This window comes from Artemia sp. Qi Xiang Cuo, chromosome 5, assembly GCF_049724085.1.
Source record: "Artemia sp. Qi Xiang Cuo chromosome 5, ASM4972408v1, whole genome shotgun sequence".
Classification (NCBI taxonomy): Eukaryota; Metazoa; Arthropoda; class Branchiopoda; order Anostraca; family Artemiidae; genus Artemia; species Artemia sp. Qi Xiang Cuo.
Window position 1 is genome coordinate 24,705,836 of NC_142798.1, and position 144,179 is coordinate 24,850,014.

General features: G+C 34.5%; 1 protein-coding gene across 1 annotated transcript; it reads left to right on the forward strand.

Annotated features, from left to right (window-relative positions):
• The first annotated feature begins 3,649 nt into the window (after window positions 1–3,649).
• LOC148951971 (uncharacterized) lies at window positions 3,650–106,230 on the forward strand. The gene is made up of 3 exons (XM_089088779.1): window positions 3,650–4,689; window positions 57,702–57,778; window positions 105,439–106,230. The coding sequence occupies exons 1-3, from the start codon at window positions 3,768–3,770 to the stop codon at window positions 105,667–105,669; spliced, it is 1,230 nt and encodes a 409-aa protein (XP_088944905.1). The 5' UTR covers window positions 3,650–3,767; the 3' UTR covers window positions 105,670–106,230.
• The last annotated feature ends 37,949 nt before the right edge of the window (window positions 106,231–144,179 follow it).

Sequence of the window (144,179 nt, forward strand, 5' to 3'; positions counted from 1 at the left end):
TCTCCACGCCCTATTTTACTGAAACCCATCCGATAAGTACTTTGAGAGAGCCATTTTTTTAAAATAGTTCAAAGGTCAGATAACAAAAACTCCGGTGTCGACACATCCCCCCAGGGCACGGGGGCAGGCATTGTAAGCTATGTCCTGGGGCCGTATGTGGTTCTTATGAAAGGGATGGTCGTATACATTTCACAGAGGGTTCATTTGATTGGAAATTAATAGTTGTAGTTCATTTTCTCAGAGTGAAAAAGATCGCAGGGCAACTAGCCCCTCCCGCCCTCCACGCCTTTGGGTGTATCGGATGGATAAACCCATCCGATAAAATTTGAGGCGACCTTTTTTTTAAAATAGTTCAACCATCAGATTTTAAAACTCCAGGGTCAACACAACCACCCCAGGGCCCATGGACATGCATTGTAAGTTATACTCTGGGGATATATATGGTTCTTATAGAAAGGACCCTCGTATAAACTCCAGAGAGGGTTCATTTGATTGAAAATAGAAATTTCTAGTTCACTTTTAAAGAGTCAAAAGAGACCGAAGCTTAATTAGTCCCTCCACGCCTTTTTTCCCCAAACCCATCCGATAAAAATTTTGAGATAGCAATTTTGTTAAAAATAGTTCAAATATCAGATAATAAAAACTCATTTTTTTACTTTGATATTGTTAATTTGACACCAGTTTTGATATTTTGATGAATATTTGTTGTTGTTTTTAAGTTTGATTTTGAAATAAGGAATTTTTAAAACTTGAAATTTTTTGCAATCAAAAACGAACAAAATTAATTAAAAAAACTTTCCGAAAAATAAGTTTTTCAAAGAAAAGTAAAGGCCATTTTAAACTTAAGCTCAGCAGATACAAATACGTTTTAAAATTCAAAACGACTAGAAATTACTATTAAAGAATAAATGAAACCCGAAACGAACAGAAATTAAACAAACAACGATAGGAAAAAACATACAACAAGTAATAATACAAATGAATAAATAGATCTTAAAGCGAGTAATGCTTGGATTGAATATGACAATCAAGCTTAAGACGAAAATTAATTTAAATTAATTTCTGTTGTATGTTTGTTTGTATTGATTGTTTATTTAATTTCTGTTCGTTTTAAGTTTCATTTGTACTTCAATAGGAAAATATTTTTTTCGTCTTAAGCTTGATTTTCATATTCAATCTAAGCATTACTCTCTTTAAGATCTATTTATTCATTTATATTATTACTTGTTGTATGTTTTTGCTATGATTGTTTATAAAATTTCTGTTCGTTTCGGGTTTCATTTATTCTTTAATGGTAATTTCTGGTCGTTTTGAGTTTGAATTTTAAAAGATATTTGTATCTGCTGAGCTTAAGTTTAAAATGGCCTTTACTTTTTTTTGAAAAACTTATTTTTCGGAAAGTTTTTTTTTTTAATTAATAGCGTGTAATATCTGACATGGCATCTGTTTAACGTACTCTCGTAAAAACGGAAGCTTAGGCCTTCTTTTGTGTTTTACTGTGTCTAGTAAGGATTTATGAAGAAGGAAACCATTTCAAAGTTTTTTGTGGCTTTACTTCTTTTTTTGCTAAAAATACTCGTTACCAAATGTGTTTTTAATTATCAATAAGTACTGGGTATAAACAAATATGACTGAATTTCCCAGTGAAAGAAAACGCTGGTTGTCACAATTATTAAAATGTCTGTCCCCATACTTGGAAACTGTAAAAATTCTAGACTAATCAAAAATCAAAGGTTGTCATCCAGGGTCTCACAAAAGTCTCGGGTTCCATAGACGGTCAATTCATCTCACACGAAAAGCGAAAGCCAAATTATTAACACAATCATCATGTACTTCCGTATGTCAAAACAGAAGATTCCTCGGTTAGGTTTACGAAATTGCAAAAGCGATTAATTTATTCGCCTCGAGAGGAAGGCAGAAAATGACTAACTTATTCAGAAGTAAAATAGGAAAGAGGCTATCTCTTGAAGCTATGAGACGAACTCTGAGAACATTTAGGATTCATACTCTCCAATTTAATTTTGTCGCCGTAAGCGGGGTTCCAGTTACTTTCTAATTTAAAGTTTTTCCAAGCAAATTTGTCGTATATAAAAATCAGATACTACGGAAACTAGGGGCTATTAAGAAATGATTGAGCGAGGTATTAGAACCCATTATACTGACGAAAAAAAGACGAAACCTGCAATTGCAAATATTAAAGAGATTTCTTTTTGAAAATAGATATTTTGTATTTAAGAAGGTAGTTAGGAAGTCAATCCAGCTAGTTGGACGCAATGCGGTATCTGCAGTGTTTCTGAATATTGAAAATCTAACAGAAAACATGGTTGGGTAGAAGCTATAATGCACTTTTGGTTCGTTTGTCATTCATTCATCTATCTTAGGTCAATTCTGATTAATGGATTAATTTTTTTTTTAATTAAAGATATCTATGCTAAAACTTTAGTTCACCTCTTCAGATCCGTCATTTCTTATTTGGACTTCACACGATTCGAATCAAAAGGCTTTATTTATGGTAATCCGATTCTTAGACAAAATAGTGATCCTTAAAGTCTTTTTTATACACTTCATTATTAGATTTGAGCAGCATCTTATACTGATTATTTGACTCTGGTGGAAAAAAGTAGTACGTCAGTGTTTTTAGGCCTAAAACCTAACTCCTTTGAAGTATTATCTACTCTTTACTTACAGGAAAATTCAAATCCCTCATAGGTCTAGGGTCGTGATTCCTAACGCAGGGTTCAGGCCCCACCAATGAGGCATAGTAATATCTTGGTGGGTAATGGGCAGAAGATGCACCCTTTGACTGACAAAGCTTTAGAGCTCTAATTTTGAAAAATACATTATTTTTTGTAAGTGACGTCTAAGTCATATGAATTTAAAGAGCAAACAAGATAAATGATAGTATTTCAATAGTGTCATAAATTGTATACAAAAAATGTTTTATGCTCTCAATATTTATCATTAGCATAAAATATGCCTAGAATACGACCAGAAAAAAAAACAAGTTATTGACCTTTTAAGCTTCCTTCGGTTGAATACATGTAAAATTTTTAATAACAGAATTTAAACATTGTTACATTATTAATCTGTAGTAAATAGGTAGTAAAAGAGTTTTACTACTGATGACGGTCACTGCATATGTGACCGAAACACCTAGTTTTTTTTGAGAAATTTTATCACAGTTTGTGAAAATCACTGTCTATTAAAAGGATTTGATCCCTACTTGAACTTTTGTTTATTTATCTAGTTTAGATAGTTTATTAAGACTTTTGACACAAGAAATAGAAACTAAAAAATGTGCATTTATGTAGCAACTGTGACATTTATTATTGTTTTCTTGTTTTTGCTTTACAAGCCGGAAGACAAGAAAGTGAAGGAAAAACAAAAGTGAATAAAATGGTTACCAGTAAAAGTATTTAGTTCAAGTCCGTTGTCAACATGGAATGTCTGGCTCTACTTATGCTAATGCATAATTATATTTTTTTTTCAGTGTGGGGTTAATTAAAAGCTCTTATTTTATTGTAAATAAATTAAGAGGATCTTTCAAATATCTTATATTTTAGGTTTGTATCTTCCTATGGGCCTATGTTTTCATCCTTGTTATTCCCCCATTTTTTGGATGGAGTTCCTACCATGACGAGGGCATTGGAACATCTTGCTCATGGGATTACACGTCAAGGACGTGGAATAATAGAAGTTATTATTTCTTCCTTTTGACTTTTGGATTCCTTATTCCACTTATTGTTATTACAGTATCCTATGGAATAATGTTTGCCACAGTGGTAAATAGTGGAAATGAAATAGCTTCTATGACAGTCCCATCACAAAGAGGCTCTATCAGAAAAACCCGAAGAAGAAGTGACATAAAAACAGCACAGGTTATTGTTTTCCTCATTCTTCTGTTTCTTGTCGCTTGGACCCCCTATGCTATAGTTAGTGCCATAGGTCAATTTGGCTCAATTCCGTTAAGCCCTATAGCTACATCGATACCTGCTAATTGTGCCAAATTATTGGTTGTAATTAACCCGATTGTGTATGGTATATCCCACCCTCGATTTCGAAGTTCTTTTACCCAGTATATGTGCTCTTTAAGCTCTGGAAGTGTATACCATGCAGGAACCCCAAGATTTGTTACTCCGATTATTCAGCAGCGTAAAAAATTCACAAATGGTCAACTGTCCCCACCAGCGTTACGGCCCTCTTTTGTTAGTGATTCAATATATTACTGTAGTAGGTACTGCCATGACTGTGAGTATAACACTAGTTTCGATCGTCGCTGTACTCGACATTCTAACAGTGTGCATTGCAAAACAGAAAACCACCGAGAAAAGGAGTCAAAAGAGAATAGAAACCACTCAGAGCCCGACTTTATGCGATGTGATGACCGCGTAATCAAGGGAGCCTCCAAGATGGCTTTTACCGAGTATAGAATTAAAAAGAGAAGTGTTATTCAAAAATTGTTCTTTCGTAGTGAAACATCTCTGGAAGTTGTCAGGGTTTCAAGTCCTCATGAAATTGCTCAAATACTTTACACTGGTGAAAGGAGGAGGAAACAAGAACAAAGGAGGGATAACAGCCTTCTTTCAGTGCCTGCACAAAGGAGACTTTCAAAAAAAAGAGGATCTGTTTTGTCTCCTGTAGCTGACGAAGGAGAGCTGAAGGGCAGTCAGTGGAATGTGGAAAGAAAAGGTATAGTTTATTACCGCTATGCAGGCATTCCAACGCTAGATTGAAAAACTAAGAATTCATTTTCTTTGTTAAAAACTAAGAAAAATTAAGAAATTTTTCGGGGCGGGGCATTTTTGGGGGAAATTTGAAAAAATAAGTAGAAAGGGGGGTGCTACTCCGAACACTCACCCGTGCTGCCACCTATAACTTTTTTTTAACACCAAATATGAGAATAGCCTCCCTAGGGAGAACACGTGGTTAATGGGGTCAATGACCTCTTTCTCCATGGTCTCTTTCTCCAGGTGTGTTTTTGGCACGCTCTCAGCGAATGTTATGATCCAGAAATAGTATTTGTTGTTGTTTCCGAGGCAAATGTGAAGGTCAATGTTGTTGTTGTTGTTGTAAGTGCACGCTCTCAGCGAATGTTATGATCCAGAAATAGTATTTGTTGTTGTTGTTCGAGCCAGGTGTTACGAGTTTCCGGGAAACAGTATTTGTTATTGTTGTTCAAGCCAAATGTTATGAGTTTCCAAGGTAACAGTTAGATCACACATGACAGATGATGTCATGATTGATTGATTGACATGAAAGGGGAAATTAATTGTTGTTTCTAAGGGGAATTATTGATTTACGAAAGGGGATTTCATTTGTTGTTTCTAAAGAGAATCGTTCCCGAGCGAATGTTCTGATCTTAGCGCGCGAAAAGGTTTCTTTGTAATTTCAATGTGAGAGCACAGGGATGCCAAACAAAAGGAACACGCTGAAATTACGTTTAGGGATTATTTGGGCGAAACCGTTTTAGCCATTTTATGGGATTATTTCGGCGAAACAGTTAGAGACATTTTAAAAGATGATTTAAAAGATGATTTTAGAAGAGAATTTGAGGGTGAAACTCTGTGGTCGTTATAATACACAAGTTCCATTTGAACAGTGTTGTGAGGTCCTCTACCCCAAGCCCAAAGGGTTCCAATCCCTCTACCTCAACCCCGAAGGAAGCCCCCGGTACTCAAAGGTCCCCCCAAGCTCCCAAAGAGCCCCAGTCCCCCAAACGCCCTCCTCAGACCCCCAAAGGCCCTCCCCTGGTCCTCAAAGGGCCCCCCAGACCCCCAAAGGCCCACCCCGTGCCCCAAAGGCCCCCCCGGTCCCCAAAGGTCCCCCTGGACCCGAGAAGCGCCGCAGGTCAGGAAAGCGCCGCAAGGGGATGCGCCGCAATGGGGATTCACCGCGGGTCGGGGGAAGCGCCGCAGGGGATGTGCCGCGGACCCGAGAAGCGCCGCATGGATGCGCTACAGACCAGGACAGTGCCGCAGGATGCGCCGCAAGGGGGATTCGCCGCGGGTCGGGGGAAGCGCCACAGGGGATGCGCCGCAGGGATGCGCCGCAAAAAAGTAAACTAAAAGTAAAAATTTCGAAATGTTATCCCCCAAACGCCCTTCTCAGACCCCCAAAGGCCCTCCCCTGGTCCTCAAAGGTCCCTCGGGCTCCCAAAGGGCCAACCGGCCCCCAAGGGTCCCCCAAACACCCTCTCCTGGTCCTCAAAGGGCCCCCGGACCCCCAAAGGACACCCCGGACCCCAAAGGCCCTCCCCCCCGGTCCTCAAAGGTCCCCCGGGCCCGAGAAGCGCCGCGGGGCAGGAATGCGCCGCGTGGGGATGCGCCGCAGGGGGATGCGCCGCGGGTCGGGGGTAGCGCCGCAGGGATGCGCCGCTTTTTGTTAGAGTTCTAGTTTACTTTAATTTTAGTTAAGAGTTTGATGTTTTACCTTTGAGTTTCAGTTAGAGTTCTTGTTTAGTTTTAGTTAAGAGTTTAGAGTTTTTAGCTTAGAGTTTTTGTTGAAGTTCTAGTTTAGTTTAGTTTTAGTTAATAGTTTAGAGTTTTAGCTTAGAGTCTTAGCTTAGAGTTTTTGTTAGAGTTCTAGTTTAGTTTCATTTTATTTAAGAGTTTGATGTTTTACCTTTGAGTTTCAGTTAGAGTTCTAGTTTAGTTTAGTTTTAGTTAAGAATTTAGAGTTTTTAGCTTAGAATCTTAGCTTAGATTTTTTGTTGAAGTTCTAGTATAGTTTAGTTTTAGTTAGTAGTTTAGAGTTTTAGCTTAGAGTCTTAGCTTAGAGTTTTTGTTAAAGTTCTAGTTTATTTTAATTTTATTTTAGAGTTTAGAGTCTTAGCTTTGTCTTAGCTTAGAGTTTTTTTGTTAGAGTTTTAGTTTAGTTTAATTTTAGTTAAGAGTTTGATTTTTATAAAGTTTAGTTTAAGTTAGATTTTTATTTTATTTTTATTTAATATTTTGTTGTTTTTAATTATATTATTATATTATATTTTTAATATTATATATAGTTTATTTTATTTTTAGTTAAGATTTTAGAATTTTAGCTTAGAGTTTTTTTGTTAGAGTTCTAGTTTAGTTTAATTTTAGCTAAGAGTTTGATTTTTTTACCTATGAGTTTCAGTTAGAGTTCTAGTTTAGTTTTAGTTAAGAGTTTAGAGTTTTTAGATTAGAGTTTTTGTTGAAGTTCTAGTTTAGTTTAGTTTTAGTTAATAGTTTAGAGTTTTAGCTTAGAGTCTTAGCTAAGATTTTTTGTTTGAGTTCTAGTTTAGTTTAATTTTAGTTAAGAGTTTGATGTCTTAACTTTGAGTTTCAGTTAGAGTTCTAGTTTAGTTTAGTTTTAGTTAAGAGTTTAGAGTTTTTAGCTTAAAGTATTAGCTTAGAGTTTTTGTTGAAGTTCAAGTTTAGTTTTAGTTAATAGTTTAGAGTTTTAGCTTAGAGTCTTAGCTTAGAGTTTTTGTTAGAGTTCTAGTTCATTTTAATTTTATTTTAGAGTTTAGAGTTTTAGCTTAGTCTTAGCTTAGAGCTTTTTTGTTAGAGTTCTAGTTTAGTTTAATTTTAGTTAAGAGTTTGATTTTTTTACCTTTGAGTTTCAGTTAGAGTTTTAGTTTAGTTTTAGTTAAGAGTTTGGTGTTTTACCTTAGAGTCTTAGCTTAGAGTTTTAATTTGAGTTCTATTTTAGTTTAGTTTTAGTTAAGATTTTAGAATTTTAGCTTATAGTCATATCTCAAAGTTTTTGTTATAGTTCTAGTTTAGTTTTAGTTATGAGTTTAGAATTTTAGCTTAGAATCTTAGCTTAGAGTTTTTGTTAGAGTTATAGTTTAGTTTAGTTTTAGTTAAGAGTTTAGAGTTTTTAGCTGAGAGTCATAGCCAAGAGTTTTTGTAGAAGTTCTAGTTTAGTTCAGTTTTAGTTAAGAGTTTACAGTTTTAGCCTAGAGTCTTAGCTTAGAGTTTTTGTTAGAGTTGAAGTTTATTTTAGTTTTAGTTAAGATCTTAGAGTTTTTAGCTTAGAGTCTTAGCTTAGAGTTTTTGTTAGAGTTCTAGTTTAGTTTAGATATAGTTAAGAGTTTAGTGTTTTTAGCTTAGAGTCTTAGTTTAAAGTTTTTTGTTGAAGTTCAGAGTTTTAGCTTAGACTTAGAGTTTTAATTAGAGTTCTAGTTTAGTTTAGTTTTAGTTGAGAGTTTAGAGTTTTAGCTTAGAGTCTTAGCTTAGAGTTTTTGTTAGAGTTCTAGTTTAGTTTAGTTTTAGTTAATAGTTTAGAGTCCTAGCTTAGAATTTTAGTTTAGTTTAGTTTTAGTTACGAGTTTAGAGTTTTAGCATAGAGTCTTATTTTAGAGTTTTGTTAGAGTTCTAGTTTAGTTTACATGTAGTTAAGAGTTTAGAGTTTTACCTTAGAGACATAGCTTAGAATTTTAGTTTAGTTTAGTTTTAGTTAATATTTTAGAATTTTAGCTTAGAGTCATAGCAGAGAGTTTTTGTTAGAGTTCTAGTTTAGTTTAGTTTTAGTTAAGAGTTTAGAGTTTTATCCTAGAGTCGAGTTTAGTTTAGTTTTATTTAAGAGTTTATAGTTTTAACTTAGAGTACTAGCTTAGAGTTTTTGTTAGAGTTAGAGTTTAGTTTAATTTTAGTTAAGAATTTTATATTTTAACTTTGAGTTTCAGTTAGAGTTCTAGTTTAGTTTACTTTTAGTTAAGAGTTTAGCGTTTTACCTCGGAATTTTAGCTTAGAGTTTTAGTTAGAGTTCTAGTTTTATTTAGTTTTAGTTAAGAGTTTAGAATTTTAGCTTAGAGTCTTAGCTCAGAGTTTTTGTTAGAGTTATAGTTTAGTTTAATTTTGTTTATTAGTTTAGAGTTTTAGCTTAGAGTTTTTTTGTTATAGTTGTATTTTAGTTTAATTTTATTTAAGAGTTTTATTTTTTTACAATCTAGTTTAAATGTTGTTTCTAGTTTAGTTTTATTTAATAGGTTGATTTTTCACCTTATAGTTTAAGCTATAGTTATTGTTTAGTTTTGGTTATTATTTTGTAGTTTTAAATCATAGTATTAGATTAGAGTTTTTTTTTGTTATTGTTATATTTTAGTTTAATTTTATTTAATAGTTTTTTTTTTTACTTCTGAGTTTCAGTTAGAGTTCTAGTTTAGTTTTATTTAAGATTTTGGAGTTTTAACTTAGAGTCTTAGCTTAGAGTTTTTAGTTAGAGTTCTAGTTTAGTTTAGTTTTGGTTAAGAATTTATAATTTAAGCTTATAGTCTTAGATTATAGTTTTTTTTTTAGAGTTCTAGTTTATTTTATTTTTATTTAAGATTTTAGTTTTTAACATATAGTCTTAGCTTAGAGTTTTTTTTGAAGTTCTAGTTTATTTTAGTTTTAGTTCAGAGTTTAGAGTTTTACCATGGAGTCTTAGCTTAGAGTTTTTGTTACAGTTGAAGTTTAGTTCAGTAATAGTTAAGAGTTTGGTTTTTGACCGTAGACTCAAACCATAGAGTTTTAGTTAGAGTTCTATTTTAGTTTAGTTTTAGTTGAGAGTTTAGAATTTTAGCTTATACTCTTAGATCAGAGTTTTTGTTTGATTTCTAGTTTAGTTTAGTTTTAGTCAAGAGTTTAGAGTTTTTTGCTTAGATTCATAACTTACAGCTTTTGTTGAAGCTATAGCTTAGTTTAGTTTTAGTTAAGAGTTTATAGTTTTAGCTTAGTTTCATAGCTTAGAGCTTTTGTTAGAGTTATAGTTTAGTTTAGTTTTAGTTAAGAGTTTAGAGTTTTAGCTTAGAGTATTAGCTTAGAGTTATAGTTAGAGTTGAAGTTTAGTTTAGTTATAGTTAAGAATTTAGAGTTTGTAGCTTAGAGTCATAGCTTAGAGTTTTTTGAAGTTCTAGTTTAGTTTAGTTAAGAGTTTAGAGTTCTACCTTAGAGTCATAGGTTAGAGTTTTTGTTGAATTTGAAGTTTAGTTTAGTCATAGTTAAGAATTTAGAGTTTTAATCTTAGAGTCATAGCTTAGAGTTTTTGAACTTCTAGTTTAGTTTAGTTAAGTGTTTAGAGTTACACCTTAGAGTCTTAGCTTAGAATCTTAATTAGCGTTGAAGTTTCGTTTACTTATAGTTAAGGGTTTAGAGTTTTAGCTTGGAGTTATAGCTTAGAGTTTTAGTTAGAGTTCTAGCTTAGTTTAGTTTTAGTTAAGAGTTTAGAGTTTTACCTTAAAGTGTTACCTTATTGTTTTATTTAGAGTTCTAGTTTAATTTAGTTTTAGTTAAGAGTTTTGAGTTTTACCTTAAAGTCTTAGATTAGAGTTTTAGTTAGGGTTGAAGTTCCGTTTAGTTTAGTTATAGTTAAGAGTTTATAATTTTAGCTTAGAGTCTTAGCTTAGAGTTTTAGTTAGAGTTATTGTTTAGTTTAGTTTTAGTTAAGAGTTATAGCTTTAGCATAGAATTGTAGCTTAGAGATTTAGTTAGAGTTGAAGTTCAGTCCAAACTAGCATATAAAATTGACAAAATATAAGCATCAGAGTGAATATTTTTTTTTATCAACATCCTATGCCAGATACATTGAAAAAAATTGACAGAATCTAAGTGTCAGAGTGAATAATTTTTTTTATCAACATCCATTGTCAGATGCATCGAATAAAAATTGACAAAATTTAAATATCAGAATGAATAAATGCTTTAAAAAGATCTTTCATCGGATTTGTTGGTTAAAATTGGCAAAATCTAAGTATCAGTCAGATTAAATTCTACATCAACATCCTTTTTCTCAGATACATAGATTAAAATTAACAAAATCTAAGTGTTAGAGTGATAATATTCTTAATGGCTTGTTAGCTCAGTTGGTTAGAGCGTCATGCTAATAACGCGAAGGTCGAGGGTTCGATCCCCTCACGAGCCATACTTTTGACCTTCGTATGGTAACTCCATAAGTTATTTTAAGGATATATTTTATATCAACATGCAAAGTCGACATAGCTTTATTTCATTTTCTAAGGTTCATTTAGACGAGGTTACGTGCGCGCACCATTTCTACATGTTTAAGTTAGGTTAGGTTAGAATAACTTATCATGAGCGCTCATGATAAGTTAACCTAACCTTTTCCGGCGAGTATGGTTAGTTTAGGTTAGGCTAGATTAAGTTAGGTTAGATTAGGTTAGATTAAGTTAGGTTAGGTTAGCCCACGTACGCTTCACTTAGGTTAGCTTAGGTTAGGTGAGAGACAGGCAAAATGTTAGGTGTATGATTAGGTTAGGTTAGATTAAGTTAGGTTAGTTTAAGTTAGGTTAGGATTGGTTTGCCTACGTACGCGCGCGTACGTAGGCTACTCTAAGCTAAAACTCTAAACTCTTAACTAAAACTAAACTAAACTATAACTCTAACAAAAGCTCTAAGCTATGAAACTAAGCTAAAACTATAAACTCTTAACTAAAACTAAGCTAAGCTATAGCTTCAACAAAAACTCTAAGTTACGAATCTAAGCACAAAACTCTAAACTCTTGACTAAAACTAAACTTAACTAGAAATCTAACAAAAACTCTAAGCTAAGAGTCTAAGCTAAAATTCTAAACTCTCAACTAAAACTAAACTAAACTAGAACTCTAACTAAAACTCTATGGTTTGACTCTATGTTAAAACACCAAACTCTTAACTAGTACTAAACTAAACTTCAACTCTAACAAAAACTCTAAGCTAAGACTCTATTTTAAACATCTAAACTATTAACTATAACTAAAATAAACTAAAATTTAAACGAAAACTCTAAACTAAGACTCTATGGTTAAAACTAAACTATCAACTAAACCTAAAATAAACTAGAACTCTAAAAAAAAACTCTAAGCTAAGACTCTAAGCTGAAATTCTAAATTCTTAACCAAAACTAAACTAAACTAGAACTCTAACTAAAAACTCTAAGGTAAAACTCCAAAATCTTAACTAAAACTAAACTAGAACTCTAACTGAAACTCAGAGGTACAAAATCAAACTCTTAACTAAAATTAAACTAAACTAGAACCCTAACAAAAAAAAAACACCAAACTCTTAACTAAAACTAAACTAGAACTCTAACTGTAACTCTAAGGTAAAACATCAAACTCTTAACTAAAACTAAACTAGAACTCTAATTGAAACTCAAAGGTAAAACAATAAAACTCTTAACTAAAATTAAAGTAAACTAGAAGTCTAACAAAAAAACTATGAGCTAAAACTCTAAACTCTTAAACAAAATTAAAATAAACTAGAACTCTAACAAAAACTCTGAGCTAAGACTCTAAGCTAAAATTCTAAACTCTTAACTAAAACTAAATAAAACGAGAACTTCAACCCTAAATAAAAATCTAAGCTAAAACTCCGAGGTAAAACGCTAAACTCTTAACTAAAATTAAAATAAAATATAACTATAACTTAAACTCAAATTTAAAATATAAAATTATTAAATAAAATTAAACTAAACTCGAACTATAAAAAAAACTCTAAGCTAGGACTCTAAGGTAAAACTCTAAAATCTTAACTAAAACTAAACTAACCTCGACTCTAGGCTAAAACTCTAAACTCTTAACTAAAACTAAACTAAACTAGAACTCTAACAAAAACTCTCTGCTATGACTCTAAGCTAAAATTCTAAAATCTTAACTAAAACTAAACTAAACTAAAATTCTAAGCTATGTCTCTAAGGTAAAACTCTAAACTCTTAACTACATGTAAACTAAACTAGAACTCTAACAAAACTATAAACTAAGACTCTATGCTAAAACTCTAAATTAGTAAATAAAACTAAACTAAACTAAAATTCAAAGCTAGGACTCTAAACTCTTAACTAAAACTAAACTAAACTAAAACTCTAACAAAAACTCTAAGCTAAGAATCTAAGCTAAAACTCTAAACTCTCTACTAAAACTAAACTAAACTAGAACTCTAATTAAAACTCTAAGTCTAATCTAAAACTCTAAACTAAACTAGAACTTCAACAAAAAACTATAAACTAAGACTCTAAGCTAAAAACACTAAACTCTTAACTATATCTAAACTAAACTAGAACTCTAACAAAACTCTAAGCTAAGACTCTAAGCTAAAAACTCTAAGCTCTTAACTAAAACTAAAATAAACTTCAACTCTAACAAAAACTCTAAGCTAAGACTCTAAGCTAAAACTCTAAATTCTTAACTAAAACTGAACTAAACTAGAACTTCGACAAAAACTCTAGGCTATGACTCTCAGCTAAAAACTCTAAACTCTTAACTAAAACTAAACTATAACTCTAACAAAAACTCTAAGCTAAGACTCTAAGCTAAAATTCTAAACTCATAACTAAAACTAAACTAGAACTCTAACAAAAACTTTGAGCTATGACTCTAAGCTAAAATTCTAAAATCTTAACTAAAACTAAACTAAACTAGAACTCAAATTAAAACTCTAAGCTAAGACTCTAAGGTAAAACACCAAACTCTTAACTAAAACTAAACTAAAACTCTAACTGAAACTCAAAGGTAAAAAAATCAAACTCCTAACTAAAATTAAACTAAACTAGAACTCTAACAAAAAAGCTCTAAGCTAAGACTAAGCTAAAACTCTAAAATCTAAAATAAAATTAAAATGAACTAGAACTCTAACAAAAACTCTAAGCTAAGACTCTAAGCTAAGACTCTAAGCTAAAACACTAAACTATTAACTAAAACTAAACTAAACTAGAACTTCATAAAAAACTATAATATAAGAATATATTATAAAAACTCAAAACTCTTAACTAAAATTAAACTAGAACTCTAACTGAAACTCCTGGGTATAAAAATCAAACTCTTAGCTAAAATTAAACTAAACTAGAACTCTAACAAAAACTCTAAGCTAAGACTATAAGCTAAAACTATAAACTATTAAATAAAAATAAACTAAACTAGAACTTAAATAAAAACTCTAATCTAAAAACTATAAACTCTTAACTAAAACTAAACTATAACTCTAACTGAAACTCATAGGTAAAAAAAATCAAACTCTTAGCTAAAATTAAACTAAACTAGAACTCTAACAAAAAAACTCTGAGCTAAAATTCTAAAATCTTAACTAAAACTAAACTAAACTAGAACTCAAATTAAAACTTTAAGCTAAGACTCTAAGGTAAAACATCAAACTCTTAACTAAAACTAAACTAAAACTCTAACTGAAACTCAAAGGTAAAAAAATCAAACTCTTAACTAAAATTAAACTAAACTAGAACTCTAACAAAAAAACTCTAAGCTAAGACTAAGCTAATACTCTAAACTCTAAAATAAAATTAAAATAAACTAGAACTCTAACAAAAACTCTAAGCTAAGACTCTAAGCTAAAACTCTAAACTCCTAACTAAAACTAAACTATACTAGAACTTCAACAAAAACTCTAAGCTAAGGCTCTAAGCTAAAAACTCTAAATTCTTAACTAAAACTAAACTAAACTAGATCTCTAACTGAAACTCAAAGGTAAAACATCAAACTCTTAACTAAAATTAAACTAAACTAGAACTCTAACGAAAACTCTAAGCTAAGACTCTAAGCTAAAACTCTAAACTATTAACTAAAACTAAACTAAACTAGAACTTCAACAAAAACTCTAACCTAAAAACTCTAAACTCTTAACTAAAACTAAACAAGAACTCTAACTGAAACTCAAAGGTTAAACATCAAACTCTTAACTAAAATTAAAGTAAACTAGAACTCTAACAAAAAGTGGCGCATCCCTGCGGCGCATCCCTGCGGCGCTTCCCCCGACCCGCGGCGCATCCCCCTGCGGCGCATCCCCACGCGGCGCATGCCTGCCCCGCGGCGCTTCTCGGGCCCGGGGGACCTTTGAGGACCGGGGGGGGAGGGCCTTTGGGGTCCGGGGTGTCCTTTGGGGGTCCGGGGGCCCTTTGAGGACCAGGAGAGGGTGTTTGGGGGACCCTTGGGGGCCGGTTGGCCCTTTGGGAGCCCGAGGGACCTTTGAGGACCAGGGAAGGGCCTTTGGGGGTCTGAGAAGGGCGTTTGGGGGATAACATTTCGAAATTTTTACTTTTAGTTTACTTTTTTGCGGCGCATCCCTGCGGCGCATCCCCTGTGGCGCTTCCCCCGACCCCCGGCGAATCCCCCTTGCGGCGCATCCTGCGGCACTTTCCTGGCCCGCGGCGCATCCATGCGGCGCTTCTCGGGCCCGCGGCGCATCCCCTGCGGCGCTTCCCCCGACCCACGGCGAATCCCCATTGCGGCGCATCCCCTTGCGGCGCTTTCCTGACCCGCGGCGCTTCTCGGGTCCCGGGGGACCTTTGGGGACCGGGGGGGCCTTTGGGGCACGGGGAGGGCCTTTGGGGGTCTGGGGGGCCCTTTGAGGACCAGGGGAGGGCCTTTGGGGGTCTGAGGAGGGCGTTTGGGGGACTGGGGCTCTTTGGGAGCTTGGGGGGACCTTTGAGTACCGGGGGCTTCCTTCGGGGTTGGGTAGGGGGATTGGAACCCTTTGGGCTTGGGGTAGAGGACCTCACAACACTGTTCAAATGGAACTTGTGTATTATAACGACCACAGAGTTTCACCCTCAAATTCTCTTCTAAAATCATCTTTTAAATCATCTTTTAAAATGTCTCTAACGGTTTCGCCGAAATAATCCCATAAAATGGCTAAAACGGTTTCGCCCAAATAATCCCTAAACGTAATTTCAGCGTGTTCCTTTTGTTTGGCATCACTGTGCTCTCATATTGAAATTACAAGGAAACCTTTTCGCGCTTTTATCAGAACATTCGCTCGGGAACGATTCTCTTTAGAAACAACAAATGAAATCCCCTTTCGTAAATCAATAATTCCCCTTAGAAACAACAGTTAATTTCCCCTTTCATGTCAATCAATCAATCATGACATCATCTGTCATGTGTGATCTAACTGTTACCTTGGAAACTCATAACATTTGGCTTGAACAACAATAACAAATACTGTTTCCCGGAAACTCATAACATCTGGCTCGAGCAACAACAACAAATACTATTTCTGGATCATAACATTCACTGAGAGCGTGCACTTACAACAACAACAACAATATTGACCTTGACATTTGCCTCGGAAACAACAACAAATACTATTTCTGGATCATAACATTCGCTGAGAGCGTGCCAAAAACACACCTGGAGAAAGAGACCATGGAGAAAGAGGTCATTGGCCCCATTAACCACGTATTCTCCCTAGGGAGGCTATTCTCATATATAGTGTTAAAAAAAAGTTATAGGTGGCAGCACGGGTGAGTGTTCGGAGTAGCACCCCCCTTTCTACTAAAATACCTTTAAAAGAGGCATCAAAGTTTGTTTATATGCTATTTTGTTACATTTTGACCCGTCGGACAAAAGTTTTGGGATGGGAATCAAGCCCCTGGACCCCCCTGGATATGCCCCTGCTAAGAATCAATTTTGCCAATCGAAAAACCTTAGCAATTAGTACAAACAACTAGGCTTTCACCAAACAATGAAACGAAAAACGGAATTTGAATGAGAAGAGATTTTTATTGAGAAGAAAGGCAAATAGCAAAAACATTTTTTGTGGCTCTTCTCCACCAAATTCAAATAAAACTTCTCATTATAGAATACAGGAATGGGGAGCTTGCACTTTTCCAGAGAGAAACTAAAAATTAGGCACAAAAACACCAAAGCCACTTTCTAACCGTTTCGCAACCCTAACATATTATAAGAGGCGTAATTAATTGTCGGCTAGCACCAATCCTAAAAATGTCGTTATGTTTTTGTTTTACTGTAGTCTGTATGACGAGAATTACCAACAGATGTAGACATAGGGACATCTGACAATTGTATGGAGAGCTTCCTTATAGCGGGAAAGGAAGCAGCCCCAGCTTCAAATTTAAATCACACAAAACCCTAAGAGTCCGTAGGATTAGTGAAAGTTCCCTGACGCACCACAAAAACCCTTCCTTAGAATATTAGACAGAACCGTGTATAAAAAATAAAAAAATAATTATCGACTCCCATTAAAAATCATTTAATATTATTGGTATAGGCTGTAAACCCTGTGTCGTTTACGGAAAGTGAAGACCTCGGGCCAGATACATTTCGGCAAGGTTCATATTATTTTTCTCAATTACCAAAAGGGATCTTTTCGATCGTCCTTGATCCAAAGGCTGTTGCATGTGACCTGAACATCACATAAGAATAATTTCTATTCTTTTTTAAGTTTTAATATTGCTCCTTACTTTCAGTTGAAAAAACTTGTTTTATTAATCGCTTTAAAAATCTAATTTTTTATGCATGTATTGTTTTGAAAACCCCTTTTTACATTCAGTAACCATTTGGCCGACTTGCTCCTTATTAAGCTTTTGTTACCATGAATTACTTGGTAGGTATATCTATGTTATGAAAAAAACTCATATTTAGTTAGGTTACAATTGGCGCAGGTCACCTCTTGCTTGTCGTTCATTACCATGAGCAGTTTGATTATCCGACTGTTACACTATAATGTATTTTTTAGAAAGAGAATGAAACAAATTAATTATAATAGAGTATCTAATTGGCGACATAGTCAGTGAAGATGTTGCGGTGGGTGCATTGAAGATGTTTAGAGTAGAATAGCCAAGTCTTAGGGTGTTTTTTTCGCTGTTGAAAAAAATTTGGATGACTAGGAAGATAAGTGTTCCAACAGTGATTAGAATATTGGAAGCTACAATGATGACAGTAGTCGCAACGGTTCTGAAGCGCGGGTGCTCCAAAAGACGGAGGAGGACATGCTAGATAGTTTTCAGAAAAATTGCCCATGGATTGTTTTGGGTATCTGACTGGCTGACCGCATCTTAAACAGTAAGCTGGTCAAAAAATATGGTCCAATCCCACTCTGGAAGGCAACAATGAGAGAAAGGTTGAGGTGGCTAGGATAAGTTCTGCGGATGTAGGATGACAGATTGTCGAAGACTGCCCTTGTCGACCACCCATCTACGGCCAAACGAAAAGCAGGTCATCCCCTAATGGGTTGAGGGGGTTTTGAAAGGAAGTATTTAAGAAAAACCTTTTCAGAGGGTGTAAAGAGGAAGCTTTGAATAGATTGGGATGGAGGGGGAGTGTGCTGCAGTGTTGCAGGCACCTTGGTGCTGCGGTGTAATAGTAGTAATAGCTGTTCATTACTGTGTTAAATTTATTTTATATTTAGAATATTTTCCTTTAAAAGATCTTAGAAACATCTTCTTTTTATCAAACAGTTCGTGGTAACGAACTGTAAGTAAGGAGCGACCTGGCTCAATGGTAACTGAAACTCTAAAAAACGGAATTTTGATACCAATAGATATATCAAAAGAATCAGATTTTAGTTCTGATTTCAAATATATAACTTTCATCAAGTTTAGTGCTACCCATCGAAAGTTATGTGCCTGAGAAAATTTGGCTGATTTTCAAAAAAAGGGGGGAAAGACCCCCTAAAAGCTATAGAACCTTAATGAAAATCACACCATCATATTCAGCGTATAAGAGTACCCTGCTGTAAAGGTTTCAAGCTCCTATCTGCAAAAATGTGGAATTTTCGAATTTTTGCCAGAAGAAATATCACGGATGCGTGTTTATTTGTTTTTTTTTGTTTTTTTTTTCTTTCCCCAGGGGTGATCGTATCAACCCAGTGGTCTTAGAATATCGTGGGGGGGATCATTAAAAGTTCTAGTGCCCTTTTTAAGTAACAAAAAAATGGAGGGCAACTAGGCCCCCTCCCACGCTCATTTTTTCCCAAAGTCACCCGATCAGCCATTTTGTTCAGCATGGTCGAAAATATTATAACTATGTCTTTTAGGATGACTTAATCCCTCGAAGCCCCCAGGGGGAGGGCTGAAAGTTAAGAACTTTACCCAATGTTAACATATAGTATTGGTTATTGGGAAGTATACAGAAGTTTTCAGGAGGTTTTTTTTCTGGTAATGGGGGGGGGGGTCGGGGTTTATATTGGAGGATCTGTCCACGAAGGAAGTTTTCATGGGGAAGGGAAATTGCCATGAAGGGGGCGCCGGACTTGCCAGCATTATTTATTGGTTATTGGGAAGTATACAGACATTTTCAGGAAGGATTTTTTTCTGGAGGGGGGGGGGCTGGAGGAGGTGGTTACTCTGGAGAATCTTTCCGTGGAGGATGTTTCTTTGGGGTAAGGGACATTTCTATGAAGGGGGCGCCGGATTTCCAAGCATTATTTAAAAAGCGATCAGAAATTAAATAAAAAAAACTAGTTTTTTCAACTGAAAGTAAGATGTAACATTAGAACTTAAAACGAACAGAAATTATAACGTATATGAGGGGGTTCTCCCCCAAGTCAATACCTCGCTCTTTACGCTACAGTTTTTTCAGTGCTTTCAAAAGAGCTATCTACTCTAATTAAACGGCCTTTGTGATTCAGGGGTTTGTGAATGATTTTTTTTTTTTAACTTTTAACGTAAAGAGCGTGGTATTGACTAAGGGGAGAACCCCCTCATATACGTAATAACATATACGTAATAAGAAAAACAATAAAAAAAACAAGCGGTACGGCTCAATAGCAATCGAAACTTTTAAAAACGGAATTTTGATGTCAATAAATGTATGAAAAGAATGTGTTTATAATGCTGATTCTAAATACATAAATTTTATTAAGTTTAGTATTACTCATCAAAGGCTACGAGCCTGAGAAAATTTACCTGTTTTTTAAAGAGGGGGGAAACATCCCCTACAAGTGAAAGAATTTTAATGAAAATCACACCGTCAGATTCAGCGTATCAGAAAACCCTATTACATAGGTTTCAACCTCATATCTACAAAAATCTGCAACTTTGTATTTTTTGCCAGAAGAAAAATATACGAATATAGAAGTTAGTTACGTAAGTTAATTTGTAAATTACGTCATAACCAAATTTAGAGACATCCATTTAGCAAAAGAAAAGGAACATTTTTATGCAAATTTTATTTACTTATTCAATGACGGTGAGCCAAAATAAAAGCTGCATTATCTAAAAAACGATCAGAAATTAAATAAAAAAACAAGTTTTTTTTAACTGAAAGTAAGGAGCGACATTAAAACTTAAAACGAACAGAAATTATTCCGTACATGAAAGGGCTGTCCCCTCCTCAACGCCTCGCTCTTTACGCTAAAGTTTGACTCTGTCTCCCAACTTTATTTTTTAGAACAATAAAAAACTTTAGCGTAAAGAGCGAGGCGTTGAGGAGGGGACAGCCCTTTCATATACGGAAAAATTTCTGTTCGTTTTAAGTTTTAATGTCGCTCCTTACTTTCAGTTTAAAAAACTTGTTTTTTTATTTAATAAGAGTAAGAAACGAATTTTGTTTATTTTGTTTCCCATTCTTGCTGGATATTGGTCAGGTACAATATCGGCCAGATTTTTCTTGAACCCAAAGCAGTCTATAGAAAGTTCCTTAAAGGCTGCTCATGCCCTGCTAAAGTCAAACCAAGCGTTTAAAAGAGTGGCTATTCTCCTGTAACAGAGAGATCAAAGACATTAATTTCACAACATTTTTATTTAGTCTATTAAAGATGATTTGTTAGGAAATAACGACACTAGCTTTCACTAGCAAGTTTTCAATCTAGTACATGGTTGGAATTTCATTACTGAAAACATTTCAGATGAAAAATTTCTCCTCGCGGTTGTCTGCGTTTTTCTATTGTCATTTTTATTTCAACTATACATCGAGAAACAGTTCCCAATATAAAAGAAACTGATAATGGCGGGGAAACCTATTCCAGAAAATTGTTTGATAAGGATAATTGCATGTCAAATTGTTGTATCTGTATTTAATTAATTATCCATGTCGCATACAGAAATTGGCAAACTAACCGTCAACGTATTTTAGATAAACTGGATGTAATTCCATATTATTTTATAACACCAACGGAGTATGTTTGCAAATAATTTCACAGAATATTAGCCAGATTTCAATATTAGAAATATTAGGAAATTAATATTCTAATACGATTTAATATTCTAATAAGAAAATTAATATTTTAATATTCTAATAAGATTTTAATATTAGAAATATTAGAAAATTAATATTCTAATAAGAATAATAAAAAACAGGGTAACTTGAGGTTCGGTTTTAAAACAATCCAAACCATGAATCTGCACGTAAAAAACAACTTGCTCACTCTTTGCATGAACGATTCAAGTCCAAGATGTAGAATTTTGATGGCACGACACAAAACGAGCAGATTCTTAACTCTACAAACCTAGCTAACATATGGATCGGTGCAAAAACCAACTATGTTCACGCTTAGTGCTGAAAAATTTAAGTCCTGGCTTGGAGTAAAAAAAAAAAAAAAAAAAAATAAACACCAAGGTGTGGAAGCTTTGACCAACAGTGCAAAAACGACTTACTCATCACTACACAAAATAATTATACCCACTATAGAAACGTGCTTTTCAAGTTGTGGACTGACTCGAGAAATGAGACTGAAAACGAGCTATTTCCTGACTTGCTGCAGAAGCGAAGTAAAATCCTCCTTCGATGCAATAACGAGCCAAGTCCTGCTTCAGTGGAAAATCAGCAAAGTCCTGAGTAACCGCAAAACTAACCAAGCGCTGTTGCAATACTTAGACGACCTAAATTCTGATTTGGTGCAAAAATTATCTAAGTCCATACTTAAAAAATGAGCTAATTCCTGACTCGGTGTATAGCTCAAGTCTACTCCAAGTTGGTCTAAGTTCAAGTTACAGAATTTCGGCGAAGCAGCTTGAAAACCAATCAGGCCCTAAATCACTCTAAATACAAGCAAAATCCATACTGTAAATTAAGTTTTAATGTTAACTAACAAGCCATAACTTGGTGCAAACATAATATTGTGGCACAGACCGTGGGCCAAATATTGTGGCACTTACTCGACACAATTAGTACACTTGTAGTAGCAATACCGATCGTGGCTGTGGCAACTGTACAGCACAAATACCAGTGAGGGTAGAACTTGTAGAATCCGTTGCACGTCACAGAGAGTCCGTGTGACACCTTGAGCCTCGATACCCACACTAGTGGCATCAGGTCTGACATTGATGCCATTAGAGTACTTAAACCAACATATTTTGCATTTTTTTTTCTTTGTTCTATTTGTTTGCTGAATTGTAATATTTTCGTTACAGGCCTTTTCTACAAAAAGAAAATTTAAAATGTACAGGTATTCAATAACTTAATTACTTTTTGAAGTATGTAGCATGTGTATGTGCTAAGAATTTAACTACTACTACTAACGACTCACCGCAGCACCAAACCGCCTGAGGCCAACACAGCTACGTACGCTCCTGAAGCAACGAAATTTTCTTTTACTGAAATATTCAAATATTAAGGGAATTTCAAGCGTAATGATCGCACCCGACAAGGAAGAAGTACAATTTTAAAAAGTATCCAAGTCAAAAATAACAAACTTTAGTTATAACATTTTTTATAATTTTTCTAAGGTTTTTTTCGAACTAGTTATTTACATAATTTCATTGTATCCCTGAGTTTCTTATTAGAGCGTTTTTCGCTAACTTGAATTCTTATATCATTTCTATTTCCATGAAAGGAAAATTTCAAAGACCTAATAAACATTTTTTTGTTTTTTATTTAGTAAATTTATCTTTTGCTCCACGAAAATCAAAATTTAGTTACTTCCTTTTTGTTTTATCCTTGCCATTTTTCCATAAAGATGGTTTCCGACAAACTGTAAATTTTCATCATAAGCATATTTCTATAAAAAATATTTTGAAAATATTAAATGACTTCATTGAAAAAAAGTATATAGCAAAACTCTATAAAATTTAATTTTTAACTCTATAAAATTTTGTAGCATAAACTCTAAAAATTTAAGACACAAATTTATTTTTGTATGATGAATTAATCAAACGTTCTGGGAATTTCAGTTGTTATGATAATACCCTGAAAAGCAAGAAATACAATTGCAAAAAGTAAATAAGTCAAAAATATCAAACTTCACCTATAATATTTTTTGGTTTAATTTTTCCATGAATATTTTTTCAAAATGATTAGCTACTGAATTAAAGTGGATCGGCAATATTTTAATCTAACGTTGTTCGTTAACTCGAAAATTTTTCTTCGTAATTATTTCCATAAAAGAAAAAAACTCTAAAAATCTTAACTATTCATTTTATGAATTTGTTTTACTTAGTTCGTTCTTATGAAACCAAAATCTAGCTACTTGACTTTGTTGTATCCTTGACTGTCTTACAAAGCAAAATGTTTCACTAAATTGTAATTTTTTCATTTTAGGCACATTACTATACAAGATACTTAAAAACATTCAATGATTTAATTTTAAAAAGAAATTATGTAGCAAGTATATAGAAAACATTGAAAATTCTTAACATAATAAGAGTTTTCTATGATTAATTAGTCTACCAGTTCAAGGAACTTCGCCCGCAATGATAACTTTTGACAGACAGGATACAATTTGAACAAATTTATAAGTCACAAAAATCAAACTATAATCCTAATGTTCTTTGTTTAATTTGTCTAAGGATTTTTACTTTTTGCTTACGACTTCTGTAGCTTATGAATAGCGCCTTAATAAATCCCCTTCATACTATAATAAGCAAACCTTATACTCCTTCTACACGAAGATCTTAATTTTTTCAACAGCTTCTCAGCACCTGCTCAATAATTTACAACGAAAATCGTTACAAATCTTCCTCAGAATCATTTCAGAGACTGAAACAAGATATGAAAACTACTATAGTACTTCTTCAATGCTAGAGCAGTGCTCCATCAGCATTGCGGAAGTACTCCGTCTGGTATAGTGGCTGCTGAACCAGCACTCCCTATACTACAATTTTAATTTTTTAGATGCAGCCCCTGTGGAGAGAATGAATAGGTCCCTAAATTCGTCTTACTCCGATATCTGTCAGAAGAGAATGTTGGATCTGAGCCAAAATTCTTGGGAAGTATGAGTGAATACCCTGATTGAGCCTCTTGGGGTCCGTGCCCCCCAAACCTAACCGGGAGGGCTGGAACTCTTTCTAGCATTAACCAATGTACCTACTCCAAAACATGCTAGTATTATAATTTAGCAGTCACACTCTTTCTCCTACCAGCTTTTGTTTTCTGTTTATTTTTTATTTTCCTCCTTTTTACCACAAGCCTATTCTTCAACAATATGGCTCCCCTACGCACACTTAATTGTATATTATACATCTTGACTTTTACCCTTATTACATAAAAAAACAAGTTTTTTTCAACTGAAAGTAAGGAGCAACATTGAAACTTCAAACGAAAAGAAATTATTACCTATATGAGGGGAGTTGCCCCCTAGTCAATACCTCACTCTTTACGCTAAAGTTTGAATTTCGTTCGAATCACAAACCCCTGAATCACATTTAATTTATGATCGTTTTTTAAATAATGCTGGAAAACCTGGGGCCCCCTTCATAGAAATGTCTCTTCCCCCATGAACACATCTTCCATGGAAATATCATCCCACGTAACCCCTCCTCCGACCGTCTCCACGAGAAGAAATCCCTCATTAAAACGTCGGTATACTTCCCAATAACCAATATTATATGTAAACAATGGGCAAAGTTCATAACTGGCAGCCCTTCCCCCGGGAACTATGGGGGATAGTAGTAATGCATCTATATATTCTGCCAGTGATTGCGTAATATACCTTACCACGGGTCAGTCACCTATTACAATGAACCCTACATGCCTTGGCAGACAGGTTTTCTAATGTGACCTAAATTAAGGGCCTATAAATCTTTTTGTACCTACAATTTGTTTAGAATGAAGTGTTTTTTATAGCAGATATCAAGATTCTTAGCAGTTTGTAGGCATTACGAGATAGTCAGACACTTAAATTAAGGGCCTATAAATCTTTTTGTACCTACAATTTGTTTAGAATGAAGTGTTTTTTATAGCAGATATCAAGATTCTTAGCAGTTCTTAGCTATTATGAGATAGTCAGATACCTAATTAAGGGCCTATAAATCTTTTTGTATTTACATTTTGTTTAGAATGAAGTGTTTTTTATAGCAGATATCAAGATTCTTAGCAGTTCGTAGCCATTACGAGATAGTCAGATACCTAAATGAAGGGCCTATAAATATTTTTGTACCTACAATTTGTTTAGAATGAAGTGTTTTTTATAGCAGATATCAAGATTCTTAGCAGTTCGTAGCTATTGCGAGATAGTCAGATACCTAAATTAAGGACCTATAAATCTTTTTGTTCGTACAATTTGTTTAGAATGAAGTGTTTTTTTATAGCAGATATCAAGATTCTTAGCAGTTTGTAGGCATTACGAGATAGTCAGATACCTAAATTAAGGGCCTATAAATCCTTTTCTACCTACAATTTGTTTAGAATGAAGTGTTTTTTATAGCAGATATCAAGATTCTTAGCAGTTCGTAGCTATTATGAGATAGCCAGATCCCTAAATTAAGGGCCTATTAATCTTTTTGTATTTACAATTGGTTTAGAATGAAGTGTTTTTTATAGCAGATGTCAAGATTCTTAGCAGTTCGCAGCCATTACGTGATAGTCAGATACCTAAATTAAGGGCCTTCAAATATTTTTGTACCTACAATTTGTTTAGAATGAAGTGTTTTTTATAGCAGATATCAAGATTCTTAGCAGTTCGTAGCCATTACGAGATAGTCAGATACCTAAATTAAGGGCCTATAAATCTTTTTGTTCGTACAATTTTTTTAGAATTAAGTGTTTTTTATAGCAGATATCAAGATTCTTAGCAGTTCTTAGCCATTACGAGATAGTCAGATACCTAAATTAAGGGCCTATAAATCCTTTTGTAAATACAATTTGTTTAGAATGAAGTGTTTTTTATAGCAGATATCAAGATTCTTAGCAGTTCGTAGTCATTACGCGATAGTCTGATACCTAAATTAAGGGCCTATTAATCTTTTTGTATTTACAATTTGTTTAGAATGAAGTGTTTTTTATAGCAGATATCAAGATTATTATCAGTTTGTAGCCATTGGGGATGGGGCGATGACAGAGTGGATGTCTTAGATGTGGATGTCTTAGACTAGTGATAGTGCTGTACTATGGTACGAATTGCTTGTGAAAAACCCAAATGAATTATTTGAAAATAAAGTTTTAAAAATAAATGTCTTAAAAGTTGTTTTTTTTTGGGGGGTGGGGGTGATGACAGAGGGGAGATCGTAGACTATTTATAGTGCTGTACTCTGGCAGGAACTGCTTTCGAAAACCCGGATGAATTAGTTGAAAATAAAGTTTTAACAAGAAATGTCTGAAAAGTATTTTTTTTTGGGGGGGGGGAATCTGAGCTAATTAGGGTTTATGACCGTAAACTCTAGTTTTTTTGCAAGAAAATTATGGAAAATACAATTCTCTGGTTCAAATGTGAAACTTAAGTCCTTTTTAGGATCGAAAAAATTAACTATTTCTGTAAAATCTGAGCTAATAAGGGTTTTGACCGTAAACTATAGTTTTTGGCAAGAAAATTATGGAAAATACAATTCTCTGGTTCATAGGTGAAACTTAAGTCCATTTTTGGTTCGAAAAATAAAACTATTTCTGTAAAATCTGAGCTAATAAGGGTTTTTGACTGTAAACTCTAGTTTGTTGAAAGAAAATTATGGAAAAAACAATTCTCTGGTTCAAAGGTGAAACTTAAGTCCTTTTTTGGATTGAAAAATAAAACTATATCCGTAAAATCTGAACTAATAATTCAATATTTTTTTCATAAAAACAAACTATTTTTTTTTTAAACTTCGAAATTTTTCAACTTTATTTATTTTTTTCTTTTTGTATGTATCTTAAAATGTCAAAGTATGCTTACGGTTCTAACAATTGTGCTCTATGATTGGTCAGAGACACGATGTGGCTTTCCCATTGGTATTCTATGACCGCTTATCGTCACTACCTAGTCTACTGCATGTATTAAATCAGTATTTTTTACACAGTGGAACGATAAACACATAAGTCATATCTTTTAAAAAAGAAAGTGAAGATGGAACATTTTAATAGAGGGTGTTCACATAACAAGGTTATTGTAGCATTGAATGCCGACAAGGAGAAGTATTTAAACTATGAAACAAGTACAAGGGGTAGCACTATTGGAAATGTATGCATGCATTGTCATGACAGTAAGGAACTAGATTTCTTTGGGATACCGAAAAAATTCAACTCTTATGATGGTGGTTATGTGAGATTGAGATCTCCAGAGATGATTGCACTCAAAGGGAATGCTAACATAAAAATAATTGTTGATGATAGAGGTCAACTCCTTGCTACTGCTGCAGGTAACACATTACCTACGGATACATCCAATCATCAGCTTTCGGGTATTAACATTCAACGGAAGGCTAATAAAAGAAAGGCCTACTCTGCTACTAATATCGTAAACCCTATCTTGTTTACGTGCCGAAACTGCTACCTGTGTAAAAATAATGTGTTAATAGACAGTGAAATTGCAAGAAAAATAAAAATGACATTGTCAAAAAATATCACTACGGAATATAAAGATGAAACGATGAAGAACAAAGCACCAACAAACATTACTGGCATTGATCAAACAGTCAATGAATCAAATAATAGCAAAGACGAAAAGCATATTGAGCCTGTTCATGAGACACCAGTAAAAATTTTGTATTATTCAAAATGGAATAATGATAATTCTACTGATTACGAACTAAGAGAAGACAATAACTACAATATCAAGAGAGAACATGGTGAACTATTTTATGGAACAGATTCAAAATGTCCAAAGTTAATCATTTATATTAATAATGTATCATAATATATTTTTGTATTAATATTCTACATAGCATTATTTCATTAAAAGTATTACATTGTTATGTGTTTATTATTTTTTAGAGTAAGCTAGCATATCAAGCGTTTAGAATGTATATTAAAACATTGGAGATGTAAGAAAAGGAATTTGCGTATATCTATTGTCAGACACACTATTTCCGTAAAATCTGAGCTATTAAGGGTTTTTGACCGTAAACTCTAGTTTTTTGTAAGAAAATTATGGAAATACAATTCTCTGGTTCAAATGTGGAACTTAAGTCTATTTTTGGATTGAAAAATAAAACTATTTCCGTAAAATCTGAGCTAATAAGGCTTTTTCGAGCGTAAACTCTAGTTTCTTGTAAGAAAATTATGTAAAATACATTTTTGTACGTATCTTAAAATGACAAAATATCATTCTTGAATTCACCTCTTGGATACACAATACAGAAATTATAAAAAAAATTGTAATTTCCAGACTTCATTTGCAAGCAATAGATACCGAGAGTTCTATGACTCCTCCCCGCAATGACTTCTAAGGGTTTTATGACTCCTCCCCACAATGAATTCAGATGGTTTTAGGAGTCATCCCCCTAGCCATATCTCCATTCAACCTTGAGCGAAGGTATAAAAGTTTAATGATGTATTTCTCTTCTTAACAACTACATTAATAGCTTCCAAGATGATAGGACTGTATGACACAGAATTTATCGGTTTGAAAAAATCATCTTGTGGTGTTATATTTGAATGTGCATTTTTCTTATTGTCAATGGAACTCGAAGAAATTGACTGTTATCATTGGATGGTGAACTATAACATGTTTGAGTATGATAAAAGCTTGTGGAGTACTACATTACATCATATGAACAGACTGGGATTCTATGATAGAGTGATTACACCACTTAATAATAGTGGTCAGGAACTGAGAAATGTCCAGGAGGAATTCATTGAAATTTGCAGCTTTTTCGGGGTTGACGCACTCTATGTAAAGGGTAATGTACCTACAGATAAAGCCTTAATTCAAAAGTGTGACCCTAAGATTCCACTTTTCAATCTAGAAGAATTTAAGTGTCCTAAATTTGAAGGGGTTTATCATCGTCCTGAAGACAAGGTCAGGTTCTTTGCACACTGGATACCTAAGGACATGCCTGATCGTGATAAATACATAAGACATGGTAAAAATTATTCTATATCATGGGACCATCGTTTCTGGATGCTTAAGAGTGAACGTGTGTGTGACTATGTGTCATAATATAACTTTGTATTAATATTCTACATAGTATTATTTCACTAAAAATATATTATGTATTACATTGTTAAGTGTTCATTATTTTTAGAGTAAGCTAGCATATCAAAAGTTTAGAATGTCTATTAAAACATCGGAGATGTGAGAAAAGGAATTTGCATACATCTATTGTCAGACACATGGGGTAACATTGACAAAATCTAGGTATCAGAATGCATAAATTCTTTATCAACATCCGTTGTTGAATATGTCATTATGTCATTATGAAAAAATTGTAAGTAAGTAGGAAGTAGGTAAGTAAGTAACTAAGTAACAAACTCTTTCTTGAATTCATATCTTGGTTACACAATACAGAAATTTTATGATAGGAAATTATAAAAAAAAAATGAAGAAACTCTCTATTAACATTCGTTATCGATTGAAGTCGCTTCCTAGACAGACAATACAGCAATTTCACAAAATCCAAGTATAAGAGTGATTAAATTCAATATCAACATCCATTTCTCGGATACATCGAAAAAAGTTGACACAATCTAAGTACTAGAAAGAATAAATTCATTTTCAAAGTTTTTATCGGATACATCAGATAACAATCATAAAATCCAAGTTCTATTCATTTTGGCTTCATGTGTTGTTACGTTGAATTTAGATTAGACCGGTTTTTCTTTTAATTTTGGCTTCATGTGTTGCTACGTTGAATTTAGATTAGACCGGTTTTTCTTTCTATAGTAGAGACTAGCGTATATTTTTGGAGTAGAAAAAAAAATCTGGTTAGTCTGAAGTTGATTGTCTGAAAAGTATTTTTTTGGGGGGGGAGATACACGATTGGCTGAAACAAAAGCAAAACTTTTAAAATCACACTAACTGAAGATCAGTAGATAATTCCGTTGTTTTTTTTTTTTTTTTTTTTTAAACACGATTGGCTGAAATAAAAGCGGAACTTTTAAAATCACAACAACTAAAGATCAGTAAATGATTCCTTTGTTTTTTGTTTTTTGTTGAACACAATTGGTTGAAACAAAAGCAGAACTTTTAAAATCACAACAACTGAAGGTCAGTAAATAATTCCATTGTTTTTTTTTTTGTTAAACACGATTGATTGAAATAAAAAAGGAACTTTTAAAATCGCAACAACAGATTAGACCGGTTTTTCTTTTAATTTTGGCTTCATTTGTTGTTACGTTGAATTTAGATTAGACCGGTTTTTTCTTTCTATAGTAGAGAATAGCGCATATTTTTAGAGTAGAAAAAAAAATTCTGGTTAGTCTGAAGTTGATTGTCTGAAAAGTATTTTTTTTTGGGGGGGGAGATACACGATTGGCTGAAACAAAAGCAGAACTTCTAAAATCACAACACCTGAAGATCAGTAAATAATTCCGTTTTTTTTTTGTTAAACACGATTGGCTGAAATATAAGCAGAACTTTTAAAATAACAACAATAAAAGATAAGTAAATGATTCCTTTGTTTTTTGTTTTTTTTTTGTAAAAAACAAATTGTTTTAAAAAAAGTAGAAATTTTAAAATCACAACAACTGAAGGTCAGTAAATAAAAAAAAAACCTAAAATAATGTCATGAAATCAACATGCAAAGTCGACAGAGCTTTATTTAATTTTTTAAGGTTCATTTAGACGAGGTTACGGGCGCGCACGTAACCTCGTCTAAATGAACCTTAAAAAATGAAATAAAGCTATGTCGACTTTGCATGTTGATTTCATGACATTATTTTAGTTTTTTTTTATTTACTGACCTTCAGTTGTTGTGATTTTAAAAGTTCCTCTTTTATTTCAATCAATCGTGTTTAACAAAAAAAAAAACAATGGAATTATTTAATGACCTTGAGTTGTTTTGATTTTAAAACTTCCACTTTTGTTTCAGCCAATCGTATTTAAAAAAAAAAAAAAAAAAAACAAAGGAATCATTTACTGACCTTCAGTTGTTGTGATTTTAAAAGTTCTGCTTTTATCTTAGCCAATCATGTTTAACAAAAAAAAACAAAAAAACGACGGAATTATTTACTGATCTTCAGTTGTTGTGATTTTAGAAGTTCTGCTTTTGTTTCAGCCAATCGTGTATCTCCCCCCAAAAAAAATACTTTTCAGACAATCAACTTCAGACTAACCAGAATTTTTTTTTTCTACTCTAAAAATATGCGCTAGTCTCTACTATAGAAAGAAAAACCGGTCTAATCTAAATTCAACGTAACAACACATGAAGCCAAAATTAAAAGAAAAACCGATCTAATCTGTTGTTGTGATTTTAAAAGTTCCTCTTTTATTTCAATCAATCGTGTTTAACAAAAAAAAAACAATGGAATTATTTACTGACCTTCAGTTGTTGTGATTTTAAAAGTTCTGCTTTTGTTTCAACCAATTTTGTTCAACAAAAAAAAAACAAAGGAATAATTTGATTTTCTTTTGTTTTAGTTATTTTAAAATTTCCGCTTTTATCTCAGCCAACAGTGTTTAACAAAAAAAAACAAAAAAAAACGACGAAATTATCTAATTATATTCATTTGTTTTGTTTTTAAAAGTTTTGCTTTTTTTTCAGCCAATAGTGTATCTCCCCCCCAAAAAAATACTTTTCAGACAATCAAATTCAGACTAACCAGATTTTTTTTTCTTACTCTAAAAATATACGCTAGTCTCTACTATAGAAAGAAAAACCGGTCTAATCTAAATTCAACGTAGCAACACATGAAGCCAAAATTAAAAGAAAAACCGGTCTAATCTAAATTCAACGTAACAACACATGAATCCAAAACGAATAGAACTTGGATTTTATGACTGTTATCTGATGTATCCGATAAAAACTTTGAAAATGAATTTATGCTTTCCGGTACTTAGATTGTGTCAACTTTTTCCGATGTATCCGAGAAATGGATGTTGATATTGAATTTAATCACTCTTACACTTATATTTTGTGAAATTGCTGTTTTGTCTGTCTAGGAAGCGACTTCAATCGATAACGAATGTTAATAGAGAGTTTCTTCAATTTTTTTTTATAATTTCCTATAATAAAATTTCTGTATTGTGTAACCAAGAGATGAATTCGAGAAAGAGTTTGTTACTTACTTACTTACTTACCTACTTCCTACTTACTTACAATTTTTTCATAATGACATAATGACATATCCAACAACGGATGTTGATAAAAAATTTATGCATTCTGATACCTAGATTTTGTCAATGTTACCCCATGTGTCTGACAATAGATGTATGCAAATTCCTTTTCTCACATCTCCGATGTTTTAATAGACATTCTAAACTTTTGATATGCTAGCTTACTCTAAAAATAATGAACACATAACAATGTAATGCGTAATATATTTTTAATGAAATAATGCTATGTAGAATATTAATACAAAGTTATATTATGACACATAGTCATACACACGTTCACTCTTAAGCATCCAGAAACGATGGTCCCATGATGTAGAATAGTTTTTACCATGTCTTATGCATTTATCACGATCAGGCATGTCCTTAGGTATCCAGTGCGCGAAGAACCTGACCTCGTCTCCAGGAGGATGATAAACCCCTTCAAATTTAGGACACTTAAATTCTTCTAGATTGAAAAGTGGAATCCTAGGGTCACACTTTTGAATTAAGACTTTATCTGTAGGTACATTACCCTTTACATAGAGTGCTTCAACCCCGAAAAAGCTGCAAATTTCACTGACTTCCTCCTGGACATTTCTCAGTTTCTGGCCACTATTATTAAGTGGTGTAATCACTCTATCGTAGAATCCCAGTCTGTTCATATGATGTAATGTAGTACTCCACAAGCTTTTATCACGCTCAAACATATTATAGTTCACTATCAAATGATAACAGTCAATTTCTTCGAGTTCCATTGACAATAATAAAAATGCACATTCAAATATAACACCAAAAGATGATTTTTTCAAACCGATAAATTCTGTGTCATACAGTCCTATCATCTTGGAAGCTATTAATGTAGTTGTTAAGAAGAGAAATACATCATTAAACTTTTATACCTTCGCTCAAGGTTGAATGGAGTTATGGCTAGGGGGATGACTCCTAAAACCATCTGAATTCATTGTGGGGAGGAGTCATAAAACCCTTAGAAGTCATTGCGGGGAGGAGTCATAGAACTCTCGGTATCTATTGCTTGCAAATGAAGTCTGGAAATTACAATTTTTTTTTATAATTTCTGTATTGTGTATCCAAGAGGTACATTCAAGAATGATATTTTGTCATTTTAAGATACGTACAAAAATGTATTTTACATAATTTTCTTACAAGAAACTAGAGTTTACGGTTGAAAAAGCCTTATTAGCTCAGATTTTACGGAAATAGTTTTATTTTTCGATGCAAAAATAGACTTAAGTTGCACATTTAAACCAGAGAATTGTATTTCCATAATTTTCTTACAAAAAACAAGAGTTTACGGTCAAAAACCCTTAATAGCTCAGATTTTACGGAAATAGTGTGTCTGACAATAGATGTACGCAAATTCCTTTTCCTACATCTCCAATGTTTTAATATACATTCTAAACGCTTGATATGCTAGCTTACTCTAAAAAATAATGAACACGTAACAATGTAATATTTTTAATGAAATAATGCTATTTAGAATATTAATACAAAAATTTTTTATGATACATTATTAATATCAATGATTAACTTTGGACATTTTGAATCTGTTCCATAAAATAGTTCACCATGTTCTCTCTTGATATTGTAGTTATTGTCTTCTCTTAGTTCGTAATCAGTAGAATAATCAATATTCCATTTTGAATCATACACAGTTTTTTCTGGTGTCTCATGAACAGGCTCAATATGCTTTTTGTCTTTGCTATTATTTGATTCATTGACTGTTTGATCAATGCCAGTAATGTTTGCTGGTGCTTTGTTCTTCATCGTTTCATCTTTATATTCCGTAGTGATATTTTTTGACAATGCCATTTTAATTTTTCTTGCAATTTCACTGTCTATTAACACATTATTTTTACACAGGTAGCAGTTTCGGCACGTAAACAAGATATGGTTTACGATATTAGTAGCAGAGTAGGCCTTTCTTTTATTAGCCTTCCGTTGAATGCTAATACCTGAAAGCTGATGATTGGATGTATCCGTAGGTAATGTGTTACCTGCAGCAGTAGCAAGGAGTTGTCCTCTATCATCAACAATTATTTTTATGTTAGCATTTTCTTTGAGTGCAATCATCTCTGGAGATCTCAATCTCGCATAACCACCATCATAAGAGTTGAATTTTTTCGGTATCCCAAAGAAATTTAGTTCCTTACTGTCATGACAATGCATACATACATTTCCAATAGTGCTACCACTTGTACTTGTTTCATAGTTTAAATACTTCTCCTTGTCGGCATTCAATGCTACAATAACCTTGTTATGTGAACACACTCTATTAAAATGTTCCATCCTCACTTTCTTTTTTAAAAGATATGACTTATGTGTTTATCGTTCCACTGTGTAAAAAATACTGATTTAATACATGCAGTAGACTAGGTAGTGACGATAAGCGGTCATAGAATACCAGTGGGAAAGCCATATCGTGTCTCTGACCAATCATAGAGCGCAATTTTTATAACAGTAAGTATACATTTACATTTTAAGATAGATACAAAAAGAAAAAAATAAAGAAATTTTAAAAATTTTTAAGTTTAAAAAAAAAAATTGTTTGTTTTTATGAAAAAATTATTTAATTTATAATTCATATTTTAAGGATATAGTTTTATTTTTCAATCCAAAAAAGGACTTCAGTTTCATATTTTAACCTGAGATTTGTATTTTCCATAATTTTCTTTCAACAAACTTGAGTTTACAGTCAAAACCCTTATTAGCTCAGATTTTACAGAAATAGTTTTATTTTTCGAACCAAAAATGGACTTAGGTTTCACCTATGAACCAGAGAATTATATTTCCGGTAATTTTCTTGCAAAAAGCTATAGTTTACGATCAAAAGTCCTTATTAGCTCTGATTTTACAGAAATCATTAATTTTTTCGATCCAAAAATGGACTTAAGTTTCACATTCGAACCAGAGAATTGTATTTTCCATAAGTTTCTTGCAAAAAACTAGAGTTTACGGTCAAAAACCCTTATTAGCTCAGATTTTACAGAAATAGTTAATTTTTTCGATCTTAAAAAGGACTTAAGTTTCACATTTGAACCAGAGAATTGTATTTTCCATAATTTTCTTGCAAAAACTAGGTTTACGGTCAAAACCCTAATTAGCTCAGATTCCCCCAAAAAAATACTTTTAGACATTTCTTGTTAAACTTTATTTTCAACTATCATCCGGTTTCAGCATTCATGCCAGAGTACAGCACTAACTGTCTAAGACATCACTCTGTCATCGCCCCCACCCCCAAAAAAAATACTTTTCAGACATTTCTTGTTAAAACTTTATTTTCAACTAATTCATTTGGGTTTTTCACAAGAAATTCGTACCATAGTACAGCACTATCACTAGTCTAAGACATCCACATCTAAGACATCCACTCTGTCATCGCCCAATCTCCAATGGCTACAAACTGATAAGAATCTTGATATCTGCTATAAAAAACACTTCATTCTAAACAAATTGTAAATACAAAGAGATTAATAGGCCCTTAATTTAGGTATCAGACTATCGCGTAATGGCTACGAACTGCTAAGAATCTTGATATGTGCTATAAAAAACACTTCATTTTAAACAAATTGTAGGTATAAAAGGATTTATAGGCCCTTAATTTAGGTATCTGACTATCTCGTAATGGCTACGAACTGCTAAGAATCTTGATATCTTCTATAAAAAACACTTAATTCTAAACAAATTGTAAAAACAAAAAGATTTATAGGCCCTTAATTTAGGTATCTGACTATCTCGTAATGGCTACTAACTGATAAGAATCTTGATATGTGCTATAAGAAACACTTCATTTTAAACAAATTGTAGGTACAAAAAGATTTATAGGCCCTTAATTTAGGTATCTGACTATCTCGTAATGGCTACGAACTGCTAAGAATCTTGATATCTGATATAAAAAACACTTCATTCTAAACAAATTGTAAATACAAAAAGATTAATAGGCCCTTAATTTAGGGGTCTGGTTATCTCATAATAGCTAAGAACTGCTAAGAATCTTCATATCTGCTATAAAAAACACTTCATTCTAAACAAATTGTAGGTAGAAAAGGATTTATAGGCCCTTAATTTAGGTATGTGACTATCTCGTAATGCCTACAAACTGCTAAGAATCTTGATATCTGCTATAAAAAACACTTCATTCTAAACAAATTGTACGAACAAAAAGATTTATAGGCCCTTAATTTAGGTATCTGACTATCTCGCAATAGGTACGAACTACTAAGAATCTTGATATCTGATATAAAAAACACTTCATTCTAAACAAATTGTAGTTACAAAATGATTTATAGGCCCTTAATTTAGGTATCTGACTATCTCGTAATGGCTACGAACTGCTAAGAATCTTGATATCTGCTATAAAAAACACTTCATTCTAAACAAATTGTAAATACAAAATGATTAATTGGCCCTTAATTAGGTATCTGACTATCTCATAATAGCTAAGAACTGCTAAGAATCTTGATATCTGCTATAAAAAACACTTCATTCTAAACAAATTGTAGGTACAAAAAGATTTATAGGCCCTTAATTTAAGTGTCTGACTATCTCGTAATGCCTACAAACTGCTAAGACTCTTGATATCTGCTATAAAAAACACATCATTCTAAACAAATTGTAGGTACAAAATGATTTATAGGCCCTTAATTTAGGTATCTGACTATCTCGTAATGGCTACAAACTGCTAAGAATCTCGATATCTGCTATAAAAAACACTTCATTCTAAACAAATTGTATGTAAAAAATGATTTATAGGCCCGTAATTTAGTTATCTGACTATCTCGCAATGGCTATGAACTGCTAAGAATATTAATATGTGCTATAAAAAACACTTCATTTTAAAAAAATTTTAGGTACAAAAGGATTTATAGGCCCTTAATTTAGGTATCTGACTATCTCGTAATGGCTACGAACTGCTAAGAATCGTGATATCTGCTATAAAAAACCCTTCATTCTAAACAAATTGTAAATACAAAAAGATTAATAGGCCCTTAATTTAGGTATCTGACTATCGCGTAATGACTACGAACTGCTAAGAATCTTGATATCTCCTATAAAAAACACTTCATTCTAAACAAATTGTAAATACAAAAAGATTAATAGACCCTTAATTTAGGTATCAGACTATCGCGTAATGACTACGAACTGCTAAGAATCTTGATATCTGCTATAAAAAACACTTCATTCTAAACAAATTGTAAATACAAAAAGATTTCTAGACCCTTAATTTAAGGGTCTGGCTAGCTCATAATGGCTAAGAACTGCTAAAAATCTTTATGGCTGCCATAAAAAAACACTTCATTCAAAACAAATTGCAGGTACAAAAATATTTATATACCCTTAATTTAGTAATTGAGTACATTATAGCTTGCCAAGTTTTTTAAAAAACCGACTAATCAAGTTATCATATGGAGTAACCACCAGCTTTCTCTAACCGATTGACACAAAAAAAATGAGTTTCACATTAGAAAACCTGTCTGCCAAGCCATGTAGGGTTCATTGTAATAGGTGACTGACCCGTGGTAAGGTATATTACGCAATCACTGGCAGAATATATAGATGCATTACTACTGGGGATTAAGTCATCCTCAAATATATACTTATTAGATTTTCGACTATGCTTAACAAAATGGCTATCTCAAAGTTTTAATCAGGTGACTTCCGGAAAAAAGTGAGTGTGGGAGGGGGCCTAGTTGCCTTCCAATTATTTGGTCACTTAAAAAGAGAACTAGAACTTCTAATTTTCATTCGAATGAGCACTCTCACGATATTCCATGACCACTGGATCGATACGATAACCCCTGGGGGGGACAAATAAACACGCATCAGTGATCTTTCTTCTGGTAAAAAATACAAAATTCCAAATTTTTGCAGATAGGAGCTTGAAACCTCTACAGTAGGGTTTTCTGATACACTGAATCTGGCGGTGTCATTTTCATTCAGATTCTGTGAATTTTATGGGGTGTTTCCCCCTTTTTTCTAAAATAAGGCAAATTTTTTCAGGCTCGTAATTTTTGATGGGTAAGACTAAACGTGATGAAACTTATATACTTTAAATCAGCATAAAAACACATTTCGTTTATTAGGGTTTCGGTTACTATTGAGCCGGGTCGCTCCTTACTTACAGTTCGTTACCACGAACTCTTTGACTCTAACCTTCTTTATAATAGAAAAAGTAACTGAAACAATGGGTTGTTAGTCAAGACCCTACCCTGGTTATCCCTTTCAACCGCTCAAAGTTATATTGAAACAGGAAAGGTTAGGCTCATATTTGACCTGAAACACTTAGAATAAGTAGAAATCAATTTTTCACTTAAATGATTTCCAAATCGACAAAGGTTGTTAGTTTTAGATTCTTTTGTTTCTGGATGACAACAAATGGTTAAATATCAGAAGATTTACTCTGATTTCCAGTCCATCCACTGTCGTATCGTCGAGGGTTTTCTTTTAGGCCTTCTTTTGTTTTTGGTATTCAAACTCCATAGTCGGTGGAAATTCGTAGACGATATATTTATTCCGGAAGTTTACTACAATAATAACAAAAGTGACTTCCTTAGAATACCAAAGCTGTGGCTGAGGTGCTACCGCCTTAAACATGAAAGTAAATTCTATTAATTCTAGTGTTCTTAGTGTAAACATTCTAAGCTTTCCTCAACCTCCTTCCTCTCTACTCCACCTGTGATGACCGTGACTAGTAGACTTCTCACGGATGTTTTATTTTCAACAATATTTAAGGTGCCCATATTTCTAATTACTGACACAAACAAATTCCCTGAGCTAATGACCAACCTTAACTATCTCTTTTTCGATTCTCTCTAAATTTACATATTTTTTATTATACTGCTGATGCTATCTATTTCATCAATTTGAATATGCTGTGTTGGATGCTGGCCTTTTCAATGAACTTCCAGTAGGAATGATTTAATAGCATTCCTTACACTTTTCTATAAAGAGGGTAAACTGCCTTACTCTTACCTTCAAAACAAAGGCTCAACCCATCGCTTAAAAGGAAATAAAGACTATAGTTTTCCTAAATTTTGCAAAGTCAAAGTTAGTATTTTTTCCAAACTAAGTGTTTCTCCCCCCCCACCCCACTTTTCCAAGTCCTTTTAATTCCTGACCTCTTCGACTAGTTTCTTCTAAGGTACCCAATTACCAAGAGCGGATCCAGGATTTTTGTTTAGGGGGGGTTACTAATTTTCGACTCGGTTTTCGACTAATTTTACTAATTTTTACTGAGGTTTTACTAATTTTCGACTCGGTCAATAATTTCGGCGGGGACGGGGGGGTTCAAACCGGGTACCCCCCCCCCCTGGATACGGCCTTGCCAATTAGTCCCCTGTTTACACCTGCAAAGGAAACTGCACAAAAGTGGTATACCCGATTTAACTGAGATCCTCTGACTCAATTACTGAACTGAGATTGCCCCTTAGTGTTCTTCTCCTCATATTTTTTACCCCATTGTTTTATTATCCTGTCTTTATTAAAGTTTTAACCGTCTTTTGCCGTATTTCCCACCAAATTTAGTATTTGCGCTCTCTTTGGGTCTCATTTGATTTTAACGCTTTCATTTTCACCTTTTAAAATCCTTTCTATCATCTTCGTTAAATCCTTTTTCATCCTTTTTTCATCTTCATTTTAATCATTTCATCTTTTTTAATTTTTCTTTTTCTTATGGGTTTTTCTTCTCTGCATATATTTATAGTTTAGTCAGTGATCCAGGGTTCGCTATTGTTCAAAACAGGGGGTAATCGGGGGTGCTGATAACGAATCTTGGGATGTACAAGTTCACACGCGTGTAAAACATGGTCATTTTAGCCTATAAAGTTAAATCTGGCCTATGACGACGTCATACCGCTATTGATTTTTTTTATACGGCAAAATAAAAGGAAACTTTATAAAATTGACATGTTCTGAATCTACCTGGTATTTTTAGTTTTCCCCCCTAAACTTTATTTTTTTGGCTAACCCTTATTTAATTTTGAAAGCAAGGTTTTTTAATATACTTTTTCTTATTTTTTCTTTGTTTTCTTCTGAAATTTTTGCCTGCATAAGTGAATTTTTTAAAGTTTTATTTTAATTCAGCTCGTCATTACGAGTCAAATCATGTACCTCTTTTCCAAAAGATATTAATTCTTGAGCATCTGTTTATTTTTTTTAATAACGTCATAGCCTTCAGAAATTAGCCTAAAATGATCCAGTTTTTTTTTTAATTTAACAATTAAAAAAAACATGAAAATGAATCCAACCGCACATCATTCGAACCGTCAGAATGTCCTTTACATGTTGTTAATAAAAACAAAGTCGAGACTTGAATCTACAAGAATATATAAGCGTTTGAACAAGAACATTCCCCCCCCCCCAAAAAAAAGAAAATTTTTTCTGAATACTGACGTTTCACTTGAAATATATTCAACACAACTTATAATTTGTATCTTATCGAACTTAACGCTTTTTTTAATCAAATCAAGTATTTATATTCTATAAAAGTAATATTTTTAACCAGGAAAAAAACAGATGCCTCGTTCTCCAATCGCATGCGCGAATTTGGTTTCCACAGCAATAGAAAAAAGCCGAGCATCTTACATATCGGGTTTTAGTTGCATAAAGTACTTAGCTATAAAAGTCTAACTTCTCATTTATAGGCCATTTAATAAAAAAAAAGGTTTTTTCAACTGAAAGTAAGGAGCAATATTAAAACTTAAAACTAACAGAAACTGTTACGTATATGAGGGCTTTCGCCCCCTAGTCAATACCTCGCTCTTTACGCTAAAGTTCGAATTTTGTTCGAATCACAAATCCTTGAATCAGAAAGGTTGTTTTATTAGAATAGATAGCTCTTTTCAAAGTACTAAAACAAAAATTAGCGTAAAGAGCAAGGCTCTTTACGCTTTTTGAGCTAGAGAGCGAACCCCCTCATATCCAGAAACATTTCTGTTCGTTTTAAGTTTTAATGTTGTTCCTTACTTTCATTTGAAAAAACTTGATTTTTCAATTTAATCTCTGTTCGTTTTTTAAGTACTGCTGGGTATTGGATGTTTAACGTGCGGGGGTCACCACTTTTAAAGGCAAAAATGGCGCAAAGGGTTGCTATGCCACTTACTGGAGGGGGAGATCCCTCGTCGGCCCCAAATTAGTGGGATTTCCACGGGTACTCCAATGGTTCCGCATACTAGCGTGATCGGATGGTCTTTGGCCGCATTTAAAGCCAAACTTTACCGATAAGGTTTTCTAACTATCTCTTTAGTTCTGACCTAAGCTGAACAGTTAAAAGAGTACATAAAAAAACCTTACTGTATTCACAACACGTTGTACAAAAGAACTGAACTAAAAAAGGACTCTTTCTCCCAGCCCGCTAGCCGCGTGCTGCGACAGGGGTTACGAGGGTGGTAAATGAATCTTTCCAGCCAATCCTAGGACTTACTAATTTACTGATCAACCTCCCTAACTGCGCAATTTCTTACCTCGTGGTCTATTAAACACGTACGCAATTAAGAAGACCCAAAATGGCGTCACAAAAAGTAAAAGTAAAATTAATATTTATTACTCGGGGAAGGAAAATAATTAAGGGGCCAAAAGAAATGAATGTTGGGGGGACATTTATCTGAAAAAACTGGGACCAAGGGTTCCAACACCTCCCTCCTAAGATAAATGGCCCGCATCTCCGGTGGATTGGCTGGAAACTCAGACATAAAATAGATAACACAAAACTCAAAATCACTAAACTTGTATCTTCTCTCTTTTCACCGCTTGGCTCAGGATTCGTCGCCATCCCCACGTCTCCATTGTAGAAACCACCATGGTCTAGATCGTCTAACATCCGCATTTGGTCTCGAAAATCGAAGTACCCAAGATTCGTAGGAATTCATTGTGCACAGCACAAATTAAAAAAAAAAATTTCTTGCTCTCACGAATTTACATTTGAGAGGAGCAGAGAATCAGTTCCTGGCACTTTCGATGATGCCAGCCATCATGAAAAATTGGCTGCACTAGCCTCTTAATTTCCATCTGTGGAAACAACCCCACATCTCAATCAAAAAGTAAATTGCCCCTTGGCATAATTTCAAATAATTTAAGGCCAAAAATGCAAAGGCCTGTGAAAACGATAAGGGTACTGGGAATGAAGTAAAGTTTTGAGCGATCCATGAATCGCCTTTTTTCTGGGTTCCCTCCCTTGGGATAATTAACTGAAGAATATACGTTGATGCCAATTGAAGATGAAACTTAGATACATTTCCCACTGAATACAATTTGCCAGAAATACTTGTCGACTCCCTTGAAGAATAACAGCTATGAATAGGGTTGCTGGACAACGGTTTGGGTGAAGTATGAAGTGACTGGGAGAGAGCATCCCCCATGGACTCCAGATCAGAAAGGCAAGATCTCGGTAAAGGGATCACACCTTGTTCTCCAGTTGTGCATTTAGGAAAAAGGACTCTCTCTCGCGACTTCCCGCAGGGGATCTTCCCGAAGGGCTTCCTCCCCCTCATAAAGGACCGATATATCTTTTGAATTGATAATACTAATCTTAGATTCCTTTCCAAATTGTTCCAATCCAATTCGACATTCAATATCTCCCAACTTTCCCCCCAACCCGTTGTAGGTCATTCATCTCCATTTTGTAACCATCTTGTTTTATCCCCATGGGTCTCTGAGCTCTTTTTCCCCCGTAGTGTCTGTTTTCAAGGCACAGCCCATCCAACATTTTGTTATTCTCCCTATTATTTATATATCTCTTTATGCCAATCAGGACATGCCGTCCGCGTTCCCGTTATCTGTCCCTGGTCTTGACTTTATTTCGAAGTCGTATTCTTGTAGGCACAGGGCCTACCGTGATAATCTTCATTTACTGGCTTCTTTATTTTTAGCCATTTTAATGGTTTGTGCTCTGTCACTCATGTAATTTTCGCAAAGATACCGAGTAGTACAGTTTTTTTACCTCCTAAATTATCGCAAGTCATACTTTTTCAATTGTGATATAATCTAATTCTAATTTTGATAGTTTTCTGGATATAAATGTGATTGGATGTTCCGCATCTTAAAAATTTTGGGATAGAACTGCCCCTAATCTGTAATCTGAACTGTCAGTTTGTAGCACAAATGGTAAGGAAAAATCTGGATTTCTCAGCATCCTTTCGCCACAAAGAGCATCTATCAGTGTATCAAATGCATTTTGTTCAATTTGTGACCATTTAACGGGGTCTACGGCCCCCTTCCTTGTTAATTCCGTCAAAGGTGTAGCCATCGTTGCAAAATTTGGTATGAATTTTTGATAATATCCTGCCAACCCTAAAAATGACCGAACTTTTTTCTTTGTGGTCGGAACTGCTGCGTTTCTAATTTTTTCTGTTTTTTTTCCTTAATGGGGCTATTATACCGTTTCCTATTTTGTGTCCCAGGTATTCTGTCTGTGTCTGTACTAACTTACATTTTTCTACATTCAAAGTTAGTCCTGCTCTCCTCCGCCTGGGTAATACTTGTTCCATATGGATTAGATGTTCATTGAACGATTTCGAAAATACTATAATATCATCCAAGTAGGCCCTTGTATATGGTAAGGAATTTAAAATATAATCTACTAGCCTTTGGGATGTTGCTAGTGCCCCATTTAGTCCGAATGGCATGTATCTAAATTGGTACAACCCAAATGGAGTAATAAAAGCAGTTTTGGGTGAATCGTCTGGGTCCATTTTTACTTGCCAATATCCCCTTCTCAAGTCTAAAATTGATATAAATTTTGTGGAGCCAACTGACTCTAGAATTTCATCCATTCTTGGTATTGGGTACGCGTCTGATTCGGAAATATTATTCAGTTTTCTGCAGTCTACGCAAAATCTAATGGAGCCATCTTTCTTCGGGACTAATATGACTGGTGCTGCAAATTCTGAATTTGATGGTTCTAATACCCCTAACTCGAGCATTCGGTCAATTTCTTTTTTCATTTCTTTTCTTTTTGCTTCCGGTATTCGGTACGGGTATTGTTTTATTGGTTTCTTGTCTTTTAATAGTATCTTATGTACTACATTTTCTGTTTTTCCGATTTGGTCTGTTAATACGTCTGCAAATTCCGTGAATAACTTGTTTAATTGGAATTTCTGAGCCTGGCTCAGATATTTGTCTGCCGAAGCCCTTACTATTGCGTTTATATGTATTTCTTCCGGGTCAATTTTATCTAACGGGGCACTTTCCTCGTAATGTTCTGAGGTCGAAATTATGAGACAGTGCGTTTGCAGATCCTTGAGGCTTTCCTTTTCATTTTCATTGTTAAATTTCCTCAGTATATTCACATGGTAAACATTTTCCTTTTTTCTTGCTCTATCTAATTCTATCATATAATTTACATTATTCATTTTCTTTTTCACCTTAAATGGTCCTTTCCATCTTACTTCCAATTTATTATTTCCGTCCGGTAATAAAATGAGGACTTCCTCCCCTTCCTTGAATTCGCGCATTCGGGCGGATTTATCGTACCATGTTTTCGTTTTGTCTGCATATTCCCCCTGTGCTTGCTTTGCAATTTCATGGTATTTATGCAGTTTTTCTCGTAGTGATAGCAAGTCAGTTATCACTGTTTCTTCATTTTTATCCTCATTCTCCCATGATTCCTTTAAAATGTCTAACACCCCCCTTGGGTTTGTTCCATATAGTAATTCAAATGGCGAGAAACCTTTAGCTTGGTGTGGAGTGTCTCTGTTTGCAAAAAGGACACAAGGAAGCATTTTGTCCCATTGGTTTACATCGTCTCTTACAAAACGTCTCAAAACACTAATTAGGGTTCCGTTAAATCTTTCTGTCACTCCATTTGTTTGAGGATGGAATGGAGTAGTTAATACCTGTTTAGTACAGAGAATTTCGTATAATTTTCTGATTTATGTCGATATAAAATTGGTTTCTTTGTCTGTTAAGATTTTCTGCGGGATTCCATGACTCGAGACATATTTTGATAATTCTTCTGCGATTTTCGTTGCTTTTACTGTTTGCATTGGGAGATCTTCTGGGTATCTCGTAGCCAGATCATTAATAACTAAAATGAACTTGTTTCCCGCGCTACACTTCGGAGATCGACCTAAATTGTCCATTGAAATTCTCTCAAATGGTATGCCGAAAATGAGCATTTTTTTCATTGGAACTTTTTCATTCGGTTTTTTGTATGCAACTAATTGACAGTCTTTGCATCTTTTACAAAAGTTGATAATATCTTTTTTTAATCCTTTCCACCAAAAACCCTGCAAGACTCTATCTCTTGTTCATTGGGATGCCATCTGTCCCCCCGTTGGGCTTGAGTGAGCCAATCTTGTTACCGCTTTCCTTAGTTCATGTGGTACCAAAAGTTGTAGTTTTCTAGCGTTTTCCCCAGTCTCCATTATTTTGTAAAGTAGATTTCCATTATTGGAAAACTTTTTAGATTACGGATTTTTTTGATTAGTTAGTGCTAGTTTTATTTTTCTGCATTCTTTATCGTTTGTTTGTAGTTTTGCAAATTTTTTGGAAGTTATTCCGAGTGTTTCAGTTAGTTCTTCTTCGGTCTTTTCTGGTTCTTTTTCTATGGTCGATAATTTCTCTTGTTTTTGGTTATATTTCTTTTTTTCTTCCCTTCTTTTGCTTTTCGGTTTTCTTAGTTTTGCATTTTTTATGAACATCTCGTCGTTGAATTGAAATGGGTATTGTATATTCTGATTATCATTTTCATTAGTGGGCGGTATAGCCTCCCTTTTATTTTTTTCTTGACTTCGTGTCACCGCATTTACTCTTTTTATCATGGAGGTTGCTTTTAGTGCAAGAAAGTTTTCGATATTTCCGAAGTATCCCCCTAATAAAACGTCTACTGCAAGAGTAGGTACAACCCCTACTTTTAATTCTTTTTTAACCGTATTTCCCTCTTTATTGGCTAATTCTATTATGACCTGAGCTGTCGGACATTTATGTTCTGCTCCATAGTAGTATAGCGATGCCACTTTATTTTTGTAATTTATGTCGGTTTTCTTTATCAAGTCTTCCCGTACATAGGTTTGGTCGCTGCAGGAATCGATAGCTATTTCTACCGATTTACCATTTAGTTCGCCACACACTTTGTGTGATTCTGCCAATGCGCAAGTTTTTATATTCTCCGGGCTGTTAACCCATGCGGTTCTCTTATACGTTTGAGACTTTTTCCAATTCTCTCGGGATCGATCATTTCTCGGATTGTCTTGTCTTCCGTTTGCCCCTTCTTCTGTAATTAATTGTCGTAATTTTTTTTCGCGCTTCGGCAATCTGAGGCGTAATGTCCTCGTTTATTACAGTTATAACAGGTAACGTCATACTGTTCCTGTTTTTGGCCGTATTTTCTACCGTTTTTATTTGGGCAATTGGTGCTATAGTGGCCGCCCAAGTTACAGTGGTAGCATGTTACTTCTCCTTGCGTTTGCCATATTTGGCTAGCATTCTTTTTATTTTCTGTCTACGGGTATTCTTTTCTATCATTTCCTCCTAGACTTGTTCTTGGTGGGAATGTCTCCCTCCTAATTTCAGTGTGCCTGTCTGCTAATTTGGACATTTTTTCAATTGTTTGTGGGTATTTATCTTTTAAATTCATTCTCATATTTGGATGAGTATATTCTAAGAATTGTTCCATCGCTGTTTTATTCACTATTCCCGTTATCTTATTTTTTATTTCTTCCGGGTCTTCTAATATTGTATAGTTTTCTATCTCTAGCCATTTTAAACACATATCTTTCAATTTGTACCCGTGTTCTTTATAAGTTTCATTGTCTCGTTTTCTTTCGCTTCTAAACCTTCTTTGAAAGTGCTCGGGGAAAAGTTGAAATTTTTCAAAAATGGCTTGTTTTAGTCTTTCAAAATCTTTTGAGTATTCCATTGGTAATGCTTTATATGCAAGTATATGCAAGTTGCTTTGTAGTTAAGGAGGGGCTGTATTCTTGTCACCCAATTTTCTCTCGGCAATCCGCTTAATTCCGCCGTTTTTTCAAAATTGTATATGTATAAATGTACATCTTCATTTTCTTTCATTGGTTGAAGGTTTACTGCCTGTATTATCTCTATTGTGGACGATTTCTGAGGCTCTTGGTAATTTCTCCCTGCAATCATTTCCATTAGGTATTTTCTTTCCTCTCTGTCTGCCTCCTCCTTTCTTTTTTCTGGCTACTCTATCTCTTTCTCTTTGTTCTCTATCTTCTTCCTCCTTTCTTTCTCTGGCTACCCTATCAGCCTCTTCTTTTCGTTCTCTAGCTATCCTCTCTTTTTCTATCTTTCTCTCTTTTCTCTTTTTTTTATCTTCCTCCTCTTTTCGTACTCTGTCTAATCTTTCATTCTCTGTGAAATTTAAAAGTTTTTGTGTCATATCTATTTGAGTGCTTTTTCGTGAGCTTTTGATGGAAATTGAACTTCTACTACTCCTGCCACTTGGCCTACTCCGAATCTCATTGTCTTTATATTCTATTAATTCATTTTCTGAGTCTGTTCATTGTATAATATTTCCTTCTCCTCGCAACTCCCCTACTTTTTGTACCTTCTCTGAAAGGTGAGTTTGTTTTGTTATACCCGTTCTTTCATGTAATGATTTTTCCTCATGTAATATCGCCACTGTTTCTTTTGTTCGGGATTCTCTATCTGCTAATAATTCTTTCTGCACTTGTCTTAGACTTTTCTCTTCTTCTCTGGTTCGTCCCGGGGATCTCTCTATTACTGATTTTGGTTTGAAGATATCCTCTCCACGTTTCTCAGAAATGTCTATTTCACTTGTTGAGGGAAATGTGGTTTTATTTGATGGTGTTTTTCTTATGGTATTTTCAGCAAGAGTCACATATAATTGTTTGTTTGAATCTGAATTGTATTTTAACGTGGGAAATCTTGTCTAAATTCTCCGTTTGTCCGCCATTATTTCAAGGTTTACTTAACGTCTTTCGTTCAAATGAAAATCCTTTTATCAATGTCTCTTTTTATCCTTTCGCGAAAAATTATTTCCTTTTAATTTGTCGATTATCTGTGGGTGGCGCAGCCTCCCTTGTCTCACAAGTTAATTATTCGCGTGATTTATTGATTCTTAAATTTTATTACCTATTATTATCCGACTAGGCACAGCTCAGATAAAAATTTTCTCTTTGCGATTTTTATATATGTACCCACAAGAGGCTACTTTCTAGGCCAGATTAACCCGTCTCTTCGAAAGCGCGAAATTCTTTTATTAATAGATTTACTGATAGGACCTTAAATCGCTGCCACCACTTATTGGAGGTGTGAAGTGCGGGGGTCACCACTTTTAAAGGCAAAAATGGCACAAAGGATTGCTATGCCACTTACTGGATGGGGAGATCCCTCATCGGCCCCAAATTAGTGGGAATTCCGCGGTTACTCCAATTGTTCCGTATACTAACGTGATCGGATGATCTATGGCAACATTTAAAGCCAAAGTTTACCGATAAGGTTTTATAACTATCTCTTTAGTTCCGACCTAAGCTAAAAAGTTAAAAGAGTACATAAAAAAAACCTTACTGTATTCACAACACGTTGTACAAAAGAACTGAACTCAAAATGGACTCTTTCTCCCAGCCCGCTAGCCGCGTGCTGCGGCAGGGGTTACGAGGGTGGTAAATGAATCTTTCCAGCTAATCCTAGGACTTACTAGTTTACTGGTCAACCTCCCTAACTGCGCAATTTCTTACCTCGTGGTCTATTAAACACGTACGCAATTAAGAAGACCCAAAATGGCGTCACAAAAATAAAAGGAAAATTAATATTTATTACTCGGGGAATGAAAATAATTAAGGGGCCAAAAGAAATGAATGTGGGGGGGACATTTATCTGAAAAAACTGGGACCAAGGGTTCCAACACTGGGAAATCCGGCACTCCCTTCATAGAAATGTCCCTTCCCCAAAGGAAACATCCTCCATGGAAAGATCCTCCCATGTAACCCCCTCCTTCGACCCTCCCCCCACCAGAAAAAGTCCCTCCTGAAAACGTCTGTATACTTCCCAATAACCAATACTATATGTCAACAATGGGCAAAGTTCATAACTTGCAGCCCTTCCCTCGAGAGCTGTGGGGGACTAAGTCACCCTCAAAGACATATTTATTAGGTTTTTGACTTTGTTGAACAAAATGGCTATCTCAGAATTTTGATTGGGTGACTTTGGGAAAAAAGGGCGTGGGAGGGGGCCAAGTTGCCCTCCAATATTTTTGGTGACTTAAAAAGAGCACTAAAGCTTTTAATTTCCGTCCGCCCTCTCACGATATTCTAGGACTGCTGGATCGATAAGATCACCCCGGGGGAAAAAAATGAACACGCATCCGTGATCTTTCTTCTGTCAAAAAATACAAAATTCCATATTTTTGCAGATAGGAGCTTAAAACATCTACAGTAGGGTTTTCTGTTACGCTGAATCTGATGGTTTCATTTTCATTAAGATTCTATCATTGTTAGGTGTTTTCCCCCTTTTTCCGAAAATAAAGCAAATTTTTTCAGGCTCGTAACTTTTCATGGGTTAGATTTGATGAAACTTATATATTTGAAATCAGCATAATAAATCCGATTCGTTTGATGTATCTACGTGTATAAAAATTCCGTTTTTTAGAGTTTCGGTTACTATTGAGCTGGGTCACTCCTTACTTACAGTTCGTTACCACGAACTGTTTGAAATTTCTCGAGTTCTACATTAATGCGAGCATGTGCACCCCGATATTCGTTTTAAGCACCTTAGATTACCCTGGAATCCATTCTCAGACCAACTGTGGCTGATGTGAGTCACCCTCTTCCTTCTTTTGAACGATAGCTAGCCTTGGATCACTGTTGCATAAAATAATAAAAACTACGACATAAAAGGAAAGGATATTTATCTGATATAGCTAAAGATAAGGGTTCCAGCAACAAAAATTTTACGGGGTGAAAGTTGTCTTGCGTGAGGTACACCGTGTTCGTACAACTAGTTCTGTAGCATTTAAACAGGTAGCAGATGCGTTGGACAGCATTGCTCCGCTTTTCTCGAAGTCGAGTGAGTCCAGATCTACCATAAGGAATCATAGCCTCTGGATCAACTATTTAGATCTTATCCGTACCGGAAACGACTATCCTTTTGCTGAAAGATCTGCGGACTGGGGATCTCACTTAAACACCACAAAAGAGATGATTCCGATTTTCTTCGCATCTGGAAACCATAAATACGCCGCAGCTGCGCTTAACTACCTAAAAGAAATACTACGCCTGCCTGAAAAATACTACGCCTGCCAGAGATCGATATCTGGGTACTCTCCCCTCTCTTGCAGCAGTCACCAGAACGTTGAAAGCAAACCTGAATATGGATGAAGAGGCAATGAAACATCATAAAGATACCACTGCGCTTACGAATCTGACAATAGAAAGCACAAATCAGGTTATGGACTTGGTAGAGTTGTTCAGAAACACATTCAAGACGACGAGAGCAGAGCTGCAGAACTTTATAACAGGGGATACAGCTCCAGAAGCCCTATCAAACAGTCTGCAGAACTTCCGAGACATTGGCTTCAAAGCCATGAGCTCGTATCTCGAAGGGACATCCATGAAAGTTAAAGTCGGCATAGTGCAAACTTTCACTTCTATTGCCAAAAAAGGAAAAAAGAAACAGCCAAAAAAAGATATTTTGGGGAAACTGAGCTGCTTAAACGAGCTCTGCATCTTGCAAATTCAACCCACACTTCGTCCCTCTGTGAGCTGCTGAAATACGAACTACAGCCATATATGGTCTCACTTTCAGTAATATCGTCAAGTCGTAGGGAGCCTCAGCTACGTACTGGTACAAAATCAACAGCCTCGAACTACGTTTTGCAACAGTCTGGCTTGCAGTCATGGCCAAAAATGATTCCACGCTTTTTAAAGACTCTCCTCGATCTGATTATGTAATTGACGTCATGAGTGTCATAAGGTGTTATCGACCAGAACAAAATGAGATGCTAGCATATTTTGGAATAAGAGTTTATGATGGGATTCTTAGGAACATACCCAAAGCTTGTCAGTCTATCCATTTGGTTGGTGACAGTTGTGACGGTGTTAGTGACGATAGAACCTGTGATGACTACTTGTTCAACCTCAAAGACGCATCTGGCTGTCGAGAAAGAAGAAGAGATCCTAGAGGAAATATTTCGAGCCCGTTCACTTTCTCCAGCAAAGCTGCAACAGTCTGGGACGGGATTCTCAGTAGTCACTCAGCAAAAGTTCGACTCTTGAAAATTATTTTCGAAGTCTGGGAGTACAAAATTTCGACCGATCTGATGGTTCATCTCGCTGGAGGTTTCGAGAGTCGATATAGAGCTATTACCATTTTTCCCCATGAAAGCTTTGTTGATGACGATCTTTCGTCTGGCCATGAGGATGCAGACACTCGGGTGTTATACCTCAAAGCAGTTGCCATAAGACAGAAGAGCACACCTGTGATAATACAAGCAAACGATACTGATATCGTCTTACTAGCTGCACTTCCTTGCTGCAATACTACCAGTAACTTGCTAGTCTTGGCCTCTAGCAGCTCTGGGTTGACTTCCTGTCCTACTGCATACCAATTCATACGGCAGCAAAAAACTAGGAATAACATTTTGCAACGCCTCGCCACTTGTCCACAGTGGATGTGGCACCACAAGCTTTCTGTATGGAATTAGAAAGGTCCTTTTTTTTCAAACTGCGAAGTCTTCGGAAGATTTGTTGCGGTCTTTAGGTGATGAAGTTAGAGCCCTTGCAGAGAAGCCATCATCTGTGCAAAGTGATGGTAGTCAACGTCTCTAAGCATCTTATGGTTAAATGTATGGCTGAAGTGCGACTAACTTCAATAGTGTGAATGACCTTCGAGCACATTTGTACCCAAGATTGGAGGATTTGCGGTGTTTACCACCAACTGATATCTCGTTTCTACTTCATTAGAAAAGGTGAATGTTCCAGTCACTGATTTGGATCGAAAATCACAAGCCCTGTATTGATTTATCTCAGGCTACCGATATGGGCTGGATAATTGAAGATCATGAACTGAAGTCAGACCTAGTTTCTGCGATGCCGCATCGGCTAGCATCACTTTCTTTTTTCAACTGTGACAAGACGAGGTGTGGCTCGCGTCTGCGAATGCTCCAAAATAGGTTTCTGTGACAGCGGTACAAGTGTGAAGCTGAACCCCCAAAAATGCCTACTTTCCGATATGAATCAGAACGAGTCCGAAGACGAAGGTGAAGAAGAAAAAGAGATTTGAGCCACCGTTTCATTTTCAGTCTTAATTATGTGATTTTTTATTTGTTTTGATATTAAACTGCTAATGTAGTCATCTAAACCCTACTTTCAACTGATCGTGACAGTTACCATCTAGTACATCAGTGGCCGTTGTCCCGATCTAACCGTTTGGATCATTGGCCCTTGCTATTCTGGGAATTAAAGAAAATAGTATCTTAAATCAGCCTCAGTCCCCTCTGCACCACGACGTTCACACGGCTTCGCCATAAAGGCTCGGTATCGTTAAAAAAAAGGGAGGGGGTGACTCACATCAGCCGAAATTGTTCTGAGTAAGGGACTCCGGGGTAATATAAGATGTTTAAAACGAATATCGGGGTGCACATGCTCGCACTAATGTAGAACTTGACGATTTTACCCTATAAAGGCGAAATTTGCCTTTTATGGCTTATTACTTTATGCAACTAAAAACCGACATGCAAGATGCTCGGCTTTTTTTTGCTGTAGAAACCAAATTCGCGCATGCGATCGCAGAACAAGGCATCTGTTGTTTTTTTGTTTTTTTTTTTTTCTGGTTAAAAATATTAGTTATATAGAATGTAAATACATGATTTGATTCAGAAAAGAGCGATCTATCGTTTGGTGAGATAAAAATTATAAGTTGTGTTAAAAATATTTCGAGTAAAACACCACTATTCCGAAAATTTTCTCTTTTTTTTGGGGGGGGGGAATTTTCTTGTTCGCTTATATATTCTTACAGGTTCAAGTCTCGACTTTGTTTTTATTACCAACGTGTAATGGACATTCTGAAGGTTCGAATGATGTTCAGTTTGATTGTTTTTTTGTTTTTTTTTACAGCTAAAAAACATATAAAAAAAACTTGGTCATTGTAGGCTAATTTCTTAAAGCTATCACATTATTTAGAAAAAATAAATAGTTGCTCAAGAATTAAGATTTTTTGGATAAAAGACACATGATTTGACTCGTAATGAGAACAGAATTCGAAAAAAGCATAAAAAAATATACTTATGTAGGCGAAAATTTCAGATAAACCGTGAAAACTAAGAAAAAGGTATTTAAAAAACCTTGTTTTCAAAATTAAATAGGAATTAACTAAAACAATAAAGGTTGCGGAGAAAAACTAAAAATATGAGGTGAAAGTAATGGTTCGTAAGATTCAGAATATGTCAAATTTATAAAGTTTTCAGTTTACTTTACCGCATAAAAAATACCAAGAGTGGTATGACGTCGTTATAGGCCAAATTTGACTTCATAGGCTAAAATGACCATGTTCTGCACTTGTGCGAACTTGTGCGCCCCTATATTCGTTATCAGCACCCCCGATTGCCCTAGAATTCATAGTCAAACCAACTGCGGTGAATGTGAGCCACCCCATGAAAGATAACGGTTCCTGGATCAGTGACTAGTTACTGATTTACACTGCTTTGGGTTCTTTGATTTTGTCCAGTTCTTTCTTTTTTTTCTTTTTTTTTTTGTCGTATAACACGGATCTTTTCTTACTTTAAGGAATTAATTAAGTAAAATTTAGTGAAGTGACTAGTTAAGACCTTTGGAGTTGAATAGCAAATAAATTTAAAACTTAATTGGATTTCTGCTGGAAAAAACAAATTGACTTTCCGTTCACTTCCACCTTGGAAAGGTGCAAAGTGGAGATATTAAACCATTGTCATATAGATATTATCCATAAATTTGAGTTTTAATTGACCCTAAATTCTTATCAGTCTAAAAACAGTCAAAGAATGAAAAATATGTAGAAAATAAATACCCCTTGAAATATAATTCATTCTAATGACTTTTGAAAATTTCCTATCTTGAACATTTCTGTATTTTTTTACAATTGATCTTTTTCCAGTTCAATTATCTCTCAACTTCAATGTAGCTTTTATAACACTTATCTTGCAACCAAGTATATGAATAGTCACAGATATACCATTGATAATGGGCCCAATACGATTACTAGGTGCCAGTGCTTTAATTGAATTTTTTCCGGAAATAATTTACTGATGATATCGATTCCTAAGAAAGCACCTTTAGAAAAGTGTGCAGCACCAAAAAGACTAATTCTGCCTTCCTAAATATAACCTCCCTTAAGTAGAGTCAGCAAAAAAAACCGTGGTACGTGAAGTGAAAGGTTCTCAGAAAGATCAGAATAGATGTACCTACTGAAGCCATTGGCACAAAATTAAAACTTTCAAACAAACTAACAGTTGACACTGGTCTGGTGTTTGTCGGTGTCATTTTCTTTAGGTGGAATCAGAGAAAACGGAGGTACAAGAAGTAAATAGTCCTCAAAAAGATCTGAATAGATGTACCTACTGAAAAAGGCATTGGCACCAAATCAAGCCTTTCACACAAACAAGCAGCTGCACTGGGTCGGTGCTTTCCGGTGTCATCTCCTTTAGGTAGACTAGAAAAACAGCGGTACAAGAAGTGAAGGATCCTCAAAAAGATCTGAGTAGATATACCTATTGAAAAAAGGCTTCGGCACCATATCAAACCTTTCACACAAACAAGCAGCTGCACTGGGCCAGTGCTTTCCGGTGTCATATCCCTTAGGTAGACTAGAAAAACAGCGGTACAAGAAGTGAAGGATCCTCAAAAAGATCTGAGTAGATGTACCTAGTGAAAAAAGGCTTCGGCAACATATCAAACCTTTCACACAAACAAGCAGCTGCACTGGGCCGGTGCTTTCCGGTGTCATCTCCTTTAGGTAGACTAGAAAAACAGCGGTACAAGAAGTGAAGGATCCTCAAAAAGATCTGAGTAGATGTACCTAGTGAAAAAAGGCTTCGGCACCATATCAAACCTTTCACACAAACTAGCAGTTGACACTGGTCTGGGGCTTGCCCGAGTCGTCTTCTTTAGGTAGAATCAGAGAAAATGGTCTGGGGCTTGCCCGAGTCGTCTTCTTTAGGTAGAATCAGAGAAAATGGTGGTACAAGAAGTAAAAAAGTCCTCAGAAAGATCTGAATAGGTGTACCTACTGAAAAAGGCATTGGCACCAAATCAAGCCTTTCACACAAACAAACAGCTGCATTGGGCCGGTGTTTACCTGTGTCATCTACTTTAGGTAGACTAGAAAAATAGTGGTACAAGAAGTGAAAGCTCCTCAAAAAGATATAAGTAGATATACCTAGTGAAGAAAGTCATTGGAACCACATTAAACCTTTCGCACAAACTAGCAGTTGACACTGGTCTGGTGCTTACCGGTGTCATTTTCTTTAGATAGAATCAGAGAAAACGGTAGTAAAAGAAGGAAATAGTCCACAGAAAAATCAGAACAGATTTACCTACAGAAAAAGGGAGTGGCACTACATCAAACCTTTCACAGGGACTAGCAGTTGCACTGGGCCTGTGCTTTCCGATTTCATCTCCTTTAGGTAGACTAAAAAAACAGCGTTAAAAGAAGTGAAGGATCCTCAAAAAGATCTGAGTAGTTGTACCTAGTGAAAAAAGTCTTTGGCACCATATCAAACCTTTCACACAAACTAGCAGTTGACACTGGTCTGGGGCTTGCCGGAGTCGTCTTCTTTAGGTAGAATCAGAGAAAATGGTGGTACAAGAAGTAAAAAAGTCCACAGAAAGATCTGAATAGGTGTACCTACTGAAAAAAGCATTGGCACTAAGTCAAGCCTTTCACACAAACAAGTAGCTGCACTGGACCGGTGCTTTCCGGTGGCATCTCCTTTAGGTAGACTAGAAAAACAGGGGTACGAGAAGTGATTCTTAAATATATCTGAGTAGAAGCACCTACCACCAGAGAAAACGGTATAATCAGAGAAAACAGTGGTACAAGAAGCAATTAGTCCTCAGAACGATCTGAATATATGTACCTACTGAAAAAGGCATTGGCACCACATCAAACCTTTCACACAAACTAGCAGCTGAACTGGACCGGAACTTTTCCGGCGTCATCTCCTTTAGCTAGACTAGAAAAAACTGTTGTACAAGAAGTGAAATATTCTCAAAAAGATCTGAGTAGATGTACCAAGTGAAGGTAGCCATTGGCACCAATTTAACTTTTCACACAAACTAGCTGTTGACACTGATCTGGTGCTTGCCGATGTCATCTTCCTTGAGTAGAATCGGAGAAAACGGTAGTACAAGAAGTAAGTAGTCCTCAGAAAGATCTGAATAAATATACCTACTGAAAAAGTCATTGGCACCACATCAAACCTTTCACATAGACTAGCGGCTGCACTGGGCCGATGCTTTCCTGTGTAATCTCCTCTAGGTAGACTAGAAAAACAGTGGTACGAAGTGAAAGCTCCTCAAAAAGATCTGAGTAGATGTACCCAGTGAAGAGAGTCCACATTAAACCTTTCACACGAAATAGCAGTTAGTATTTGCTCGTGTTGGAGTCTACCCCACTAGCCCGATTATGGATCTTCTGGAGTGTCACCAAGCTCCCTTGGAACGATGGGAAGTAAGGATTATGAACTGTAATCAGCTAGAATCCGTCGCAGCAATCTTCAAGGTAGTTTCCATAATTTACAAGGCTACTCTGCACATATTTTCTATTACTTGATACTACCAACATATTACAAACCTTGCTGATTTGAATTGTGAAAGATTTTAGTGACTGGAATTAATTCCAGTGAATGCTAAAATCAATTTGAAGTAATATTACTGATGGCTCAAAATTATTATCGAATACTAAATTTTTAGGGGAGAATTCGAAAAAAAAGGAAAGGTCGCCGAGAAGTAATAATTAATGTAAACTAAAGCTAATTCCAATGACTTTTGTTTTATTTCCAGACTGATTGTAGCCCAAAGTAAGCCATCATAGGTTCTAACTCTTCTCTTCAGTCGCAATAAGATTCTCGTTGAAATCAATATGCCTGCTTTCGGTTTCCCAACGGTTTTTGAAATCGGGGGTTTTCAGTCGTTAAGTGTTTCCATGTAACTCACAATTAAACCCCTTACAATTAAAAATTGAAAACATGTTGTAGAAGAGGGTAAATATAATGTTTTGTTTTTACAATTTTATGCAGCTTTAAAAATGTAACTATTCGGTAAAACTCAGGCTTTAAGAATTGTTTGTCTTACGCTTAGGGTTTGCGTTCCCTGTGCAGGTTATTGGTGTTTTATTTTTCTGCAGTCCTGCAGTTTTGATGTTACGAACTAAGACAAGAATTTTGCTTTCATTCGAAAGATGCGATTCAGCTTCAATCACCAAATAAGTTATATTTTCGAAAGAAAAAAAAATTTAATTGGAAAATATGTTGAGTCATAAAAAAAGGAAGAAAAAAGTATAAAATTGCTGAACAAGGATTTTTTTAGTCATATTTAGACCAATTTCTAAGGAAAAATCTAAGTAATAAAATATCTTTGAAATTAACAAAATAGTATTGGCTTACATTGAGATTTAGACTTCCGTTCGTTGTTCACACACTTTTCTTGTACTTCAGTGATGTTCATACTGTAAGTTTTTCTGTTTTATTTCTGAGTTCTAAACTGGTACATCTTCGTTTTCTAGCATCATCCACTGATCGAGAAGCTTGTGAAATGATGAGAACGTCTTCGCTGAAGTATCGCTCAGGGAACTTGGCCACGGTAGGTATTTTGTTGAAAGAATATACACACATTTCATTGGGTTCACTTGGGTTTGAAATAAATAAATTATTACCCAGCCGATGAATAAAACATTACAAAATAAATCAACAGAAAATTATTAAGCAAGTGAAATGCAAGTAAATCGTCTGTTCTAAAATAAAATAGAAGTAATCATGAAAGTATGATATTTAAGCTTGCGAGGGGTGAAACTACTAGCTGCCACCCATAGCAAGCAATCATAGGAAATATGTTTGTGTAGACGAAGGTTCTCTCAACTCCTTCTTTTGTGATAAAGTTTGCTAGTGCTTATCTGAAAACATTATGGGATGCAAAACATCACCAACTGTTAATTGTAGTCTTTTACAAATTACCTCTTAAAATTTTGAACTGAAAATCTTATTTGTCACCCGTAACACAAGCAATTGCAAATGAATAACCTCTTTCATTCTCGAAGCTTAAGAACAATAAATATAACTCTTTTTTGTCACACTCCTCGAGTTTCATATTAAACTACAAAAAAATTGATTTAAATTAAATAGAATTTATTTTGGCAAAGTTTACCAATAAAAATTGGATCTTAAAGAGATATAATGGTTAAACTCTAACTAATTTTAAGATTAATATCTCACTGAAAAATCGTTGTTATATTTTTATCTTGTTAAGATGGTTAGAAATTTTTTTCACAGTTATCGAATTTTGGACTTGTCGAAAAACAAACTAGTTGTATCCTGCAACTCTACTAAATTTTCAGTTTCTTAACAAGCAAACGTGTTAGATTTTCCCACCATGGTCGTTTTCGCCCATTGTAGAAAAATAAACAAGTTGAATTGTCTTTGCTACTACTGAGGCAGTAGCTAATTTCCTTTGCTAGTTCTACGCAGTGTATCTGTCTATCTGTTATTGTTTTTCAGACAAATCTTATAAATTTTAATAGAGTTGGTATTCTCAGTGCCTTAGAAAATAACATTTCTCTCACTGGTGTATTTTTAAATAAAGGTTTTAGCATTAAATGCTTAGGATTTTATCTTGATTGTAATTTGAGATGGAAACAACGTTGTGATTCAATAATAGCAAAAATGGCAAGATATTTGGGTCTATATGAAGGCTAAGGAATGAGCTTTCACCAAGAATAGTAGTGTTCCTCTACCCTTTTCTTGTCAGTTTATTAACTAAAAAAATTTTTTTTCACAAAATAAGATTTTCAAAAAAAAAATTAAGAGCTCTATTAAACCAAAAATAAACAAACAAAACGAGGCTTGGCCATATTAATTTTTGATTCATTTTAACCTAAAAAAGTGAGATCGAACCACAATATCTGCATTACTTACTGTTTAGTCTTAGACCATTCCTCTGGAAAACATTTAACGTAGTTTTCTCGGGTTTTGAAAGTGCCCACGTTTCAGAGCCACGCTTGGCCATCTTCATTCCCATTGCTTCAATATTGTTATCTTAATTCTAATTTAATTATGCTAACGTTCTTTGAGGATAGTATCTGAGGCTTGGAGTTCTCAATGAGGATCTTTGTCTCCACGTTTTGCAGGACCACAGCTGTGTAATTATCTCTAGGAGGGAATAAAGCTACCAGATAATGTTAGCCAGTTCTGGAGTAGGTTAAAGGTTACAGTCTCTGAACTTGTTAATGATTAAATAAAAAAAACAAGTTTTTTTAACTGAAAGTAAGGAACGACGTTAAAACTTAAAACGAACAGAAATTATTCCGTATATGAAGGGGGCTGTCCCCTCCTCAACGCCTCGCTCTTTACGCTAAAGTTTTTTTATTGTTTAAAAAAATAGAGTTGTGAGAAAGTCAAACTTTAGCGTAAAGAGCGAGGCGTTGAGGAGGGGACAGCCCCTTCATATACGGAACAATTTCTATTCGTTTTAAGTTTTAACGTCGTTCCTTACTTTCAGTTAAAAAAAACCTGTTTTTTTATTTCATTTTTGAACATTTTTGAATTAATGCAGGTTTGATTTTGGCTCACCGTACATGAATAATTAAAACAAGATTTGCATATTATATTTGGTTAAATGGCTTTCTCGAAACTTGTTTAATTTTATTTACGAACGTTTTTATTAGTAATAAATATACGTAACTTAGAATTAACTTACGTAACGAACTTCTATATTCATAAATTTTTAACACGTATATTAGGGGGTTCGCCCCCTAATCAATACCCTGCTCTTTAAACTATAGTTCGAATTTTTTTTCCAGTTCTTTAAAAATGACCTCTTAATCACAATCAGTTGATCAGTTGAAAAACTTGTTTTTTTTTATTTAATTCCTGATCTTTTTCTTTAATAATGCTGGGAAATCCGGTGCCCCCGTCAGCGCCCGGCCCCGTCCCCCCTGAACACTTCCTGCATGGAAAGATCCTTCCATATAGCCCCCGACCCTCTCCTTCCCCCACCTACCAGAAAAAATCTCCTCTGAAAAAGTCTGTATACGTCCCAATAACCCATACTATATGTTAACATTGAGTAAAGTTCATAACTTTCAGCCCTCCCCCTGGGGCCGTTGGGGGATCTAGTCATTCTAAAAGACATTTTTATCATTTTTTCGACCATGCTGAACAAAATGGCTATCTCAAAATTCTGATTGGGTGACTTTGGGAAAAAAATGAGCTTGGAAGGAGGCTTAGTTCCCCTCCATTTTTTTGACCATTTAAGAAGGACTCTAGAAATTTTAATTTCCGTTACAATGAGCCCTCTCACGAAATTCTAGGATCACTGGGTTGATACGATCAACCCTGGGAAAAAAAAAAAGTGCCTTAGAAAATAACATTTCTCTCACTGGTGTATTTTTAAATAAAGGTTTTAGCGTTAAATGCTTAGGATTTTATCTTGATTGTAATTTGAGATGGAAACAACGTTGTGATTCAATAATAGCAAAAATGGCAAGATATTTGGGTCTATATGAAGGCTAAGGAATGAGCTTTCACCAAGAATAGTAGTGTTCCTCTACCCTTTTCTTGTCAGTTTATTAACTAAAACAATTTTTTTTCACAAAATAAGATTTTCAAAAAAAAATTAAGAGCTCTATTAAACCAAAAATAAACAAACAAAACGAGGCTTGGCCATATTAATTTTTGATTCATTTTAACCTAAAAAAGTGAGATCGAACCACAATATCTGCATTACTTACTGTTTAGTCTTAGACCATTCCTCTGGAAAACATTTAACGTAGTTTTCTCGGGTTTTGAAAGTGCCCACGTTTCAGAGCCACGCTTGGCCATCTTCATTCCCATTGCTTCAATATTGTTATCTTAATTCTAATTTAATTATGCTAACGTTCTTTGAGGATAGTATCTGAGGCTTGGAGTTCTCAATGAGGATCTTTGTCTCCACGTTTTGCAGGACCACAGCTGTGTAATTATCTCTAGGAGGGAATAAAGCTACCAGATAATGTTAGCCAGTTCTGGAGTAGGTTAAAGGTTACAGTCTCTGAACTTGTTAATGATTAAATAAAAAAACAAGTTTTTTTAACTGAAAGTAAGGAACGACGTTAAAACTTAAAACGAACAGAAATTATTCCGTATATGAAGGGGGCTGTCCCCTCCTCAACGCCTCGCTCTTTACGCTAAAGTTTTTTTATTGTTTAAAAAAATAGAGTTGTGAGAAAGTCAAACTTTAGCGTAAAGAGCGAGGCGTTGAGGAGGGGACAGCCCCCTTCATATACGGAATAATTTCTGTTCGTTTTAAGTTTTAACGTCGTTCCTTACTTTCAGTTAAAAAACTTGTTTTTTTTATTTAATTTTTGAACGTTTTTGAATTAATGCAGGTTTTGATTTTGGCTCACCGTACATGAATAATTAAAACAAGATTTGCATATTATATTTGGTTAAATGGCTTTCTCGAAACTTGTTTAATTTTATTTACGAACGTTTTTATTAGTAATAAATATACGTAACTTAGAATTAACTTACGTAACGAACTTCTATATTCATAAATTTTTAACACGTATATTAGGGGGTTCGCCCCCTAGTCAATACCCTGCTCTTTAAACTATAGTTCGAATTTTTTTTCCAGTTCTTTAAAAATGACCTCTTAATCACAATCAGTTGATCAGTTGAAAAACTTGTTTTTTTTTATTTAATTCCTGATCTTTTTCTTTAATAATGCTGGGAAATCCGGCGCCCCCTTCATAGCAATGCCCCTTCCCCCATGAAAACTTCCTTCATGGAAAGATCCTTCCATATAGCCCCCGACCCTCTCCTTCCCCCACCTACCAGAAAAAATCTCCTCTGAAAAAGTCTGTATACTTCCCAATAACCAATACTATATGTTAACATTGAGTAAAGTTCATAACTTTCAGCCCTCCCCCTGGGGCCTTTGGGGGATCAAGTCATCCTAAAAGACATTTTTATCATATTTTCGACCATGCTGAACAAAATGGCTATCTCAAAATTTTGATCGGGTGACTCTGGGAAAAAAATGGGCGTGGGAAGGGGCCAAGTTGCCCTCCATTTTTTTTGGTCACTCAAAAACGGCACTAGAACTTTTAATTTCCGTTCCAATGAGCCCTCCCACGATATTCTAGGACCACTGGGTCGATACGATCATCCCTGGGAAAAAAAAAACAAAAAACAAAAAAACAAATAAACACGCATCCGTGATCTTCCTTCTGGCAAAAAATGCAAAGTTCCATATTTTTATAGATAGGTGCTTAAAACTTTTACAATGGGGTTCTCTGATACGCTGAATATGATGATGGGCTTTTCATTAAGGTTCTATTACTTTTAGGGGGTCTTTCCCCCTTTTTTCAAAAATCAGCTAAATTTTCTCAGGCACGTAACTTTTGATGGGTAAGATTAAACTTAATGAAACTTATATATTTGAAATCAGAATTAAAGTCTGATTCTTTTGATGTATCTATTGGTATCAAAATCCCGTTTTTTAGAGTTTCGGTTACCATTGAACCGGGTCGCTCCTTACTTACAGTTCGTTACCACGAACTGTTTGATTTAGATTAAAATTTCTTTCTCTCTCTCTCTCTCTCTCTCTCCCTCTCTCCCTCTCCCTCTCTCTCTCTCGCTCCCCCCTCTCTCTCTCACTCCTTCTCTCTCTCTCAAATTGTGCTTAAACTAAATTTTAGGAGACAAAAATTAGCTAAATAGAAAGCAAATATGATAAATTCATAGCAAAAAATTGAACCAATACTATCAGAAATATGGTAAACTTTCACCAAAGAGCGCTTATATTGTTTTCTGCTACTACTACTAATACGAACAAATCACTGCTCCATCAAGCCACCCAGGGTCAACACAGCTTCGTGCGCACCTCCTCCATCCCAATTTTTCAAAGCCTCCTTCTTTGCACTTTCTCAGGAAGCATACATTTCCTTTAAATCTTTCCTTTTGATATCCTCCAACCCCATTCGTGGACGACCTGCTTTTCGTTTGATTTAAGGCCGTTCGGCGACACGGACTTTATTTGGCAATCTGTCATCTTTCATCCGCACAACGTTTCCCAGGCATCTCAATCTTACTCTTATTATAGCCCTAGAAAGCGGGATCGTCCAACATTTGCCGTACTGCTTACTGTTTAATATACGGTCAGTCAGCAGGGTATTCGCGATAGTCCTTCGGCAATTTCATTGGAAAACATACAGCAAATCCTCCTCCGTTTTTTGGAGCGCCCACGCTTCGGAACTATGTTTGACTACGATCATGGTTCGCAGACTCATTTTTCTATTCTTCCAAACTTTTCTCTACTTTTAACATCTTCACTGCATCCACCGTCTTTACTCATAATTAAATTGAAAAAAAAACAAGTTTTTTTTAACTGAAAGTGAGGAACGACGCTTAAACTTAAAACAAACAGAAATTATTCCGTATATGAAAGCGGCTGTCCCCTCCTCAACGCCTCGCTCTTTGCGCTAAAGTTTCACTTTCTCACAACTCTATTTTTTTAACAAAAAAAACTTTAGCGTAAAGAGCGAGGCGTTGAGGAGGGGACAGCCCCTTTCATATACGGAATAATTTCTGTTGGTTTTAAGTTTTAACGTCGTTCCTAGGGGGCCATCGTTCCTAACGTCGTTCCTAGTATTGATTAGGGGGCGAACCCAAATCAAATACATTATAACTTCTGTTCGTTTTAAGTTTTGATGTTGCTCCTTACTTTCAGGGGAAAAACTTGTAATTTTTATATTTAATTTCTGATTGTTTTTTTTAAATAATGCTGGGAAATCCAGTACCCCTTCATAGCAATGTCCCTTCCCCCATGAGAACTTCCTCCATAGAAAGATTCTCCCACGTAACCCACAACCCACTTCCCACCCCCCACTACCAGAAAAAATCCCTCCTGAAAACGTCTGTATGCTTCCAAATAATCAATACTATATGTAAGCATTGGGTAAAGTTAATGACTTTCAGCCCTTCCCCCGGGGACTGTGGGGGATTAAGTCATCCTAAAAGACATATTTATTATATTTTCGACCATGCTGCTATCTCAAAATTTTGGTTGGGTACCTTAAAAAGGGCACTAGAACTTTTAGTTTCCGTTCAAATGAGCCCTCTCGCGATATTCTAAGACCACTGGGTCGATAAAATCCCCTGGGAAAAAAGTAAAAAAAAACAAAAAAAAAACACGCATCCGTGATATTTCTTCTGGCACAAAATACAAAATTCCACATTTTTGCAGATAGGAGCTTGAAACCTCTACAATAGGGTTCTCTAATACGCTGAATCTGATGGTGTGATTTCCATTAAGGTTCTATATCTTTTAGGTGGTGTTTCCCCCGATTTTGTAAAATCAGGCAAATTTTCTCAGGCGCGTAGCTTTTGATTGGTATGACTAAACTTGATGAATTTCCTCCATGACAGCTGATGAACTTTTTTCATGGAAAAATCCTCCCACGTAACCCCCAACCCACCCCCCACCCCCACTTCCAGAAAACATCCCTCCTAAAAATCACTGTATACTTCCCAATAACCAATATTATATGTAAACATCGGATAAAGTTCATAACTTTCAGCCCTTCCCCCGGATACTGTGGGGGATAAAGTTATCCTAAAAGACATAGTTATTGTACTTATGACCATGCTGAACAAAATGGCTATCTCAAAATTTTGATTGGGTCAATTAAAAAGGGCACTAGAACTTTTAATTTCCGTTTGAATGAGCCCTCCTACAATATTCTACGACCACTGGGTTGATACGATCACCCTTGAGAAAAAAGAAAAAAACAACAAATAAACAAATAAACACGCATCCGTGATCTTTCTTCTGGCAAAAAATTCAAAATTCCACATTTTTGCAAATAGGAGCTTGAAACCTCTACAGTAAGGTTCTCTGATATGCTGAATCTGATGGTGTGATTTTCATTAAGGTTCTTTATCTTTCAGGGGGCGTCTCCCCCTTTTTTCGAAAACAATTCCGTTTTTTAGAGTTTCGGTTACTATTGAGCCGGGTCGCTCCTTACTTACAGTTCGTTACCACGAACTGTTTGATACTACCTAGGCATGTAAAGCTGTCCACTTGATCGATCTTCTCATTATCCAGCATCTCCTCTTCACCTTCACTTATTCCTAGTCTTAGCGACTTAGTATTCTTAACTTCTTATATTAAATAGATACTAAATAGATTGCTTAACTTAAAAGGTTTGTTTCTTAAACTTTTTGTACAGTTGAAAAGAATGGGTTTCAACGGAAGAAAACAGTAACAGAATAAGAGCTTTTTAAATGCTAAAAATGAATTTAATGTTGAAATTACTTTGCGACATCGATTTTGATCTCCCCTCATTCCCTCCATAAAAGCAAGAATGTCATTTAAGCTTAACTGAAAAGTAGATAAATAGCTCAACTTTATTATTAGTTTACCCACTAGTATTAATCATATAATTCTTACATAAAAACGTAATAAAGTATTATCAAAAAGTGTTGGACTTAGGATAATTCTAGCACTAAAATAATTCCGAATAAGAAATGAACTCCTAGAATGTTGCATTTATTGATTGACACTGATAGAAACAATAATTATGAAGCAATTATGAACTTTCTAAAATATTGTACAAACATAAAATATTGAGACATAAAATACTGAGACTTAAAGACATAGATAGCGTAAAGAGCAAGGCGTTGAGGAGAGGACAGCTCCTTTCATATATGGAATAATTTCTGTTCGTTTTAAGTTTTAACGTCGTTCCTTACTTTCAGTAAAAAAAACTTGTTTTTTTTTTATTTAATTTTTGAACGTTTTGAATTAACAAGGATTTTGATTTTGGCTCACCGAAAATGAACAGTTAAAACAAAATTTGTATATATATTTTACTTTTGTTTGGTTAAATTGTTTTCTCGAAGCTTGTTTAATTTTATTTACGAACGTTTTTATTAGTAATAAATATACGTAACTTACGAGTTAACTTACGTAACGAACTTCTATATTCATATATTTTTTATACGTATATTAGAGGGTTCACCCTCTATTCAATACCTTGCTTTTTAAGCTAAAGTTCGAATTTTGTTGTAATTCTTTAAAGATGACCTCTTAATCACAAATGCCGTTAATTAGAATAAATAGCTCTTATGAAAGTACTATACAATCTTTGGCTTAAAGAGCGAGATATTGACTAGGGAGTGAACCCAATCATACACGTAATGTTTTCTGTCGTTTTAAGTTTTGATGTTGCTCCTTACTTTCAGTTGAAAAACTTGTTTTTTTATATATAATTTCTAATTTTTTTAAATAATGCTGGGAAATCGGGCGCCCCCTTCATAGCAATGTCCCTTCCCCCATGAAAACTTCCTTCGTGGAAAGATCCTCCCACATAACCCCCGCCCCACTCCCCACCACCTCCCCCCCACTACTATAAGAAATCCCTCCCTGAAAACGTCTGTATACTTCCCAATAACCAATACTATATGCTAACATTGGGTAAAGTTCATAACTGTCAGCCCTCCCCCCGGGGACTTCGGGGGATTAAGTCATCCTAAAAGACAAAAAATGGGGAAAAATGAGCGTGGGAGGGGGCCTAGTTGCCCTCCATTTTTTGGTCACTTAAAAAGGGCACTAGAACTTTTAATGTTTGTTCAAATGAGCCCTCCCAATTTATTCTAGGATCACTGGGTCGATAAGATCTCCCCTGGGAAAAAAAAAACAACAAAAAAACAAACAAATAAACACGCCTCCGTGATCTATCTTCTGGCAAAAAATACAAAATTCAACATTTTTTTAGATAGGAGCTTGAAACCTCTACAGTAGGGTTCTCTGATATGCTGAACATGATGGTGTGATTTTCGTTAAGGTTGTATAAGTTTTAGGGGGTCTTTTCTCCTTTTTTCGAAAATCAGCCAAATTTTCTCAGGCACGTAACTTTTGATAGGTATGACTAAACTTGATGAAACTTATATATTTGAAATCAGCATTGAAATTTGCTTCTTTTGATGTATCTATTGGTATCAAAATTCTATTTTCTACAGTTTCGGTTACCATTGAGCCGGGTCGCTCCTTACCACAGTTTATATAATTATCCAGTATGATCTTACCCTATCTCACCCATTACAAAAACCCAGACCGAGGTACAAGTGCTCCAGAGAACGTTTTTGCAGATATAAACATAATCGGTATTAGATCTTTTTACGGGTAGACAAAGAATAATCACCTGTGGACGATGTACTGACAAAACCATTTCACTAGATCAACTAATAATCGAACGATCTATACAAACATGAGTGGGAGATGCTGATCGTTCGCACCAAGAATCAAGACCCAGAAATCATATACGGTAAACTTACTGGTATGTTAAATAAACTGTGCTCCTTACTTACAGTTCGTTACCACGAACTGTTTGAAACTTCTAGAAACCAACTCCAATCCTAGGTTCTGAAAGTCACTGAAAGTTTTATTTATTTAAATCAATTACTTCTTGATGAATATTAACTTTGTCCAGAAAACGATTGGAAAGGACATTGAACGAGGGATCAAATGGTATATTTATTCTCTTTTTTTTATCCGATTTCGATCCGTTAAGAAAATTGGCCATTGATTGCCAATATTATTGGCGTTATTCGCTTTAAGTTTTAATGTTGCTCCTTACTTTCAGTTTAAAAAACTTGTTTTTTTATTTAATTTCTGTTCGTTTCTTAAATAATATCGGAAAATACCGCACCCCCTCGTAGAAATGTCCCTTCCCATGAAAAGTTCCTCCATGGAAAGATCCTCCCCCTTAACCCTCTCCTCCCGACCCTCCCCACTAGAAAAGACCCCCCCCCCCTGAAAACGCCTGTATGCTTCCCAATAGCCAATACCATACGTAAACAATGGGCAAAGTTCATAACTTGCAGTCCTTCTCCTGGGGACTGTGGGGGATTAAGTCATCCTCAAAGACATAGCTATTAGATTTTTGACTATACTGAACAAAATGGCTATCTAAAAATTTTAATCAGGTGACTTGGGAAAAAATGAGCTTGGGAGGGGGCCTAGTTGCCCTCCACTGCTTTCGGTCATTTAAAAAGGGCACTAGAACTTTTAATTTCCGTTCGAACGAATCCTGTAACGATATTCTACGACCACTGGGTAGATACGATCACTTATGAAAAGAAACAACGTCATAAAAAATTAACAGAAATTAATTGGGAAAACTTTATCCACAAAAAAAATTTCTCCCTAGTTTCTTTTTTCAAATGCCTTCTCAAGACTAGAGCGTAATTTGTGCTTTACTGAAAACAAAATACGTTTTAAATGTTTTCACTTTTTTTACTTTCATAAATGAAAAATATCAAAAGTTTAAGGCATGAATATCAGTATATGTCAAGTAAACTGATAATCCACTGTCAATTTTTTTTGGTAAAATGTAAAATATGTTCTATTCTTGAGAAGGCACTTAAAAAAAGAAACTAAGAAGAAACTTGTTTCTTCTTTCTTCCTAGGAATGGGGAATGGGGGTTATCAGCCCTACTCAGATTAAGTTTTGCTCGTTTTGAGTTTGACTGGGCTATTTATTGTAATTTCTGTTGGTTTTGAGTTTCATTTAGTTATTGATAGTAATTTGTGGTAGTTTTACGCTTGGGAGATTATTTGACTTTATTTATGCTCATTTTTGGCTTAATGGAGCTCTTTACCTTTCTTTGAAAAAATTTGTTTTGCGAAAAAAGTTTTTAAAATTAATTATAGTATAAGAGGGTATTTCGTAGTGAGTCAAGATATGCCAGAAACCATCTTGCAAGATCTGACTAAAGGCTTGCTTGAAGTCGATGAACGGTGGATATAGTTCTTTTCAAATTTCAAATACAACTCCACGATTTATTTGATGAAAAAGATTTGATCAATGGTTGATCTGTTCTAATGAAATCCAGCCTAGCGGGTTGGCAAATAAATGATATGGGTCCTTAGCTGTCCCAATTACTTTTGGATTCATTCTTTTGCAAGAAGACTAAAAAAGATGTCGACCAGAACTCTTAGTAGTATTGGGTTTCCTACATAGCTGTTACTATTCGGTATTACAGACCGATGACAATGTCACACTCTACTCTGAGCCACTCTGTTTGCATACCGTTAATCCCGGATAATTTATTGTATTTGAGGAGTTTCACAGCGTCATTTACATCTGACCTTAGAGGTGTTATGTGTTGTTAGGGGAGAAGGGGGTGGCTCCTCGAGTCTTTGTGCTGGGATATTTTTAAGGACGTCAAGATCTGTGTTTGTTGTGACTTTCAGCTTTTCCTAAAAGTGTTCATTCCAACGATTTCAGCTTCAAGTTTGAGTGGCAATTTTTTACTAATTTTTATTCAAGGGATCCAGGCCTTTCGTATCTTTACGATTTACTTGCTCTTTAACATGAGGCGTGAGTTACCCCTTCGAGAGTCATCGTCGCACTATTGATACTTTTTGGTTATCAGATCTTAAAGTACCGGGCGAGTTTTCTTCTCGAGTAGACACATGGACCTTTGCTACTTTGCAACACGAGTTGATCAATATTGGTAGGGTTAAATGGCTCAGGTGTTTTTGCACAATTTTTGTTTTTGCACAACTTTTGTTAGTCATTTTTTTAACTGCTCTCTATATCATTGTTTCGTTTTCTGGTCTTTTAGGGCCTCCACGTGGAGTGTAGAAACTTTTTGCTTCGATTTGACAACGGCCTTCAATCTTAGGCGAAGTAATGACCTGAGGAGACTGTGATCTCTTTTGAAATGTCTCCACTGATTATAGTCGCAGTTTCTGTAAATGAAGACTTCCACTGACAGATACAAGTATGCGAGCTATCATGTTGGTAGTCCTTCTGTCAGGGGACCACCAAATTAATTTCTTCTTTCACCAGTTTTTTAGTATCGTTTTTGTTACAAAGCCGTCCTTTTCTTGGCAGCGTCTTAATTTCGTCAAAATCCCGAGGGGGGGGGGCAAAGTTGGAGCCAATTTTCCCAAATCAAGTGAACATGACGATGAAAACTGAAATGAGCCATACAGTAATAAAAAAGATATACTAAAGAAAACTGACCCGTTTCTGAGGATGCTTGAATTATGCATGCTTATCTTAGTTGCCCTCCCCTGCCCCATAGCAAATTACGCCCCTGTTTCTCGGAAAAATTCAATGAGTCACTCTCCTCTGCTGTTGATCTGTCCGATTCCAAATTTGCCCAGGATATCTTCGTTTCCGCTGCTGTCTTTCCTTAATACGACATTGAAATCTCCAAGGACTATAACGACGTCTTTATTTAGAATGGTGTCAACACGGCTCTGAAGCTGAGAGTTAGTCAGTGATCCAGGGACCCTTATCTTTCAACGGGTGACTCACATTCACCGTAGTTGGTTTGAGGGTGAATTCTAGGGTAATAGGGAAAGCTGATAACGAATATTGGGGTACACTAGTTCACACGCGTGTAGAACATGGTCATTTTAGCCTATGAGGTCAGATTTGGCCTATGATAATGTCATACTGGCCATTGATTTTTTTACAAGGTAAAATAAACTGAAAACCTTATTAACTTGACATATTCTGAACCCTAAGAACAAGTACTTTCACCTGGTGTTTTTAGTTTTTCCCTACAGCCTTTATTTCTTAGTTAACCCCTATTTAATTTTGTAAACAAGGTTTTTTAATATACTTTTTCCTAGTACTTTCGGTTTTTATGAAATGTTTGCCTACAAAAGTATATTTTTAATGCTTTATTTGAATTCTGATCGTCATTACGAGTCAAAGCATTTGCCTCTTTTCCAAAAAATTTTAATTCTTGACGAACTATTTATTTTTTCTAAATAACATCATAGCTTCCAGAAATTAGCCTACAATGACCAAGTCTTTTTTAATTGTTTTTTAGTTATTAAAAAAATGAAAACAAATCAAACTGCACATCATTCAAGCTTCAGAATGTTTTTTACAAGTTGTTAATAAAAACAAAGTTGAAACTTGAATCTGTAAGAATTTATAAGCGTTTGAACAAGAAAATCCCCCCCCCCAAAAAAAAGAAAATGTTCTGAATAGTGGCGTTTTACTCGAAATATTTTTAACACAACATATAATTTTTATCTCACCAAACGATATATCGCTCTTTTCTGAATCAAATCATGTATTTACATTCTATACAACTAATATTTTTAATCAAGAAAAACACTACTACTGCTGTAGTTGTAGATACCATCTGGCTTACGTAGGCTCATACACGAGCCTCAAGGTGACGAAGCCGTGGGAACGTGTGGTGCAGAGGTGACTAAGGTTGATTTAAGACACTATGTTGTTTAATTCCCAGCATAGCCGGAGCCAATGATCCAATTGGTTGGATCGGGTCAACAGCCACTGAGTAGTAGATGGTAACTGTCATGATCAGCTGAAAGTAAGGTTTAGATGACTGCATTAGCAGTTTAATATTAAAACAAATAAACAATCAAATAATTAAAACTGAACATGAAACGGTGGCTCAAATCTCTTTTTGTTCTTCGTCTTCGGACTGGTTCTGATTCACATCGGAAAGTAGGCATTTTTGGGGGTAAGCTCTACACTTGCATGCGCTGTCACAGAAACCTATTTTGGAGCATTTGCAGCGCGAGCCGCACATCGTCTTGTCACAGTTAAAATATAAAGCAATGCTATCCCATGCTGCAACGCAGAAACTAGGCTTTGCTTCAGTTCATGATCATCAGTTCTCCAGCCCATATCGGTAGCCTGAGCTAAACGAATACGGGGCTTGTGGCTTTGGATCCACATCAGAGACTGGAACATGCACCTTTTCAAATGAAGCAGAAACGAGATATCAGTTGGTGGTAAACGCTGAAAATCCTCCAATATTGGGTACAAATGTGCTCGAAGGTCATTCACACTATTGAAGTTAGTCGCACTTCTGCCATACACTTTAACCACAAGCTGCTTATAGACGTTGACTAAACCATCATTTTGCACAGATGATGGCTTCTCTGCAAGGGCTCGAACTTCATCATCTAAAGACCCCAACAAATCTTCCGAAGACTTCGCAGTTTGAAAAAAAAGGACCTTTCTAATTCCATACAGAAAGCTTGTGGTGCCACATCCACTGTGGACAAGTGGCGAGGCGTTGCAAAATGTTATTCCTAGTTTTTTTAGGGCTGTATCATTAATCTTAGCTTTAAACATTATATAGTGACATCTCTTTGACTAAGTTCGTCAAAATGGTCACACATAGGATGTGTCCCACAAGAACCAAAATATTAGAGACCTGTTACTCAAGTTTTGCTTACAATGGCATATACAGGATTTGCACGTGATGGCTACGATAACGATTGGTTTTCGTTGTGATTTCCGACATAAGTATAACATCACAAAGATAGACAAAAATGTTTTAGATGCTTAAAGTATCAAGGGCATCAAAATAAATAAAAATATATCCCCCCCCCCCTTCGGACCCAACTTTGTTCTAATCTCACGCGATTTTCTTTGATTTATTTTTTTGAAGTTTTTAATGTCAGTACTCTATTGTCGTGAATGCTGTCATGTTGAATGGTGAGAATAAATAAGAAAAACTAGTTACTTAAATTTGACACCGCTCTTTGTCCGTAAATATCAAGCGCTAACAACCTGTTGGCTCCCCAGTACAACTACACCTTAAAAGGAATGGCTACACCTTCTTAACCTGTTTGGTCTCATATATTTTAGCTTATATTTTGATATTTATTTACCCACGTTAATTTGGCACCTGCTACTGCGAAAACCTACATAACTGTATATGGAGGTCTTTTACCGGTTTTCCATCATTTATTAAGATATGTAGTTTTGTAAGATTTCTCTTAACCAATTTCACATCCACTAAAGCTGTGGACAAGCGGCAAGGCGTTGAAAAATGTTAATCCTAGTTTTTGTGCTACCGTATGAATTTGTATTTAGTAGGACGGAAACTAAACCCAAAGCTGCTTGAGGCCGAGACTAGCAGGATACTGGAAGTAGTTTGCAGCTAGTAAGACGAAAATCAGTATCGTTGACTTGTATTATCACAAGTGTTCTCTTTCGTCTTGCGGAAACTGTTGTGTGGTATAACACCCGAGTCTCTGCTTCCACATGGCCAGTCGAAAGATCATCATCAACAGAGCCTCCATGGGGTGAAAACGTAACAGCTCTATGTCGACTCTCGAAACCTCCAGCGAGGTAAATCATCAGACGGGTCGAAATTTTGTACTCTCAGACCTCAAACAGAACTTTTAAGGGTTGAACTTTGGCTGAACGACTACTAAGAATCCCGTCACAGAGTGTTGCAACTTTGCTGGAGGAAGTGAACGGGCTGGAAATATTTGCTCTAGGATCTCCTCTTCTTTCTTGACAGCATCTTTGAGGTTGAACGAGTACTCATCACTGGTTCTATTGTCACTAAGACCGTCATATCTGTCACCAACCAAATGGATAGACTGAAAAGCTTCGGGTATGTTACAAAGGATCCCATTGTAAACCCTTATTCTAAAATCTGCTAGCGTCTCATTTTGTTCTGGTCGATAACACCTTATGGCACTCATGACATCAGCTATATAATCAGATCGAGGAGAGTCTTCAAAAAGCGTGTTTGGAATCATTTTTGGCCATGACTGCAAGCCAGACTGTTGCAGAATGTAGTTCAAGGGTGTTGAATTTGTACCAGTACGTAGCTGAGGCTCCCTACTGTAGCTCGTACTTCAGCAGGTCACAGAGGGACGAAGTTTGTGTTGAATTTGGAAGATGCAGAACTCGTTTAAAAATAGCTCAATTTCCCCAAAATCTTTTTTTGTGGCTGTTACTTACTATTGCAGAAAATTTGCACTATGCCAACTTTTACTTTCATGAATGTCCCTTCGAGATATGAGCTCATGGCTTCAACTCCAATGTCTCGGAACTTCAGCAGACTATTTACTACGGCTTCTGGAGCTCTATCCCCTGTAATAAAGTTATGCAGCTCTGTTCTGGTTGTCTTGAATGGCTTTCCGAGCACATCTACTAGGTCCATAACCAGATCTCTGCCTTTTATTGTCAGATTCGTAAACGCAGTGGTATCTTTATAATGCTTCATTGCCTCGTCATCCATATTCAGGTTTGCTTTCAGCGTTCTGATGGTTTCCAGGAGAGAGGGAAGAGTAGCCAGATATCGATCCCTGGCATTTTTATTCGCTGTCGCACCAAAGATATCAGAAACTCCTCGATGACCTCTGATGTCCAGATTCATGGTCAACACTAAAGTCAGATCGCATGCAATGCTGTGAAACGGCTTGGTTGTTTTCCTAAGAACAAAATTGCCCCTTACAAACACTCTGTGAACTTCTGTCGCTTTTTCAGGCAGGCGTAGCATTTCTTCTGGATAGTTGAGCGCAGTTGCGGCGTATTTATGGTTTCCAGATGCGAAGAAAATCGGAATCATATCTTTTGTGGCATTTAAGTGTGATCAACAATCCGCAGCTATTTCAGCATAAAGATAGTCGTTTCCGATACGGATAAGATCTAAATAGTTGATCCAGAGGCTATGATTCCTTATGGTGGATCTGGACTCGTTGTACTTTGAGAAAAGTGGAGCATTGCTGTCCAACGCATCTCCTATCTGTTTACATGCTTCAGAACGAGTTGTACCAACACGGTGTACCTCACGCAACACAACTGAAACCCCCTAAAATTGTTGTAGCCGGAATTGTTGGTCTTAGCTAGGTCAGAGAAATATCCTAAATCCTTTCCTTTTATGTCGTAATTTTAAGTACTTTATGCAATAGTCAGTGATCCAAGGCTCGCTATCGTTCAATAAAGGGAGGGGTGGCTCACATCAGCCACAGTCGGTTTGAGTAAGGATTCCGGGGTAGGTGCTTAATATGAATATCGGGACGCAAATGCTCGCACTAATGTGGAACTTGACGATTTTAGCCTATAAAGGAAAAATTAGCTTTTTATGGCTAAGTACTTTATGGAACTAAAACCCGATATGTAAGAAGATTCTTGGCTTTTATTTATTGCTGTGGAAATCAGATTCGAGCATGCAATCGCAGAACTAGGCCTCTGTTTTTTTTTCTGCTTAAAATTTTTAGTTATTTAGAATGTAAATACATTATTTGATTCAAAAAAGAGCAATCTATCGTTTGGTGAGATAAAAATTATAGGTTGTGTTGAAATTATTTCGAGTAAATAGCCACTATTCAGGATATTTTCTTTTTTTTGGGGGGGGGGGTTTTCTTGTTCAAACGCTTATATATTCTTGCAGATATAAGTCTCGACTTTGTTTTTATTAACAACGTGTATAGGACATTCTGACGGTTCGAATGATGTGCAGTTTGATTCTTTTTCATTTTTTTTTAACAGCTAAAAAATTAAAAAAAAAATCTTACTCATTGTAGGCTAATTTCTGAAAGCTATGACGTTATTTAGAAAAAATAAATGGCTGCTCAAGAATTAAGATTTTTTGGAAAAGAGGCACATAGTTTGACTCGTAATGACGAGCAGAATCAACTCTTCTCCAAAGGTCAACTCTTGAAAGTTCTTTTCGAGGTCTGGGAGTACAGAATTTCGACCCGTCTGATGGTTCATCTCGCTGGAGGTCCCGGGAGTCAACATAGAGCTGTTACCGTTTCGCCCCATGGAAGCTCCGTTGATGACGATCTCTCATCTGGCCAGAAGGAAGCAGACACTCGGGTGTTATGCCACACAGCAGTTACCGCAAGACGAAAGAGAACAGTTGTGATAATACATGCCAACGATACTGATATCGTCTTACTATCTGCATACTACTTCCAGTATCCACTAGTCTTGGCCTCAAGCAGCTCTGGGTAAGTTTCCGCCCTAATGCATAACTATTCATACGGAAGCACAAAAACTATGAGTAACATTTTGCAACGCCTTGCCGCTTGTCCACAGCTTGAGTGGATGTGACACCACATGTTTTCTGTATGGAATTCTAAAGTTCCGATTTTTGGAGCTGCGAAGTCTTTGGAAACTTTGTTGGGGTCTTTAACTGATGAAGTTCTAGCCCTTGCAGAGAAGCCATCATCTGTTCAAAGTGATCGTTTAGTCAACGTCTGTAAGCAGCCTGGGGTTAAAGTGTATGGCAGAAGTGCGACTAACTTCAATAGTCTGAATGACCTTTGAGCACATTTGTACCCAAGATTGGAGGATTTGCAATGTTTACCACCAACCGATATCGCGTTTCTGTTGCATTTGAAAAGGTGCTTGTTCCAGTCACTGATTTCGATCCAAATACACAAGCCTCGTATTCGTTTAGCTCAGGCTACAGATATGGGCTGGAGAATTGAAGATCATGAACTGAAGCCAGACCTAGTTTCTGCGATGCTGCAGGGGCTAGCATCGCTTTCTATTTGCAACTGTAACAAGACAAGGTCTGCTCGCGCTGCAAATGCTCAAAAACAGGTTTCTTTGACAGCTCATCCAAGTGTGGAGCTGACCCCCAAAAATGCCTACATTCCGATGTGAATCAGAACGAGCCCGAAAACGAAGATGAAGAAGAAAAAGAGATTTGAGTCATCGTTTCATGTTCAGTTTAAAATATTGTATTTTTTTTATATTATACTGCTAATGCAGCCGTCTAAACCTTACTGTCAGCTAATCATGACAGTTACAATCTACTACTCAGGGGCCGTTGACCCGATCCAACCAATTGGATCACTGGCCCCTGCTATGCTAGGAATTAAAGAAAATAGTATCATAAATAAGCCTTAGTCACCTCTGCACCACACGTTCACACGGCTTCGCCACCTTGAGGCTCGTATATGAGCCCAATTATAGGTTGTGTTAAAAATATTTCAGTAAAACGACACTATTCTGAAAATTTTCTTTTTTTGGGGGGGGGGTGTTCTTGTTCAAACGCTTATATATTCTTGCAGATTAAAGTCTCGACTTTGTTTTTATTAAAAACGTGTAAAAAACATTCTGAAGGTTTGAATGATATGCAGATTGATTCGTCTTCTTTTTTATAATAGCTAAAAGAAATTAAAAAAAACTTGGTCTTTGTACGCTAATCTCTTAAAGTTATGACGTTATTTAGAAAAAACTAATAGTTGCTCAGGAATTAAGATTTTTTGAAAAGAGGCAGATTGTTTGACTCGTAATGACGAACAAAATTCAAATAAAGCATAAAAAATATACTTATGTTGGCAAAAATTTCAGAGAAACCGAAAAAATTAAGAAAAAGTATATTTAAAAACTTTGTTTTCAAAATCGAATAGGGTGTTGGCTAAAACATAAAGGCTGTGGGGAAAAACCAAAAATACCACGTGAAAGTACTTGTTCTTAGAATTCAAAATATGTCAAGTTTATAAAGAGTTCGGGTTATTTTACCGTGTAAAAAAAAATGAAGAGCGTTAGTGTGAAAAAAAAAACTTTTTTACGGTTTTGAAATTAAATTAAAATTCTTGGATATGTCTTTTATAAATATAGATATTTAGAATAGCCATTGAAGCGGATTACCGTAATCGTAGGAAAATTTTCTGTTACCTTTAGGGTGCCCATTCCAATTAACTAGTATTTTAATTTTGAAATTTTATTGTAAAATCATTTACATATGTTCTTAGAGAAAAATAATAGATTTACCCTAAAAGCATATTTAAACAATGACACTTCGTATTCCTGGGAGTTATTAATTCCAATTTCCACAACTAATATACAAGCGGAAACAATTCAAAAAGGTTCCCGTTGTCCTAGACATTTTCATTGGTTTTACTTTGTTAATCACGTCTGAATACGTTCATTCAAGCTTAACTAAATGACCTTAGAACTTGGATCATTGATTTAACTTTGGTTAAATTACTTTAAGCTACATTTAGTTTGGTTTAAATAATTTTAAGTTAAGTTACGTTGGTACACCGATTTAGCCTAATTTAGCTAGTTAGCAAAAAACCAGTTGTATGAAAACTTAGTGAACAAAACAAAGTTGTATTGAAATTTGATTAGCAAAGGATAAGCTGTATTCTAAACTAGCGAACAAAAAGAATTTGTGTAAAACTAAGTGACCAAAAAAAGAAACTATATGAATAAAAATTCAATTAACAAAAAAACATGTATTAAAGGCTTATGAACCAAAACAAAGTAGGATTTAATTAGTAAAAAAACAAAAAAAAACAATTATTATTTATACTTAGTGAATGCATAAATTGAATTAAGATTTAGCTAGCTCAAAAGTTGTATTAAAACTTTGTGAACAAAAAAAACAAGATCTGTCAAAATTTGATGAATACAAAGAATTTTTTTTAAAGACTTTGGACAAAAAAAAATGTTTTATTAAAAGCCAGTCCCCATTTGGCAGGTTCTGCAAATCTGCACCGCCAATCTGCAAATTTTATTTCAATGGAGACTTCTTTTCCAGCTCCGTATTGGCGGCTTATAGATACTGCAACCTTCGACGGTGCTTTTCTGCAAGATGGCAGACTAGCAGAATCTGCCAAATGGCGACTGGCTTTAAATCTCACTGAGAATCTGACGAGCATCAAAAGTTGTGTGCAATGGCACTCGTCCATTAAAATGTGCTTCGTGAGATTTTTCAATGAAGAAAATATAGGTTAAGGAGTATGTCAAGTGTGTCTAAAAACTACATTAAATTAAATATTAGTGCAGAATGCACCTTACGATTGTACCTAATCCGTTCTAATATGACATGTAATTCATCTTAAAAATCAAAAATTATCACCAAACCCCTCAGGCCTGCTAATATTCGAGAGACCTCTGAAGTTAGACCTTGAGACAAATCTTGTTTGTCCTTGAAACTAAAGTTTTTAGTTTCACCTAAAAAACTCCCCCTCACCCCTCGAAAAAATATTTCACACTGATAGTTTTTACATTTCAAATTGCCTCAATTTTAATATATTGATGTAAATTCTACAGCATTTTTACAAACTTTAAGACTTTGTGTTCATACTGAGAGACAAAAAGAAAACGTTATTAATAAACTATATTCTGCTCTTGTGCATAATTTACTGGTTTTTTTTTGACTTGATGAAAAAAAGATTACATTTCCTGGTTTGAGCCTGCACAAAGTCCAAATTTTAGCATATCCGGGTTTTCATGAGCTACCAAGTGCACTCACAAGATATACTTTATTATAAAAGGTAATTTACTGTACGTACTGAAATTGGTTAAAACTGTCTTATCTTAAATTTTCTTATTTGAGAGCGCCCTGTGAACAAATTAGCAAGCCAACGTTGTTGGTGATAGTTTGAGATACTTTGAGGTTTGATATGATTTATATGTCGTTTATAGACTGAGTTAGATATAAATATAAGATGTATTCTGTCCTTATGCGTAATTTGCAGTGCTTATTGGTATTTCTTGACATACCTTTAGTCTATACTTCCTTCATTGTCAACATCTTACGAAGTACATCTTAATTGGTCAATTGCTATTGCAAACAATTTTTGGTACTTATAGAAGTTTATAGGTCATATTAATGGAATAAATACTATCATAAGATACATTCTGCTCTGAAGTGTAATTTGGTGTATTTACTTTAGTTGATTATCGATTTCTTAAATTATATTTCCTTACTTGAGACTAATCGTTGTTAAATTTTTAGAAATTCAGAGTTACCGTAAACCATTTAGTAGATTCACAATATATATTCTGCTCTCATATGTAGTTTACTATCGTTATTCTACTGGATTAGCACTGTCCTAGATTATGCTCTCTCGAGCTTTAGAATGTAATCTAAAATTCACTAATCCTGTAGGATAAATACAGTTAAATACCCATAAGAGCAGAATTATCTTATGACTAATTCTTTTTTCCTCTTATTTAAAGAGGAGAAATCTTTCTTTTTTAAAGATGCAGCATTAACACTAAGTCTAAAGTTTAAAATAACATTATATAGCTATATAAGAAAAACTAAGAAAATTTCCAATGGAAAAGCTACATGAAACATTATTTTCTTTGAGAGGAGAGGGGGTTAATTTTGTGAAGGAAACTAAAACCGTTCAAGATTGAAGGTAAACAAGATTTTCCTCAAATAATATTGTACCCTTCTTTGAAACCTGCTTCAGAGGTCTCTCGAATTAAGATAATGTTTTATATAACTTGTGGTTACCTAAGTATTTATAAATTTGAAAGAACAAAAGTAATTGAATACAACCTCTAAGAATATTTTTATTCCTTTTCAGTAGTTAATGCCGGAAAAACTGGGGTGTGGTCAAGCGCGCATGATCGTATTTAATCATGCTCCATTGTGTCTGATCATGTTTAATTAGGCTTAATTACGTAATTCAATGATTTTGAATAAAGGTTGCTGGACTATATGGAATCTGACAAAAAGACCAACAAAGAAATACTAAAGACTATCAACCTTTTATGTTAAAGTTTTACTATTTGAACTATTTCGTAACGAATAAGTGGTCAAGAACAGGAGAACTAAAAAACTAGCATAACGAGCGAGAGGTCGAGGTGGGGGCAGCACTCCTGATATTTGGGAATGTTAGAATTTTCTTTTAGAAATATTGATCAGACACAAGGGCCATTAATTTGGAATAAGAAGCTTGTTTTGCATAAAATTGTTTTTGCGACACACTGTTACTATTAAAACAAATCGAAATAATAAATGAGTCAGCTATAGATTTCTATTTTTCTCATTAGACAAATCTTTTAAATGCGTCTTAAAAATATTTGCCACTAATAGAAGATTGGAACATCATACAAAGCTGTCTTAAGGCTTATTTTTAAGGAGGTTACTACATCTACGTTCCTTTTAAGCAAAAGAATTATAATATCTAAAATTAAATGCAATTTTGATAAAAAAAAAATGCATTTTCATACACAAGATGAAGTGTATTTCGTTCATACTTAAATGCTGACTGGTTTCGCTCAGTATTGATGGGAACGTATGACTAAAGCTCCCAGCTTCTAACCCTTCTTTTCTTTATGAAACTAAACTCGTAATCTCTGATGGTACCTTTTAACTTTATTTTTACCTGTTATTTGATACGGCCTCATGATTTAGATTTTAATATGACGCCATTGTACATATGGCGTCATTATATATATGGCGTCAATCTACCATACATAGTCAATTAATTGTGATATCACATCACTTGTCAAAAGAAGATACATATTATATTACATCTTGTATGTGAAGATTCAGTTTCTTGTCAAAAATTGCAGTGGAGAAATAACCCTGAGAAAACAAGTGATCTTAATGAAAATCACACAAATATATTCAGCATGTCAGAAAACACTACTGTCGTGGCTTCAAGTTCCTTTCTACAAAAAAAATGGAATTATGCATTTTATCCCAGAAGAAAGATCAAAAATGCGTGGTTGTTTGTTTTTATCTGTTTTTCCCACGGGTAATCGTGTCGAATCCATAGTTCTAGAAGATTGAGAGAAGGCTCATTCGAACAGAATTTAAAAGTTCTAGTGCTCTTACTAAGCGACCAAAGAGATTATTCCTCGAGAAAATGGCATTTTTCTGAATTTTTATGGCACCAAACTAATTCTAATTTAGCCAGTTGATTAAAAGTTTCAAAAACTATTGAGGAGGGGTAATGAGGAGGGGACAGCCTCCCTTATATAGGGAATAATTTCTGCTTGCTTTAAATTTTGATGTTCCTCCCTAATTTCAGTAAAGAAAAAACCTTTTTTTTAAATCAATACCTTAAAAACCACAAAGTTTTCCCCAAAGAGAGGGGGTCCCATATTAAACATAATTATTTTGCCTCAAAACTATTTCATATTTTATAATTAGCAAAAATTTGTAATTTCCTATGTTTCTAGTTTTATAAGGGGCGGGAGGGGGGGGGTAAATAACAGGTTTTATTTGTTGTTCTTGTCGTTGATGCATTCTACTCTATTTGTGCGCTTTGAAATATAGAACCACTCTTAAAAAAAACTTCAGAACCCTCCTCTGTAGGTTAAAACTACAGACATAATTTAAAGCTTTTTTAAGTTTAATTACCCCTGTAGCTCCCCCTGGCAAAGACTTACGTCGGTAATGATATTGTCTAAGCATTAGTTACAAGGTTGGAGAAACTCAGAGACACAAATTTGAATTGATCTCATCCCATACTATTTTTAAGTGAATATCCTTGATCCCTCAACATTTTAATGGATAGGCAGATCCAAAATATTTGGAGAAGGGTAAGTATGCTCGCAAAAATCTTTCTGGGGGGTCCAATTATTCAAACGAAAAATATCTGATAATTTCGGGAAATTTAGAAAAACCTAAGATCTTTGGGAGCCTGGGCAACGAACCCATGCCCTGTGAACGTCCCTCGTGAGAGGTTATAGTTATAAATCTAGCTTTTTTTTATATAGATTGAGGTTTCTTTCCTTTTTTTGAATGTGTTTATTTGTAGTTTTCTGGCTTAGTGGACAACCAGTTGTTCCGATACCGTATATTTCGTTGGATCTAATGAATTAAACAAAAAAAAAAAATCAACTAAAGCAAGGAGCACTATTAAAACTTAAAAAACATAGAGATTATTTCATTGATGAGGTGGGCTGCCCCCTCCTCAGTACTTCGCTCTTTGCGTTTAAGTTTTGTAGTAGGTCCTACTTTAGAGTAGCTTCTTATTCCATTTAATAGGCCCTTGTGGTTCAAGAGTCGTTCTTGAAAGATTGAGACAAAAAGTCAAACTTTAGCGGAAAGACCAAGGTATTGAGGAGGGGCAGCACCTCCTCATATGCAAAATAATTTATGTTCATTTTAAGTTTAATGTGACACCTTACTTTCAGTTGATAAACTTGTTTTTTTTATTTTATTTCTGATCGTTTTTCTGATAACACCGGAAAATCCACCTGCCTGACCCAAAAAAAAACATGAAAATTCCTCAATGAAAATTTTCTCTTGCGCCATATCTTCCCCTCTCCCCAAGAAAATTCCTTAGAATAAATTCCATCCTCGCTTAAAATTTCGCCCCAAAAAAAAAGTTTCAGCGGATAATTCTGCATGGACTCTTTTCTTGCTTTCACTGTAAAACAGAATTATTTTTTATTTGATTTGTGATTGTTTTTCAAATCATGTCGGAAATCCTCCCTGTGTGGAAAATTTTTCGGGAGATTCCCTCCCAATGGAAAACTTTTACCGCGAAAAATCCCACCCTACACTGAAAAATACGCCATACATTTCAGACTCCGCTAAAAATTTCCCATATAAAATTCCCACGGAAAACCTTCTGATGTAAATCTCTGAGTTGCAAAGAAAAAATAATACAAATGAAAAAATATCCAATAGAATTTCCGACAAAATCCCCTTTGGAAAATATCCCATGGAAGATTAGCCTCAAAAATTTTCCTCTACACGGGAAATTCTCCTCGGGGAACCCCCACTCCTCCCCCCCCAAACAAAATGCCTTCATGCTTCACTGTATGACAAATACTACATGTATGTAGATGATGGGCACATTTCACTTACTACAACCCTTTCATCAAGAGCTTGGGGGTTCATGTGATCCCAAGAAGTACAGCTACTGGACCTTTCAACTACGCTGAAGAATACGGCAATCTCAAAATTTTATCAGATGACTTTGAGGAAAAACGGGACGTGGTAGGGGGACTAAATGCCCTCTGATCTTTTCCGTCACTTAAAAAGAGCACTGAAACTTTTAACTTCCGTTTGGGTAAGCCCTTTACAGATCTTCTATGACCATTGCTCCAATAGTGAGCCCTCTCCCGATTGCCTAGGTCCATAGGTTTGATGCAATCACCCCCTGAAAAAAGAACATTCTTCCAGAATCTTTCTTCTTGCAAAAATACAAAATTCCAGATTTTTGCAGATAGGAGTTTGAAACCTCTAAGAAAAGGCTCTCTGATATGCTGAATTTGATGGTATGATTTTCATTAGAATTCCTTAGCTTTTCCCTTCTGTTCCCTTTTTTTAAAATAAGGCAAATTATCTCATGCTCTAGATTTTGATGGGTAACATTACACTTAACGACTTTTATAAGTTTGGAATCGTTATAAAAGCCAATTCTTTTGATGTAACTATGGTTATCAATATTCCTTTTTCAGAGTTTTGGTTACCATTGGGGCGAGTCGCTCCTTACTTAAAGTTCGTTATCACGAGTCGTTTTATCAAACTTAATGAATGTCAGTTCAAATCCAAATTTCGCGTCACACAGTTGAATTACTCGGATTTTAATATTTGTTTAAATTTACTCAGAAACTCACATTATCTGGCTCCTAGGGAATTGTTCTTGAAATTTTTACCATGGAGAATAGTTTCCTAATGAATGTCACTTCACTTCAAATTCAAGTCTCATATCGAACGGCTAGGAGACGTGTAACCTTTACACGTCTACCTATATTTAAAGACACAATTTTTAGCCAATCGAAAAAAACCTTTTGACTCTAATTCGAGTCCCATTTTTGGCCACCTCTGCTCCATAGGATTTCTTGGGTATATTAGGATCTTCTAGTCTAGTTAGAAGGACTTGTACCTGTAAATTTTAAACTGACCAAAAGGGAAATTTTTCTCATTTCTGAGCCCCATTCCACTCCGCCTCCTTCAAACACAAAAGTACATTGGCCCAGAGAACAGAAAGTTACGAGCCAATAATAGAACCAAGATTTAAGATGATAATACTTTTTCACTATAATGGCAATTATTTCTCACTAGGCATTTTTTTTCAAAACGTGCTTTTCAACTTTTGGCTACTACGGGCTTCGTTTCGCTTTTTACTGGGATGCAGCTAGAGCTGCAACCCATGATAACGCTCAGGAAAAAAGCCTATACCTTTTTCTTCCTTGGAATAGTAAAAAACGAACCCCAGGGAATCTGGCAGGGAAGTCAGTCAAAAATGCAGTTTTTCGTAAAAAATCGATTCTATTTTGAAAATTATTTTTGTTCATTACAAAAGCCACTATGCATCAATTTCCTTTAAAATGAGCCATTAAACATTTCTCTATGGTGTTTTGCTAGCCTCCTAGCCCCGGAGGACAGAAAAAAAAGAACAGGGAGAGATATCAGCTTTATAAACAGAAACAAAATTGATTTTCCTTGGTGTTCAACGTGGAAAACATTAATCCTCTTACGCAAGATATATAAAACATGAAAAATCAGAATATTCTCAATTTCATCAAGAGATTACCATCTTTATAGATGGCCCAGCTTTAATAAAGGTTCCCTCCCAACCCAGTTCCCTCCAACCATGCTGATTCTAGCGATGCGCTTCTGTATGTAATCATCACAAATTTTTTTTCGCAATGACCTTTTACTTTTAAGATTAACCGATATAGGGGATACCATTTCTGAATCAGTGTCAGATTAAAATTTTTCTCATAAGACAGTTTTTTTTTCAAAACGCGTTGTTCAACTTTTGGTTACTATGGGCTTTGATTCGCTTTTTACTAGTTGCAACAATAGCTACAACAATAATATGACGTATACTAGTTCGTGCGTCTCAATGAAATCTAAAATAATTAGGTATTAAGGACTTACCCTGCCTAACGCATCAGAACAGAATACATATCCAACTTTAAAAAATATCTTTTAGCAGCACTAAAAATCAAGACTAAAATTTAAAGACAACTAGGGCTTAATTTGCCTAATTTTCTCCTTTTTCACTTTTGTATAATTTTGTTTTTTAAATATAAAGAATCAATTGAGCGTAATTTCAAACAGTTTGTGGTAACGAACTGTAAGTAAGGAGCGACCCGGCTCAATAGAAACCGAAACTCTAAAAAACGGAATGTTGATACAAATACATACATCAAAAGAATTGGATTTTTATGCTGATTTTAAATATATAAGTTTCATCAATTTTAGTCGAACCCATCAGAAGTTATGAGCCTGAGAAAATTTGCCCTATTTTCAAAAAAAAGGAGAAACCCCCCCTAAAAAATTTAGAATCTTAATGAAAATCACACCATTAGGTTCAGCATATCAGAGAACCCCACTGTAGAGGTTTCAAGTTCCTATCTGCACAAATATGGAATTTTGTATTTTTTGCCAGAAGAAAGATCACGGATGTGTGTTCATTTGTTTTTTTGTTTGTATTTTGTTTCCCTCAGGGTCATCGTATCGACCCAGGGGTCCTAAAATTTCATGAGAGGCCTTATTCGAACGGATATTAAAAGTTCTAGTCCATTTTTTAAGTGACCAAAAAAATTGGAGGGCAACTAAGCCCCTTCCCACGCTCCTTTTTTCCCAAAGTCACCGGCTCAAAATTTTGAGATAGCCATTTTGTTCAACATAGTCGAAATATCTAATAACTATATTTTTGAGGACGACCTAATCCCCCACAGTCCCCAGGGGAAGGGCTGCAAGTTATGAACTTTGCCCATTGTTTATAAATAGTATTGGTTATTGGGAAGTATACAGACGTTTTCAGGGGAGGATTTTTTAGGGTGTGGGGGGGTTCAGAGGATTGGGCTACGTGGGAGGATCTTTCCATGGAAGAATGTTTCATGAGGGAAGAGAATTTCCCAGCCTTATTTAAAAACAATCAGAAATTAAATAAAACAAACTTAAAACAAACAACTGAAAGTAAGGAGCAACATTAAAACTTAAAACGAAAAGAAATTATTTTATATATTAGGGGGTTCGTCCCCTCCTAAATACCTCGCTCTTTACGCTAAAGTATTTATAGTAATTTCAAAGAGGTATTTATTCTAATTAAACGGCCTTTGTGATTCACGGGTCATTCAGGGGCGATGCGCAAAGAGCGATGTATTGACGAGGGGGCGAACCCCCTCATATTACCTATAGGAGGAAGTTCATCCCCTCGGCAATAACTCGCTCTTTACGCTAAAGTTTGAATTTTGTTAAATAATGGTCGATATAAGTAATCATTTTTTTGTGTTATTTTCCGGCTAATCTTAGGATTAAATTTTACGTTAAGAAGCTTCATAACTATGATTTCTATCAAACAGTTCGTGTTAAAAATTTGTAAGTAAGTATCAAACCGGCTCAATAGTAACCGAAACTATAAAAAAAGGAATTTTGATACCAATAGATGTATCAAAAGAATCAGATTTTAAGTCTGATTTCAAATATATTTCAACAAGTTTGGTCCTACCCATCAAAAGTTACGCGCCTGAGAAAATTTGGCTGATTTTCGGAAAAGGGGAAAAGACTCCCTAAAAGTTATAGAACCTTAATGAAAATCACAGCATCATATTCAGCGTATCAGAGAACCCTACTGCAGAGGTTTCAAGCTCTTATCTTCAAAAATGTGGAATTTTGCATTTTTTGCCAGAAGAAAGATCATGGATGCGTGTTTACTTTTTTTTTCAGGGGTGATTATATCGACCCGGTGGTCCTAGAATATCGTGGGAGGGCTCATTGGAACGGCAATTAAAAGTTTTAGTGCCCTTTTTAAGTGACAAAAAAAATGGAGGGCAACTAGGCCCCTTCCCACGCTCTTTTTTTTCCAAAAGTCACCCGATGAAAATTTTGAGATAGCCATTTTGTTCAGCATGGTCGAAAATATGATAAATATGTCTTTTAGGATGACTTAGTCCCCCGAAGTTCCCATGGGGAGGGTTGAAAGTTATGAACTTTACCCAATGTTAACATATAGTATTGGTTATTGGGAAGTATACAGACGTTTTCAGGGGGGATTTATTTCTGGTAGGGGGGGAGGGAGGTCGGGGGTTATATGGGAGGATCTTTCCATGAGGGAAGTTTTCATGGGGGAAGGAGCATTGCTATGAAGAGGGCGCCGAATTTCCCAGAATTATTTAAAAGAAGATCAGAAATTATATATAAAAAACAAATTTTTCAACTGAAAGTAAGGAGTAACATCAAAACTTAAAACGACAGAAAACATTACGTATATGATCGTGTTAACCCCCTAGTCAATACCTCGCTCTTTAAGCCAAAGATTTTTTAGTACTTTGATGAGAGTTATTTATTCTAATTAACGGCATTTGTGATTAAGCGGTAATTTTTAAAGAATTGGAACGAAATTTTAACTTTAGCTTAAAGAGTAAGGTAATGACTAGGGGGTGAACCCACTAATATACGTATCTAAGCTTTAACTAAGCTTCAATGAGTTTTTTAGAGAATTAGAACGGTGTAATAAAATTTATTGGTTTTATGACCGGTGAGAGACTATCGTGAGCTTTATAAGCTAGACCCCACTTAAGGATTTTTTTTCGATTCTAATCTTGTTTTTTGATGTCAGTTTTGTTTTTTCAGTAAATTGTTAGCTCATCATAATTCTACAAGTATAGGGAAAAATCAAGAGCCAGTTTCTTTGAAACGCCAGTTTCAAAGAAACTGGCGTTTTCTAAAATATTTTTAGAAGCCAGTTTCTAAAATATTTTTTCCAAACTGCAAAGCTGCAATTTTTGTTCGTTTTAAGTTACAACTTGGCTATTGCCTTTCACCATAAAAGTCTTTTGTTTTAGCTTTTTATTAATCGCTCTCAAAGCCCCAGAGTAAGGGGTCATAGATTATTTAAATTACGATGGCCATTAGGTTTTGGTAACAAAAAAAATCGGTAATATTATGTCTATGCTGTCTCATCAGCGAGGTGCTCCTTAGGAACATTCACTAGGCCAAGATTCTTAGAGTTTTGCAAGCGTATACTCTGGAAGTTACAAGCTTACCGGAGAAAATTAAAACATATCGTATGCACCCGAGTGAAATTACCTGCAATATCACGGGAATGGCATGGGGGGTTGAGTGAAAACTTGCAGGGATCTTTGGGGGGAGGCAGGGGTCAAGCTAACCCCAAAATTGACTCGGGAAAGGTGGTGAATTTAAATCAAAAGGAACTGTGTGTATCCAGATCATTGAAATAGATAAACTACCATATCTCGAGAACGACTTGGGGGAAGAAGCTCAAACTGTCAGGCTCTGCTTGGTAAAAGAAGGGGGAGGGTTGGACAAGGCATAAAGCTTTTGCTTAGGGAGAGGAATGGGGCTATTCAAAAATCTCCAACCCACCAAAACGTTTAGCTGCTATGGGACTTGCAATCTATAAACAATTAAGTAGCAAGCTGTATCAAGAGATGTGTTGACAGGCTATCAAAACGGCATATCTAAGAAGCGGCTTGGGGCATCAAGTTGAACTTTTTCGGTGCTGTTGAGTGGAATTTGATATTGAGGGGGAGATTGAATCGGACAAATGGTTAAGGGGTTGAGCTAAATCAGAAGAAACTCTACATCGGGGTCATCAAGACGCCATGTCTGGAATATATTAGGACCGGCTTATGGGATGGAGCTGAAACTCTCAGGTAAGATTGCAGAATCACAAGGGAGTGGCAGGGGGACTTCAGAGTCTTTTGAAGGGTGGGGGCTTGCTTTGTGTTTGAGCAACCTAAGACCATAAGCCGCTATGACACTCAAAATAAATCCTTACACAGTTAAGTAGGGAGGTGAATCAAGAGACACTTCGTTTTTCCAGCTAGACAAAATAGCGTACCTGCTGTCTTGGGAAAGGCTTAAGAGACCACGTAGAAACTTTCAGGGAACTTATTTGGGGATGAGGTCTATGTAGACCAAGTATTTTTGATTTGAAAAAGGGGTGAAGAAGCACTCTAAGCCCCTATAAAGCCAAAGATGTACTCATGATTAACTAGCGATTTCAAGGTCAAATTTTCAGAGACTGTTGAAAGGAAGGCACTCTCAGGAACGCCCGGGGGATGATCAAGTTGAAGTGTTTCAGGGGCTCCAGGGGACCAAGTAAATCTCGAATTTTGACTTGGGTTTATGGAAACTCGAATAGAGGGAACTCAATAGAGGAAACTCGAAAGAGGAAACTCGGAATAGAGAAAACTCGAAAAAAATCATATATCCAAATTGTCAGAAAGGTATATCTGCAGCTTCTCGGGAACAACTGGTTGAGATTGAGCTGAAACTATCGGAGAGCTGGGACGAAAAGGCGAGCAAACTTTATATATTGCGTTTAGGAGAATGTGATATGTGGGCCAATAGAGGTGTGATTTTGATCCACTTTAGAGTATTGACTGTATAGCCCCAGCGGAACGTTGGACCTCATCATCTTAACGCAGTGAGGTAAATCAAAAGGTTTACCTTTTGATTTACATTAAAATCATTAAATTTACATTTGATTACATTGATTTTGAGATTACATTAAAACTTGATTTTTTTATTTGAATTAAAATCAAGCTGCCATCAGTCCATGGCTAATTGGAGAAAAGGCTAAGACAGTTTATAGTCTGAATGAGAGGCGCAGCTAGCATAAGCCTTTTTCAAGAATATATAAGAATGATGTCATTTTAACGTTGTTGATTGAGAGTCTATCATTCATCCATCCATCTTGGGACAGAACTAAGGTAAATGGTCTATATAGAGTCACATTAAAGTCACTAAGATAGATTACCTTTTGGCGTGCTCGTAATATCTGAATAACTACCGTGGATGGTTAAAACTTCCTGCAATTATTCAGGGAGGGCAAGGAGATTCAAACATTGTGTTTAGGAAAAAGGGAAACTGCCAAAATAATTTGACTACTATGTTGATTATTCCAAAAAAGGGGAAACAGGTTTGTTTGCTAAAGTTTGAAACTTGTATACATAGGTTGTTTGGTCAAAAACACCCTTATGCAAAGAATTAAATTTGAAAAAAAAAATTGTTTCGCTCGGAAGTGGGTTCGAAACTTTGTTTGAATCAGCCATAACTTGTTATACTTCTATTCAGCCCAGTTAGGTGGAATTTGAATATCTTTGAATATTTCCTACCAAAAAATAAAATATTCAGGGTGTACGAGAGCAACTTACGACAATTCGAGTTGCTCCAGGACGTGCAACAGTTCCTTGAAGTTCGTCTCTTCAAGCAGCTTGAAAATAGCACAAGTTTCTCGGGCAGGTGAAACTTCATACACAAAACAAATTTAAAACAAATGTTGACTGTGTCAGCCCCTGATGCCCAAATACGGGCCCAAAACTACTCTATCTCTGATAGGCTTGTAATTTACAGAACAAGTATACACGACCAGGTAGACATAAAAGAAAACAGAAAAGTTTTGAAGTTTGCTTGTACTGATATTGGATACCTGAAACCTGCCCCACAAATTTGTCTTTCTCAGATTAGCTTCGACTTACGTGAATGCAGACAATGCCAAGGGCACGTAACTGAACACAAAAGTCACGGAAAAAAATATTTATTATTAACAATAATATTATTAATAAAGGTATTTTCCTATTATGTGGACACCTCTATTAATCCTATTTTGTTTTATTTCATTAGCATTGACCAAACTTGACTTTTTTTAAGGTGTTCGTATAATGGAAAGTACCTTAATAAATTATTATTAATTTATTTATTATTAATATATAATAATAATTTTATTATACAATAAATAAAATTTAATTGTAATTAAAATTTATTTATTATATAAAACAATTTATTAACCTAAAATTGGTCCATTTTAGCCTAAAATAGACATTGTAGCTTAAGGCTATGTTCTCTGTGCAAGGTGTTTAAGGCACTCTATGGTTTTGATTCTTCCATGTAAGATAACATATTTAAACCCAAAATGGGCCAAATATACTTGTTCACTGATTGAGGTGGAACTTACAGGGTGGATAAACTGGGCCAAGAAATGTTATCAAAGACTGTTGGTTTTAGAACAAAAATAAAGTTTAATTGATTCTTAGAATATAAAATTTTATTTTTATTTCTTTTACGCGTATCTGCCTCAAAATTATGGGCTATGTAGATACCTTATTCAAAACTTCAGAACAAATTGAACCTCAATTAAGACACTCATTTAAGAAAATAAATCTGGCTGTATTAGATCGTCACGTCTTATTTTTACTTTTTTTCGGACAACAAAATAGACAAATTTTTAATAAATCACCTTGAAATGGATTCATTTAAACAAAGAATTACAAAAAAATACTACATAACATAAAAAGATATTTTGATAAAATGGTGCCTTAAAATGCTGGATACACAAGGGTTCTTACAGAGTAGAGGTCAGTTTGCCTTCAGCCCTGTAGAAGACCAAAAATTTGCAGATTTTAAATTCACATGGAAAAAATATCCTCCCAATCAACCTGAATTTACGTATTAAAATTATATTTGAAATTTATAGCAATAAAATAATGGCTATTAAAATTTTGAATGAATATTTAAACTCACGCCAAATTTTTAATCGCAAAATAAGATTTTAATTCTTAAGCAGAAAAACTGAAAAAAATTTACAAAGATTTCTAATATTGGCCAATAACCAAACTATGTCAATTATGTGGCATTTCAGATGCGCCAATTGTGGCAATAAAGATTGTGGCAATTGTGGTAATAAAGGCTGGGTTACTTGTGGTAATAAAGACTGTTCGCGTCAAATGTAATGTTAAGATTTAAAGCTGTATACCGGTCGCGCCAACTGTGCTGTTGAGATTTGAAGCTGTGAACTTACACCTTATAAGTTTTCCGATAGCGCCACTTATAGCGCTAAAGATTGTGCCGTCGAGGACTGCGCCACTGCAATGGGGAGTAAGGTAAATGGGTGACCGCGCCACTCTCAACATTAGAGAGAAAATAAAATATGTAACTATATAAATGTAACCTCTTTTCCTTGAGTTATCTCGAAATCAGATTCCTTAGGGAACACTACCGATGGAGACATACGAACTAGTTATCTGCTGTGCGATTAGATAAAGAAATATAAATAAAACAAACACAAATAGAAAAGCAATAGTTTTATTGTGACTTACATTTTAGGTGTACAACAGTGCTTCACTTCAACTGACGAAAAATAGAGGCAGTGATAATAATGACCAAATCTCTATAATGACTGCATAATGATAATTCTGACAAATGAATGCCCAATAATAGTTCTGACAAGCGAATGCTCTCATCATAATGCTTCCATAATAATAATAATAATAATGACTGAATGGCAATTGCCTGAATGCCTCGAAAAACACTTTTCATCACTATATCAAACTCTTCCTGATTCTGCGTCCTAAGAGCTATTTCACGATTGGTCCAACTCTTTTGAAGGGCCCGCTACCTTGTAATTATGTTTGCAAACTCACTTCATTATGCTAACTGCCCATCCAATAATTTGTTTTAAATATTTTTGATGATTAAATATTCATACTGCTCTGATAACTTAAACTTCCTGTGAACTTTGTATCTAGTGATTTTTTTATTACCAAATATCTTCGCGAAATTCAAAAACGTCTCCCGTGATTAGCGTGGAGGTTTGGCTGAAACTAAAATGCAGTTTTTCTTTTTGCTTATTAAGAATTTAGACTCTTGGAAACGGGATTTAAGCTTAATTAGAGGAAGTTTAGTTTATGTCGGGATTATCCTTTGAAGGAAAGAATTTTATTTTTTTTGCATTTTAGATACATCACATATTACTCATGGTACATATTACCCTTCCCATTATTTAATGACGTCCCGTCATTAGGACTGGCGTGCCCTTGGGTTTTTGAAATATTCGCGATTTATTTACTATTGGTCTTATGTAATTTTAATTGACATTGTGTTATTTTATACTTTTATATAAGCTTAATAAGGAGTGCTAAAAATTTTCTCAATTACTTTTCTTATTTTATTGTATATCCCTTTCTAAAGTTCCTCTACCGGACTAAGATTATCTATAGTTCTAGCCTAGCTACTATACTAAAGATTTTTTTTCTCTACATCTAACACTGATGACTTTTACATTTCCAACAAGGCTGGGGCTATTCTACTTTAACTATAAGATTTTTTGAAAATTCACCTTTTACAAGTTTTTTTTTTGATTTTGCTAACTATAGGATAATTATGCTTCCTATCTACGCTAAATTAATGGGGAAATACATTGACTTTACATTAACTCTATCTAAGTAAATAGCAATACACACACACACATATATATATATATATATATATATATATATATATATATATATATATATATATATATATATATATATATATATATATATATATATATATATATATATATATATATATATATATATATTTTTTTTTTTTTTTTTTTTTTTTTTTTATATATATATATATATATATATATATATATATATATATATATATATATATATATATATATATATATATATATATATATATATATATATATATATATATATATATATATGAACGATTAAAAGTGTTCACTACATTCACTGGTAATCATTAAAACATTTTCACTTGGTTTGTTCGTTATATAATTCTGATAATAAGTCATCGAAGTTGTTTTTTCAAAAATATTTTTTTTCAAAATTATTAAAATGTGACATGTGTAAATTCACACCTATTTCCCCACCAACCTGTCTCTTAGCGTACTCACTCCTTCTGTTATAAATTATAGTCCTTCACTCCTTCTGTCTTGGCAAAAATTTTAAAACACTTACAATATAGTTTCTTCAAAGAACAGTTCGAGCATGGTTATGTTCATCTTGGACGAAACGCTTTCTCTAATTGTCAAACAGGAAATGATACTCCCAGGTAAAGGTGTGTAAAATTTTGATATCAGAGTTCATTCTCATCTGCTGTTTTTGGATATTTCATAAGGTGCCTTATCGTTAAGGGGTTGAACACTGGGACTGCGTTCAGTTTCTTCTCAGCATATCATTTTTGGGATATTTTAAAGCACATAGAGAATGTATTTCTCGTATAAAATGGTTCATTCGTGCACTTAGAGATTACAGTTCTCTTATAAAATTGTCCGTGCATGGCTAGCATCTATTAGATTTTGCGGTGATTCCTTGGTTGATCACAGGGGAATTGATGTTTGGATTTGGAATGGGTTGACATCAAACTTTAGTGACTCCTTCAACATATTGTCTTTAACTTGTGGGAGGATTACATTGTAACTGAGGGGTTAGTCACTGGGGTTACTTTGGTTTCTGCAATTCAGTGGTTGGTTTCCAGGTCCATTTTTCAGAAATTATCTCGTAACATGTATGGGATAACCGAGATAGGAACTTTTCGCATTTGATAGAGGTGATAGGATGGATTCCGAGAAATGTTCAAAAGGGATTTGTCGCGTGAATCTGTGACAAAGAAATAATCTTTGGGATCATCAAATATCATAACTATTCAGTAATATGGTACATGGGTCCATAAGGATTATCATGGGTGATATTTATGTACTTATATCTTGTACTGGTTGATGGGGTTCTCAGGATTTATGTAATTATATAGTTCGATAATGCACTGGATACTGAGATTCAAATAAAGTGTTACCTGATACGTAGTATGGTTTGTGGTCGAGGAAACAACTATCAAAAGGTAACTGTAATCTTCGTAAACGACGCTAGGACGAAAATTGCCTGGTGAGTACTCTATGGTGAGTACTCTTCGTTGATTGAGGTATGATGAAAATAGATGCTACTAGGTTGTATATGCACTGGACTACGCATTGTAATGATTAATTTCAAATATATCATTCCACTTTCTGTAATAAAAATACGAGGCATAATTGTACGTTCTTTAAAGGAAATCACAAGACAGAAAACGCAGTTGGTTACTGTTTCAGTGAATTTCACGTTAAAAGACAATATTAAACAAAAATTATAGTACTGCTACAAACAATTTGATTTTCAAAAAACAATGTCATTATCGTGCCTTTTTAAAATATATACTATTTTCGTTGGTAAATCTAAAACATAGATTTATTCTAATTTGTTTTGAGAAAGTAAACGACGATACAAGACTTATTTAATTCTTCAACACTTATTTAATCCTCCCTTAGATTTAAAACAATCCTTTAAACATAAGTTACTCTACATTGTTAAATGTGAGGTCTCAGTTTACAACATATTTCATGCCTTCATTGTTCACGCACGTCCGTGCTGTTTAAGAAAAACATGTTGCAGCGTCATAGCCACACGGTTTTACTTAAATGACACTATAATGAGGGAACAAGACATAGCAAGGACGAGTGGAGACCTCTATGCCCACTTGTTTTCGAATGTCTTCCCTTTTTCTTGGCTTAGACGTTCTCATGGGGTTCTGGGTTTAACTTCTGCATTTCAGCCGATTCCGCGTGTTTTTCCTTTGGGTTTTGCCTTCTTAGTCTCAGGATTTTTCCATAATTAAAAGTCAGTAAGGTTCTCATGGTCAGGGAAATCGCGAATACGAAACATACAGTCAGTAGTATGTTCCACCAAAAATTGGTTGAGAATAATCCGTATCGATCATCCACGTACGTTAATCTTTGGTCTTCATTTGTAAATAGGGGGATCTGGGAGTCTAATGCTTCTCTTATTTTTGTAAGCTTTAATGTCCCTTTATTCTTTTCTATTTTGGACCATATCGAGGTTTTCATTTCCTCACTTTCTATGTTCGGAATAGTGTACGACAGGTTAATTGCCTTAAAATTGGTTATTTTAGGACTTATTATATGTGTGCTTAGGAACTTCAATTCGAATACTATGTCATTTTCATTACTCTTATCTGTGTAAATGTACATCAAATAGATCAATAGATCGTTCGGAAGCTCTAGGTTTTTCAACGTATTCAATATATCTTTCTTATGCATATTTTTACGAATTACTTTGCGACATCGTTCAGCTAAGGAAAGCAGATTATTTATGGCTTTTATTACTCTAAAAATTAATTGTATGGGCGACTCATTACAACATTTTTGTTCACGTACAGTAATGTTAAAAGTATTGATATTATTGAATATTATTGAATATTTCCCTGGTTTAGATATTATTGAAAGTATTCTATGGTTTGGATTTTTTTTTCTTTTTTTTACTAGTGAGCTAAAAGTTTTTAAATTATTATTCCTTTATGACGCTTATCCATTAAAAATCTTTTTTTTCGCATTTTTAAGGGTATTTTAATCTGTCCGGTTTCTTAACCGTTCCACCTGACTGTGTCGTTACTTTCTCCTCGAATTCTTGCAGTTTTTTATTTTTCGGTTTTGCTAGCGAAATAAGATCAAATTTTTTGAATTGTTTTTTCAAAAATTCTTGCCCTTTTAATTTTTTTTCTTTCGCGTGCGCGGCCGCTAAAGTCGGTTTTGATTTCCCTATATCTTTAACTAATATATGGTCTGATTCGTCGTCAGACTCTTCGGAACCTGGTTTCCGATTATTCCGCCTTAGAACTTTTAGATGTGGCACTTTGCGTTTTATAGGTATCACCTGCCCTTCCTTCGTAAATTTCTACTGCTCTGGAAGTAGAAGGTTTATTCTCTAAGTCCTCGCTTTGAGTTTTCAACTTGGGAGATTTGAAAGATTCTTGAGAGCTTTGAGAGGAATCAACAGTTTTTGCTTGGTTCCTCCAATGTTTAAATGCCATGTCTTTGGGGGGATGGGGCATTCTTTGCACTAGTGTTTCCCTCCGTGAATTCGATTGTTTGGGCTTTACCTTGGACACAGTTATATCATGATATTGTCCTTGCTGGTTATCCTTGGAAGTTTTATTCTTAGGCAATGTATTTTGACTCTTTTTATGGTGAAATTTTATAAATCCATAGCTTCTCGCAGATTTGTTTTAATTGAATTTCTAGGAGGACTTTTCTTGACAATAATACCCGGAGTTTTCACAGCTCTGTTCAATTCCTCACGCAATGACATGGGCATCTCTATTGGTGTTGCAGGGGAAACCATATCGTCTGGAAATCTTTTGGGGGGACAAGGGGTTGAAAATCTTTCAGGGAGAAATTGGTTTTTCGGGGATATCGTATAATCTAGTTCTCCTGCGCTCTCTGATGATGAACTTTTTGGATATTTTGGCGTTTTTATTCTTACTGGTATTAGGGATTTTCTCTTGGAAGTAACTAGATTTTTCATAGCTAAAAATTCTTCAAAGTTTTCGTCATCAATCTCATTTTCAAAATAATCTTGTTTGAAATTAAAGGGTTTTAGCTCTGCCAATCTTGATTTAGGGGGCTCGTCTTCTGTATCTGACGAATCGGTAGAAGAGGGACGCGATACCCAACTTTCCGGGAATTTGGCTCTTTTTACTCGGCTAAAATGTGCCTTATAGGTTCTTCCATTATCGGGGTTCGCCATTTTAAAAGTAAAATCGTTATCGTACTTTTTGACTATTCTGTACGGTCCAGAATATTTATTGGAAAGTTTCTTGCCTTCCGCCTTTACCTCAATTTTTAGGTAGACGCAATCTCCTATCTTAAAATCTATGTTCCCCTTGACTTTGGGTTGGTTTCTTAGCTCTTGACTTATTTTACATTTTTACAACTCTTGTTTTACTATTTTATAAGTTTTCCTCATCCTATTTATGAATTCTTGTTTGTAATCCTCTATAATATTGTAATATTGCCGGGACTCAATAATCTCATCATACGGGATTCTAAAATCACGACCAAATAGTAAATAAAAAGAGTTGTCTTTGGTTGTTTCTGAGTAAGCAGTATTGATTATGTTAGTTAAATAAGGTAGAATTGATCCCAATCGTTCCTGTTGTCTTTTGTATCAATGCTTAATACATTTGAAAATATTTTATGCCTATTTTCTGTATTACCAATAGCTTCTTGGTGATATGGGGATGTCACCAATTTCTCTATGTTAAGAAAACTCATTAAGTCTTTTGTTACTTTTGAAACAAAATTGCTTCCGTTATCACTTATAACCTTATTTGGAATACCAAATTTTTAAAATAATTTCGCTAACGCCATACTCGTGGTGTAAGCACCTTGGTTCTTTAATGCGTTTGCAAAAGTAAATCCAGAAAAGTGATCTATAACTGAAAGAAAACAAGTATAGCCTCTGTTGGAAACAGGTAAGCCTCCACTGGTTCCATATAAATCAAATGAGACAATATCGAAGGGGAATCTCGCTACTGGGACTCTTCCCATTGGATGATTAGGATAAGCTTGGGTTTTTTTCTTAAGTTACACGAACCGCCTGTACTTATAAATTCCTTATGTTTTGTTACTGCCGACCACGTAAAAATATTGTTTTAATTTATGGAAAGTGTTCGTTACTCCTAAATGTCCACCTATATCTAAATGAAAATATTCGAATGCAGGTATTATTAAGTTTTGGGGTAATACAGGTATTCTTGAGGTTTAGTTTCTATTTGCCTCAGCAGTCACAATTCTGCATAGTATTTCTTCATCAAGATCATAGTAAAAGTTATCTATCTCTTTACTAAGAGTTTTGAATCTATCTGGTAACGCATCATCATTCACAAAATAATTAACAAGTGCCACACACATTTCGTCCTTTTTTTGATTTCTCTTTATATTTTCTAAGGACAAGGGACAATAGTTATCCTTATTTTCTTTTAATATGTCTTTGACTTTTTTTTCTTACATTTATGTTTACTCTTAGTATTGATGGCGTTAACTTGATTTTCCTCGGCGTCCGATGGCATATTTTCTGGGAATCTAGTCAAAAAGTCACAAGCTGCATTTTGTTTACCCTTTAAATATTCAAATTCATAATCTAGGTCTTGGATTTTCATAATCCAGCTATCTAGAATTCCTTTTGGGTTTTTAAATGTGCGTAGGTACTGCAAGCTTTTATGGTCTAATCGTAGTATAATTTTTCTACCAATTAAATAGTGTCTAAATTTGTTCAAGTGGTGGATTATATATAATAATTCTAAGTTTGTGGCGGAATAACTACTTTCGCCTTTTGATAAAGTTCTACTCGAATAGCATATAACTTTTTCTATTTTTTTTATTAAAAGATACTCGCAAAGGATCAGGGTTTATATTCCAGGGTTTATAATTCCTACGGCAATTATTTGTAAAAGAATATCACAAACGTCTTTCGAGTTAGCACTGGTTGGAATCACGAATGTTTTGTTTTTGAAATCAGTTAGTGATAATATTGGTTCCGAAATGAGCTCCTTTCTTAGACGATCTAGGGAAGTTTGAACTTCCTGGGACCAGGTAACATTTTGGGAGTTCCCTTTAGTTAATTCTGTGAGGGGTTTCGCAATTTGGGCGTAATTACGCACGAATTTTCTGAAGTAGCCAGTAAGGCCTAAAATTCCTCTTAATTCTTTCATATCTCTAGGGGGTTTGAGGGTTTCAACAAATTTTATTTTGACTGTATCAGGGGATATTTCTCCTTGTGTCGCCACTACTCCTTAATATTTAATTTTAGATTGAAATAAATTTACGTTGTCAAGTCGGCATTTTAAATCGCCTTCTCCGAATTCCTCGAACACCTTAGCAAGTGTTGCTAAGTGTTGTAATTTTCCCCTACGCATATGACATCATCAACAAAATGAATGATATTCTTCAATCTTCTTAAAAGACGTAATAAGGGTCTACATAGCGTGCGTGAACTTGTCTTAAGTCCAAAAGGTACTCTTAGGTATTCGTAGGAGCCACATTCAGTTGTAGAAAATGTAGTTTTATGGACATCTTTTTCGGCTATTTCCACTTGGTGGTAGCCTTGGGTAAGATCCAAAGAAGTAAAAATTTTGTTTTTGCTCGAGATAGAGTCGAGGATTTCATCTATTCTTGGTAAAGGAAATTTATTACTAACTACTTGTTTGTTAAGGGCTCTATAATCTACAAAAAATCTAAGATCAGCATTCTTTTTTGGTACCAAAACCACTGGTGCAGAATACGGACTTATACTGGGGCGTATAATTTCATTTTTTTCTAATTTATGAATTTTATTTTTTTAACCACTCTATGTGCTTATACGGCACACGATATTGCTGTTTCGCAACAGGATTACCGGTCGTTAGAATTGAATGTTCATAAAACGGTATCAGTTCGATGTCATCTTCAGATGCGGAAAATATATCTTCAAAATTCTATTATAATTCGCATAATTTTTTCTTAAGTTTTAAGTCCGTAATATGATCCATATTAAATTTGGTTAAAATTGCAATTTAGTTAAAGGGTATTTGTTATTTGAGGTTTTAATGCCATTAACAAGGTTTCTTTTGGAATTTTCCCATCTATCTAAATCATTCTCCGAGATAACTTGGATTTGAACTAAACACGTCCCCTTTTTTATTGTAATTGTATCATTTTCGTGGTTATTAGTTACCCAAATAAAACTTTCTCCTTTGTCGTAAGATATAATCTGTTCCTCGCATAGCAGATTTTCAGGAATTTCATTCGATGGGATCGCAAGCCAAATTTCAGATTTACTATCTACTGGTTCAATCATCTGTGATATTTGATTTCTTTACATTGTTTTGGGAGGGATCTTTGTTTTCCGTATAGCGAAACCGTAATATTTCTCTTCACTATTATTGTTTATTAGATTCATACTGTCGCTATTCTGCGTCATTGCCATATCTTGCGGAATCACATTGGGTTTTACTATGTTTTTCCATAATTCCGCTATTTTCTTGATTTCGTTTGACTTGTACTGTCGCATACCTCCTATTTTTATTTTTGCAGATTCAATACACTTATTATTTAAATTTACTTCATTTCTGCTATGTCTCTCAGAATAATTGAACAAATTTCTGATTATGCCATTACCTCCTTGCGAGACATGAGGTTCAGAGATTGCGACATTATACCGCCAGAAATTTTATTTACTGTTACGTTCTATTCATAACCTCTGTTACAGTTTCTTGAGGTAGAAATTCCTTCCCCTACCTTAGCCGGGTAGACAAGCCTTTTGTTCGCTACGTCTAATAATACCTTATTCGACCTTAAAAAATTTACGCCGATAATGGCTTCATACGGAAAGTTATTGCATATTATAAAATTTGTCAGAAAAATTCTATTATCCCTTTTTACGTCTAGGCGAATTGAACCTTTTGAATCTAATTTATGCCCTGTCACGCTAGTTGAATTGGGATTATTAAAATTTATTTGCCGCCTAATAGGCGGAGACAACATATTAAATACGCATGAGTTTATGCTATTTACCGTGGCACCAGAGTCAATTAAAGCCCTAAAGTAAACATTTGCCACACAAAAATCATTAAATATTGGCAACTTATTGTTACTATCACTACAAGACGGTACTATTATTGGGTTGGACCTATAAAATATTTTAGGCAACCTCTGGGTCCAATTTATTCTTCTGAGGGGCCTGACACGTTTCCCTGAGGATTTATTTCATACGTCGGTGTCTGTAATAGAGATTCAGACATGTGAGATTCCGTAGGCAAACCTAATTGATTTACATTTGTCTGCCTTCGCCATGTATTACGTATTACGGTAGTTTGGATTTCTTGCGTCAGTGCCGGCAGCTGGCGCTGACTGCAAATGCCGTTGGCTTGAAAAATTTTCATTTCCCGTCGGCAAATTTTCAGGATTTCTATATACCATTCTTGCACCATATTGGTTTTGACGAGTATTTGGGTTTTCGAATCGATAATTATTATTTTGTCTATCGGGGGGAGGATTGTACAAATTTGGTTGGTACGCGTTGTGAGGTACTAATTTGTGCAATCTTTCCTGGCTATAGCCTAGTGCACCACTGGCGCTAAAATTTGTTCTTCCGAACAAATGGTTGGCATAATTTTGCGTATTACCGACGGCAATCCTCGGTGTGCGATTAGGGACATAACGGAACTCTCTCGTGATATGCCCAGGTCGATTTCAGTTATAGAATCTTACAACTATGGAACTATTTCCATAATTGATTGGTTTAATGGGCTGAAAGCGTACTGTTTTCTGCCTATTGGGTTCTTGCGTTTTATTTCTGTGTGGCAATGGGGAGTTATCCCTTGAAAAGAAATTGAGAGACGCATGATCACCCTTGAAGGTCAGGCTTGCGTTTGATTCGCCTAGGCTATTTATTTTTGTTTTGCTGTGATTTGCCACAATCGTGTCAATTTTGATCATTCGCCCTACCTCCTGAACTGCAAGATCCAACGTCTGAATATTTTTGGATATTACCATTCTATATAGTTTTGGGGGTAGCCCTTACAAAAAGGTTTCTAGTATGATTTTTTCATATAGTTCTCCTGATCCTTTTCCCAATTTTGCTTCTATTGAAATCCGTATATTGTGAAGATATTCTCTTATATTCTGTGTATGGTCAAAGCTTACCATTCCGTGTTTTTAATTTATTTGTTGAATTAGTTTCGATGAATCTATCTTTGAATGCCGTTAACAATTTTTGTATTGTATTTATCGGCAAGCTATCGTCATCCCCTATAGTGATTTCAATTTGCTTTAGGAAGGTTAATGCCTGCCCTTTTAATCTAAGTAGGAGCATACCGACTAATGTTTCTAGCTCTGTTTTTGTTAATTCTACAAACTGGGCCAATTTGATATTAAATTCGTCGATATCTGTTTGTCCATCGTATTGCGAAAAAGATTTTCCTATCTCTACATTCTTCGTGGCCAACTTTTGCACCATTAATAGTTCGCTTAATTCTTCTGACATTTTTGCGTTTGAATAACTCAAAATAAATTTATTTTTTCATCTAGGAGTGCGCCCCAGCAATGGGGAGTAGGGTAAATGGGTGACCGCGCCACTCTCAATATTAGAGAGAAAATAAAATATGTAACTATATAAATGTAACCTCTTTTCCTTGAGTTATCTCGAAATTAGATTCCTTAGGGAACACTACCAATGGAGTACAAACGAACTAGTTACCTGATGTGCGATTAGATACAGACATATAAATAAAACAAACACAAATAGAAAAGCAATAGTTTTATTGTGACTTACATTTTAAGTGTACAACAGTGTTTCACTTCAACTGACGACAAATAGAGGCAGAGATAATAATGACCAAATCGCTACAATGACTGCATAATGATAATTCTGACAAATGAATGCCCAATAATAGTTCTGACAAGCGAATGCTCTCATCATAATGCTTCCACAATAATAATAATAATAATAATAATAATAATAATAATAATGACTGAATGGCAATTGCCTGAATGCCTCGAAAAACACTTTTCATCACCATATCAAACTATTCCTGATTCTGCGCCCTAAGAGCTATTTCACGATTGGCCCAACTCTTATGAAGGGACCACTATCTTGTAATTATGTTTGCAAACTGACTTCATTATTGCTTACTGCCCATCCAATAATTTGTTTTAAATATTTTTAATGATTAAACATTCATACTGCTCTTATAACTTAAACTTCCTGTGAACTCTGTATCTAGTGATTTTTTTTATTACCAAATATCTTCGCAAAATTCAAAACCGTCTCCCGTGATTAGCGCCGAGGTTTGGCTGAAACTAAAATGCAGTTTTCTTTTTGCTGATTAAGAATTTAGACTCTTGGAAACGGGATTTAAACTTAATTTGGGAAAGTTTAATTTATGTCGGAATTATCCTTAGAAGGAAAGAATTTTTTTTTGTATTTTAAATACATGACATATTACTCATGGTACAATTAAAAAGCGAACATTTACTGATTTAAAAAATATTTTCAAAACAGTAAGTTTAAGATATGTAAAGAGCCTTATTGTAACCTAGGACAAGCAAAAATAAACTCGTATAAGAATTCAAAGTTAAAACGAATGAAACCCAAAATACCAAGAATTAAAATGCAAACACATATATAACACATGCCAAAATGAAAAATCAAGTCAAATTTAAAATGAAAGAATTTACCATAAATAAGAGTAGGGCTAGCAGTTCCTAAACCTCCAAAAGGGCAAAACTTCGTCTATACTTTACTGAAAACAATTTTAAACATTTTCTCTTTCATAGTTATAATATTGGAAACCAAAAATTGCAAAGATATCGAGAAATTAATGTAACTATGTATCACACAATCAGTCAAGTTTCATTAGTTCTTTCCGGTAATTTTGATAATTTGGTTAATTTTCTTCTTTTTTTTACGTCGGTGTTTTGAAAAATAAAAACCATAACTGGTCAAACAAATATTATTTTCACTGTAACGCGAATGACACTTAAGCCGTTTAGAGAGTTATAAGAGAGACTTTTTTTGCAAAAATAGGCTATATTTGTGACACGATTTTTTAGTAGTCCTTCTCCTGTTCGTGTTAACTTCTATCCGTTTAAGTTTGACATGATTATTCACTTTAATTTTGTTCGTTTTAGAATTCATTTATATATTAATCTTCACATCTTCGCCTAACTATTATTTTATGATTTGTATGTTTTTTTTTAATTTATGTTTGTGTGGGGCTTTATTTGTTCATTGAAAGCAGTTTCTTTTTGTTAAGTTTGATGTATTATATGACCTTAATTCTGCTCTTCTCAGGTTTTACGTCTCTTTACTTTTCGTCAAAAATGTCTTTTTTGGAAACTGTTTATAAAAATCAATTTTATAAAATAGATGCACTTTTCTCAATCCGAAGTCCAATATTTGGACAAGTCCCTTTTCCTTTACGCCAAATTAATTGCCAAGCATTCTAGTCTGTTTGGTAGCTTTGGAGATACATAAATACAGGAACACTTGTCAGTAACATTTATTCTAGTACCATTGTCAAGGAGTTGAATGTTTTTTTTTTGAAAAATTGAAAATTTTTCTCTAGTTCCAGTAATGAATTACTAGTCCAAGTACTGAATTACAAACCTTATCTTACGAGAGTCTTCTGTTCCAGAAACAAATGGAGCGTCGAAATACATATCGCCGCTGGTCTTCTGAAAGACGTCGATCAAGGCATATTCCTAAAGTAAAAAAGACTTCCAGCCACATTAACTGCTGTGAATGTGCTCAAATCCAATTTTCACAGTGTGTCACTATAGCTAAAGTGCCTGATGGAATTGGTGGATCACGCATAGAGGTTTGCCTTGACACACCCTCAGGCATGTCTGAGTCTGCGTATCTTTAATGTTGGAAACTCCAATTGGAATCAAAGCGGGATTAGAAAATAGAGTGAAATGATTATACAGAAAACGCAGAAAGGGATGCAAATCGACGCATCTATTGAACTTGTTTGCTTGAAATGTTGTGACTTTTTGCGAATATTTAACGCTACATCATATCCTTATTAGTCAAGTTTGTCACTTAAATTCTCTAAGAATACACTACTACATCGTTTGTTACTTGAAGTGATAAAAAAAAACTCTTTTGATCATCAATTTATTTTTAGAGACTACAATCTTGAGAGACTAGGAGCAGCAACTATCCAAAAATCAGTACATGATTTTTAAGCTACAACTCAATAAAATTCTTTGTAAGTTCAATAGAAAACTGAAATCAATAGAAACAAAAGGAAAATGGAATAAAAATAAACCAAACACTCAAAGAGTTACCAAATAAACCGAATAACGAATCAGAAAAAAAAAGAATGACAGACAAAGTATCTGACTCTGAAAAAAAAACAAATATGAATAAAAATTACTTATTTGGCATTTAAGGAGCTCTTTGCACTAAAATATAAATTAGCCTCGTCAATAAAACTGATCTAGTGTAGGATATAGTTTACCCTTCATTCGTAATCCCTTCATTTGAAGGTTTAAATTCAGAACAAGGGTAAACTATTGTTTCTGAGGGGTGGCCCTACGTCCCTACCTCTTTAGGCAGACTGAGAAACTTAAATACAAAATAAGTTCACATGCTTGCTTACAGGAAGAAGGTTGATGGTAGTGTTGGTGCCTTCAAAATCAAGCTCTGTCCAAAGAAGCCCCACCCCTGGAAAAATTAGAGGATTATGACCTTAAAATTAACTTTTTGACTTATAAGACCTTCTCAACATAATTGTTTTTGGTGGATGTTCATGTCATCAGGAAGACACCAACCCATAATAAAGTTCAAACCTAAAAAGTTGACATTTTCCAATAGTTTTATCTGCTGTCCAGAAAGTTGCCCTAAATCGAGTCAAAATTACATAATACTTAAAATTTTTAGATGACCATTTAGTTTAAGGTTTTGAAACACCACACAGAAATCTACCTCTTACCAAGGCCAATCTTTCAGGCGGTGGTGGATTGTTTTTTCTCACGTGCATTATTGTGAAATACAGAAGTTACATATTAAAAAGTAATTTAAGGAATTCTAAAGTCAAAACAAAAGAAAAATCTTTCTTCATACAGAAGAAATAGACAGCGTTAAACTTGATAAGAACATAGTTTATTCTAAATATGAAGCCCTGTCCACCCCCATCGGTAATTTCATTCTCGAAGTGTAATTTATAACAAATATGTTATATGTTATATATACATATACATAATAAATATGTAAACCTTTTTTAAATATATGTAATTTTAGCGCAAAGATTGAAATGACGAGGGGGGTTTCACTTCCCTGAATATGAGGGTAAATTATATTCATGTTTAGCTTTGGCGTCCCTGTTTACCTTCATTTGAAGAGAATATTTACATTTCATTTATCCAAAACCGATTGTTGGTATTTTCTTGTACAAATGCATAGTGCTGGCTTAATGTGTGGATGGTAATTTAAGCTTGCACTTTACTAAAAGTGTACAAGAATGCATAGTAATCAATTAGTGCTCAGCATTAGTGATTAGTATACATTATCTGCTTTTGACAATATGCAAGTTATCAAAAACATCAAAGCATTCACCACAGCCAAATTAAGGTAAGCTCCACCGTCATTAGAAGAATGATACATGCCCGTTGCATGGCAGCACATGCTATAAAAGAAAAGAAATCCTACCTCCGTCGTGTCATATTTGTGGGTTGAAGTTTATTTATTTTCTTGGCTAACACTGACGATATTATACGACTAAACCATGTTTTCTGGTTTACCAAAGAAGTTAAAGGCTTATACTTCACAAAATTGATAGGTAAAATTGTGACATGGTAGCTAGAATAAGTGACTCATTGAAAGATTTTGTTGCAGAAAAATTTGTTTACGGAACGATTTTGCCAGTGACTCTGCATTCATCATAGTAACCATGAAAAAGCTTCTTGGAGTAGCATTTTTGGCTCCTCTCCTTGAAATCGTATATTCTTTTGTTTTATAAATATAACTGGTTAATCAGCTAACAATAAAAGCTGAATCTTTTACCCGAAAGATGTTTGATTAGGTATTACTACTACTACTACGAGCAACTCACCGCGGCACCAAGCCGCCTGAGGCCAACACAGCTACGCACGCTCCTCTTCCATCCCACAAACTAAATCGACTCTTTGGGTGTTACGGAGAAATAGGCTAAAAAAAACTTTCAAGGGAGGGAAGCAGTGCTGAGATGTTCAAAAAGAACAATCTTTTTTTTAAAGAAGGCCCACTACATAAGCAACTATTAAACCAACAGATTTCACTCAGCAAGCACATCTGACGAAAGGAACCTTCCCATGAGTTGCTTAGAACCAAAACACTTGGCAACGTGTCATCCATCATCTATAAGAAAGTGATTTAACTATAACAAACTTTCTTTCATTATAGCCCAAGAAAGTGAGGCGAACCCTTCTTTCGTGCATCCTAGTGCATGATATAGGGTCGGTCAAACGGGTGCCTAAATTTATCCTTAGCTAAATCATCTGAGAAAGATGATTTAGCCCAAGTTTTATAACCATATTTGAACTAAATGTTCTGTAACAACTGAACACTTCAACCATAACTATGAGCCATAGTTGAATGCTCAGCTGAATTCCATGTTTTCGTCTTTTTTTTTTTTTGCTTAGCCTCTCTTCTTCAATCTTGAGTGTAGAGGTGACTTCGACAGCTTTATATTTTGAAGTGCAGCAACATGATTAAGCAAACCTTCTTCTAAGAGAAGCTTTTTGAGTTGGGTCTATAAAAACATACAAGACCATTGTCTTGAAATAATGAGATATCGAAGAATAACTCTAATTGTACCAACTATTTTTTTTCTCTCTTTGTCTTCTATTTTTCATGTCCAAAAGCTGAGAAAAAGGCTTGATGTCACTAGCATTCATAATTTAAGACAAATAAGGGAGCATTTTTCTGAAAATCTATCGCATTTTGACAAGAGCATTTTGAAAACCCTAGCCCCCCCCTCCACTCTAAAAAAGCAGAAAAATTCCTGGGTATGAGTCTGGTGACTGAAAATTCGAAACAAATTCCTGAAAAACAAATGTGCAACAAAAGTTTAAAACTAATAAATTGCTTGGAAAGTAATTGATGATGTTTTACTTTGATCTCATCTTTTTTTCAAAAATAGACATCAAGAGCCTTAAGAATGAGCTAGCGAATGAAAATATGAGATTAAAAGCCAACAAATCAGAGGCAACGCTATAGCGTTGCCTATAGTAAAGGCCATACGGCTAGAATGTTTTTTGTTTTTTTTTTCCCAGGGGCACTTCATATGGAAGGGTTCGTCGTATAAACTTCAAAAGGGGCTCATTCGATTGGAAATCGAGAGCTCTAGTGCCATTTTTAAATGTCAAAAGTGATTGGAAAGCAACTAACACCCGTTCCACGCCCACCATTTCCCCAAACACATCCAATCAAAATTTTGAGATATCCATTTTGTTCTAAGTAGTTGATTTCCAGATAGAAATTATATTTTTGAGGAGGATACTTCCCTCACAGCTCTCAGGGCACGGGTTATAAGTTATGCCCTGGGGGCATATGACGGTCTCTTATAGAAAGCTTTGTCGTAGAAACTTCAAAAAGGACTCATTCGATTGGAAATTCAAAAGGCTAGTGCCCTTTTTAATAGTCGAAAGTGATTGGAAGGCAACTAATCCCCTTCTCATATCCACATTTTCCCCAAACACATCCAATCAAAATTTTGAGATAGCTATTTTGTTCAACGTAGTTGAAAATTCTGGAAATTAAGTCTTTGAGGATGACACCCCCCCCCCCAGAGCCCTCCGGGCAAGGGTTGTAAGTTATACCCTGGGGGCACATAAGGTTATTATAGAAAGCCTTGTCGTAGAACTATCGTGGAAATCAACTACGTAGAACAAAAAAGCAATCTCATAATTTTGATTGGATGTTTTTGGGGAAATAGTGGGCGTGGAAGGGGTGTTAGTTGCCTTCCAATCACTTTTTACCCTTAGAAAGGGCACTAGAACTCTCGATTTCCAATCGAATGAGCCCCCTTTGAAGTTTATACGACGACCCCTTCCATATGAAGTGCCTCTGGGGAAAAAAATAATAATAAAACAATGAAGCCGTATGGCCATTACTATAGGCAACGTTATAGCGTTGTCTCTGATTTGTTGGCCGATAAAATTTTTTAAAACAGCCATTTCATTAAAAATAGTTCAAAGGTCAGATAAGAAAAACTCTTGCATCGACGCAACCCCCCAGGGCCCGGAGGCAGGCTTTGTAAGTAATGCTCTTGGGGCATATATAGTTCCTACGGAAGGGATGCTCGTCTAAACTTCGGAGAGGGCTCATTTGTTTGGAACTTGAAAGTTCTTGTTCACTTTCTAAGAGTGAAAAGATATCGGAGGGCAACTATCCCCCCCACGCCCTAAATGTATCGTACAAAAGTACTGATATTGACATTTTGTTAAAAAAAAAGTTCAAAGTTCAGATAACAAAAATTCCGGTGTCAACACCCCCCCCCCAGGGCCCGGGGGTGGGCGTTGTAAGTTATGACCTGGGGTCATATATGGTTGTTATGGAAGGAATGTTCGTACAAACTTCATAGAGGGCTCATTTGATTGGAAATTGAAAGTTGTAATTCATTTTTTAAGAGTCAAAATTGATCGGAGGGTAGCTAGCCTCCCCCCACACTCAATTTATTTTTTCCAAGGGGCACTTCATATAGAAGGGGTCGTCGTATAAACTTCAAAAGGGGCTCATTCGATTGGAAATCGAGAGCTCTAGTGCCCTTTTTAAGGGTGAAAAAATATCAGAGGGCAACTAGCCCCCCCCTCAAGCCCTTTTTCCCCAAATACATTTGATAAAAATTTGAGGTAGCCATTTTGTTAAAAATAGTTCAAAGATCATATAACAAAACTCCTTTACGTATGGCCATTTCGTTAAAATAGTTCAATGGTCAGATAAGAAAATCTCCTATGTCCGCGCAACCCCCCAGGGCCCGGGGCAGGCGTCGTAAGTATTGTTCTGGGGGCATATTTAGTTCTTATGAAATGTATGCTCGTATAAACTTCGGAGAGGGCTCATTTGATTAGAAATTTAAATTTCTAGTTCACTTTTAAAGAGTCGAAAGATATCAGAGGGTAACTATTCCCCCCCCCCTTCCCTGTCCTTTTTTCCTTAAACTCATAAGATAAGAAGTTTGAGGTAGCCATTTTTTTAAAAATAGTTCAAAGATCTTATAATGAAAACTCCGGGGTCGACACAACCACCCAGGGCCCGGAGGCAGGCGTTTTAAATAATGCTCTGGGGGCATATATAGTTCTTATGGAAGGAAAGCTCGTACAAACTTCGGAGAGGTAAATTGAATATATATCTCTTATGATTGGAAATTGAAAGTTCTCGTTCACTTTTTAAAAGCCGAAAGAAATCGGAGGGCAACTAGCCCCCCCCCTCTCCACGTCCTAATTTCCTCAAACCCATCTAATAAGAAATTTGAGAGAGCCATTTTTTTCAAATCAGTTCAAAGATCATATAACAAAACTCCAGGGTCGACACGATCCTTCAGGGCCTGGGGTAAGCACTGTAAGTTATGCCTGGGGGGTATATACACCTGTTGCGGAAGGGATGCTCGTATAAACTTCAGAGAGGGCTCCTTTGATTGGAAATTCAAAGTTCTAATTCTGTTTTTAAGGCTCAAAAGAGATCAGAGAACAATTATCCCCCCACTCCCCTTTTTACCAAAATGCATCCGATAAAAATTCTTAGATTGCCATTTTATTAAAAATGGTTCAAAGGTCAGATAAAAAAAACTTTGATGCCGACATCAACCCCAAGGGTCCGAGGGTAGGCTGTGTAAGTTTTGACTTAGGAGTACAAATGGTTCCGATGGAAGTATTACTCGTTTAAACATCAGAGAGGGCCGATTTGAACTTGAGTTAAAATTTCTAGCTCAATTTTTTAAGAGTCAAAAGAGATCAGAGGGTCATTTGCCCCCCCCACGCCCGTTTTTTGCCCAAACCCATCCGATACAAGTTTTGAGATAGCCATTTTTTCAAAATAGTTCAAAGGTCAGATAAAAAAACTCCGGTGTCGACAGAACCCACCAGGCCCGGGTGGCAGGCATTGTAAGCTATGTCCTGGGGCCTTATATGGATCTTATGAAAGGGATGCTCGTATAAACTTCAGGGAGGGTTCATTTGAATGGAAATTGAAAGTTCTTGTTCATTTTCATTTTCTAAGAGTTAAAAAAGATCGGAGGGCAAATAGCCCCTCCCACCCTCCACGCCTTTGGGTTTATCGCATGGATAACCCATTCGATAACAATTTGAGGTTACCATTTTGTTAAAAATGGTTCAAGCATCAGACATTCAAACTGCGGGGTCGACACAACCCCCAGGGACAGGCATTGTAAGTTATACTCTGGGGGTATATATGGTTCTTATAGAAGGGATGTTCGTATAAACTTCAGAGAGGGCTCATTTAATTGAAAATAGAAAGTTCTAGTTCACTTGAAAAGAGTCAAAAGAGACCGAAGAGCAATTAGCCCCCCTCCTCCACGCCTTTTTTTCCCCAAACCGATCCGATAAAAATTCTGAGATAGCCATTTTGTTAAAAATAGTTGAAACACCAGATAATAAAAACTCCGAGGTTGACACAAACCCATTTTTTCACTTTGATATTGTTAATTTGATGCCAGTTTTAATACTTTGATGAACATTTGATTATTTTTTTTTACAAGTTGGATTTTGAAATAAGGAATTAATAAAAATTAGAAACTTTTTGCTATCAAAAACTAACAAAAATTAATTAAAAAAATTTCAGAAAATTATTTTTTACAAATAAAAGTAAGGGACTTTTTAAAATAAAGAAATTGATATAAAAATCAATGTTAAAATACAAAATAAAAATGACCAGATATTAATATTAAATAATAAATGAAACCCATAACGAACAAAAATTAAACAAGCAATCAAAGCAAAAATATACAACATGTAATAATATAAATGAATAAATAGATAATTTCAGAGACAACACTGCCTTTCCATGACGATAAATAAAAGTTCAAATAGGGATAAAATCCTTTTAATAGACAGTGATAATAATAACAGTGATAGAAATTCACAAAAATACCAGACATTTCGGTCACATATGCAGTGACCATCATCAGTAGTTTTACTACTGATGACGGTCACTGCATATGTGACCGAAATATCTGGTATTTTTTGTGAATTTCTATGACTGTTATCATTATCACTGTCTATTAAAAGGATTTTATCCCTATTTGAATTTTTATTTATCGAAATGAATAAATAGATCTTAAAAAATGTAATACTTAGATTGATTATGAAGATCAAGTTTAAACGAAAAAAAATATTTTTATATTGAAGTATAAGTGAAACTTACAACGAACAGAAATTAAATAAACAATCAATGCAAACAAACATACAATAGATATTGATGTAAATGAATAAATAAATCTTAAAACGAGAGAAAATTAAGTTGAATATGCAAATCAAGCTTGAAACGAACAAAAATCACTACAAACAAGAGTTTGGGACTGCCTCCTTCTCTCACTGTAAAAGTCTAAAACCTACTGCGTCATTGGCGCTTTACTGAAAACTATATGCGTCTTGAACAGTCCTGGAAAGTATAAACAACATCAAATTTTTGATAAAAAAAAATATTTTTGAATATTTGACATATAATGATATTAATTGTTGAACGATCCATGAGTTCAAGAATTTATTTCACTGTAATTTTATTTTTATTTTCAATGCTGTAAGAACTGGAAAAGAAAATATTTGTAATATAATTCGTTTTCAGTTAAGCGCCAATGACGCAGTATTCTTTTGGCTTTTATTTATAGTTAAGGAAGGGGGCAGTACCCAAACTCTTGTTTGTAGTGAAACTATATTCGTCTTGAACAACTTTAGAAAGAACTAATAAATTAAACTGAATATTTGATGTATAATGATATTAACTGCTGAAAGCTCATCAGTTCAAAATTTTACCATAATTTTAATGTTTGTTTTTAATATTAAGCACAAAAGAAAATATTTGTAATAAAATGGTTTTCAGTAAAGCGCCAATGACGCAGTAGGTTTTAGACTTCTACAGTGACAAATGGAGGTGATATCCAAAGTCGTGTTTGTAATGATTTTTGTTCGTTTCAAGCTTGACTTGCATGTCCAATTTAAGTTTCACTCGTTTTAAGATTTATTTATTCATTTACATTAATATCTATTGTATGTTTTTGCATTGATTGTTTATTTAATTTCTGTTCGTTTTAGATTTCATTTATACTTCAATAGCAAAATATTTTTTTTTGTTTTAAGCTTGATTTTGATATTCAATATAAGCATTACTCGCTTTAAGATCTATTTATTTATTTTATATTATTACTTGTTGTATGTTTTTTGCTTTGATTGTTTATTTAATTTCTTTTCGTTTTGGGTTTCGTTTATTTTTTAATTGTAATTTCTGGTCGTTTTGAGTTTGAATTTTAACATGTATTTGTATCTGCCGATCTTAAGTTTCAAACGGCCTTTACTTTTCTTTGAAAAGTTATTACTATTATTGTTGATTATATTTTTGTTTTATTTTGATGAATAAACAACTTCTAAGACAACGCTAACTAAGCATAACAATACAAGAAATTATAGAAAAGATAGGTGATTTACAAGTAGTGAAAATAGAATGGAAATTCAAACGTTTCGACTGAGACCTTCGCTGAACAATCCTCTGTGCAAAGACAAAAATAGACACTTTAAAAAGACGAAAAAAAGGTGAAGAATCACCTTCACACTTCAACATTAAAAAATCTACTGAATAATTAAACCCCGATTTTGAATGGCAGAGGAAATTTACATTTGAGAATTCATTTTGTACACGACTTTCTTAAAAGCTAGGGAGCCACAAAAGCTCCTTGTCTCCTTCATTTTCGTTTATTTTGAAAGAATCAATTAACAAAAGACTGGTGATGAAAAATGTTCAGTCTTTCTACTTAGAATGAATGGAAGATGAGAAATTATAAAATATCCAAAGGGACCGGCTCCGAAAAAAAGAGACGAAACACTTCTTAAATTTGATAGCATCGATCCCAGATTCCTTCCCATGTCTTTCCAATCAGATTCGAAATTCAGTACCTCCCAACTTGTTCATGACCTGTTGTAATCCATTCCATTCTGCCTTTTCATAATTTCTGGTTTCCCCAATGCATCCAAGACATCTTTTTACCCCCTAAGCTCCTTTTTTCACAATCAGGACATGCCATCAGCATTCCCATTACGTTTTCCCGGTCTTGATTTTATTTCGAAGTCGTATTCTTCTAGGCACTGGGCCCTCAAGCCAATCGTAGGTTATATGGTTTTATTAAATTTGGCCATCTTAATGGGCTCTGATCCGTCATTATTTTAAATTTCCTTCCATACACATTATAGCAAACTTTTTGACCGCATACACTATTGAGAAACATTCTTTTTAAGGGGGGACGTCAGTCCAAAGCCATTTTGGCTGATTTGAGCCTTTTTCCTGGTCGGCAAAAAGGCTCAAAGACAAGGGTATCAGATTTCACACAGAATTGAGTAAACAAATTTTAAAAGGGTGACTTCCAGGGCTTCCTTACGCTTTTAATATTAGTTACATTTTCCCAGAATATCGAACTTAATCGCACATTTTGTCGAATTTCCAACTCACAAGCTAACGCTTTCAAATTATACACACCAAATAAACCATTTCAAGAGCTAGAGCTTCACTAAATCAAAGTCCAACTGACCACTTTTGAACAAAAGGAAGCGTTAACCCCATCAGCATAATTTATGCGCCCACATCCGTTTGATTCCAAGTATTTTAGGGTCTTTGTCGGGTGATAAGCAATTTGAAACGTTGGTATGTAAACTATTTGAAGGGACTGGAGTCAGCAAGTGTTTTTTATAAAAATATGCTGCAACCGCTTCAATAGAATATTTTTCGCTGCATTTTTAAGTACCAATTACAACAATATTGACTGCAGCGATCTTGCAGGCAAACCCAATATAGGTTTTTGAGTTTTTTTGGAATTTAAGGAAAAATAGGTGTCGGCTTTAGCATTATGCTAAATCAAAATGTTCACCTGATTCTATTCTATTAGAAAAGACTGAGACCGCCTAACTACCTCAGCTATTAATGTCAGTCAAACTCAAAACGCTTACTATGGGAGAGATAGGAAGGTCGCTTCAGGTATGGTCGCCCCTTGAACTTTACTATAATTTAATTTTGCTTTTGACAATTTTTAGGAGATAAATATGATTAGATGCTCCATATCATCAAATTCCTGGGAAAACACCGCCCCCAGTCTATAATATGAGCTGTCTGTTTGCAGCACAAACGGCAATGAAAATTTGGGGCTTCTTGGTATTCTTGCTACAAAGCGCTTTTTTAAGTATATGAAATGCATTTTGTTCAATTTCAGTCCATATAAGACAGTTTGTTTTGTCAGATCAGTTAAAGGTCTAGCTATCGTTGCAAAATTTTGTATAAATTTTTGATAATATCCCACCAGTCGCAAAAGCGACCGAACTTTTTCTTTGTATTTGGGACCGCTACGTTTCTCAGGGAAGGTAAAAAAATAACTTTAAAAACGAATTTTAAAAATTGGCTTATATCATTTTTGCTACGTTTTTACGAGTCGGACAAATATTTTGGGGGGCTCAAACCCATTATCCCCCCACCCTGGATACGGCCTTGAGACTTGTCATAATCAGAATACTCGAGATAATTGAGTATTCCGATTGCTTAATCTTTTTTTTTATTTTTGGTCCTTCTTGAGCCGTCTTTATCTCATGTAGTTTCTGGTTGTATTCCTTCTTTTCTACCCAATTTAGCCTTTCAGCTTTCCTTAGTTGTGTATTCTGTATAAACATATAATCACTAAACGGAAATTGGTATTGTACATTTTGATCGTTATTTTCACAAGTGGTTGGCCTGGCCTAACTTTTCTGTTTTGCTTGGTTCCGGGTCACAACACTTAACTCATGGAGGTTGCCTTTAGTGAGAGAATGTTTCCGATATTTCCGAAATCCCCCCTTAAGAGATCATTTACAGAAACAGAAGGTGCAAGACCTACTTTAAGTTCTTTTTAAAGAGTATTTTCATCTTTATTGGCAATTTCTATTGTGACCTAAGCTGTCCGACATTTAAGGTTTGCTGCATAATAATATAGCGCTATAACTTTGTTTACATGGTTTACATCAGCTCTCTCTATTAAATCCTTTCAAATATAGGTTTGGTCACTGCATGAGTCAGTAGCTATTTCTACCAATTTTCCATTTAATTTTCCATATACTTTGTGTGATTCAGCAAATGCGCAAACTTTTTATATTCTCTGGGCTTTTAATCCATGCGGTTCTTCTACTTGTCTGATTCTTATTAATATTATCTCGGGATCAATCGTTACAATAGTAATTATTTTTTTTGATTGTCAGGCTTTCCTTTGGGCCCATCATCTCTTGTTTCATAGTATTTCGTAATGTCTATACGTATTTCAGCAATCCGTAGCGTAATGTCCCTGTCTATAACAGTTAAAACAGGTTACTCCATACTATTCCTGTTTCTGGTTTGACTTCTTAAATTTCTTATCTGAGCAATTGGGCAGGGTTGCCACCGATGACACTTTAGTGTCACTTTTGACACTTTTTTTTAAAAATGGCACTTTTTGGGACACCTGACACTATTAGGACACTTTTTAGCAAAAGTGGCACTTTTTTTGCTAAGTAGCACTATTTTACAAAAAAAAAAAATTTTCAAACAAAAAACCGGAAGGAAAACTGTCAATAAAGATATGCATCGATATCCTTTTTCTGTCAGTTAAGATTCTTATCTTAACTCCGCGCTCGGCAATTATTGGATGCAAGAATCTTTCTGTGCGGTGAAGAACATAAACGTGTTTGTCTCTATCTGTGTGTGAGAAATTTTTATATTCTTATTCTTATCACTGATAAGCGAAGATCATCTAGTGATCATCCAGTACGAAATACTTGGCAATGAAGAGGACAGAGATAGACATTTAACTGCAATGTGGTGGAGAAGCCTCCAGTTGTTTTCAGCTGTTTAGTTCAACTATTTTCTGTTGTTGCAATAATATGTAGATTCATGGACGATAAGTCAGTCAAGCAGTTTGCAATTCTTGAGTGGGTCCGAATTCAATTTTTATGTTTTATTGGGTTTTATTTTATGTTTTGAGTGGGTCCGAATTCAATTTTTATGTTTTATTTGTTGAGGGTTGTCTACAATTCAAAGAAGAAAAGAGCAAGAAAAGCTAAGAGTGTACTTTTGCGCCACTATGTTAATAGCTGTTACTATGTTAACCAGTCACTGGACCAGTGACTGCATAACTTTACGCGTCTTTTCATCGATTTCCATGACTGGAGCTCTTGAAGCCCAGTGACTGAAAAGTTCACTGGTGACATTACATAACGACTCAGCAACGCAAAAACATCCACTGAGCTCACTGGTGTCCCACAAGAATATTTAATGACCTCTTCAGTGACTGGGCCACTAACGCAAAAATGCGCTCTAATATTTCCGTTCATAGTTTTCATATTTTTTCTTTGAACTCTTGGCAATAGACAAATTAATATTCATGCATAATCATCATTCTAAAAAAAAATTTATACCAAAACTTCCATTATCTTTAATCCTATGCAATCATTAGCAAAATCACAATCTAATATCACTTTTTTTCGTACTTAAAATTATGTTACATCATTACATAAATTGAATTTGGACGCACTTCCTCATTTTGGTTATTTTATTCCCACTAATATTTGATTGTAAATGTGCTTTCACGCTAATACACTAAATGCAAGTTTTTAATTATAAAGGTGCTTTCATATTTATACTTAAAATGCTAGTTGACTGTTCCTATGCCCTACTCCCTGGACACATCGTAAAGAAAAATTTACTGGGAGTGGCGAGAGTTTTCGTGAAACTTATTCTATTCAGGTTGTGCTAAATAGATTAGATGATATAGCTGTCTTATTGTTTTTTCACTAGTTTTTGCCAAATAAATTATTTGAAAGAGTTAGAGTCTGAACCACTATTAGTTGTGTTTATCATAGGGTCATCAATAGCTACGATCTATGTTCGTGGCATCCTCTTCAGCATTTTCGGAGAAAAAAAAAGTTTCAAGCGCCTGAATACACTGTAATAATCCAGATAGTACATTTTCTGGATAAGCTGGATGAAAAACTCTAAATGTAGATGATTATTGCTGTCCTTTTTTCCGTTTTCTCAAAAGAAAAAAAAAACTGAAGGTTTTTACTCTTTTCTTTTCCCGTTCCTTTTTCACGTTAAGAATAACGACTGCTCACAGAAAAAGAAAAGAAAGTACTCTGTGGGACAAGTTCCCATTTTATACAGTAAGCACCATTTGTGTTTTAGCGGGTTTTTAGGAGGGGGGCTGGAAAGTTGAAAAGAATGGAAGTGCTGCACAAAGCCGGAAATCAGCACCGACTAAGTAAAATCAAAATTTCATTTTTATAGTTGATAGATGGCATTAGATCCGGCATTTCATGTTGGAGAATTTAAAGATACGGGAAACCACGCGGGGATGATCCCAAGCGGATTTGCCAATATTTTCAATACAAAAAGCTTGTTGATATGAGCGCGATCGACGCGTAGCGTCGCGAGCGGCAAATTTTTGGAAAATGACACTTTTTATACAAAATTGACACTATTTTGCCACCCAAAGTGGCACCAAAAAAACCGGCCGAGTGGCAACCCTGCAATTGGGGCATAATACCCTATGGAGTTGCAATTGTAGCACATCGTCTTTGTTTGCCTATGCTGTCCCCATCTACTTCTATCACATTTTCCTGGTCTCCTATTGGAAATTAAGCCCTTATTATTCCTGCTACTTGGTCTACTTTGATTTCTCTTTTTGTCAAATTCTCTTAATTCGTTTTCTGAGTCTGTTCGTTCTATATTTCTTTGGCAGGTATATGTATTACCTCCGGCCAGCGATTCTTCTTCATTTGGCCTAGCATCTGACACGCGTATTTTCATATAATTAAATAAAAAGAAATTGAAATGTTTTAATTGAAAGTAAGGAACGACGTTAAAACGTAAAACGAACAGAAATTATTCCGTATATGAAAGGGGCTGTCCCCACCTCAACGTATTGCTCTTTGCGCTAAAGTTTTTTATTGTTTAAAAAAACAGAGTTGTGAGAAAGTAGTAGAGAAGGGGGTGCTACTCCGACGAGTCACCCCTGCTGCCACCTACAACTTTTTTACATAATTTATGCATGTTTTTATGTCTGTTCGTTGTCAGTGAGAATTAAAAAACAGGATTTTTCTCACTTTTATGGATGTTTTTTTGGACGGTTATGTGTGTTGGTCAATTTATTTGATGTTTTTCATGGATGTCAACAGTAATTTATGTCTGTTTTATGGTTTTTGTCAGTGAGAATGAAAAACCATGAATTTTGTCACTTTTATGGATGTTTTTTGGACGGTTATGTGTGTTGGTCAATTTATTTGATGTTTTTCATGGATGTCAACATCAATTTATGTCTGTTTTATGGTTTTTGTTAGTGAGAATGGAAAAACAGGATTTTTCTCACTTTGATGGATGTTTCATGGATGGTTATGTGTGTTGGTCAATTTATGGATGTTTTTCAGGTTTTTGTCAGTGAGAATGAAAAAACAGGATTTTTCTCACTTTGATGGATGTTTCATGGTTTTGATGAAATTGATTTACATAATCGAGGGGAATTATTGATTCACGAAAGGGGAGAGAATTTCTGAGAACTTGATTTACATAATCGCTAGGGGAATTATTGATTTACGAAAAGGGGAATAAAGAAACAAGTATGGCTTCTTTGATCTTAGGTCTGAGGGATAAACGTTCTTTTGGTCAGAGAGAAAAATTAATATTCTATTTTTAAATAGGGCTTCATTGATCTTTAGTGTCAGGAATTAGAAATGACATCACTTGTTATCTTGGAATTGTGCGGGAGTCTAAAGAGATAAAAATTCTATTTTTAAATACGGCTTCACTGATCTTTAAGTCGGAGAGATAAATTTATATTCTAACGAAACCTTAATAGTGTAGTCACTTTGATGGATGTTTCATGGTTTCGATGAAATTGATTTACATAATAGAGGGGAATTATTGATTCACGAAAGGGGAGAGAATTTCTGAGAACTTGATTTACATAATAGCTAGGGGAATTATTGATTTACGAAAAGGGAAATAAAGAAACAAGTATGGCTTCTTTGATCTTAGGTCTGAGGGATAAACGTTCTTTAGGTCAGAGAGAAAAATTAATATTCTATTTTTTAAATAGGGCTTCATTGATCTTTAGTGTCAGGAATTAGAAATGACATCACTTGTTATCTTGGAATTATGCGGGAGTGTAAAGAGATAGAAATTCTATTTTTAAATACGGCTTCACTGATCTTTAAGTCAGAGAGATAAATTGATATTCTAACGAAACCTTAATAGTGTAGCTAGGAACATTTATGAGATGAAGAGATTAACACAGGAAAGGGTTTTCTAGAAATTTCAAATGTGACAGTGCAGGGATGCCAAAACATTAGGAACACGCAGAAATTACTTTTAGGGGATTATGTGGGCGAAACCGTTTTAAACATTTTAGGGAATTATTTCGGCAAAACAGTTAGAGACATTTTAAAAGATGATTTTAGAAGATGTTTTAGAAGAGGATTTGAGGATGAAACTCTGTGGTCGTTATAATACACAAGTTCTATTTGAACAGTGTCGTGAGGTCCTCTACCCCAACCCCAAAGGGCTCCGATCCCCCAACCCCAACCCCGAAGGAAGCCCCCCGCCCCCAAAGGTCCACCGAGCTCCCAAAGGACCACCCGGACCCCCAAAGGCCCCCCGAGCCCCCAAAGGTCCCCCGGCACCCCAAAGGACCACACGGCCCCCATTTAATTTGTGCATTTTGGCACACAAAAGGGTCCCCACCCCTCAACTATTGACTCCCCCTCACAACTTTAGTGTTTTGTCATGGTTTACTTTGTCACAGTTACATTCTCTTGCTTTTTCAAAGTTCATTGTGGATTTCTTTCATTGAAATGCAAGAGTATGATTATTTCAGTAGTGTTTTTTAATTGTTTACCTTGTTGCAGTTTCAGTCTCTTGACTTTCAACGTTCAATGCGGATACCATTCGTTTAGACGCAAGAATTGGATTATTTCAGTAGTGTTTTGTTGTATTTTACCCTGTCACAGTTACATTTTCTTGATTTTTCAAAGTTCATTTTGAATTTCATTCGTTGAAATGCAAGAGTTGGAATATTTCAGTTGTGTTTTGTCGTGGTTTACCTTGTCACAGTTACATTCTCTTGATTTTTCAAAGTTCATTTTTATTTTTTCATTGAAATGCAAGAGTTGGATTATTTCAGTAGTGTTTTATCGTTGTTTACCTTATCACAGCTACATTCTCTTGATTTTTTCAAAGTTCATTTTGGATTTTTTTCGTTGAAATGCAAGAGTTGGAATATTTCAGTTGTGTTTTGTCGTGGTTAACCCTCTCACAGTTACATTCTCTTGATTTTTCAAAGTTCATTTTGATTTTTTTCATTGAAATGCAAGAGTTGGAATATTTCAGTAGTGTTTTGTCATGGTTTACCTTGTCACAGTTACATTCTCTTGATTTTTCAAAGTTCATTTTGAATTTCTTTCATTTAAATACATGAGTTGGAATATTTCAGTAGTGTTTTGTCGTGGTTTAACTTGTCACAGTTACATTTTCTTGATTTTTCAAAGTTCATTTTGAATTTCTTTCGTTGAAATGCAAGAGTTGGAATATTGCAGTAGATTTTTGTTGTGGTTTATCGTGTCACAGTTACATTCTCTTGATTTTTCAAAGTTCATTTTGATTTTTTTCATTGAAATTCAAGAGTTGGATTATTTCAGTAGTGTTTTATCATGGTTTACCTTATCACAGCTACATTCTCTTGATTTTTCAAAGTTCATTTTGGATTTCTTTCATTGAAATGCAAGAGTTGGAATATTTCACTAGTGTTTTATCGTGGTCAACCTTGTCACAGTTACATTTTCTTGATTTTTCAAAGTTCATTTGAATTTCTTTCATTGAAATGCAAGAGGTGGATTATTTCAGTAGTGTATTTTCATCGTTTACCGTGTCGCAGTTACATTCTTTTAATTTTTTAAAGTTCATTGTGTATTTCTTTCATTGAAATGCAAGAGTTGGAATAATTCAGTAGTGTTTTGTCGTGGTTTACCATTTCACAGTTACATTCTCTTGATTTTTCAAAGTTCATTTTGGATTTCTTTCGTTGAAATGCAAGAGTTGGAATATTTCAGTAGTGTTTTGTCATGATTTACCCTGTCGCAGTTACATTTTCTTAATTTTTCAATGTTCATTTTGAATTTTTATCATTGAAATGCATGAGTTGGAATATTTCAGTAGTGTTTTGTTGTAGTTTACCTTGTCGCAGTTACATTTTCTTGATTTTTCAAAGTTCATTTTGAACTTCTTTCATTGAAATGCAAGAGTTGGATTATTTCAGTAGTGTTTTGTCGTGGTTTACCTTGTCACAGTTACATTCTCTTGATTTTAAAAGTTCATTGTGGATTTCTTTCATTGAAATGCAAGAGTTGGAATATTTCGGTAGTGTTTTGTTGTAGTTTAACTTGTCGTAGTTACATTTTCTAGATTTTTCAAAGTTCATTTTGAATTTCATTCGTTGAAATGCAAGAGTTGGAATATTTCAGTAGTGTTTTGCTGTAGTTTACCTTGTCGCAGTTAAATTCTATTGATTTTTCACAGTTCATTTTGAATTTATTTCATTAAAATGCATGAGTTGGAACATTTCAGTAGTGTTTTGTCGTGGTTTACCTTGTCACAGTTACATTCTCGTGATTTTTCAAAGTTGATTTTGAATTTCTTTCGTTGAAATGCAAGAGTTGGAATATTTCAGTAGTGTTTTGTTGTGGTTTATTGTGTCACAGTTGCAATCTCTTGATTTTCCAAAGTTCATTTTGATGGTTTACCTTGTCACAGTTACATTCTCGTGATTTTTCAAAGTTTATTTTGAATTTCTTTCTTTGAAATGCAAGAGTTGGAATATTTCAGTAGTGTTTTGTTGTAGTTTACCTTGTCGCAGTTACATTCTCTTGATTTTCAAAGTTCATTGTGAATTTCTTTCATTGAAATGCAAGAGTTGGATTATTTCAGTAGTTTTTTGTCGTGGTTTACCTTGTCGCAATTACATTCTCTTGATTTTCAAAGTTCATTTTGGGTTTCTTTCATTGTAATGCAAGAGTTGGAATATTTCAGTAGTGTTTTGTTGTAGTTTACCTTTTCGCAGTTACATTTTCTTGATTTTTCATAGTTCATTTTGAATTTCTTTAATAGAAATGCAAGAATTGGATTATTTCAGTAGTGTTTTGTCATGGTTTACCTTGTCACAGTTACATTCTCCTGATTTTTCAAAGTTCAGTGTCGATTTATTTCGTTGAAATGCCATGGTTTGAGTATTTAAGAAGTTTTTTGACATAATTTAACCTGTCACAGTTACATTCTCTTAATTTTTCAAAGTTCATTTTGAATTTTTATCATTGAAATGCAAGAGCTAGAATATTTCAGTAGTGTTTTGTTGTGGTTTACCTTGTAACAGCTACATTTTCTTGATTTTTCAAAGTTCATTTTGAATTTCTTTCATTGAAATGCAAGAGTTGGAAAATTTCAGTAATGTTTTGATATGGTTTACCTTGTCACAGTTACATTGTCTTGATTTTTCAAAGTTCATTTTGAAATTCTTACATTGAAATGCAAGAGTTGGAATATTTCACTAGTGTTTTGTAATGGTTTACCATGTCACAGTTACATTCTCTTGATTTTTCAAAGTTCATTTTGAATTTCTTTCGTTGAAATGCAAGAGTTGGAATATTTCAGTAGTGTTTTGTCGCGGTTTACCTTGTCACAGTTACATTCTCTTAATTTTTCAAAGTTCATTTTGGATTTCTATCATTGAAATGCAAGAGTGGGAATATTTCAGTAGTGTTTTGTCGTGGTTTACCTTGTCACAGTTACATTCTCCTATATTTTCAAAGTTCATTTTGAATTTCTTTCGATGAAATGAAAGAGTTGGAAAATTTCAATAGTGTTTTGTCATGGTTTACCTTGTCTGACTTACATTCTCTTAATTTTTCAAAGTTCATTTTGGTTTTATTTCGGTGAAATGCAAGAGTTGGAATATTTCAGTAGTGTTTTGATGTGGTTTACCTTGTCATAGTTATATTCTCTTGATTTTTCAAAGTTCATTTTGAATTTCTTTCATTGAAATGCAAGAGTTGGAACATTTCAGTAGTGTTTTGTCGTGGTTTACCTTGTCACAGTTACATTCTCTTGATTTTTCAAAGTTCATTTTGAATTTATATCATTGAAATGCATGAGTGGGAACATTTCAGTAGTGTTTTGTCGTGGTTTACCTTATCACAGTTACATTTTCGTGATTTTTCAAAGTTCATTTTGAATTTCTTTCGTTGAAATGCAAGAGTTGGATTATTTCAGTAGTGTTTTATCGTGGTTTATCTTGTCACAGTTAAATTCTCTTGATTTTCCAAAGTTCATTTTCAATTTTTGTCGTTGAAAAACAAGAGTTGGATTATTTCAGTAGTGTTTTATCGTGGTTTACCTTGTCGCACCTAAACTCTCTTGATTTTTCAAAGTTCATTTGAATTTCTTTCATTGAAATGCAAGAGTTGGATTATTTCAGTAGTGTTTTGTCATGGTTTACCTTGTAACAGTTACATTCTCTTGATTTTTCAAAGTTCAGTGTCGATTTTTTTCATTGAAATGCAAGGGTTGGAATATTTAAGTAGTATTTTGACATGGTTTAACTTGTAACAGTTAAATTCTCTTAATTTTTAAAAGTTAATTTTGAATTTCTATCGTTGAAATGCAAGAGCTGGAATATTTCAGTAGTGTTTTGTTGTGGTTTACCTTGTCACAGTTACATTTTCTTGGTTTTTCAAAGTTCATTTTGAATTTCTTTCATTGAAATGCAAGAGTTGGAAAATTTCAGTAGTGTTTTGATATGGTTTACCTTGTCACAGTTACATTCTCTTTATTTTTCTAAGTTCATTTTGAATTCGTTTCATTGAAATGCAAGAGTTGGAATATTTCAGTAGTGTTATGTCATGGTTTACCATGTCACAGTTACATTCTTTTGAATTTTCAAGGTTCATTTTGAATTTTTTTCAATGAATTGCAAGAGTTGGAATATTTCAGTAGTGTTTTTTGTGGTTTACCTAGTCACAGTTACATTCTCTTAATTTTTCAAAGTTCATTTTGAATTTCTATATTGAAATGCAAGAGTTGGAATATTTCAGTAGTGTTTTGTCGTGGTTTACCTTGTCACAGTTACATTCTATTAATTTTTCAAAGTTCATTTTGAATTTCTTTCGATGAAATGAAAGAGTTGGAATATTTCAATTGCTTTTTGTCATGGTTTACCTCGTCAGACTTACATTCTCTTGATTTTTCAAAGTTCATTTTGGTTTTATTTCGGTGAAATGCAAGAGTTGGAATATTTCAGTAGTGTTCTGTTGTGGTTCACCTTATCACAGTTACATTTTCTTGATTTTTCAAAGTTCATTTTGAATTTCTTTTGTTGAAATGCAAGAGTTGGAATATTTCAGTAGTGTTTTGTCATGGCTTACCTTATCACAGTTACATTTTCTTAATTTTTCAAAGTTCAGTTTGAATTTCTTTCATTGAAATGCAAGAGTTGGAATATTTCAGTAGTGTTTTGTTGTGGTTTACCTTGTCACAGTTACATTCTCTTAATTTTTCAAAGTTCATTTTGGATTTCTTTCATTGAAATTCAAGAGTTGAAATATTTCAGTAGTGTTTTGTCATGGTTTACCTTGTCACAGTTACATTCTCTTAATTTTTCAAATTCATTTTGAATTTCTTTTCGTTGAAATGCAAGAGTTGGAATATTTCAGTAGTGTTATGTCATGGTTTACCTTGTCACAAGATACATTCTCTTGATTTTCCAAAGTTCATTTTGAATTTCATTCGTTGAAATGCAAGAGTTGGAATATTTCAGTATTGTTTTGTCGTGGTTTACCTTGTCACAGTTACATTCTCTTTAGTTTTCAAAGTTCATTTTGAATTTCTTCCGTTGAAATGCAAGAGTTGGAATATTTCAGTAGTGTTTTGTTGCGGTTTACCTTGTCGCAGCTACATTCTCTTAATTTTTCAAAGTTCATTTTGAATTTCTATCATTGAAATGCAAGAGTTGGAATGTTCCAGTAGTGTTTTGTCGTGGTTTACCTTGTCACAGTTACATTCTCTTAATTTTTCAAAGTTCATTTTGAATTACTTTCGATGAAATAAAAGAGTTGGAATATTTCAATAGTGTTTTGTCATGGTTTACCTTGTCTGACTTACATTCTCTTAATTTTTCAAAGTTCATTTTGGTTTTATTTCGGTGAAATGCAAGAGTTGGAATATTTCAGTAGTGTTTTGATGTGGTTTACCTTGTCACAGTTATATTCTCTTGATTTTTCAAAGTTCATTTTGAATTTCTTTCATTGAAATGCAAGAGTTGGAACATTTCAGGAATGTTTTGTCGTGGTTTACCTTGTCACGGTTATATTCTCTTGATTTTTCAAAGTTCATTTTGAATTTATTTCATTGAAATGCATGAGTTGGAACATTTCAGTAGTGTTTTGTCGTGGTTTACCTTGTCATAGTTACATTCTCGTGATTTTTCAAAGTTCATTTTGAATTTCTTTCGTTGAAATGCAAGAGTTTGAATATTTCAGTAGTCTTTTGTCGTGGTTTATCGTGTCACAATTACAATCTCTTTATTTTCCAAAGTTCATCTTGAATTTTTTTCATTGAAAAACAAGAGTTGGATTATTTCAGTAGTGTTTTATCGTGGTTTACCTTGTCACAGCTACATTCTCTTGATTTTTCAAATTTCATTTGAATTTCTTTCATGAAATGCAAGAATTGGATTATTTCACTAGTGTTTTCTCATGGTTTACCTTGTCACAGTTACATTCTCTTGATTTTTCACAGTTCAGTGTCGATTTCTTTCATCGAAATGCAAGGGTTGGAATATTTCAGTAGTGTTTTGACATGATTTACCCTGTCACAGTTACATTCTCTTAATTTTTCAAAGTTCATTTTGAATTTCTATCGTTGAAATGCAAGAGCTGGAATATTTCAGTAGTGTTTTGTTGTGGTTTACCTTGTCACAGTTACATTTTCTAGATTTTACAAAGTTAATTTTGAATTTCTTTCATTGAAATGCAAGAGTTGGAATATTTCAGTAGTGTTTTGTTCTGGTTTACCATATCACACTCAAACTTTCTTGATTTTTCATAGTTTCTTTAGAATTTCTTTCATTTAAATGCAAGAGTTTGAATATTTCACTAGTGTTTTGTCATGATTTACCATGTCACAGCCATATTCTATAGATTTTTCAAGGTTCAGCTAGAATTTCTTTCATTGAAATGCAAGAGTTGGAATATTTCAGTAGTGTTTTGTCGTGGTTTACCTTATCACAGCTACATTCTCTTAATTTTTCAAAGTTCATTTTGAATTTCTTTCGTTGAAATGCAAGAGTTGGAATGTTTCAGTAGTGTTTTGTCGTGGTTTACCTTGTCACAGTTACATTCTATTAATTTTTCAAAGTTCATTTTGAATTTCTTTCGTTGAAATGAAAGAGGGAATATTTCAATAGTGTTTTTTCATGGTTTACCTTGTCAGACTTACATTCTCTTAATTTTTCAAAGTTCATTTTGGTTTTATTTCGGTGAAATGCAAGAGTTGGAATATTTCAGTAGTGTTTTGATGTGGTTTACCTTGTCACAGTTACATTCTCTTGATTTTTCAAAGTTCATTTTGATTTTATTTCGGTGAAATGCAAGAGTTGGATTATTTCAGTAGTGTTCTGTTGTGCTTCACCTTATCACAGTTACATTTTCATGACTTTTCAAAGTTCATTTTGTATTTCTTTTGTTGAAAAGCAAGAGTTGGAATATTTCAGTAGTGTCTTGTACTTGCTTACCATGTCATAGTTACATTTTCTTGATTTTTCAAACTTCATTTAGAATTTCTTTCGTTGAAATGCAAGAGGTGAAATATATCAATAGTGTTTTGTTGTGGTTTACCTTGTCATAGTTACATTCTCTTAATTTTTCAAAGTTCATTTTGGATTTCTTTCATTGAAATACAAGAGTTGGAATATTTCAGTAGTATTTTGTCATGGTTTACCTTGTCACAGTTACATTCTCGTAATTTTTCAAAGTTCATTTTGAATTTCTTTTCGTTGAAATGCAAGAGTTGGAATATTTCAGTAGTGTTATGTCATGGTTTACCTTGTCACAAGATACATTCTCTTGATTTTTCAAAGTTCATTTTGGATTTCATTTTTTGAAATGCAAGAGTGGAATATTTCAGTATTGTTTTGTCGGGGTTTACCTTGTCACTGTTACATTCTATTGATGTTTCAAATTCATTTTGGATTTTTTTCGTTGAAATGCAAGAGTTGGAATATTTCAGTAGTGTTTTGTCGTGGTTAACCTTGTCACTGTTACATTCTCTTGATGTTTCAAAGTTCATCTTGGATTTCTCTCGTGAAATGCAAGAGTTGGATTATTTCAATAGTGTTTTATCGTGGTTTAATTTGTCACAGCTACATTCTCTTGATTTTTCAAAGTTCATTTTGGATTTCTTTCATTCAAATGTAAGAGTTTGAATAATTCAGTAGTGTTTTGTCGTGGTTTACCCTGTCACACTTTCATTTTTGTTAGGTTAGGTTAGGTTAGGCTAGATCAAGTTATGTTAGGTTAAGTTAAGTTAGGTTAGCTACGTTAGGTTAGGTTAACTACGTTAGGTTAGGTTAGCTAGTATACATTTCTCCATGTTTAAGTTAGGTTAGGTTAGGTTAGCCTACGTACGTGCGCGTACGTAGGCTAACCTAACTTAACCTAACCTAACATAACTTAATCTAGTCTAACCTAACCTAACTAAACCTAACCTAACATAACTTAATCTAGCCTAACCTAACCTAACCTAACTTAAACATGGAGAAATGTATACTAGCCAACCCAACCTAACCTAACTTAGTTAACCTAACCTAACTTAGCTAACCTAACCTAACCTAACCTAACCTAACATAACTTGATCTAGCCTAACCTAACCTAACAAAAATGAAAGTTTGACAGGGTAAACCACGACAAAACACTACTGAATTATTCCAACTCTTGCATTTCAATGAATGAAATCCAAAATAAAATTTGAAAAATCAAGAGAATGTAGCTGTGACAAAGTGAACCATGATAAAACACTATTGAAATAATCCAACTCTTGCATTTCACGAAAGAAATCCAAAATGATCTTTGAAAAATCAAGAGAATGTAACTGTGACATGGTAAACCACGACAAAACACTACTGAAATATTCCAACTCTTGCATTTCAACGAAAGAAATACAAAATGAACTTTGAAAAATCCACAGTGAATGTAACTGTGACAGGGTAAATCATCTCAAAACACTACTGAAATATTCCAACCCTTGCATTTCAATGAAAGAAATCGACACTGAACTTTGAAAAATCAAGAGAATGTAACTGTGACTAGGTAAACCAAGACAAAACACTACTGAAATAATCCAACTCTTGCATTTCATTAAAGAAATTCAAATGAACTTTTAAAAATCAAGAGAATGTAGCTGTGACAAGGTAAACCACGATAAAACACTACTGAAATAATCCAACTCTTGTTTTTCAACGAAAGAAATTCAAAATGAACTTTGAAAAATCAAGAGAATGTAACTGTGACACGGTAAACCACAAAAAAGACTACTGAAATATTCAAACTTTCACATTTCAAGGAAAGAAATTCAAAATAAACTTTGAAAAGTCACGAGAATGTAACTGTGACAAGGTAAACCACGACAAAACACTACTGAAATATTCCAACTCATGCATTTCAATGAAATAAATTCAAAATGAACTTTGAAAAATCAAGAGAATGTAACCGTGACAAGGTAAACCACGACAAAACATTCCTGAAATGTTCCAACTCTTGCATTTCAATGAAAGAAATTCAAAATGAACTTTGAAAAATCAAGAGAATGTAATTGTGACAAGCTAAACCACATCAAAATACTACTGAAATATTCCAACTCTTGCATTTTACCAAAATAAAACCAAAATGAACTTTGAAAAATTAAGAGAATGTAAGTGTGACAAGGTAAACCATGACAAAACACTATTGAAATTTTCCAACTCTTAAATTTCATCGAAAGAAATTCAAAATGAACTTTGAAAAATTAAGAGAATGTAACTCTGACGAGGTAAACCACGACAAAACACTACTGAAATATTCCAACTCTTGCAATTCAACGATAGAAATTCAAAATGAACTTTGACAAATTAAGAGAATGTAACTGTGACAAGCTAAACCACAACAAAACTCTACTGAAATATTCCAACTCTTGCATTTCAACGAAAGGAATTCAAAATGAACTTTGAAAAATCAAGAGAATGTAACTGTAACTAGGTAAACCACGACAAAACACTACTGGAATATTCCAACTCTTGCATTTCAACGAATGAAATTCAAAATAAACTTTGGAAAATCAAGAGAATGTATCTGTGACAAGGTAAACCATGACAAAAAACTACTGAAATATTCCAACTTGCATTTCAACGAAAAGAAATTCAAAATGACTTTGAAAAATTAAGAGAATGTAACTGTGACGACGTAAACCATGACAAAACACTACTGAAATATTCCAACTCTTGAATTTAAACAAAAGAAATTAGAAATGAACTTTGAAAAATTCATAGAATCTATCTACGACAAGTTAAACCACGACAAAACACAACTGAAATATTCCAACTCTTGAATTTAAATTAATGGAATCCAATATGAAATTTGAATAATCAAGAAAATGAAACTGCGACAAGGTAAACAAGGACAAAACACTACTTAAATATTCCAACTCTTGCATTTCAATAAAAGAAATTCAAAATGAACTTTGAAAAGTAAAGAAAATGTAACTGTGATAAGGTGAAGCACAACAGAACACTACTTAAATATTCCAACTCTTGCATTTCAACGAAATAAAACCAAAATGTAAACCACGATAAAACACTACTGAAATAATCCAACTCTTGTTTTTCAACGAAAGAAATTCAAAATGAACTTTGGAAAATCAGGAGAATGTAACTGTGACATGATAAACCACAACAAAACACTACTTAAATATTCCAACTCTTGCATTTCAACGAATTAAATTCAAAATGAACTTTGAAAAATCACGAGAATGTAACTGTGACAAGGTAAACCACAACAAAACACTACTGAAATGTTCCAACTCATGCATTTCAATAAAATAAATTCAAAATGAACTTTGAAAAATCAAGAGAATGTAACTGTGACAAGGTAAACCACGACAAAACACTACTGAAATGTTCCAACTCTTGCATTTCAATGAAAGAAATTCAAAATGAACTTTGAAAAATCAAGAGAATATAACTGTGACAAGGTAAACCACATCAAAACACTACTGAAATATTCCAACTCTTGCATTTCACCGAAATAAAACCAAAATGAACTTTGAAAAATTAAGAGAATGTAAGTCTGACAAGGTAAACCATGACAAAAACCTATTGAAATATTCCAACTCTTTCATTTCATCGAAAGAAATTCAAAATGAACTTTGTAAAATTAGGAGAATGTAACTGTGACAAGGTAAACCACGACAAAACACTACTGAAATATTCCAACTCTTGCATTTCAATGATAAAAATTCAAAATGAACTTTGAAAAATTAAGAGAATGTAGCTGTGACAAGGTAAACCGCAACAAAACAATACTGAAATATTCCAACTCTTGCATTTCAAAGAAAAAAATTCAAAACGAACTTTGAAAAATATAGAGAATTTAACTCTGACAAGGTCAACCATTACAAAACACTAGTGAAATATTCCAACTCTTGCATTTCAATGAAAGAAATTCAAAATAAACTTTGAAAAATCAAGAGAATGTAACTGTGACAAGGTAAACCATATCAAAACACTACTGAAATTTTTCAACTCTTGCATTTCAATGAAAGAAATTCAAAATGAACTTCGTAAAACTAAGCGAATGTAACTGTTACAGGGTAAATCACAACAAAACACTACTGAAATATTCCAGCTTTTGCATTTCAACGAAAGAAATTCCAAATGAACTTTGGAAAATCATGAAAATGTAACTGTTACAAGGTAAACCATGTCAAAACACTACTGAAATATTCCAACCGTTGCATTTCAATGAAAGAAATCGACACTGAACTTTGAAAAATCAAGAGAATGTAACTGTTACAAGGTAAACCATGACAAAACACTAGTGAAATAATCCAACTCTTGCATTTCATGAAAGAAATTCAAATGAACTTTGAAAAATCAAGAGAATTTAGGTGCGACAAGGTAAACCACGATAAAACACTACTGAAATAATCCAACTCTTGTTTTTCAATGAAAAAAATTCAAAATGAACTTTGGAAAATCAAGAGAATGTAATTGTGACATGATAATCCACAACAAAACACTACTGATATATTCCAACTCTTGCATTTCAACGAAAGAAATTCAAAATGAACTTTGAAAAATCACGAGAATGTAACTGTGACAAGGTAAACCACGACAAAACACTACTGAAATGTTCCAACTCATGCATTTCAATGAAATAAATTCAAAATGAACTTTGAAAAATCAATAGAATATAACCGTGACAAGGTAAACCACGACAAAACATTCCTGAAATGTTCCAACTCTTGCATTTCAATGAAAGAAATTCAAAATGAACTTTGAAAAATCAAGAGAATGTAACTGTGACAAGGTAAACCACATCAAAATACTACTGAAATATTCCAACTCTTGCATTTTACCAAAATAAAACCAAAATGAACTTTGAAAAATTAAAAGAATGTAAGTCTGACAAGGTAAACCATTACAAAACACTATTGAAATTTTCCAACTCTTAAATTTCATCGAAAGAAATTCAAAATGAACTTTGAAAAATTAGGAGAATGTAACTGTGACAAGGTAAACCACGACAAAACACTACTGAAATTTTCCAACTCTTGCAATTCAATGATAGAAATTCAAAATGAACTTTGAAAAATTAAGAGAATGTAACTGTGACAAGGTAAACCACAACAAAACACTACTGAAATATACCAACTCTTGCATTTCAACGAAAGAAATCCAAAATGAACTTTGAAAAATCAAGAGAATGTAACTTTGAGAAGGTAAACCACGACAAAACGCTACTGAAATATTCCAACTCTTGCATTTCAACGAATGAAATTCAAAATAAACTTTGGAAAATCAAGAGAATGTATCTGTGACAAGGTAAACCATGACATAACACTACTGAAATATTTCAACTCTTTCATTTCAACGAAAAGAAATTCAAATTGAACTTTGAAAAATTACGAGAATGTAACTGTGAAAAGGTAAACCATGACAAAACACTACTGAAATATTCCAACTCTTGCATTTCAATGAAAAAAATACAAAATGAACTTTGAAAAATTAAGAGAATGTAACTATGACAAGGTAAACCACAACAAAACACTACTGAAATATTCCAACTCTTGCATTTCAATGAAGGAAATTCAAAATGAACTTTGAAAAATCAAGAAAATGTAACTGTGACAAGGTAAGCCATTACAAAACACTACTGAAATATTCCAACTCTTGCATTTAAACGAAAGAAATTCAAAATGAACTTTGAAAAATAATGAAAATGTAACTGTGATAAGGTGAACCATAACAGAACACTACTGAAATAATCCAACTCTTGCATTTCACCGAAATAAAACCAAAATGTAAACCACGATAAAACACTACTGAAATAATCCAACTCTTGTTTTTCAACGAAAAAAATTCAAAATGAACTTTGAAAAATCAGGAGAATGTAACTGTGACACGATAAACCACAACAAAACACTACTGATATATTCCAACTCTTGAATTTCAACGAAATAAATTCAAAATGAACTTTGAAAAATCACGAGAATGTAACTGTGATAAGGTAAACCACAACAAAACACTACTGAAATATTCCAACTCTTGCATTTCAATGAAAGAAATTCAAAATGAACTTTGAAAAATCAAGAGAATGTAACAGTGACAAGGTAAACCACGACAAAACACTACTGACGTGTTCCAACTCTTGCATTTCAATGAAAGAAATTCAAAATGAACTTTGAAAAATCAAGAGAATGTAACTGTGACAAGGTAAACCACATCAAAACACTACTGAAATATTCCAACTCTTGCATTTCACCAAAATAAAACCAAAATGAACTTTGAAAAATTAAGAGAATGTAAGTCTGACAAGGTAAACCATGACAAAAACCTATTGAAATATTCCAACTCTTTCATTTCATCGAAAGAAATTCAAAATGAACTTTGTAAAATTAGGAGAATGTAACTGTGACAAGGTAAACCACGACAAAACACTACTGAAATATTCCAACTCTTGCATTTCAATGAAAGAAATTCAAAATGAACTTTGAAAAATTAAGAGAATGTAGCTGTGACAAGGTAAACCGCAACAAAACACTACTGAAATATTCCAACTCTTGCATTTCAACGAAAAGAAATTCAAAATGAACTTTGAAAAATCAAGAGAATTTAACTGTGACATGGTAAACCATTACAAAACACTAGTTAAATATTCCAACTCTTGCATTTCAATGAAAGAAATTCAAAATGAACTTTAAAAAATCAAGAGAATGTAACTGTGACAAGGTAAACCATATCAAAACACGACTGAAATTTTCCAACTCTTGCATTTCAATGAAAGAAATTCAAAATGAACTTTGAAAAATCAAGAAAATGTAAATGTTACAAGGTAAACCACAACAAAACACTACTGAAATATTCCAGCTTTTGCATTTCAATGATAGAAATTCAAAATGAACTTTGAAAAACACTACTGAAATATACCAACTCTTGCATTTCAACGAAAGAAATTCAAAATGAACTTTGAAAAATCCTGAGAATGTAACTGTGACAGGGTAAATCATGTCAAAACACTACTGAAATATTCCAACCGTTGCATTTCAATGAAAGAAATCGACACTGAACTTTGAAAAATCAAGAGAATGTAACTGTGACAAGGTAAACCACGACAAAACACAACTGAAATAATCCAACTCTTGCATTTCAATGAAAGAAATTCAAAATGAACTTTGAAAAATAAAGAGAATATAACTGTGACAAGGTAAACCACATCAAAACACTACTGAAATATTCCAACTCTTGCATTTCACCGAAATAAAACCAAAATGAACTTTGAAAAATTAAGAGAATGTAACTCTGACAAGGTAAACCATGACAAAAACCTATTGAAATATTCCAACTCTTGCATTTCATCGAAATAAATTCAAAATGAACTTTGTAAAATTAAGAGAATGTAACCGTGAAATGGTAAACCACGACAAAACACTACTGACATAATCCAACTCTTGCATTTAAATGAAAGAACTTCAAAATGAACTGTGAAAAATCAAGAAAATGTAATTATGACAAGGTAAACCACATCAAAACACTACTGAAATATTCCAACTCTTGCATTTCACCAAAATAAAACCAAAATGAACTTTGAAAAATTAAGAGAATGTAAGTCTGACAAGGTAAACCATGACAAAAACCTATTGAAATATTCCAACTCTTTCATTTCATCGAAAGAAATTCAAAATGAACTTTGTAAAATTAGGAGAATGTAACTGTGACAAGGTAAACCACGACAAAACACTACTGAAATATTCCAACTCTTGCATTTCAATGATAGAAATTCAAAATGAACTTTGAAAAATTAAGAGAATGTAGCTGTGACAAGGTAAACCGCAACAAAACACTACTGAAATATACCAACTCTTGCATTTCAACGAAAGAAATTCAAAATGAACTTTGAAAAATCAAGAGAATTTAACTGCTGACATGGTAAACCATTACAAAACACTAGTTAAATATTCCAACTCTTGCATTTCAATGAAAGAAATTCAAAATGAACTTTAAAAAATCAAGAGAATGTAACTGTGACAAGGTAAACCATATCAAAACACGACTGAAATTTTCCAACTCTTGCATTTCAATGAAAGAAATTCAAAATGAACTTTGAAAAATCAAGAAAATGTAAATGTTACAAGGTAAACCACAACAAAACACTACTGAAATATTCCAGCTTTTGCATTTCAATGATAGAAATTCAAAATGAACTTTGAAAAACACTACTGAAATATTCCAACCCTTGCATTTCAATTAAAGAAATACAAAATTAACTTTGAAAAATCCTCAGAATGTAACTGTTACAAGGTAAACCATCTCAAAACACTTCTGAAATATTCCAACCCTTGCATTTCAACGAAAGAAATCGACACTGAACTTTGAAAAATCAAGAGAATGTAACTGTGACAAGGTAAACCACGACAAAACACAACTGAAATAATCCAACTCTTGCATTTCAATGAACGAAATTCAAAATGAACTTTGAAAAATAAAGAGAATGTAACTGCAATAAGGTAAACTACAACAAAACACTACTGAAATATTCCAACTCTTGCATTTCAACGAATGAAATTCAAAATGAACTTTGAAAAATCTAGAAAATGTAACTGTGACAAGGTAAACTTTAACAAAACACTACTGAAATATTCCAACTCTTGCATTTCAATGAAAGAAATCCACAATGAACTTTGAACATCAAGAGAATATATTTGCGACAAGGTAAACCACGACAAAACACTACTGAAATAATCCAACTCCTGCATTTCAATGAAAGAAATTCACAATGAACTTTGAAAATCAAGAGAATGTAACTGCGACAAGGTAAATTACAACAAAACACTACTAAAATATTCCATCTCTTGCATTTCAACGAAAGAAATTCAAAATGAACTTTGAAAAATCACGAGAATGTAACTGTGACAAGGTAAACCATCAAAATGAACTTTGGAATACCAAGAGAATGTAACTGTGACACGATAAACCACAACAAAACAATACTGAAATATTCCAACTCTTGCAATTCAACGAAAGAAATTCAAAATGAACTTTGAAAAATCATGAGAATGTAACTGTGACAAGGTAAACCACGACAAAACACTACTGAAATGTTCAAACTCATGCATTTCAATGAAATAAATTCAAAATGAACTTTGAAAATCAAGAGAATGTAACTGTGACAAGGTAAACTACAACAAAACACTACTGAAATATTCCAACTCTTGGATTTCAAATAATTAAATTCAAAATGAACTTTGAAAAATCTAGAAAATGTAACTGCGACAAGTTAAACTACAACAAAAAGCAACTGAAATATTCCAACTCTTGAATTTAAATTAAATAAAAACAAAATTATCTTTGAAAATCAAGAGAATGTAATTGTGACATGGTAAAGAAAGACAAAACACTAATGAAATAATCCAACTCTTGAATTTCAATGAAAGAAATTCACAATGAACTTTGAAAATCAAGAGATTGTAACTGTGACAAGGTAAATTACAACAAAACACTACTAAAATATTCCATCTCTTGCATTTCAACGAAAGAAATTCAAAATGAACTTTGAAAAATCACGAGAATGTAACTGTGACAAGGTAAACCATCAAAATGAACTATGGAAAAACAAGAGAATGTAACTGTGACACGATAAACCACAACAAAACACTACTGAAATATTCCAACTCTTGCAATTCAACGAAAGAAATTCAAAATGAACTTTGAAAAATCACGAGAATGTAACTGTGACAAGGTAAACCACGACAAAACACTACTGAAATGTTCAAACTCATGCATTTCAATGAAATAAATTCAAAATGAACTTTGAAAATCAAGAGAATGTAACTGCGACAAGGTAAACTACAACAAAACACTACTGAAATATTCCAACTCTTGCATTTCAACGAATGAAATTCAAAATGAACTTTGAAAAATCTAGAAAATGTAACTGCGACAAGGTAAACTACAACAAAAAACTACTGAAATATTCCAACTCTTGAATTTCAATTAAATAAATCCACAATTAAATTTGAAAATCAAGAGAATGTAACTGTGACAAGGTAAACCACGACAAAACACTACTGAAATAATCCAACTCTTGCATTTCAATGAAAGAAGTTCAAAATGAACTTTGAAAAATCAAGAAAATGTAACTGCGACAAGGTAAACTACAACAAAACACTACTGAAATATTCCAACTCATGCATTTCAATGATAGAAATTCAAAATGAACGTTGAAAAATTAAGAAAATGTAACTGCGACAGGGTAAATCATGACAAGACACTACTGAAACATTCCAACTCTTGCATTTCAACGAAAGAAATCAAAAATGAACTTTGAAAAATCAAGAGAATGTAACTGTGAAATAGTAAACCACGACAAAACACTACTGAAATAATCCAACTCTTGCATTTCAACGAAAGAAATCCACAATGAACTTTGAAAAATTAAAAGAATGTAACTGTAACATGGTAAACCACGACAAAACACTACTGAAATAATCCAACTCTTGCATTTCAATGAAAGAAATTCAAATGAACTTTGAAAAATCAAGAAAATGTAACTGTGACCAGGTAGACCACGATAAACCACTACTGAAATAATCCAACTCTTGCATTTCAATGAAGGAAATTCTAAATGAATTTGAAAAATCAAGAGAATGAAAGTGTGACAAGGTAAACCACGAAAAAACACTAGTGAAATATTTCAACTCTTGCATTTCAATGAAAGAAATCCAAAATGAACTTAGAAAAATTTAGAGAATGTAACTTTGAAAAGGTAAACCACGACAAAACACTACTGAAATATTCCAACTCATGTATTTAAATGAAAGAAATTCAAAATGAACTTTGAAAAATCAAGAGAACATAACTTTGACTAGGTAAACCACATCAAAACACTACTGAAATATTCCAACTCTTGCATTTCATCGAAAGAAAACCATAATGATCTTGGAAAAATCAAGAGAATGTAACTGTGACTAGGTAAACCACGACAAAACAATATTGAAATATTCCAACTCATGCATTTCATCGAAAAAAATCCAAAATGAACTTTGGAAAATCAAGAAAATGTAACTGCGACAGGGTAAACTACAACAAAACACAACTGAAATATTCCAGCTCTTGCATTTCAATGAAAGAAATCGGCAATGAACGTTGAAAATCAAAAGAATGTAACTGCAACAAGGTAAACCATGACAAAACAATACTGAAATAATCCAACTCTTACATTTCAATGAAAGAAATCCACAATGAACATTGAAAATCAAGAGAATGTAACTGTGACAAGGTAAACCATGACAAAACACTAAAGTTGTGAGGGGGAGTCAAAAGTTGAGGGGTGGGGACCCTTTTGTGTCCCAAAATGCACAAATTAAAAAATATTAAAAATGAGGGCCGTGTGGTCCTTTGGGTCCTTTGGGGCCGGGGGACCTTTGGAGGCCTGGGGGGGCCTTTGGGGGTCCGGGTGGTCATTTGGGAGCTCGTTGGACCTTTGGGGGCCGGGGGGTTCGTGGGGGTTTGGGGTCGGGGGATCGGAGCCCTTTGGGGTTGGGGTAGAGGACCTCACGACACTGTTTAAATAGAACTTGTGTATTGTAACGACCACAGAGTTTCATCCTCAAATCCTCTTCTAAAACATCTTCTAAAATCATCTTTTAAAATATCTCTAACTGTTTCGCCGAAATAATTCCCTAAAATATTTAAAACGGTTTCGCCCAAATAATCCCCTAAAAGTAATTTCTGCGTGTTCCTATTGTTTTGGCATCCCTGCACTGTCACATTTGAAATTTCTAGGAAACTCTTTCCTGCGTTAATCTCTTCATCTCATAAATGTTCCTAGCTACACTATTAAGGTTTCGTTAGAATATCAATTTATCTCTCCGACTTAAAGATCAGTGAAGCCGTATTTAAAAATAGAATTTCTATCTCTTTAGACTCCCGCATAATTCCAAGATAACAAGTGATGTCATTTCTAATTCCTGACACTAAAGATCAATGAAGTCCTATTTGAAAATAGAATATTAATTTTTCTCTCTGACCTAAAAAACGTTTATCCCTCAGACCAAAGATCAAAGAAGCCATACTTGCTTCTTTATTACACTTTTCGTAAATCAATAATTCCCCTATCGATTATGTAAATCAAGTTCTCAGAAATTCTCTCCCCTTTCGTGAATCAATAATTCCTCTCGATTATGTAAATCAATTTCATCGAAACCATGAAACATCCATCAAAGTGACTACACTATTAAGGTTTCGTTAGAATATCAATTTATCTCTCCGACTTAAAGCTCAGTGAAGCCGTATTTAAAAATAGAATTTCTATCTCTTTAGACTCCCGCATAATTCCAAGATAACAAGTGATGTCATTTCTAATTCCTGACACTAAAGATCAATGAAGTCCTATTTGAAAATATAATATTAATGTTTTTCGCTGACCTAAAAAACGTTATCCCTCAGACCTAAGATCAAAGAAGCCATACTTGTTTCTTTATTCCCCTTTTCGTAAATCAATAATTCCCCTAGCGATAATGTAAATCAAGTTCTCAGAAATTCTCTCCCCTTTTGTGAATCAACAATTCCCCTCGATTACGTAAATCAATTTCATCGAAACCATGAAACATCCATCAAAGTGAGAAAAATCCTGTTTTTTCATTCTCACTGACAAAAACCATAAAAACATCCATAAATTGACCAACACACATAACCATCCATGAAACATCCATCAAAGTGAGAAAAATCCTGTTTTTCCATTCTCACTGACAAAAACCATAAAACAGACATAAATTGATGTTGACATCCATGAAAAACATCAAATAAATTGACCAACACTCATAACCATCCAAGAAACATCCATCAAAGTGAGAAAATTCCTGTTTTTTCATTCTCACTGACAAAAACCATAAAAACATCCATAAATTGACCAACACACATAACCATCCATGAAACATCCATCAAATTGAGAAAAATCCTGTTTTTCCATTCTCACTGACAAAAACCATAAAACAGACATAAATTGATGTTGACATCCATGAAAAACATCAAATAAATTGACCAACACACATAACCGTCCAAGAAACATCCATAAATGTGAAAAAAATTCCTGTTTTTCATTCTCACTGAGAAAAACCATAAAACAGACATAAATTACTGTTGACATCCATGAAAAACATCAAATAAATTGACCAACACACATAACCGTCCAAAAAAACATCCATAAAAGTGAGAAAAATCCTAGTTTTTCATTCTCACTGACAACGAACAGACATAAAAATATGCATAAATTATGTAAAAAAGTTGTAGGTGGCAGCAGGGGTGACTCGTCGGAGTAGCACCCCCCTCTCTACTAAAAGTCAAACTTTAGCGTAAAGAGCGAGGCGTTGAGGAGGGGACAGCCCCTTTCATATACGGAATAATTTCTGTTCGTTTTAAGTTTTAACGTCGTTCCTTACTTTCAGTTAAAAAAACTTGTTTTTTCTTTATTTAATTTTTGAACGTTTTTGAATTAATGCAGTTTTTGATTTTGGCTCACCGTACATGAATAATTAAAACAAAATTTTTATATAATTTTGCTTTTATTTGGTTAAGTGGCTTTTTCGAAACCTGTTTAATTTTATTTACGAACGTTTTTATTAGTAATAAATATACGTAACTTACGAAGTAAATTACGTAACGAACTTCTATATTCATTGATTTTTAATACGTATATTAGGGAGTTCTCCCCCTAGTCAATACCTTGCTCTTTAAGCTAAAGTTCGAATTTTGTTCCAATTCTTTAAAAATTACCCCTTAATCACAAAGGCCGTTAATTAGAATAAATAGCTCTTATGAAAGTACTAAAAAGTCTTTGGCTTAAAGAGCAAGGTATTGACTAGGGGATGAATCCAACCATATACGCAATATTTTCTGTTCGTTTTAAGTTTTGATGCTGCTCCTTACTTTCAGTTGAAAAACTTGTTGTTGTTTTTTTAATTTTTGATCTTTTTCTTTAATAATGCTGGGAAATCCGGTGCCCCCTTCATAGGAGTGTCCCTTCCCCCGTGAAAACTTCCTCCATGGAAAGGTCCTCTCATATTACCCCCGAACTCCCCCCCCCCACCTACCAGAAAAAATCCCCCCTGAAAACGTCTGTATACTTCCAAATAACCAATAGTATATGTTAACATTGGGTAAAGTTCACAACTTTCAGCCGTCCCCCGGGGACTTCGGGGGATTAAGTCATCCTAAAAGACATAGTTATCATATTGCCGACCATGTTCAACAAAATGGCTATCTAAAAATTTTGATCGGGTGACTTTGGGAAAAAATTAGCGTGGGAGGGGGCCTAGTTGCCCTCCATTTTTTTGGTCACTTAAAAAGGGCACTAGAACTTTTTAATTTCAGTTCCAATGAGCCCTCCCACGATATTCCTAGACCACTGCATCGATACGATCATCCCTGGGGAAAAAAAAATAAAAAAATAAAAATAAACACGTATCCGTGATCTTACTTCTTAGGCCAGTAAAAGTACGGTTTGACCGGGACTAAATTACAACAAAAGGTTTTTGTTTTACACCAAAATGTTCAGAAAAAATCGCTGAACAATATATCCAAAATCCGCTAAAAATCGCCCGCAGGGAAAACTCTCTGGGGCTGCTTAAAGGGGGTGGAAGGGGGCGAAAAATAGGTTTTTTTTAATTTTTGACATTTGGGAAGCTTTGTTTACACTAAAATGTTTAAAAATAATTGTAGAACAACATATCCAAAATCCGCTAAAATTGCCCACTGGGAAAACCTTCTGGGACTGCTTAAAGGGGGTGAAAGGGGTGAAAAATCCTTTTTTCGATTTTGCTATTTCGGTACGTTCGGAGACTCGATTCTGGTATAAATCAACTCGCTGAAACCGAAAATGATGTCACTTTTATTGTAACCCTTCTCTAACTTATATTAAACTACAAAAAATAAGATTTTAATAACTCTATTGCCAAAATAAAGGAAATAGCTTTTCTTCTGAAGTTTTTCAGAAAGATCAGATTAATAGGCGACTGAAATACTTCGAACAGCCTGCAAATAGTAAGAACAGAAAATATCGAACTTAAAAGAGCAGAGACGTACCTCCTTGTTTTTTGCTTCGCCAGTGATTGGGACCATGATTATTTGATGAGAATCAAACTTGAGAAAACAAGACGTTAGAAAAAGAAAGACTAAGAATAGACGCATAAAAACTTGAATATTCTATTCTATACGGCTCATTAAAGACTAGGTACAGTTAGGTTTCGAAAACACAGGCTGCACAGCGCACACAACAGGATCGCCATCTATCTTCAAAAGTACCTGACTGTTATATCAGCTATTTTGGCAGACACATT

What these genes read in the sequence shown, in the direction of transcription:
- LOC148951971 (XM_089088779.1), top strand. Translation starts at nt 3,768, where the DNA reads ATGTTTGCCACAGTGGTAAATAGTGGAAATGAAATAGCTTCTATGACA. An exon ending in GTGGAATGTGGAAAGAAAAG is followed by an intron (nt 4,690 to 57,701) that starts GTATAGTTTATT and finishes TTCGTTTTCTAG; the next exon opens with CATCATCCACTGATCGAGAA. An exon ending in GCTCAGGGAACTTGGCCACG is followed by an intron (nt 57,779 to 105,438) that starts GTAGGTATTTTG and finishes CTTCTGTTCCAG; the next exon opens with AAACAAATGGAGCGTCGAAA.